Source organism: Echiichthys vipera, assembly GCF_963691815.1.
Source record: "Echiichthys vipera genome assembly, chromosome: 7".
Lineage (NCBI taxonomy): Eukaryota > Metazoa > Chordata > Actinopteri > Perciformes > Trachinidae > Echiichthys > Echiichthys vipera.
Genome location: NC_139832.1, coordinates 11071709 through 11215887, shown reverse-complemented (window position 1 = coordinate 11215887; position 144179 = coordinate 11071709). Strand labels below are relative to the sequence as shown.

Genomic DNA, 144179 nt, shown 5'->3' with positions numbered 1-144179 from the left:
ATCCCTGGTGCTTTATTTGTCCACTATTTGTTTGCAGACATCACACCTGTAATCCACCCATGGGCTCTTTGTTGAACAGTCGCCTTGCATTGACTCCACTCACAAAATACGTCCCTTTCAAGTGAGACCTCCCCCCTTCTTCTGCCACCATCCCCAGATGTTTTGATTAGCAGCAACTCGTATGCTGGTCAGATCCCGGGATTAATGATGGATAATTTGCCTAAGGTTGGCACAGCACACCGCCACACTGCCAGCCTTTGGATGCCATATGGGCAGAAGCAGCTGTTTTCATTACTCTCCCTTGCCCAGATGTGTCAAACAGGATGCCGACTTCAATCCGCAGTCTTGCTGGCACTTGGCGGGGGGTGTTTTCTACTAGCTTGGCAGCTAATTACTTTAATGTAGCCGAGTATAGAGGACCTGCATGTTTTTTAAAGGCCTTTTACAAACAGCTGAATGCCAGCTGTCACCTCTGCGCACATTGACGGAAGATGGATAGGTAGTAGCTGAGTGTCTGATGAGGTTGGCGAAGGCACAGACCCAGCCAAGACCAGGGGCAGGGCAGCCTCTGCTCATGAACAATGGGAAGGTCGTCCTAAATACATGCTGGTAAGCCACGTGGCCACAGCATACCTCTCACTTGACTCAAACCTGTACTTTTAGATCCGACCTTGCCTATGTCGTCCGTGTTGCTGCGTTTGCCCTCTCTCCACCCAAAAAGCTACTGCCGAGCTCGTTCAATAAAACGAATGTGAATGTGGTAATCTGGGCTGCGGAGGTACAGTGCCAAGTCACAGCAAAGACCACACACAGGATAAGCTGGCACAGGAGCAGAGAACGGCAAGTGAAAACAGAAAGGAGGACGCTGCCAGAATGTCAGCTGGGTCTTTACATGAGATTGCACACACCATGGAACATGTGTTCAATGTGTCCCATTTCCTGCTGAGAAGCTCTGTTTTATTGTTCAGTGATAAATCCTGAGATTTGTCCCAACTGCCACATTTTTCATTGTTCAGACGTGTTTGCCACTGCTGCCTTCAAAATGTGTATAATGTGCTTTTAAGTGATTGACACCAGTCAGATAAAACCTTCCCTTTTATTCTGGGACATTGACACATGTCAAACGCCCTGAATAATACAAATAATAGCTTGGTGCGTTCAGTCAATTTCATCATTACAGCAGCACAGGGCATCAATAAGTTTTCATTATGTTGAGATGCCATGTCTATATTATCACTTGAACAGTGCCCAGCAGCAAGAGTTGAGCGCTGACATCATGAAAGGGTCAACAGTGCCTGACTGTGGCTTCAATATTTCCATCAATAAGACTTCATATTTCAACACCTGTATGTCCTCACTCCTGTAATGATCAACAAGGGGTTGCTCTCAGTCAATACAGTAGGATAGATTCTTCCCAGGGCAAGAGATGATGAAAGCATTGTCTTCATGCTGCGCCTCCAGTCATCAAGGTGCTGTAACGTGTCCAATGACCTGATGTTTTTAATGTGTTTATGTTTTTTCCTCATAGTTCACCAGAGAAAGGTTGAATTCAAACATTTGGAATTTGAGGCATTGCTCATCTTATTGACAGGCCTAAGAACACAGTTGATGTGGGGATAGTAACAGCAGTAGCGTTCCCTTGCAGCTCGATCCAACAAAGTCACAGGGGTGTTGTTTTGTTGCTGTTGTTTTTGTTAAGTATTGATCTTAATGTTGCGCTTCATGTTTGGCCTCCATCGGGGAAAAGATGAGTAAAGAGGGCATTTAGTAAATCAAAATATCTTCTTTTAAGCAAGGGTACCGCATGCTTTCTTCTCTTTTTCCCCTTTCTTTGTATTTTGAGTGACATTTTGTTCAAATTACTGACAGTGCCTTAGGGAAGGTGATGCAGAGCCTTTAAACTGTTATGGTTGTATATACAAGTGCTGCTTTATTTCCTCCATGTAGTTCATCATTCAAAGTGGTGTTTGTTCAGCATGGCTCCTAGACTTTTCCATGTAGTGTGCATCCCCTTCACAGCACTTTTTACAGTCACGCTCACTTTTGGGCCTTAGCCTCTTCTCCCATAGGAGCCTATTATCCTTCTTAACATATGCAAAAGCTTGCTGGATTGTGCATCGTACTCACTTAGGGACTTGACACACTCGTATTATGAAGCTTGTACTTCTATGCGGGCTGCTCAGCATTATTGTAGGGGTGCTTCTCATTTAGAAAGCTCTCCTCACTCTGAGGGCTTTTACAAAGAAAGTCATTAGAAGTTTTGAGAGAACATGAAGGGTCATACATCAGAGAGAAGACATTAATATGCCTTAGTATGAGTTTGAGCTGGACATTATTAATTGTACAAATATTCACTGTTTTTAAATTCTTTTTAGTTCAAAGACCGCAGGTATAACCTTGAATTATTTCTAGCCTAGTACTAGTTTTCAATATGTGATTCACCTACAGACCATTGCATTCTTTTTAAAGAAGAAAAATGTCATAAATATTTTTAATTAGATTCGAGGACTGAGAAAAACTAGCAGTTTTTCTCATCATCACGTCTGTTCTGAAAGCATACACTCAATAGAGATGGGGGCACCTCAGCAATGCTTTGATTTCAGCTATGAAATTTTAATTTGAAAAAAGAAAGGAGGGAACATATTGCGCTCATTCAAATCTAACTTTGTTCCCTCAAACTGGAAGATTGGATTTTCTTAATTAAATTATCCCCCTTGTTCACATACTCAAGGGGGCCATTGGCTCAAGGCAGTGAGAAAAATGTGTCTGGGTTTTTGGATGTACGGCTGGCATAATGCTGGTTTGTGAAGAGAATGAAATGTTTTGTTCTGGTTAGACTCCTTTTTTCCATTCCATTTGGACTCCTTTTTTCTAACTGGCCGTCCCTGCTTTCTTCTGTGCTCCTCTGTGTTGTGCCAGCATCAGCCCTGAGCCTCTCACCGAGAGAACGCTTTGATGTGTCCCCACTGTGCCGCCGCCCCCCTGTGCCCTGATTGGTGGATAGCAGGCGGGGCTGGCGGGGCAATGTGGGAGTGGATGGGGGATGAAAGCAAGCGGGGCAGCAAGGGGGCACCTGCACACAGAGCCTTGCCTGTGTGTCTGCTTCATCTTCAACTGCTTCCCTTGACCGCAGGCTGAACTCCTGTGTCAGCGACCATCACACGGTCGCTATGACCTCCCTCTCCCTCTCTCTCCCACTCTCTCAATTTATTTCCTTTCTCTCTCCCTCCATATCCTCCTCTTTTCTTTCGCTTCCTTTTGTCTGTCTCTCTATAAATGTGTTATGAGAGAGTAGCAGATGACAGGTGAATATTCCTGTGTGTGGAGAAAATGAATCAAATGAAACACTTCCTTTATTCCGACGGATTTTGCAAAGCAGAGAAATAAATTCTTATTCTAGGAACAATAAGGTATCATCTTAATACATCAGTCTTGTGTTAATAATTATACGAACTGAATCATTTTATAAGGCAGATGAGCGGTATCCGACTACATCTGTCGACTGTAAAGCGTGCTTTCCTGATTCTCTGCGCTGTGGGAATTTGATTAACCATAAAATGTTGCATTATGTCATTCCTATTTATGCGATTTAGAACTGCGAAAAGGTCAGCGCAAAAGGACCCCTTTTTTGCTTTTATTGAGATGTCTCAGCAATAAAGGCACTGTTTCAGCACAGCTGTATGCCAAGCAAGGCCAATCAGCAACAATGAATGTCTCTGTACCATCATGTTTCAGACCTCACTGTGTGCAGGAGAAAAGGGGTTTTAGTTCATGGCTGAAATATGGTTAGGTCTTGTTACTGACAAAATAGATTTACATTTTGTTTTGCAAAAGTGTGTTCTTACTGTGCAGGTCAACGTTATAATTTGACTGGCAGTAGTGTGTTTATTTCAAACCTTACCTGTGATTAAAACAAGATTTCATCACAGAGTTTTCATTTGTTTATATGATCTGTGTTTGAGAAATTATGAAACATAAAGCTGGCTTCAGTCTTTAATATAAATATGTGACACTGATCCTTTTTTCTCTGTTTAAATTGTCTTCTCTGTTTTTTAAAAAAGTGTATAGTGTTTGGCTTCTGTTTATAGTGACACCTTTGACCTAAAATATATGTTTAGAACAGTCTTCGCTTCAACACCTCTGATGATAATTGACCCATGTGTGTGCATGTAGTGTGTATAAATGTGTGTGTTTTTCTAAGAGGAACGGTGTTGATGTCTCTCCACTCATATTTCTTTCAACGCTGGTCTCAGCTGTGACCCTTTTCTCTTACGCTGCTGGTCATGTCTCCACTCTTATGATTAAGATCTGTCTGCTTTTTAGAGCTTTTTGGTGTACGGAGATCTTAGCTGACCCTGCGTAAATGCAGTTGTTGCAGAGGTGACCTGCTTGTAAATGAGGGTCATGGTTCAGGTGCTAGAGGTCACAGGAGGTGGCCCTCTCTGTGGACGAGGGCACCTTAGTGGCTGCCACTGCTTCGACCCCAAAATGCTGAACGTGCATTTGATTGTGTTAGGGCCAATAACGTATGGAGCTCCGAGGCAACAGAGAGGTCACGTCTGGGCCCATTGAGATGTGAAAGGTGACAGGCAGCAGGATCTAAGCCAATAGAACTCAAAGAGCATCTGTCAGATGTCTTCGACAGGAGTGTTTGCTCAGCAATCACTGCATTCTTTTAAAGACACACAAGTACTTTGTGGAAGGAAAGATATTCTGTAATTCATATTCTCTAATTCAATACTTTGCAATAGCTAAATAAACTGAGAAGCAAATCAATCAAATGGTAATGAAAAAGCTGTTACAAATAATATATCCTCTAATCAATCATCTATCGACTTCTTTTCATTCACTGAGATGTTTGTGAGAAAGTGGAAGGAATTGTTAAAGAAGTGTGAAAGACTTTCAAGGCTGCCGGTGCTTGAGAATCTCAGAGCAAAGCATCACAACGCACAGCACTTAGGCCAAATCCCAAAGGCCGTGACTAGCGCAGCGTGTCCCACATTAGCTCAACCACAGCTCACTGAAATGGACTTGCCTGAGTGGAATGAAGCCCATAAGGCACCATGCACACCATGCCAGCGGCTTTATCAGACAAAGATCAATGGACGGCAGCATTCACTCTGAGCACCCAAGCTGCAAGGACAAATACAGTATCTTGGGGGGTTGTGAGAGTCATTGATAGGCTTAGGCTGTGTATGTGTACGTCTTGCCTCCTTTAATCAGGTTTCCCAACAGCAAACACTGGGCGTCAAGTGATGCGTTTCAGTCAGTGAGGCCTTTCAGGCAGGACAAAAGGTGGGAGAAGCTGTGGGACTCAGGGCCCAGGCCCTCTCCTTCGGTGAATGTCTCTCAGTTTTCCAGTGGAGCTCAAAAGGCCTTTGCCCTTCCAGCTGTAAAATTGGCAGACAGGGAGCCTCTAAAATCCCCTACTACTGTGAGTCCACACAAAACTGCAGCATTTACTCTGAGGGAGCTACCCAGGCTTAAGCACAGCCCATATCAGACAGTGGTAGGGACTGAACAATATAGTTTCTATACTTGAACTGAGTGTGAGAGTAGCAGTGCATGATTACACAATCATTTGTGTAATGTATTGTGTTTCCATTAATGATTGGAGTAAGTGTTTACCATGAACCCATATTGGGTTGTTATGCAGATCTAAGACGAAGGAGGTTATTGTTAAAACTATATTGGGAGAAAAACATTGAGAGTATTATCATTAGACAAAACAACTTTTATAAAAAGAAGACAACACTTTATTTTTCCAAGTAATTGGTTGCCTCAACAGTCTTTGTTGTGTTAATGGCTTTGCTGTACTGTAAATTACTCTTACTGAAGAGTTTAAGAAATGTATCCTTTTTACAAGTTATTACTCAACTCACAAATTCTTCCATCGGTAGTTGAGTAATTACTAAAATCAAAAAAGCAAACAAATAATTATGTCACTACACTATGTGATGAAATGATGACCCAACAATATTTGACAAATACAATTCTATCTATTTGCTTCAGTATAGTGATCCTCAGTCTCTATACATTAGCGCACTAAGTGAAAGTGCTGGAGGTCTACATTCATCATTATTGCATCACAAGCTAGTGAACTGAACTAAACTGGAGCCACAAGCCCCTCAGTGGAGATTATCATTTATTTATGAAGTGGCTCATGACTTAAGAGGGTCATGTATCTTATGAGGGATTTACAGTACACACTGTAACATAAAACAACTGATGTGCATTTAAACAGAGTAACAGGTCATCATTACAAAGCTGTTTATCGCATCTTTAGAGATCCCTCAAGGTCCCACGCTCTACAATTCACACCAGTACTCTTGTTTAAACATGATTCAACATGTATTATATATAAAGAGTTTGAAAAGGCTATACACAAGAATGCTCATGCCATGCTCATGCTAATCACTTCAATGCTTAATACACTGGGATCTTTAAATATTCTTAACAAATTCTAGTATAAAGTATGCAATGACGTTTTCATTGTGAGACATTTTCTGTACGTAGTAAGACAAAAAGTACACAGCTGAATATCTCAAAGACTCAAATCATGTACTGTAATTGTGGCCCATTGCTATAATTGCCCATCTCTAAGCATCATATTAGCTCTGACAAAACATGTTGTAAATGTTTGTTCAACTCTTTTACTACTCCTATATCCATTGTTAGAGAAAACACCTGGCAAGGCACCCTTAAAAACTGACACCATAAGAAAACACAGCAAAATGACTACTAATTAGAATAGTAGGAGGTCTTCTCTAACCTTTTGCAAATGTACGAAATTGGCTAACGACAAGGTTACGACATAGGCACCAGGACACTTTGAAGGAAGACAGTGGAGGAGATGTGCAGTTGACACAGAGGACATCAGTCAGGGCCTGGCTTTGTTGTTTACATGATTCACAGGACTCGCTGCTCATCACGGCCTGTGGCACTCTGTCAGGAAAAGAGAGAAAGGATTGTAACTTTGGCCCTTTTGTTTAACAGCTCCCAAAGACAGAGGACATAGAAATTATTCTGAAGAGCAGGAGGCACACGGCGGAAAATGACCTTTAACTGCACTTCCTTAGCTGAATCTCATCCAATTAGAGCACTGTATATTTTCCCTAATAGCAGCTGATGAGGCAGGGCGTATGAGCGAGCACGCCCGACTGGCGTTGCTATGCAGCGAGATGGCTGCTTAGCACCAGAGGAGCGCTAGGGAATAAGTGAGCAGAGAGCTTTAATTTGATAGGGTTAGAATCCTGCAGGCTCCAGGGTCGTGGGTCACCAGGAGCTTGTCTCACACTGAATATGAAGAAATCAGAAGTAAATTGCTTACATCTGCTGCCAGTGGCTGTGAAGGCTGTGATTGGCTCCCAGAGGTGTGCACTATCTAACGCAGGCAGTGGAAGGGGGCCTTGGTGCAAAGAAGGCTTGTAATTGGAGTAATTCTGCATTAATAGATGTTAAAAATCCTCCAAGCAGCTGGTTGAAAAGCAGTGCCTTCATGAAATGCGGCAGGATCACGGGGGCGTTTTTCTTTTTTTCCCCCTCTTTCTTTTTCTTTTCATTCTTCCGCTTTAAATGCCTGCACTACCTTGCAATCACAGCAGCCGGCAATACTCTATCTCCCTGATGAAGGCAATGATGGTTATGTCAGACACAAGGGCGGATAAATAAGGTAAACAAAAGTGCCATGTGAAAATTACTATCCATCAACATTGTCCACAGTCTGGAATGAGAGGAAATAGCTTGTAATATTACTGCCAATGAATAATGTTATATCAGGTCAAAGTTTGAGGTGCACCATATTGCATCCTCCATGTTTCCATCTATAGATTCCATACCGGCTATCTGGTTTGTTTGTCCTGCCTTCATTGTGATGAGTGCTGAGCTATTTCACCATGCTACAAATGCTGTACATTTCTCTTGTCTAGTGGATCATGTTTCTCATCACAGCCCCTACTTTGGGACTGTGTCCAACAGAAAATGGGACAGGCTGTGAATTATCACAAATGCTCTGGCAAATGACACTTCATTGGAAGGTCTTTGTCACCAATTATGTGTCTCTATTAAGAAACAGTCAATCAGTCAATGTGCAAATAGCTAACCCTCCAAGGGCTCAGCTATTGACAGGATGCTGTCAATAGTCCATCTGATATGATTTAGCTGTGGAAGAACTATGTGCTCACCACAGAAGCTTGACAATCCCACTGACCGTTTGGAGGCTAACTTCTACTCCTGCTAGTTTATTGACCAACAATTATTTTAATGAGCCTTTTCAATGGAAACGTATTATTCCCATTGTCTTTGCTTAGAAGCTCGTCCATGTGAAAACCTTTTGATTACAAGGTCCTCACTACATCAAGTTTAGGTCATTTCTTATCGGAGCAAAAAAAGTTTCCATTTCACATCAAGAGCATCACATTTTTGTGTTATGTAACACAAATGAGCCACTTTCCTCTTGTCTTGTGGCCTCCAGCATTTTATGCAGCAGCTACATTTGACTAAACCAAAACACAAATTGGATGTCTGGCAGACTAATTTGATTTCCCAAAAACCCTGAAACTGAAACCCTGTTAGTTACCTCAAATGATGGGCACTAATATTGTGTTTTCAGCATGTAACTGCAGCTCGGCAGACTATCCCATCCCAATCAAAACAGTTACTTCCCAAATGTTATTACATTATGTTGCCATTTTCAGATAAATGACTGCAAAACGGCTCTGCCTTGCCATTGATGTCCATGCACAAACACATTACATTTACTGGCTTACTCTGGTTTCATAGAGTCTCACTGTCTCATTTAAGTAACTTATATACTTGAGATAATGTGCTACAGTACAGTCACTGCGTTAAAAAAACAAACAACTTCTGCATGCAGCAACGGCATGGAAGCCGACAATGCAGAATCCATCAGTCCCTCTACCATTACTACAGGAAAAAGTACATTCATTTTCAATGTCGGCTGCTGCTTTCACCCACTCTGCCGGTGAAAGACTGACGGGATTGTCAGTAAGCAAATTATGAAATGAATGACAATTCTGTGACATTACATTTGCCTTAACCAGTCGTCTGCTTCAAAATGACGTTCACTCACATTCTGACACAGCCTTATGGATAATCAAACATAGCAGCTGAATATGGCCAGGGGCACACACTGATACCATACCTCAAATACAGTTATTCCTAGCCATAAAATGCATGTGATTTGCCTCAGCTATTGCCATTAGGTAGATAAGTGCATCTTTTCAATTTCCCCCCAAGCTCACAGGAGACTCTTTATGCTCAGGATAGATCAGACTGGCAGTGAGCGAGCTGAGGACCTGATAGTCCTCAACTATCCACCATAATTACCATGACAGACTCACTTAAGCTTCTCCTCCATCTAGCAGCATTACTGACAGGGATAGATCTCAGGATTCTTGTTGTGCGTAATGGTCATACACCGGCAGAAAAAGCAGCGAGGTTACGGCGTCTACAGTTTAGACCTTGTTCTAGTAATGAAAGGTGTCAGAGGAACATAGGTGGACTGAATATATTCCATCAAGATGCTGTTTAAAGGCGGACATGGATTAGATAATTAGTCATAGTCTATATAGTGAGACACAAAGCCTGTATTGACATCTTCTTTTTACAGACTTCTTGCACATAAAAAAAAACAAATTCAAAATAGGGGTATACCACATGAGAAATTATCTTCAAAACAAACTTTTTTAAATGCCCCCCCCCCCCCCTCCCTGAAGGCGTTTCAAAATAAATGATCTTTTCTTACATCTTATTCTTACACTTCAGATTTTTTTCAACAGGCAGACAGACTCCAATCACTCTGTGACTCCAATCACTTTGTGATTCTTTTGATTCCTTTTTGAATAATACGTAATATTTCCTTGTTTCTGATATGATTTGCGGGGGGAAAAAAATAAACAGATAATCATTTAAAGCAGAGTAGTCTCCAGCTCATAAATCAGTGGTGGGTGTTCCAGCTGAGGTAGCTCAATAAGCTTTCCCTTAAACATTGGCCCATGGTAATGGGAATATCTGAGGGTCAATCGGGGTTAGGCAGTCTTCCTCAACAGGAAATGAGCTTTTGGTGGGCTGTGTTCCCAAGGTAATGAGCAATGTGTGTGTGTTTAATCTTAGCTAATATTGTTATAATAACTGGATAAATTATTAAAAACAAGCAAATGGTAACATTGCACCACCAACACAATCTGAATTTGTTGCATTATTTTATTTTTAACAGTACAGTTGAGGTTCCTTTACTGGCCAAATGTGATCATGGGGTTGGGGGTTAGATAGAGAGAACTTGTGTTTTCTTGGGTTAAAGGTCATTACAAAATTACTTACAAATACTCCTGCTCCTCTAGTAAACTGCCTCATTACATTCCTGTATGCATATTTTTAACTCCTTTAAGTCTTTGCAAATATATGGCATTCATTTTTATCACCATAAGTGAGCTGTAAAATCTTTGTTCTTTTCATCTGTTGTAAGGTCATTATTGCCTTGAATCTGCCGTGGAGCAGCAGCGGTAAGGGGGTACGAAATTCATGTCCTAATATGCAAATGAATTCATGAACGCTCCATATTGTATAACCCTATGCATCTGGCATGATTGGGCAGTGTGGGACAAACTGTCCTCAGCCAAGACATTTTGCTACTCAGCAAAAGCTAATGTTGAGGAGTGGAACCGTGTTCACAATTACCATGATAAAGGTGAATCAATTGTGAAATTAGAAGCCTCTATGTGAAAGGCAAAAATAAAAGTCCCCTATACAAATACAACACAAATGCATCAAATAAATACTTTATTCATGTGGAGCTAATTTCACCCCGCCATTTTGATCACGTCATTCCCTCTGGAAAATTGCAATTAAGTTTGGAGAGATAAAACATGCCAACTACTCTGCATTTCAAGGCTTGATTGGCCTATCAGCTAGTCAGTATGCCGCCATGGTTTTCATCACTGTTAATTGATCCTTTCTTTAATTAATCTGGAAAGGAAAGCCCATATCTCTATCCTGTCTGATCGTCCCCTCTGTCTGTCATAACACAATAAAGGCCCTATCCTACTGCTGGTAACTCTGCCTTAGCCTCTCCCTCTGGCTCTTGGCCAAATGGACTATTTATGGTGCACCTATCTAACGACAAGCCTGCTGTATGGAGTTCAATGACTGGGTTCATTAACAGTGCTTTACCCGGCTACTTCTAATTTGCATGCAGTGACACCTTGCTTTTAATATGGATGTGAAGGTTAGTGGTAGGCCAAGCCTCTTTCTCAACTATCATTGCTCTAAATATTGTTCGTCTGGCTCCCTGTACCCCCCAACCCCCCCAACCCACACACACACACACACACACACACACACACACACACACACACACACACACACGCACGCACACACACACACACACACACACACACACACACACACACACTGTCACTAACACCGCCACATTTTCCCTCTGATTCAATTACACCACCTCTTTCTTTTTCATGCTTTGTTCCTCTGCTGGCATTCGTCATGTACCTTAGCATACATGGTGTTAGCATGAAATGTACATACATGACTGTATTGATTGGTTTGATTTTGAGTTATATAAGCAAATAGTTTGTGAAATATAATGACTACATAGAACACAAGAGTTGAAATATATGATTAAAAAAGTCATACTAAGTGAAACAGTCTTGCCTGAGAAGAAAGAGCAAGTATATATATCATTATAACTTTATGAGCATTTCTGTCTCGGCAAATACAGGTTTCTATAGGTCTTTGTTTGAGTAGGATGGGTGTGGTCTTCAGCCAGGAGGATACCTCAAGACTTTTTCAAAAAATACTTTCTTTGTTCATGGAAAAGAAAAAATCTCTGCCCTCTCTTTTGTGTATTTTAACAGTTGGCCTGTGATTCTGACAGCTCTACCTGCTGTAATGGTCGCCTCTAGGAGGTGTGAAAGAAGGTCTTAACACTTGGCTTTTCACTATGAATGTGTGGTTCTTTCTGTGCTCACAGTTAAAGTTACAATTGGACCATAAAGCGTTTTCTCCCAACAGACTGTAAAGAAATGGATGGGAGGCAGCTGAGAAATGAACATGTGAGTATCTGTTTCTGTCTAATTAAATCCACAGAACAGCCTCAAGCCTTCCTCTGCCAAGACTGGATCCAGACAACTTGCAGATACTGTAGCTGCCTTCTGTGGTAGCACACTGCCACCTATTGTTCAAAGACCCCGAGTCTTTCTCTGAAACCTTTGTCTGACTTCTCTCTTGATTGCTGAAAAGACAAGTTAGCTGGTAACAGATAACTGCTGATGGTGACATCAGTCATGTGCTGGGATAAAACACTCTTTTAAGATCACATATCTCTTTTGAAGGCTTCTTTATAACTATTTGTACAACACATAGGCTACCTCTAATGGCACAAATCATCTGAGCAGGAGAGCAAAGTAACCCCCAGCTCTTATGTGTTATCATTGTGAAATGTGTTTTCTTAGTGTGGGATTTTGCAAAGGCCCATTTGTTGTTGTTGCTCTTGAGAACAAAGCAAAAGAAGAAGTGGCAGCTGGAGGAGCAATTTTTGTCCATCAAGGGCTATTGAGGGTTCAATTATTTATCTTGTGAAGTGTTCCAAGGATGTGGTCAGCTCATCAGGGTTATAATGCATGGAGTGAGAGGACATGTGCATGGAGCAAAGGGAGGAGGATGTTGTTGTAGTCTGAAAAAAAGTCAGCTAAAGCTTGTTTCCAGATACCAGTACTCCCACGCTCTCTGCAGCTGATGAGGAAGTCTTTAGAAACGGATATATCTCTGCTTGAGGACAAAAATGTTCAACAGTCGACAAACTTATACTAACAATACCGAGCAGGGACAGGAGAGAACGACTTCATTCCTCATTTAATAATATTTATTTATTGCAAGCGTACAAAGTGAAACTCAAGGTCAAGCCTGCTGGCTACTCACACGCTGGAACCAGATAGTTTGTCCTTCGGAAAAAATTCTGTGGGAGTCCTAATGAGATAACAGAGTATAGAATGTGTAAGGAGTTGTGTCAGATGTTTGTAAGTTCTCTTGTCTTCTCTGTCTTTTTTATTGAAAGAGAACTTAACATATTTGATTATGAAAAGGAACAAAAATACTGAAATTATATTTTAAGATTTCAAAATGATTTTATGACAAAATTGGGACTGAAACTGTGATGGTGTCTGCACCGGTTGATTCTTTTCAGTTTAAATTGTTAAATAGTTATGCTTCATTGGATATTATGGACTCAAAGCATTCCAACAGAAAATGTCTTAAGAAGTTTATTTATACCAACACCTATCATTTTGTATAGTTTATGGTTTATAACTCAGGGAGATAAGATAGGATAAGATAAGATAAGATATACTTTATTGTCCCCCAGGGGGAAATGTCTTCGGCAATTGTGCTACACACAGCTGCGAAAAACAACAATATGTAGCAACAAGACAGAACAGTGCTACAGTGGTACACAAAGATACAGTGATGTAAATAAAATACATGCAACAATGATATACTGTATAATTTCACATGATATTTGTGTGAATAGAGGATGAGTGAACAATTCTGGATGCAGAACAATAGGAACAGTCCCTGTTCGCAGACCCTAGAGGCCATCTTCCTTACACACTACATGACCAAAGTGTTTTAAACTAACCAATGCATTTCAATTTTTTTTACATTTTGTCATTGATAGCCTGAAAAAAAATTATATATTTTTCTATCCTTAGGTCGCAACTACTGTATGCCAAATGTTTATTCAAACATTGGTAGAGTGGCAGAAGAAATGCTGCACTAATCACAGGAGAATTTATCATCTTCGGGTAAAGCCAAGTAACCTTCGGCCATATTTTTTCTAGCAAAGATACATAACAACAGTTAATGGAGAAATGTTGGCAGGGGGAAACAGAAAATGCATTATGTTCATAAAGAACATCAGAGTCCTTCATGACATTATTGACTGTTTTTGGTCCATCGTGCACTGTGGCAAGTTTAACAGTATAGCTTATATCTTGGGTATTGGAGCCGCATGACTATGACTCCATATTTCACAGAAAGATCTTCTTTCTGAGTTCTGATCTAACAAAATATTCTCTCACAAAGCTTACTGCATTTTACATGAAAAACCATTCTGATGTTCATTGACAAGACCTTCTCGCCCTTCATATCAAGGAAAAACCAAAGCTGCTTCAACCCATGGAGTCCACCCGCTGCATATAAGAACTTGCATGATAACTTAAATCTGACGTTACCCAAATGCATTTGAGGAAAGACAAAGTATTGAGATCTGGGGAATTTCAAGTAACAGTTAAAACAGCGCCTGGGGCGAAATCCATCACTAGTTTATCCTCCCAAAAAATGGATCACTTTCAGAATTCCTGCTAATGTCCATCCATTTCTCCCAGTCAAATGGACTCTGGAGAAGTGACTGATTTTACACTGAACTCAATAATCTAAAGTCTCTGCAGCTTAAGTCATGGAGCTCCGCTGTGCGTATGTTAACACCATTAAATCACCTCAAATGTCTACATGATTCAATCTTTTTCACAGTGGACGACAACTGAATTGAATTTCCCCAAAGTGGCTGTCCATTTCCTGTCTGTGTGTGACGAGTGGCTATGGTTGCTGGAGAATTCAGACCCACTCTCCCATTCACTTAACTCCCATATCACATTTAGTACAAAGCCAGTGGCTGCCCATTTTTCAAAAAAACAAAAAACATATATATATGGTATATATATGGTATATATATGGTATATATATGGTATATATGGTATATATATATATATATATATATATATATATATATATATATATATATATATATATATATACATGAGAATCAAAAAAATGCATACGAGTTAAATGCTATTTCCTGGTTATATTCTTACATGATATTCTTTTTCATTTATGCAAGGATATCTTTTGTATGTCTCAACAGTAGACCTTATTCAGCGCCTAAATTTTGGCATTGCAGCCAGATGAGGCCCTGGCCTTGTACAAGCCTGTCAGTGGCACTCTATAGCACAGCGGCTCTTAGTGGCCGTGACTCCATGACCTGCTTTCCCGCTTTGTCGTGAATAGCTGCTGGCGCCTCTCTCTAGCCTGTCTCCTAGATCAGGCGCAAGTTCAAAAAGATACAACATTTTTTTTCAATAACCATTACATTTTTGTCTTGATTATGTTATTATACTATATGCTGTCTCTGTGTCTGCATGGTTTTGCACAGTTTGAAAATGCCCTCCAGGTCAGGTATAAGAATAACAAAAATGAGTCTCCTTCTGTGTTCCTCAAGGAATCTTTGTATAGTTGTCAATGGAAATGCTTGGCAGGAATCAAGAAACACAAAGAAAATTTAGGCATAGTGTTTGGCATTAGAACCAATGAGTTTATTTGGCGCTTTGTGGGCAAACACGTTGCAAATATAAGAAATAAAACAAGACACTGTACTGCTGTTTGACATCCATATTCCCAAGTAGCTTTTATCAAAAACTCAGATACATAATTGCACTGATTTTATTTTGGTGTGACAATTCCACTTCTTAAGTATGACATCTCAAATGAATTGTAAGATAAAACCTTCCACAGTGAGTGCAGCTGTAGATGGACTGAGACAGGCTGGGGAACACTGATTCCCTCAGACAGACTGGGCCTGTTTGCTACCTGCTTAATCCCCAGCATTTTAAAACTGTGTTTGGAATAAACGGACTAAAGGGAATAGATCACCTAAGAGCTCATGAAATGTAGAGTTGTAGAGAGGCTGCTTGTTGATTGGCAGGCCTTGTCAGTAAGTCTCTTCCAGTAAGAGGCACCTGCCTCAGCCCTTGTGGGATCCCCGCTCCAAAGTGAAGCGCAAAGGCATTGTCTTAATTATCCCCCTACCCAATCCACCCCCACCACATCTCAAGAAGAAGAAGAAGAAAAAAAAACACAATTAACTGTAAGCGTTTAGGGGAGCGAGATTATTTACTGGGGCCCATCCAGTGGAGACAGACGCTCAGTGGTCCTGAGAGACAAGCATGTCCATCAGCTTGGGGAAGCCAAGCAATCCAATTAAAGTAGAGATCTTTCAGGCGGTCAGTGCTAACCAGTGGTGTTCATCAGCCAATAATGGCATTGCTTAAATATTTTTTTATTCAAAATCATTTTAAAGGATTTTTTTTAGGTGTACATTATGCAAAATCATCAGTTGTACAGCAGAAGACCAAAACCTAAAATGGTCCAATTCATTACAATTCGTGAGATTAGGTAGTAGAGAACAGAAGTTCTCAACTGTTTTTTAGTCACGTGCCGCTAGGATAATCAGGTTGGTGTTCACCTCCCCTCCCTCTAACCACTCGATAAGGACGAGAGTCAAAACGCTTTTATGCTCCTCCCCCTGCTGATTTTGAGCAATTGTTGTAAATGCTCTGATCAATAAATGTAAATAAATAATGGTTTGTTTGTAGTGACAGTTTTGTTTAGTTTTAACAGCTAGCACCTAGCTGTTGTCCAATGTGCTCCAGGCACTGTGTATTTGTAATTTCCTAACTTTTTCTCTCCCCCGGACCTGCGCGGGAGCACAGCGCGCTTTCTGTGTTCCAGGACCCTCTGATTTACAAATGAATCCCTGAATATAACACATAAAAGCTAGCAAACTAAATCAGTAATACAAAAACGACCCCACAGTCTAAAATATGTTACTTTTTTTTAAAGCATGTAGCCTAAAAGACTGGGGTCCAAACCAGTTGTTCACCATCAATGTGGAAGGCTAACCATCTGCGATGAACAAGGGGATTCTTATGAAGACAACAGAACATGCGAGGATGTGACAGTAGGAGGATTCCAGTACTCTATAGTATGCAGACTTCACAACAGACCCTCCAGGCTGAGGCAAAAAAAAAAAAAAGATTGCTGCAATTCAAAGAACAGGACTTTACTTTGAGAGAGGCAAACCAAATGAGAGTCTGGGCCTCGGGTCCCCAGGTCAGCTAGCAGGTGGGAATGAGATGAAGCAGAGCGTGGGGGGAAAAAACAGGATGGCAGAGTGGGGACGTCACATCTGGGCTGAATTAGGAAAGTAATACGGCGGGACCAGAAAAGTGTTTGAGGATCTGGGAGGCAGATCTCCTTTCCTTAGGAACAGCAGGTTAGTATGTCAGCGGGGAGTCCAGATGAGAATGATTAGAGCTGGCCTTTGAGGAGCAGGTGCCTCTTCTACCTCTGCTGCATATAGCACTGAATGGGCCGTCATTAATCTTACATTGTCATAAGGCATTTAAGCAGATGATACTTTATGAGCTTGTCAAATTCCACCTTGTATGTGGTTTGTTTTCCAAATGTTGAATTCTCTGCATATGGGCTATTAAAGGAGCGGCGCTTCATTACGTTCAACAAGCCTTGAAGTTGAAACTGGAATCTGCTGGTGATGGAGGAAAAAAAGGAAAGGGGGGCTCCATCATTGTAAGTGGGTTACCTCACCTTTTACATTACATCATGCTAGAATTTGCGAACACATTATTTGACAATATCACAAAATAAAATCATGTGGCAAGCAGATTTAACATCACCTGACCAGTTGCTGCCAACTATTAAAATGGTGATACATCCACTGGTAAAATCCTGTAAGAAGCCAAGAGTAACAACAGTGTCTCCGTAATAGTCTCATAATTTCCCCTTTGGCTCTATCATACTCACTGTCTCTCTCTGCTCCCACAACCCGCCTGCTCTGCGTAGCAGGGACAGACACATTTGAGAATCGATTCAGCGCTACATTAAGTAATCTAGTAATCATTTACACCAACTGTATTTTAGGGAAACAGAAGCATATTAAACAGGCATTAATGTCACCACGAGGAAAATGGAGCGATTTTGGGTGCGATGTGAGCACTATCTGACTCGAATGGCCCACGTTGGGGTTTTGCTCTCAGTTACCTCCCCGAGCTGTACAATGAAGTGGAAGATCTTCCCTTTTTCACGCCACCATTTCCACCCCATTTCTTTGTGTTTCATTTCTATCCCTATCTCCTAAACAATTCAGTCAGTTATAAGCTCCAAAAGAGCAAAGCATGCATCTGCTCACAGGCGAGTGGGAAGAGCAGCTGTGGACACAGACCACTGCATGAGAACTACAGTGTAGGTGTTTGTCAACATAAAAGGATCTACCGACAGACAGAGATGCTCTTTCACAATTTTAGATCTGCAGTGGAGAACTCTTTTGTTATTCATTCCACCTCATGATTGTATGCATTTTCAGTACATTCAGCTCCACCTTAGCATTGTGATACTGATACAAGTAGTGATGGAGAGGGGTTGGTTCTCCATCAAATATTTTTGTTCATTTTTCCCGAAATAAAAATCCACCTTTCTGTTTTTGCACGATAGCTCAAGTGCTTTAATAAGAATTGTATGGTCTGTGTAGCTGTGAGCTATCTTAAACCTTAAACCTTGGACAAAGACAGGGAGATGGAAAAGAAATCTGAGCCAAAGGCAGTCTAGTTTGAACAGCTTTATAGACTAGCCTCAAGTGCATTGTGCAGATTTTGGGGTGTAAAGAAGGGAAATGGTTATTCTCACCTGACAATGGTCTTCGCTTAAAACAAAAAATGGGTTGTGTTCTTGCAGAATGCTTCAAGTAAAAGAGATTTTAGATGGTTTTGAGAAACAAAGTGATGTCAGAAGAGACAGAAAATCAACATTTAAATATCACAAGGTTAGAATATTTGTTGTTTGTGTCATTACAAACATGAATAAAGAGATAACAAAAGCAAAATGTAAGTAAGCGGGATATTGTAGAGCGAGCAGGTCATTACTGCAAATGAAACCCCAACAGGTCTTAAATCACCCTGAAGGGGTTTCATTTACAATAATGACCTGCTAGCGCTACATATCCAATCGTATTACTCTTCCTATTGGTATCACTAATTTGACACAAACTAAAGTTTTTAAAATGTTTTTATTGGTTTTGAAAATGGTCCTCTAGAGACTAGGAAAAGAACTGACTACAAAGCAACGGTCAGCTATGCAAAAATAACAGACCGTAGAATGCCATAATGACCAATCAGAATCGAGTATTCACCAAAGTAATATAATGGAAAATAATAAATTTTTGGATATCTGAAAGCATTGGGAACAACTACAACTAAGACCACAAATATTATTAGACATCTGGGTAATTTTGGTTGGAATAAGAAATAAACTTTTAAAAACTATATTTCATCCGCGTCAGTTGCACAAAACTTAGACCTGAGTGAATTCCGATCCTCTGGTGTAGGTTTTCCGTTGGAGGTGTGGGTGGCTGCAGATCAGTAATGATTTACAAATAATAAGTAGAGGAAGGAACAAATCAATAAATCAGTAGATCTCTGGATATTTGTGAGGCAACCTTATTTCTTTATTTATTTGTGTGTTTTATTTGTTTTCAGCTCTCCAAGGCAGGAGCAGGAATCCCAAATTATCCAGGGGGTTAGGGGGCGCAGTGCCCCTGAGCCCCGAGCCCCATAGCGGAGGTAACGTATTCAATGGCCTGGGGCGAGTCGAGGAGAAGAGCGGCCCTGCTGCATACTGATGGCAGGGAGAGAAGCCAGTAATTGGAGCTGCAGAGGAGAGGGGAGAGGAGGGCAAGCACTGGGAGATGATGGCTTTGTTTTCTCTCTTCCTGTCTGTGCCGCTCAAACTCCTCCCCCCCAGACCTCTCTCTTCCTCACACTCACTAAGTAGAGATATGGAGAAATTGAATAGAGATACTTGCTAATTGGTCTCTTGCTGCTTGCTTAAAGGACCATAGACATTCTTTTTCATTTGCCTATTGAAACTAATAAACTATGTCTGTCTGTGTTTGTGTGGTTAAGTGTGCCTGTGAGTGTGTGTGTGTGTGAGTGTGTGTGTATGTGTGTGTGTGTGTGTGTGTGTGTGTGTAGTAATTCAAGGATTACATGAAGCACTGTGTACTTCCAATGGAGAAAAGAGGAAGGTGTGAAGGACTGCTATGACAGTGGTTTTAAGTACAGTTGTTATTGTTATCAAGGCTGAAAGCGAAGCTGCTCACTGAAATGAGCATGTCCTTTAAAAAAAAAAAATCTAAGAGTATTTATAATACCATATCAAAGCTTGACTGGATCATTTACTGCTTTATTTCTCTCTCTTGTCGTAAAACATATGCATTACGTCCATGAAAGCCAATTTAAACCCAGTGCTGCCTGATATGATGTAAATTGGTAAATACTATTTTAATCAGAGCACATCGCAGTTAATTAAGAAAATTACTTTGACAAACGGTTTGAAGCTGGTGTAAGAGCTCAAGCCAACATTGCAATCAGGCTCATTCCTTATGGTGGTGCTCCCTCATGTGGGTAAGGAACGTTGAGAAGGCTGTTACATACATTACAGAGCATCCCTATCAAATCAGCCAGGAGAAAGTGGAAGTGAATCTGTAGCCTTAACACTCCCAAAACTGGCATATTATCCCCACAATGTCCTCTGCTGACACAGATAAATGGTATGAAACATGCTGGCAAATGGCCTGAAAGAAGGAAGGAGGTTGTGGCGGCATGTTCGAGTCATTGCTGTTGGACACTCTGCCCTTAACAGGTTGAAGCCCATGGGTCACTAGAAGGACATAAGCAAGTGCAGCTTTCATTTCCTGTCAAAGAGGAGCAGCGAGATACTTTCCAAGGCATCAGTCGCAGGCTAATTGGGCCCCGGTGGGTGACACTGCAGCATCATAAATAAAACAAACACAGTTGTGGTGTTTCTGCCACTGGACTCTTTAAACCTTCATCACAGAGCAAGCGGTTCCGATGAAACACCCAGCCTAATTACTCTGGTACAAGGCTGTTATCTATTCTGCCTCGCTGTAATTGATCCCTTTTTTTCTGCATGCATTTATGTTTTTAATCAGAAATGAGAGCATGCATTGCCTGAGAGCTTGAAGACCTTGTAGAAGCTGATAATTAGCCGCTCTGGTTAATGGGCCTAACTGTGCTCGTGTGCTACATGGCTCTCTGGTGTCATAATGTGGCAGAGCTTGGAGGAGAAGGTGCTCAGGGGTGAAACACATGTGATTAGTCTCCTCACTTCACCACAGCCCTCTTCACACCTCAGCTTTGCAGTCAGCGCCACAAACCTCTGGTGTAGAAAATTGCACATCCAAAACCGCACTTGCTAATTTGATCGGCTCTTTGTGAACCTCTGACTGATCCATGACCAGTGTTAAGGTTTAATCATTTTTTTGTATTTTCTTGAAAGGAACAGAGATACTGAAACACACAAGCAGTGTCAATGCGTTTTCCAAGTACGAAGAGTAATACTTCAAATGTACCACATGAAAGAAATGTGGCCTGTTTAATACGTGTGCTGCATTTGTGTGTTTGTATAGCGGCATGTATGCTAATTTTGATAAATATACAACTTGCCCTTGGCCGTGAATTATAAATCGGGCTAATAATAATACACTTAGAGTCTCTTGCTTCTTTTAAATTCATATTGGATCAAAATGCATCATACTCCCCAATTGTCATGTTGTGCATTCTTCATTCTGCTGGGTTTACTGGAGACTTCACTTTGTTATTCAGCCAGTGGCTCCTTCCTTGGGAGCATATATCCATATTCATTCAGAACCTATAGAATGTGTCAAATAGAGGTGTCCTAATTGTGTCCTTGATGAAAGGCTATTAATATTGAACACTTTCACATTCACCCATGTGCCAGCGCGGAGGAAATGCGTTTTCCCCTTCTTTCAGCGAGACAAAAAGCAGATCTGTTCATATCTCTAATGATACCTGATTCCCCAGGGGTTAGTGTGGCGAGACTAGCTGTGGCTTTAGCAGATTCATCAAACAAAATATGGTGCTCTTTCCTCAGGAGGCTGAGAGTCACATTGCGTTATATCACTGTTAATTAGAATGAAATATGCAGTTCAATTTTTCTTTGTATTGTTTCCTGACGCATGTGCTTGTGCTAACTATAGAGCACTGATGTAACACCAAATGTTAGAAAGCTTAACACTATCTCCTCTCCTTTTTTCAAAGCCACAGTGCAGTTTATTTTTTCTCCTACAGTTTATCCATTTACCGACATAACATGGTAAGCCCATAACTTTTTCATACAGTGGCTTCAAGACAAAGCATTAAATAGTTTGAAGGTTCTTGTTCTTCTCATAAGCAGTACTGTCATGATCGTGGCAGTAGCTGGCCTGATTGGCTGGGTGGCCGGGTGTCTGTTCCCATGTGACATTGTTTTTGAGGCAGGCAGTAGCTGTCCTGTGGCTGGTGTCAGTACCCAACAACCTCTGATCCGGAAACAGCAACTGTCAGGCCTGCACCTGTAACACTGAGACCTTGTGTAACCCCACTATCCCCACCCCACCCCCGTCCACAACGCAGGGTTGTGCTCAGACATGCTTTGCATCTCGCTGGAACTCATTGGCCCAAGCAATACTCCCGAGACTGGGCATGATCCCAGCTGTTGTCTTCATTTTAATGCACTCTGAATAATATTAAAGCAGAATCAGTTGAATTTATTAATGCAGCTTGCCCCTTAGAGAGATGCTTTTAAAGGCCAATGATTTAATTTCAGCTCTTAAAGGCCATCTTCTATTCTTGATGCTATAAAGAATTATGGCTTTTGCCATGTCTTAACACCAGTGTGTACTGTGGGCCACAAAATGAATTATTAGTAAACTGGAACTACTGAAAACAGCGGCTATTAGCAACCTTTTTTCTCTCTGCTGTTATCGCATTCATATTCCCACCCCTATTCCCAGAGACAACATCAATCCTGGTTACCATGATTTATATATTCTATCATCGGGAGAGACTAAAGCAATGTGCTGACTGGTTAAGTTACAATCTGGAACAAACACCAACTCAGGCAACAGCATCATTTTAAAAGCTCCCCATGCTCCAGCCTCCACAGGTACTAGATGTACTCATGTCACCAAAATGGAAGGAGTCACTCTGTGTCTGTATATCTGTCATTTGATTTTCTCTACAACTGCTCATCTGATCGACTTCCCCCATGGAAGGGTGTATTGCTTAGGACCCAAGGAAGTGCAGTGTTGCATGCAAGCTCTTGAGATCTAAGGGAGATATTTATTAATATTGCATTGTACACACTGTGTAGTATATTGAGAGGGGGGGACCTATTATAGCATGCTGGATACATTCAAGAACAGATGAAGAAAGAGAGACCGGAGAAGTTACATTGAGGCAAACTCAAACATTCCAAGCATCAGTGATGTAACTTTCAGAAACTTTTGTTTCCACAAATAGCCTGGTCCCAAATAGCTAGCTGTTACCGAATGACGTGTATACACTAGCATTGCTAGAGGATGCAACTATACTGTATGTCATGGCAGGTGTACTATATATATATATATACACGGTGTATACCTATATACAGCTGCTGCCTCCGCGACCCGACCCCGTTTAAGCGGTTGAAGATGAGATGAGATGAGACCTATATACTGTATTATCAGGACCTAAGTGTCGAGTGTGATGTTGTTGGGATGAGCGGTTCTCGAGAAAGATGCAAGCAGGCAAAGCAATCGGCCCGTTCCTAACAGTGCACTTTCAGCAGGCACTGCACTAGTAGAGGCAAAACAAACTCTGTCTGTTCTGTCATTTGGATTGTGTTTCCATTGAGTTGATCCTCCGGCAAATTCTGCTCTTTATTGGTGTCAGGGTTCTGTCTGGAGGCAGACTGTAACCTCTGCACCTTTAATTTAGGCCAGTTGGGACTTGGAGCGCAGCCACTGATCTCTATGACCTGCTTCTCAGGTGGTACAAGCAGACCAAATAACACATGCATAAGAGCTTTAACACATGTAAGTCAACTATGAGTCGTGCTTTTCTTACTTTGTCCTACTGTGCGCATTATGTCTCTCTGAGGGGTCAGAGAACCTTAACAGCATTGCACATGTAACAATTACTAAGGAGGTGCTGAGAATAGTGGCTTATTCAAATGAGGAGTTTTTTTTGCTATGCATCTCCTTGTAAAGCAGCACAGAAGTGCGACACAGAGAAAGGGTGCAGTGTTCTCTCTCTCTGCACTTGGTAGTTTGACGCCCGCTCCGGGGCTGAACATCAGAGGAGCGGCTGCTGAAAAAACAGGTTGTATGGGTCCTTGCACACAGCCTGCCTGTGGTGCTGCCTGAAGGACTGCCATGGAAACAAGGAGTGTGACAGGCTCTGGGGGGATCCGCCACAGCTGCAGGCACTTCCTTTTTGACAGCCTGATGAAGACATCACTGCCACACCATGCACAACAACAACAACTACTGGAGAAAAAAATGTGATCAGACAATGTTAACTGCTGTGTGGCTCAAATGTTCATTAGCAAGCTTGTAAAACATCCAGGGATTTTCCCAACTGCACTCAGGGACCATATTGCACGGTGACTTCCTCTGCTGAGATTCATAGCTTTCCCAGGAGAAAATAGATCGATGAATAATTCCTTAAATATAATTACACCTCTTTGTAGAGGAGCTTATACTGTATATATTTGTGTGTGTGTGTGTGTGTCTGTGTACTGTATGTGTGTATGAGAAGCAAGTTTGAGTGTGCACTGATGCACGCAGAGTTGAATCAACAATTGTTGCAACCCTGTCAGACTCTTCTGTATGATCCATTGACTAAGAATGATACAGGGAACATCCAAGTCCACAACCTCAGTGCCACAGATCCAAAGATTTGACAGCTTGGAGGCAGGCAACCGTATTCCCATATGACCTCTTGTTATGTCACTGGCAGCATTTCCTGAGTGATTTTTTTTTTTTAAAGTACAATTTGGCTTTATGTGCCCACTAATTGTCAGGTTCATATTGTTATGTGTTCTGTCAGAATTTAGATGTTCTGGTGCTGCAATCTGGATGTTTGCTGAAATGTTGATTGAAAGTACCTTGGGAGTATTGCTTAATTGGTTTCACCTCTTGGGGACACTTCCTCGGGTCTTGCCAGTGATCTCCTTGTACCCCCAACCCCCTATTGCAAGCTCTGCCCTCCTCCCAGCTCAGCCAAAACCAGCCCCCCAGCCCCAATGGAGCCAAAAATGTAGGAGGGTTTCAGCCAGTGTGTGGGATTTAGCTCGTCAGAAGCTCAGGGTCACCTCCACACCCTCTTACTTTGAAATGGACCCCTGGTGGCAGCTCCTGGGAGAGCCCAGTGATGTCTCTATCAGCCTGTCAAAAGAGATAGCCCGGGGCTCCACCAGGTCCCCCTGAGCCAATCAAACTCTTCACAAAGCACAGATGGATGCTCTTTCACCAGTGTGCTACTGCTGAGGAGGGGGGCACCCGGCCGCGATGCTAAGTCCCCCAATCAGTTGGAACAAACTCCCATTGGTGGGGTCCAAGCCTCAGTTCAGCCCAACTTCAGGTCTAACCATGTATATTTTAAAAGAGAGTGCTGGCCATTTGTCTACTATCAGAAAGTTAGAAAGCAGGTAAAGAAGATAACTCATTTTTCCATGCAAACACATATTAGCACAGTATTTACATATTTGCCTGTTACAGGGACTGGCAAATATATTGAATTGATGCAGTATGGCTTGTAAATATTTAAAAGCAACTAGTTTTCTCAGTAGGACATTTATGTGAGAATAATAAAAAAATGCGAGAATTATTTTGCAAATACCAAAATGGTCAAAGGTGTCTATAAAACTGTTTGTATGTAAACCAAAATTATGGATGAGAAAATTGATAGACGGTATACGACATTTCCGTTTCTTGGAAATACTATTGTGGAGAGACAGATGGAAAAAACTGAAAATGCGTGTGTAACCATTAGATAGGCCAGGTGATTTTAGTGGAAATGTAAAGCACTAAGTGCTGAGGATGGAGAGAGTACTCTCTGTGAGATGAGCTCTTTCTCTCTCATCTGGACCCTGTTATTGTGAGAAGGCAACAAAGCAACGCATTAGGAAGCACACTGGAGCCACACAGCTTTGATGTGAGCTCGGTAACCAAGGCGCAGCGGTGGCTGGTGTGTGAGCTCTGTTCCAATGACTGTGTTGTGTAATCAGATGTGTTTACTGTGTATTTAAGTAAAGAAGTGGTGTAATCCATCCTCACTAGAGTGCAGTTATTGAAAAAACACCAGCAAAAACAAGAGCTCAATCTGATCAAGAGTCTTTATTCAGGATTCTTGCAAATTCTCCATTTGATGCAGACAATACAAAGTAAAAATAAAACTCTCAAATTAATCAGTCTCACATACAGTAACTAAGACCTGGAAATAATAGAACGCAGTACATAAATATATGTATATTTGTTGCTGAGATATAATTAAGAAAGCTGGCAGCATTATATTATATACAGTAAATCTTTACCACACCACGGAAAGTAACATTAAGTACTCTGTCCTAATATTTTAATCTGCATTATATTTTATAAAAAAGATCTATTGCAATATATATTACCTTTTGACCTTATATATATTGACAGATGTATTGGCATGGTTTGTTTTCCCTAAACTTTAAAGCCTGTATTAACTTAACCTGAAGGCAAATTTCCTAGTTTTACCAAAGTAAAAGCAAAAGCAAAACAGTGGAGGTCTAAGGTAAGCCAAACCCAACGCTTTTCATTCCTTTTCTAAATTATATCCAAAGATGAAGGCTGAGCCTTGCAGCGCTCTCTTTTCTTTACCTCCAGGCTTGTGATTGACAGCACCATGTGCTGCCCTCATAGCTGCTGCAGTTCACAGCCTCTGTCAGGGGGGTGGCAAACACACAAGCCAGAGAGCGGCTGGCTGCCCCTCAGCAGCAGGGGGCAGAGTTAGGGTGGTATGGCGGGGTGCACAGGGTCGTGGGCTCTGCTGGCACTGAAAGCATTGTTGTCAGGTGGACTGCGTCGTAACGTATTCAAAAGGAGACCAGCCTTTCATCCAGCATATCTGCGAAGCTTACTTTTTCTTCCGCGGCTGGCTCTGGCTGGTGGGCGCTCTCAGTGCGCCGTACTGCACCTGTAAAAACAAACAGGAGTTTGGTCAGAGGCAGGTAATCCGAGCTCAGTGGAGCGCACGGTAATGGCTCCCCTGAGGAGAGCTGGTGCAGGGGAAAGCGAGGCGGGCTCGCCTGTAATGAATCATTTTTTAAACACAGGAGCAGAGGGGATTAATCACAGGGAGGAAGGATTTGAAGAGTCAAGGGTTCCGTACCAGTGTACGCCCCCCTCATTCTGCACCACAATCACAATATTAGAAACAGACATCAACTGTTGAGATGACCTGCCAGGCCATTGAGGGAGTTGCAAACTGTATAATTGCTCATTGTAAGTTATGTCCTGTAAATAAAACTTTGTTCAAGCCTAAGAATAGTATAAAGTGAGTGTTGTTTAAGGTACCGGCATCAGTTGACATGTAACTTTCTTCGCAGCTTTACAGACCCTTGGTGTGACTTTGATTTCTTCAGGGAAAAAACAAGACTTGATTTATGACATTTGAACCTACAACCTTCTTTTGTTCTGCTGGTTACATGATTCACTCATGTTTCTGTATTTTCCCCCCAGAAATTCCTTGATGTTCAAATAGATTTACTAAATAAATGTATGTCATAGAATCATGTTCTCTTTGACATTCAAAAAATTAGATTCAATTGTCCGTTTCTTTTTTTTTTCTCAAACTGCCACCATAATCCAAAGAGGCCTGATCATAGGGTGAGCTGAAAAGGAGAAAAGCTGGAATTTGAAAACTTGCTTTTGAAGCACGCTTGCTGAGCTCAAACAATACGGTGAATCTGTTGAATAAAGGTAAGAACTCTATGCTAATTGGCTGCTCTCCGTTATTAGAATGGGAGATGGAATGTGGGAACAAAGTGACTGCCTCCTGCATCAGAACATGAAACTGTCCTCAGAACTGACAGATGCTTCTTATTTCAGGACAGACACAGTGTTGTCAGAAGTCCCCGTTTGAGGCACACTTTGTAGATGTGCACTGGCACTAATTGCCAAGTCACATTTGCAAGAAAGACAGGAGTCAATTTTCAGCCTTTGTGGTGTTTTTGTGTCCAAACCTATCTGAGGATTGAAGTTCTAAGTCAACAAAAACAAAATATGTGGTCTATTGTTTTGGGTCTCCTGTGTATATGATGTTAAGGTTATTTTTCACAGTACATAATGAAACATACTTATGATGAATCTTAAGGGTGTTTTGTTTTTTATGATTGGGGCTATTTTCAAGATGTAGTTTCTCCTTTAAACTAGGCTAAAAAGTATTGTTTCCATGAGATTTGAAAGTGAGTCATTTTCAAAGCTCAACAACATTGTATCCCAATGGGGAAGAAGACATACAAAGGATTTTGAATCAAAATGTATTCACCACCTTGTTTTGCCAACTCAGTCAGCCAAATCTCAAACAACACAGGCTCCCTCCAACATCACAGACAAGTCAGCAATGGCTTGCTGCAGGAGGACATCAAGGGTGCAGCAGAGAAACAGACTGGGGTGAGAGTGTCTTTCCAGATCCAGACTGTCAGGATTTCTCACTGAATTCAGTCGGGCGAGTTACCTGGGAGATGAAGGCGCTGTGTGGCACTTCATTTCCTGGCCGAGCAAAATTCTCCGTCAGAGAACGGCGAGCACCCTGCGCCACTTACAACACCCTGACAGCTCTCCTCAGCTCTGTGATGTAAATGCAAATGACATATCAGCCATGGCTAATATGTAATCACATATGGCACCCAGCAAGACGACTGGGGCTCACGACTACATTAATTGACTCTACCACCCTGAAGTGACTGAGGCCACATCAGAGTTTCTGTGCTGACACAACAGCCGGAGACGTCGGGAGCCCTCTGCCGGCCCTCAGCCAATCACCAGCTTTAATGTCATAGCGCTTCAATCAGACAGATAAAATTGCTAATAACGGACGAGGCCGCAGCAATATGGTTGAGGACAGATCTGAGATCTTCATTCAGGCAATACAACGACTGCATGGAGCTGCACTGAGGAATAATTGGGCCAGGGCTGCTTTAAAAGTGAGAGTCCATTAATAATCAAACAAAGGCAGAGGATATATTTCTGCAACACTTGGGAATTCTGGTACAGCAAATAATGCAGAAATCTTCAGGGAATTCCATCCCTATCTGTATGTAAAATTGGACCCTTACCTTTTGAACATCAGAAGGCACCCTCTTGAGGAAATCCAGTATTTCATTATTGTCAATAGTATATGGGTTGCGCAGCTTCTTGGTAAATTTGTTAACGCCTGTGAAAACAGGAACACATTAATAAATAAAGGTGTTATACCAACCAGCATATTTTACAGTGTAAAACATAATAATTATAAAAAGGGGTTGTGTAACCCTATCTATCTACTGTAAAGTATATAGTTCCCACTGGTGTATCAGTAACTGCATTATATAATGCTGTTTCAATTGATCCCTTTCAGCCAAACTGAATTCAAGCCAGACCAATAGAATGGTAGAGACAAGTACGGATAGAGCAATACTTTAAGCAGATGAATAATGATGACTGTAATTTGAAAAAAAAGACAAACATTCATGACAACGTTTCCTCACTTTTGTTTGCTTCCATCTGATCATTTCTAGCACATCTATATTTACTTTGCACATGGCTGCATACCACAGAGAAAAGAATATCTCTGGGGTCTTGTAATGGGACCATTATATCCACAACTTGGTACTGCCTGTACCTCAACATGCAGACAAAGAACCTAAGGACTTAAATATGTGCAAGCAACTTGAAAGGCTTGCCTTGCAACCACAGAGATGGGGGTTAACTGGGGAGGCAGAGGAGTGTCTCAGACTGTGTGTTTTTTGTTTGATATGATGGTTTTTTGGTATTGATTGTGTTGAAGGCAGTGTGGAAGTACAGTGGTTGTGGGCTTACAGCTGGAGGAGGAGAGCCTGTTAAGGGCAGCATATCTCCCTGACCACTGAGATGACTGTCTATTCTCTATGACTACAGCAGATAATGAGAGGCTAGACCAGGAGCCTACAGACTGCCCAAGGACATCATGTATTATATACAGCTTGCTACTCTACCTCTGCTTTGTTTTCACACAAACCTTAGGCCTCGCCTCTGCTGCATCAGCCCACACTGAACAGAGCAAACCTCTGCAGCTGTCTGATCTCTGTGCATCTGCAGAGGTGTAGGCATGGCAGAGTTCTTAAATTGCTGTACTTCATTAAATCATATACTTGCTGTTAGGAAGATTGAATATGAGTTGTGTTTTTCAACAATAGTATAGTAATTCAATAGTATTTAATAGTATTCAATAGTAATTTATCAAGATGTTTTGGCCATAGTAATAAAGGATCTAGCAAGACACAGATAGTGGGAGTTTGTCAGCTTGTTATAATACACTTTTAGATGTGCAAAAATCATTTTACTGTACAATTGTATGAATTAAATTGGGTTTTTAGATGTAGAACTTACCCCATATCAGCACAATATATCGCAGTGGTAAAAAATATAACAGCGCTGTTGCCACAAATAGCACTAGGCAGGACAGGCACGACAAGAATGGGACCGACCAGTTGAATATGCTATAAAAGAAAAAAACATGTCAGATTATTGTGAAGTGTAAAACAAAAAAGATGAATTAATTAAGAAATTAATAGATAAGATATGTTGTATAAAATAAAATGGTCAAATTACTTCTTGATTCGCTCTCCAATGTTTGCAATTTCCTCCAAAACGTTTTGGACAACCAGCACTACTTCCTGCACCATATGTATCTTATCCATCAAACCTTTTTTTCCAGAATCCTAAAAAGGAAAAAGGAAGAAAAAATCCACAGACACTGATGAGGTACACTGTATGTCAATTGTTGGGCAGGGTAGACAAAGAGCAGTTTATCTCTGCTGTGCTATTATGTGTGATTTATCTATTGAATGGCCCGTAATGAGCAAACACTGTACATCTTCAGACTATGTTTTTGAAGATGAGACAGACTCAGTGCTCAGAAGCTGTTATGTCGATGGCTGAGAAATTTCGGCTTTTGTCCACCACACACAATAGAGCTGTTGCACAAGTGCAGCACAATCAAGACTCTCTGGTAGATGAAAAGTGCACAAAATGGTCATCCGCAATCAGGCAGACTAGATGACCTAGACAAGAAGTGCAGGGCCCTGAAAACTGAGGAAAGATTCCTTTCCAGCAGCCTCCACAGGACAAGCTTGAACATGTTTTTCCAAATCTGTCCGGCCAGGCATTCTATCCCATTAACACTTTCTTTGCATGAGAAATACCCACCAGCGCTTTAAAAGTGTTCACTATTTCACTCGCATGATTCTTGTCACATCTAACACTGCACATAAGTATTATTTACTTTTAATGCACTGATATAATAACGAGTCTTGCAAAGCAATAAGTCAACATGGGGTTGGGGTGGGGTGGGGGGGGGGGGGGTGTAGGGTCTCAAAATGAAATAAATGCGATCCCATCATATAGAAATAACAAGTATGAAGCCTTTCAGAGGCAGAGGAGTGACTAGAGATAATACAAGGAACACAAGCTACAGTAAAGTAAAGAGGGCTGAGAAGCCTCACATCAAAAGGAGGGAATAATGACAGGAATGATGACAGAGGGCGGGAGAGGAAGAGTGAGAGGGAGAAAGGGAATGAGAGTGTTGGGGGAGGGCGCTCTGATGGACCCTAGCAGGAGGCTTGGGGATGTCTATATGTTTATGTTACAAGTCAGCCGAAGCCGCAGCCTGTGTGCATTGACAGGGTCCAGACAGAATGCCTTTATCAGAGCTTCATGAGGCAGCCCCTGGGAACACACAGTCTGCCAGCACATAGAGACTCCCCACTGTCAGGCCCACTCTTCTCTACGAAGGGCGCAGGAAGAGAGCAATTCCCACACTAGCAGAGCCTCCCCCACTGGGCTCAGATCTGGACAGACACTGGCGACTCAGCACTGTCCAAAAAAGGAAAAACTATCACAAATATGCTTTCTTTGAGATTAACATCTCATGGTCTCATCATTGGGCAAGAGAACTATCTGTGACTATCCTACTCCACTCCACTGCATTGTGGAGCTGAGCAAACCTCCATGCGTGTCCTTTACTCCACATCAGGTGTTAATTGAGCTCTTTATCCAAAGTTTATTTTGAAAGCGGGGAACACTGTCTGAGAGTCTGCTAAAAGCCATTATAATCTGTGTAGGTGAGCTCCTGATGGACACAGAGAGCCAAGCATTGATAAATGATAGCTCACTCCATATGGATCCTCATTAGTTAGGCTCACATTCCTTTTCATATTTTCATTTAAACTTGTTTAAGCGACCCAATTACATGATTTGGAATTCAAATCTAATAAGAGATATGAAGCTTTATTTAACTGCACTGGATACACATGCAAGGTAAATTAAGCCGGAAATACAGCATCGGCAGGAAAAGAGAGAAAGCATATTGGCTTTCTTCTCAAAACAGACAAATAAATGTACTCTGAAGTATGCATCGAGAGGCAGAGCTCTCATGATTATCATTATTCATGTGCTTTATGATTCTTGAAATCCTTAGTGACCAAAACGGAAGTCCTTCCTACATAAATCATTTGATGATATTCTTTATCTTTGTTCAATTTTCTTTTCAGCTTGCACTTGAGTACAGAGAAAACAAAAATAAATAAAAGATCTCCTTCTGAAATGGAAAAGGATGGGTAAACTGGGAATGGACTAAATGAATCCTAAATGTCTACTGATTAGAAAACCTGTGTGAAATCATATTCTCATTTCAGATAAAATTGTAAAAGCTTCCTTTTAAGGTGTGGTAATGGAGAACCAATTTGATCTCCTGCACAAAGGTAAACATACTCTCGCAGACATGTGGGGTGTTATCAAAGCCTGAAAAAGCTCATTTAGCATCATTCCAATTAGAATAAACGGTGCCGATTTTGAATTCTCAGACTGAATATTTATCGAGTGACTTTTTTGACAAAGATAAGAAGTGCATCTAAATGAAAACACCTGTGTTCCAGGCAAATTGCCTCACATGGAGCTGATATAAGCTAACAAATGATTTGCTGAGGTAAAAAACAAAAAAACTCTCCGAGATTTATTTTGTGTTTGGTGGGTCCACATGCGGTAGCTCTCATAACGCATGCCACAGATCATGACATGGGCAGTCTGTCTGACTGGTGTACTCAAGGAGACCCAGCGGTGACTGTGAACTACTGGGTGAAAGATGGAGTAAACCCCCCAGCCCAGTCTAGCACCCCCACAACCACCTCCTCACCCTCCCCCCCAACTCCCATGGGCTATGCTCTGGGAGCAAGTAAACCCCAGACCAGCTCTGCCAGCCGGGGGGCAATGAAAGGGCTGTTTCATCTTCCATGTTCATTTCTATTGGAGATCTATGGGCTTGTTTTGCCTTTCTGTTTCTTTATGTTATGATTAAATATTGTCTATCTGCACAATTGATACCTAAGGCCAAAGGGAAGTCACTTTGCCCACACATAATTTGTAAGCTGTCTCTTTCCCTGAGGACAGATTTGTTCACAGGCAGAGAATCTGTTCTGTATTATCCTGGTGTAACACTGCCTTGCCTTTCGTCTCTCTTTAACGTCATGCCTTCACATTCTTGCTGCTCTATCTGAGGTTTTAAATATTTCCTTCCTCAAGGGGGGAAAGGGGGATAAAAACATATTTGAGTGGTAATCATAACCTTCTCAGAGGGAAAAGCCTTTATTCAAGTTAGAGGAAAGACTAGCAGAAAAAAGCAAAGGCTTTGAAGTCATCAAATTTAACACTGATCACTCTTTAACCCCAAATATTTCTAAAGACGACTTTGATAGGAGGTGTAAAGCTACACTGCTTGATCTAGCTGCATGATATCACATTCAAGTGACAGCAAGACCATAACAAGACTTTCAAAAAAGCCACTTTAAATTAAAGCTGACAGCTTAAAACAAACATGGGTGACTGCTTAATTAGTAAATGAAAGGAGATATTTCATTTCCTCTGAGTGTGAAAGGGCTTAGGGAGGCTCATGGAAAACCTTTCAAAATAAGCTTTAAAAGTTTGGAAACACATGCAGAGTATTGAGAGAATCTCAAACCTTTCTAAGACACTGCCATTTCTAACTAATAAAGTAAACATTCATCTATTATAAATTGAGGTTTCAAGGTAAAGACAAGTGTAATAATCATTCTTTATAGCATTGACATTAAATTCAGTGCATAAAAGTAATCCGGCCAATTTCAATATTTATAAGTACACAGAATTTTCAGTGTTGCTGCTCTTTGTTTAAGCACCACTTTGCCTGTTCCTAGCAACGATAGCAAGAGCGGCTCCCTACTTTGTCTGAACAGACATATCATGCAAGTTTCATCTGTGAATTAGCCCATCCTTTCAGACAGGATTTGGTGGATGTGCCTGTGTTTTTAAAAGAAGCTGGCTTTTTTCATAGCCCCAGGTCATCACAACAGAATATATTGAGCGCATTATGGATATGAATCCTGGGCCTAGACACGCAGCACAAGGGTCATTGCTTGGAGGCTTTGCGCTCCACACTTCATTGCCATAAAGCAATAATACACATTCCTGTTAACTCTTCCTTCTTTACAGAAAACAGTGGGATGAGTGTAATTGAATATTATGTGCTGTGGGGAAGTATAATTTTCAGGCTGCTTAAAGATTTCCTGTTGTTTTGTTTTTTAAGAGACACTAGAGAGATCCATTAATAAACATTATTATTTATGATTTCTCACAAACGAACAAGGGATAATAAATGATAACCTTTTGGGGCAAAGTATAAGTTTACTGCTGTGTTGTTCTACTTTGTTCATTTGTTCTGGTAGTTAAAGGTCATTACCAACACAACTATCCCATTTAGAAAATGATGCAAAGAAATCTACTGATTTTATCCCCAAGAGCTGTGCAATTTCCTAATTGACAGTGCAGTTTAAATTTGATTTATAGATTTTCAAAGGGCTGCATTTTCTCGGCGGAGTGCATTTGTAGAGTGACACTGAATACCCACAGGAACAGAATAAAGATCTACAAGCTACAACTGTTTCATAGATGTTGCCCTCATTTGGGATGCAGGAAAAATATTTCTATTCTTAGTTAGAAAAGAGCTTCTGAGAAGTAACTGTCATTGTAAAATACAAACTAAAGCCTGTTTGTCTCTTTGGTAAAATATTTTCTATTTTCTAAGAAGAAAGTGTTCATTTGTATATGAATAACAGCTATTTGCTGAACCAGGAATTTGCCCCCACCAGAGGCAATGTAGTTTGATCTAACCTTGGTTATTCAGAAATAAATATTGAAGAGGTTCACACTTCTGATGTGTCTGAACATAATTTTTTAGAAAAAGCCATTGAGTAATGTCAGGATAAAATGTTAAATCACTCAGCGTTTATGGTTAACCTTAAAATATGTATTTATGTTTACAGTGAAAACCGAGAAGAGATAGCATTCCAACAAAACATATTATCCCTTAAAATGTTAGAAAGAGACAGCATAAAATACCTTCTCGTCTTCCTCTTCCTCGTCACCCATGCTCATGTTCACCTAAGAGAAAATAAAGGGTAGAGGGTGATTTCAAACGAACGGGACATGTGCGCACTGGAGCATTTTTAACAAACACCTAGTAATGAAATTTTCTTTGAGTACATTCACCCCTATTGGGAGAGGCTTGTTTCCATAGAGACTGCATCACAGGCGTGACCTCACACAAAAGGAGAGGTGAAAGAGGGCCTTCCTCACAAGAGCACTGTCACACCAAAGCAATCTCATTTCTCCACAACATAAGCACACAGAAAAACAGAAAGAGGAAAAAAACACATTTAATTTGGATGCTGTTGCCTAGATCACTTTATATCAAGTCATCCCTGACCCCAATGTGGTGCACACTGTGACATTGCCTGGGAACAGAGCTGTGTCATTGCCGGCCAGAGGGTCACAGAGGGGTGGCAGTGTCTCAACACTGGATATGAGGGTGAGCCTGGGCTTTAACATTGCCCAGGGACTGCATATTTGCCAGCAGCCATAAACACAATCACCGGGCTAGGGATGTTGCTTTTGGGATCGTACGTATGAGCAGGCCAGGCCTCTGGCTGGCCGGTGAGAAGGCTTACAACACAGTGAAATTGGGGGGCAGTCAGAAGTGTGAACAGCATTAACCTTCACAGACATGTGTAGGGCAAACATCATTTCCATAACAGTGGATAGAGAGGGGATAGTGGTATGTTGTTAAGAGAACTACAGATTTGCCTTTCAACAAAATCAACAGACTATACGCTATACATACATTTACAGTGCTTTGATTTTAGTGGTGTTTTACTGGGCCACTGGAGAAAATATATAAACTACTTTAACCAGCTATAAAACATGTGGAATGCTGCTACAACAAACTGTACTGTAAGGTGTATTTTATAGACCAGCTCCTGTTGTAAGAGTTGTTAATTGACATTATTGTAAAACTGAAATTTGTTCAAGGCGTGCCAAAAGGAGTTCATTCCATCAGGGTTTGACCAGAGTTGGGTTAACATACAATATAGATTTGATTTGCATTCAACAGCATGCATCTACAGATGGATGAATACTGAAGAGTTTAGAGTCCTTGTCAGTGTCACTCACCAGGTCCTGGTTGGAGTTTGCCTTCCCCGAAGTGAGCTGGAAGTAGTGCCAGCCAATGAGCAGTAGCAGGAAGAGGGGCAGCATGAAGAGCTCCCAGTGCCACACCGTCACAAGGAAGATCTGAGATGACAGAACATGGCAGCATAATGCAAAGCCCATCAAAGTTTAGCATGGACCCAGCTTTCAAATCTCAGCAAGCCTGTTCACAAAACAAAATATATAATGGATTTAACTACGTCCTAAATCTCATGAAAAGCACTATGGACTGTAAAGCCTCTAAGATTTACAGCCAGTGGCAACATACTTTACTTTTAGTGGTTTTAATGTAACAGACATTGAGGGACAACTTTTAATATCTTGAAATCCTATTTATATACACCAATAACACTGCGCTGGCAGAGTGCCTTACTGCTGAACAGAAAGTATGACATGGATAGGCATGGTATGCTGTCTTTTAACTAGCACATCAAATCCTCTTAGATTCGGAGGCAGCGAGGCTCTCTGACGAGGCGCATATGGCAACTGGAGAAGCATTTGCAACATTTACCCCCTCCGTGGTGATGATACTGAAAAAAGCCAAGACCCCTGGTAGAAATAAGATGGATCACACTGAATGAGTAATCCCTCATAATTCTGTAAAGGAGTGGTGCTAAGCACATTGCACAACACCCACTGCATTTCACAGCAGAGCACTAATTGGACGGCTGCATTTAAACCCATTTAGTGACAGCCTAATGAGTCTGTCTCCAACTGAAATGATCAGGAATGTGTGAGGAGGATCACACCAGCCGGCTGACAGGGATGAAATAAAAAAGTCCCCCACAGCAAGTTTAATCTTAAAATCTATTATAGTGTGGTTATGTGCCAATACATTCAACATATGGTCCACTTTTTCTTTACCAGACATCTTTCAAAATGTAATTTTTTTCTCATTTCTTATATACAATGTTTTCTATAAGCAATGCATACTTTCTAACAGTTACATTCTACTTTGTTAACAAGTTTTTCTTTTTTTTTCAAAGTTTATTTCAAAATGTTGAGTATAACTGCAAAGCTGAACCCAACCGCACTGTGAGTCTAGGCTTAAAGAGCTGGAGGCTGCTTAGACTATGAACAATATGTTCGAGTTAAGCCCGAGACAGGATGTGAACCACTGGGGCCTTCAGGCCTCAATAGCAGGCCTGTAAACAGCAGACTGCTCCTGTCATAGCAACCATACAGAGTCCATGTATGTTGCTCTGGGGGCCAGTGTACCTACTGCCACACCAGGGAAACGTGAACCATGAGTAATGCAGACAACACTGTGGCACAGTTGCCCTAGGCTTCACCACTGTACTGCTTATTATCCCTCAATACAACCTGGGAGCTAGTGGGTGAGTGGAAGCATCATGCAGAAACACAGCGGGATGACCAAGCTATAAAGAAATGAACAATATGGTACTGTTATTTTTTTTTATAAGAGCTCATTTGAATTACGCATACAGCAACAAAACTAGCTGGTGGGGGGATTAAAAAAAGGTAAACAATGAATATGCATGATGAGCAGAGGTAGCTACAATACATCTCCTCTCTGTTATGAATAACCTACGTCATGTGTTGTCACCTCAGTTCCCATGAGGCGATTCTAAAGCGACGCTCCCCTCACCCCAGAGGAATTCAGCGGGCTGGTGGACAGGTATCTTGTCATATTCTCAGTATTCTCATAAAAAAGGAAAAAGAAAAGGGGGGAGAAATGTGCCTGGAAACTGACATGAGCCCAGCAGGAATGGTGAACCTCCTTGCCCTCACTGCAAAAGCTGCTACATTAACCACTAAAGTCTAATTGCTTGGTCTCTGTCTTCCTGTGCAAGTCAACAGAGGGAGCCAATTCATTTCCGCCCAGGGAGCCGGCAGAGAGAATCTGTCACAGGTATTCATAATCGCCCACTAATGCAAATTTCTGCTCACCGCGTTCTGGCTCAGTGGACAAGATAAAAGCCTACAGAAATACAATGCCTTGTGTCTAAACTGAGTGCTTAAATGAGGGTATAAACCAAAACTGTCAGAAATATCTTCTCAATTCCTCCCTCATGGTATGTCAGCCCATGTGTTCAGGATTTACATGCTTTTTTAACACTAATAAAACGATGGGAGAGAAACATCTGGGAAAAACTCTCAGATTCCTTCACTCAGGTGCACAGACTGAGACTTTGCCGTCAGACATCCCACAGTAATGAGCAGAGGCAGGACTAAACCTTCCCCTTGTCTCATCGCATTCTCCAGAGTTTCTGTGAGTTAGAGACAGAACTAATTCCCCACTAAGTGGTTTATGTTTTATTAGCAAGCAGCTGAGGGATTAAAGGACATGTTGGACAAAGTGCAACCTTTCAGGCATAAGTGTAAATTTGTATAAAAAATAATCCACATTTTAATTGCCATCAAAGAGGCTCAATTTCAGTCCTACACGCCTGACTGTGTATTTTTTCATCCGTCAAGAAATTATGCATGACAAGTAAAACCATGAACTTTTTAAATACGACCATACCAATATGTTGCAGCGGCGGTAAAGCAGTCATCTATTTAACCAAAAAGGCCATAAAGCAACAAACAAAAGCAAGGGAGGTAATAATTAATGATATACATTGTGCATTTAGGTTTACACGCAGCAGAATTGGATAACGAACGACTTGTAATTGAACAAGTGTTAGTATGTATGTCTGGGAGGAGTTGCTCTAATGTAGAAAACCTCCCTTGACAAACACCATTTAGCTGAAAAATGTCTGTATGATTATGCACAGGGTGCCTGGGGAGAAAAAAAAGAATGAATTAATAAAACTATTAGCACACGGTGGAGTAGATGATGGAGATGCACTCTCCTTAGCCACCTGTAAGCGCTTGGAGAAGGGGGCAACCCTGGGCAGAGCAATTCTGCCAGCAGGGTTAAGAACGGCCTGACAGATTTGTTTTATAGTGCCATTAATATGATTCCACTAAATGCATTCTGCGCCTTCTCATGCAGATCCCCTGGCCAGCAGAATGCAGTACCTAATAATAAAGCACTCAGCGATTAAAAGTGTGAATAAAATAACTTAAAGCTGAGCAAGCATGGCAGCTCCCACCACCCACACGCTCCCAGGAGAGGGAGACGGGATCGTAGCAGGAACAAAGGGACAAAGACACCCTCTATAAGAGTTTCTACCATCCTGTAAATTGATTAACAAAGGAGGGGGTTGCCCAGTCTACCAACCCAAACTACTGAGTGGCAGACGTACCACCAGACTGCAAGGCTGCCAAATGCTCTCCTTATACAGTACAGCAGATAACAGGCTATAAATATAGGCATCACATCAGTATAACACACATAATACTGTTGACGAGCCAAATTAATGTAATGTCACAGCACATGGGGTCATACAATATCATTACTGATGCTGTAAAAAATCATCTATTTGTCAGAAATACCCTGATTTTTAAGACTATGTACCATCCAAAAAACACAGAAGATTTAATCTTGGCTGTATCTTCACTACTCCCTTCAGTTGCACTCCACTTGGAAAGCTAAACAAAGTGAGGAGAGTGCCAGCCAGCATTATGAGGGTCAGTCATGGGGGCTGTGGACGGGTGCCAGATTACGTGAACATATACTGAAAGAGTTTAACAAGACTGACTACAGGCTGCAGGGTTTGTGAATGTATGTTTATGGTTGTCTTTGTGTATTTTTCTGTACAATGAACAGAAAAAGGCCAGAATGCATGCACATGATTGTGTGCAAATATGATATATATATATATATATATATATATATATATATATATATATATATATATATATATATCAAGAAAATAAATTAAAATGATCATTATTTTAAAAGAACAAATGGAAACCTCTATAAAACCTTGAATATGTTTTACTTTGATAGAGATGGTCTTTTTCTGGGAGAAACCAAGGGCAGTAAAATTAATCTGCATTACTTCCTCAATTAATATACAAAAAAAGGAGATTAATAATGAATCAAAGGCACAAGTAGCAGCTCAGCTCAGCTCACGCAGGTCTGTTTTTTTTTTTTAGCCCGGCTGAAACAGAGTCTGGCTGAGGGCTTATGTTGGGGACAGGAACGGCAGGCTTTAAAGTAGCTGTAAATGCAGAGCAATGAGACATGTAATTTGTGTTGAGCTTGGGCCAGTGTGGGGACAGGCTTTCAGGGGGTGTCGGAGGCAGAGGAAGCACAGATAAGATTTCTCTTCGGGGCAGGTAGAGTGTGTGGGCAGCCATGGTGCTCTGAGCTAATGCTGAATAAATATTTCACATGCGCTCAGCTCAAGTCTTATCGACTGGGGAGAGAAAGCGACAGAGAAAGAGGGGGAGAAAAGGAGAGGCTACATATGAGTGAGAGCTATAAAATGGGGATTCTCATGTCCCTCTTCAGTGGGGTAAAATCTGTTCAAACAGTCCTGGAGTGTGATGCAGTTCACAATTGTAGTTTTTAAATCAAATACATTATAGTATATACTCACATTGATATTTACTATATTTAAGTTACTCAAGTTAAGTGGTCAGTTTTCCACTTTATTTACAATTATTATTGCAATTTTTGCTTTATGAAAGCTTTAAAAAATCAATGCAACAAAGCTACACATTTTGGTTATAAAGCGATAGCTACATAGATCTTTGGGTTGATTCGAAACTAAAACTAAATTTAAAATAAATGTGTTATATAGTCTTGTTTTAGTTAATTCAGTGTTCACATTTTTTTCTAATTCGTAAACAAAGGTTAAGGAAATGACAAACAAATGCCACAGCTTGTAAGGATGCATGCACAGTGCAGTGCAATAGTGATAGCGGCTCTTTATCAAAGTACTGAGGAAGAGCAGCCGTGCAAGTCAAAGCATTAGCATTTGCTCACAGGGCCAGCTCTGGCCGTTGTCTACCCGTCTGTCTGACACATGCCAGGGCCAGAGTAGCGCCAGTGCAAGGCTGGAGCAGGGCAGTCAGAGGGGGCCCTGTGGTGCCTGTCAGTGGTGGCTACACTGACCCTGCACTCCGGCACTGGCCACTAGTGTTTAATCCGTGTCGGGAGCGTTAACACTGAGCGACCTCCTGGGTGACAGATCTGCCATGCGAGCCTTTTCCCCTGAGGAGGTGGGGAGGGAGTGGCATGGACTCTCTCTACATGTCAGCTCAGCTCACATGCGCGTTAACGCGCCGGGCCAAGACTTGCCCCGGAACAGCCACACACAGGTCGCCACCTCAGCTGCCTGGGGAGAAGCGTCCTCTGTGACTAGGAAGGTGGCAAGTGTGTTAAAGGCAGTCATTATAATATGGCACACACAATGGGGTTAAACACAAAGCATACATGAAAACACGCATAATATAAAATAACTAAGTACAACAGATGCACAGATAAAATCTATACACATTCATTCAGTGCAGTCAGCTATTATAAATCACTTTCCTTATTTATTTAAAAGTTACTTTATGCTGTTTAATAATGCTAAAAAATAATGAGGAATTTGGTCAGTTTAAATTTAATCAAATGTGTTCTCATAACTGAAATTCATGTCCTAAAACATATAAAAGTAGGAACACTTTCACAGCTCTAATGAAGTGAATATTAGCAGAGAAAGCTTATTAATAACACTAATATGGGGACATGTTTCAAGGTTACACAGTGCATTCAGCCAATCTTCAGAGCTGTCAACTGACACACAGCCATTCAGGGCAGCTAAATAATAACACTGTGTTAAATCAGGAGGCACTGCTGAGCAGTTTGCAAGTAGTCGTAGCCTATCATTTAATAATTAATAGATCTCAGACTCAAAACCACGGAAACACACATCGCCGTCACTGTCAACTGTTTTTTCCTACTAGACACATTCCCACTACCAAGTCTGTGAGAACTCCCACAGCCATGGAGATGGAGAGTGTAACCCCCATGAGACTAAAGAAACCCACTCCTTTAAGGCCTCCAACTTTTTCAAACAGAAAGAAAACAGATGCAGCGCAGAAACAAGGAGACAATTCACAGGCGTGCACAGTCCTCTCGCTGTTCTCACAAAAGCTTGGCCACACTGCAATGCAGTAAAGCACAAATAGGCAGATCTGAGACTCACAAAGCATCTCATTTTCAGGGCTAGCGTTAACAAGAATAATTATGACAACTCTGATTATGGCTTTGATCTTGGTCGGGCTGGTGTTCTGGTTAATGGCCCTGACTTCTGTGGCTCTACACAGGTGGTCTCCCGAGACCTCTGGAGCCAGATCTGACCCTGCCCTGCCCTCATCTGGGGAGACGATGATTCTATCAGGCCCAAAAAAGTGCCCATTGCAGCTGCCAAGTGTGTTTACAGCTGCATCACATCAAACATTCATCAAATGCCATCTTTACAGTGTGTGATGTGAGGCAATCAGCATTTCACAGGCTGTCAAATGATGTCTAAAGCAGTTGCTGCCTGGCAGTGACAGAAAGAAAATGGTTCAAATACTCACATAAGGTATACAGGTTTCTTTCTAGTCTAACTCCTGACAGATGAGGTACCTCATATGTTAAAATATTAATTCTACTTAAATACTTAAAGCGGTCTAATGACAGCAAAGCTCAAAATCAGCTTTCAAGTGTAAATGATCCTTTTTCTTTAACTTTCATCCATTTCATCTAAACCAAAATTGTTCACAACTTAAAACTTCTAAAACAGAATAATTTAGCTGGCTAATACATGCTCATTTAGCTTTTTTCTGCTTTTTTTGTGGAAGAAACTTGTGTCTCTTGGTGTAAATGCACAGAATGGAGGACTTCACTCCAAGTTGTTCCCACGAATAGCTCCTGTTGGGAAAAGTAACTGATCTCCTTAGTGCCTCCATTCATGCTTCCAGCAGTGCTGTAGCTCCATCTACAGGTACTGTTCTTGTGTGCAGCAAAGAACTCTGGGTGACCCCTCTGCAGTCACTGCTGATGTATAGCACATTCATCTCGCTCAGTCTTAGCGAAAAGCACATCTAAAGGCCGTTATTTTATGAAGATTTTAGCTGTCACATTTCCTCTCTCTCAGAGAAAGGAGCATGCTGTTGTCGAACTCTTGAAAAGCGCAGATCCTAGGCTCATTACTGTAGCATAAACAAGAAGAGTGGGGAAAAAAATCCCAATTTCTTGTTTGTATTTCTGTTCACTGTTGAAAATGTTTATGGGGATTTGCCAGAACTTTGTTTAAATGCGTGAGAAAGATTTTTTTATTTATTTTTTGTTACATTACCTAATTAGAGAAATTCTATTTTTAAAACTGCTACACATTGGTGGAAAATCGAAGGCAACTTCAGACAGTATGGGCGCTGCTGATGAGCTTGTGCAATCAAAACAAGTAACCTCCTGCAGTCACAAACAGTGACAATACTGCAAGTATTTCCATCCCTCACACAACAGCAGTAGCATACAACCAAATAAACCATCAATCTGTAAATGCTAAATGTATATGTCCCTGGATGTGCAGCTTTATGATTGCCACTCATGGGAAAAAGTTATCTTGATATGAACAAAGAAGACCTCTCCAAAGAAAAACGATATAATATTTTTCGCATTTTCACTCACTTAGTTTATGTGAACCGGAGCAGTGATCCCTCTTGCAAAATTTGAATACCTTATACACCACACACCAACAACCACTTCATAATGCATACATGAAATCTACATAAACAGGATACAAATGTAGACTGCATGCTGTGTGGAGGTCAGAAAATTGGCCTGTGGGACTGAGTGATATAATGGCTAAGTATTCCTGGTAAAGCACTACGTGAGCATCCCGCAGTCCCAGTAGAAACCACAACAGCGGTAATGCATTACAGGATGTATATGGTGTAAAAGGGTAGGACCGGTCTGCCTGCTTGATAAATAATGTATTGTAATGTATATTAAAGCTAGACCCACCACTGCAGAGTTTCGTTCAAGCATACCCTGAGAAGCCCTGTGCAGCCTGCCACTGTGGAAAAGAGCAGACACTAGTGGTATAATTATGCACATCTGAGAGGCAAGCAGAGGCCATCTGTCAATGTCTGAATCAGTTACCTTATTACCACTGCCTAAAGATATAAAGATAGGAGTGGGAGCTGCTTTCATTAAGGCACATGGTGGCATGCTGCTTTAGACAGCTCAAACCACTAACTTAATTGCAAATGATGACTTGGAGGAGGAGGAGGAGGAGTGGCTGTACAGTAGTGCTACCCTTGGAGTGGGCATGGGGGCAATAGTGTGGACAGCTGCATGGCACTAGGCTTGTAAGGACAGTCAGTCAAGACCTTGTTGTTGCCCTCACTGACTAAAGTTCAGAGTTTTTCCAGCTACTATCAATTAAATTCAATTTTTGCATGTGATTTGCATCTTTCACTGTGCTTGTTACTTGTTGAGAATGTAATAACTCATAGAAAAGAAAACCTTCAACTGTTCGCTCGTTGAACTCTCAGTCTGCTGATGAGTGGGTGATGAATACACAGTGGCAAGTCCAGTCTGGGCAATTCTCACCATGCACCTTTGACACTTAGACTATTTGAAACACGCCTCGTCACAGACAAAGGCGTACTCTAAATTCTCTGTTATTGTCTACTATTAAAAATATCAACCTGTGTGGTGACGTTAGCGCCTGAATCAAAGCAATTGTTTCAAAGGAAAAGGAAAAAGCAGCTACAGTCAATGTCACAAGAATTAGCATCCTCGCTCATAGGGAACAGATAACACACAGCTGACAAAAATTAGAGTGGGAAGCTCTATACTACAGTAACAATGATGATCCTGATGAAAATAGTGAGTGTGTGAGTCTTTTCCTTCATTCTGAGATCTCTATTTGTGTGCGACACTTCTAAACAGCAGGTGAAGTAGAAGTGGAAATGAAAGATTAGAGTGTGCCACCACACACTCCCATCGCCTGCGGAGGATCTAATTATAGGTGGAAGAAGATGGCCCCATCCCGCTGACCTGTCACCTGTCAGCCTGCCTATCCTCCAGCTCTCCTGCCCATATCCCTGCCTCCAAGTCTCCCGCTATCTGCCTTCGTAGACCGCACTCTTACCCAACTGTCTTCCTCTTTCTGTGCTCCAACTTTCTTTCCCAGATAGTAGCCTGCCTCCCACTCTATCCTTATACAATCGCCCGCATTGTTCTCTGTCTTCCTGTCTGTGTGTCCGCCTGCCTGTCTGTGTGCCTTTGCTATTCTAAAGGCTGTGATACATTGAGCCTGGCCATTGCCTGGGGGGATTTGCACCTCAGGATCAGTGAGAAGGGCTTACAGAATACACCAGGTATGAATTGCATGTCATTCTGAGACAGAGCAGACAGAAGAAAGGCGGTGAAAGGAGAGTTCTTCACACACCCTGTCTGTGACCGCTTCCTCACCCTGACACGGTGCTGGCAGGGCTTTCATGGCAAGTGTACACTCTTAATCATGACATTACATGTGCTGTACTGAGGGGGATTCACAGGGTGATTTAAGATTATTTAAGCTTAGGACCTTAGATCACATACCCTCATTAAAAACAGCTAAACAGAGACATTTAAACAAGGTTCAAATCTCGGAGGCAGACTGTCACTCCTCCACCCAAGGAAGCTGAGACTGTGATCCTCCTTACACCGTCCCCCGGGCTAGGAGGCTTTGCTAAGAAGTCAGATGTACAAACGCCCAAACCCCACCCCTTCAAATATACTCTAATGTCATCAGAACTGAAGGAAAGCCAAGTGGGGTTTGATTTAAAGGATAAAGCACATCCATCACATACGCATGGGATAAAAACAGAAGGCAACCATTGTTTTTCATGGGAAAAAGACTAGCGAGAGAGAAAATGACTAAACCAAAGATTCTCCCCAACATCTAATTCACATAAAATGAAAGAGTTAAGACTGGGCTGAAGTGAAATGGGACAAAACTTGTTCGCCCCAAGGCTTAAAGAGAGTTCATTAACGTGAGACAATGACTTACCAGAAAGGCTATTAGACTCCGTTGCGTGCTCTCCCATTGAAAACAGCTTTTAATGTACTGTAACGTGTACAGAACTGCTGTGCTGATTTTTCGAACCCGATATATATTGCGGGCAAGAACCTAATGGGAAATAATTGGAACAAAACACTTGTTAGTATCATTTGATACTAGACATAATGTTTATGACTTGGCAATGAGGTTCAATCAGCTTTACAATCCCTTATTTGCTACTTGTGAAGTAAGATGTTTAAAGCCAATTAAACAAATTAGTTTGACTATGTCCGATCCTAACTGCGACCATGTGTAGCTTTGTTGAGGCTACTTTATTATTGTGATGTGAGGGCTACATACTGGCAAGCCTTTTTGTTCAATCTGCTACTGTAAATTCTGTTTAAAACATAAATAGAAATAACCTTTTTGGAGAACTTCATGTTTTCCTCCATTAATTTTGTCTCCTTGGGTTGGAAAGTTTTGATACCAGCTCTGACCTGGGACAAGAAAAAGAACGAAACAAGCACTCCAGTTGAATTCTACTTGAATTCATGTATTTTATATGGTATGGAACATTATCACCTCTCTAACAAGTTTGATCATATTTAGTTTGATTCCTTACTTTGTTATAGATAACCTCAAGCACCAGTGTGATGGTTCCTTTTGATGGACTTCCCAAGTCTTCTTTCTTCAAGAACAGACATATCTGCTGCCCATTCTGAACCTATTAGAAATGTAAAAAAAAAACACCTCAGTTGTGTATATCATATATTAATAAGTCAAACTAAATCCTATTACAGCAGTAATGTAGTGCCTGATCATAAACAAACTTACAGTCAGTAATGGAATAGCCACTTTCCCTAAAAAGTTTGGGGCTTTGTCTCCATTTTCATCAAGGAGAGTCAACTCTATCACATCATGAATGTCCTTTATTGGGCTGTAGCAAAAGAGTCAAGACATGTTATTCACATTAAAATATATAACACATAATAGGACAATGTGCTGTTTTGTATCCCCTGGATGTCTTACTTACAATGTAACTGCTTTGTTCCACTCTGGATTGACGGTTTTATAGATTGTGTGAGTTTGAAGTTTGCTGTTACCGAGCTCAACAACACAAAATGGGTTGCTTTTTCCTGCAAATGAAAAAAAGTGTTATTTTTCATTATAAAAAATGACCAATCATGATCACGAGGATAGAAAACAGAGCAGTAAATTGTTGTTACAGATTACCATTGAGGTCTGTGGCAGGAAGATCATTTGCCTTTACAACTTTGACCTGAAGGAAGCCAACCTCCCCCACACACTTGTGTGAGTTCTTTAAGCGCTGAAACAAAAAAGAAAACCACGGTTAATAAATGGGAAGGAATTTCTCACTAAATCAACTGGTTTTACTAAGCTATATGCAGAAGGATGTTATGTCAATATTTGAGAACTCTCTTTTCGCATTAAAAAAACCTAAAAACAAAAGACAACTTACAAATTTATCCACTACGATGTCTCTCTCGTCAGGCTTCTCCAAGGCAGCTGTTTCAATGTCAGAGATGGAGACTCCCCAGCAGGGTTTCAGGGTGACCAGAAACACCAGCCTGCCCTTTCCTGGGTCCAGCACATGAGTGTAGAGCTGCCTCTCATTAAGTGGAAGTCTCGATAGGTCAATCTCAAACCTGACACACAAAAGGAAAATAGTTCCATTGAAACACATAAGGTCAACTAGTTCTGTGGAGGTGCCAATGTGAGCAAAATTAACACACCAGGATATACTCACATCCCCCATGATTCCTCACCCTTCCTCCCTCTCTTTGAGTACACCTCTACCTGCAGAGGTTCCTGGTTATCTTCAAACTGATTAAAGTCAAACTGCTCTCTCCACTGGGGATTGGCCTGAATGCAAAGGTTCTGAGGGCAGTTAAGACACAGATTCAGCACATACAGTAACACACAAACACACACTTTCACGCAATGTCAATTGCATTATTTGACTGAGCAACTCCTGCATGACAGGTGGATTAAGTCTTCATTCAGTCCAACCAGAACAAGGCAGGAGAGGAGAAAGAGAGGTGTGTTGTGTGTATGTGTCTCTATTTGTGTGTGCTTGTATGTGTACACCTCAGTAGCCACTCTGGGATTGTAAACACTGACAGCTTCCAATTAGAATCAGCTTTGTCCAACAAACAAACAAGCAGAGAGGAAAGCAGGGAGGTTTACAAAGAAATGACACGACAACACAAGACAAGTGCACCATAGAATCATCAGGGGGGAGGCCAACAAGTACAGGTAGATGAACAGGGCATGCTGGGTATGCAAATGAAGGCAATGAAGCCCAACACCCGAAGCACAGGGAGAAGTGAGTGGCAGCCTTGCCCAGTCTAATGAGCTGCCTCTGCCATGGCCCAGTGAGCCAAGGTGGAGGTGAGTCACTGACAGTCACCTGCTGAGAGGGAAAAGCGGGGAAGTAAGAGATAGGGGCTGGGAAGAAGACTTGAAGTATAAAGAGCAAACATTAAAAAGACAGAGGAGCATGAGAAAAGGGAGTGTATAAAAAGTGGGAAAAGAGAAAGACTTTTAAGAAACAAGTCCTACCTTGCTCTTGTACTTCTGATCACCAAGGCGGAAACGGACATAAATGTCCCCATGGCCATACTGCGGCAGGTCCTGTCCCTCCACCAAGGTGATACCAAGCACCCCAGTCCACATCTGGTTTTTCAGCTGATTCCTCTGCGTCTCAGCTGGCCGCTGGGATGGTGAGACCTGGTTCTGGTTCTGCTGCAGGGCAAAGATACAAACAGACAGTTTTTTTTTAAAAGCTCAGTTTATGTGCTCTCCCCTCTGTTTACCTGCTCCTGCCTCAGCCTGGCACCTCATCATGTGCACAGAGTGCATGAAAGTAGGACAAAGGTCCACACTATACAGCACATCTCTGTTGGAGCACATTAGCACATCTCTACTGACAGGTAAGCCACACCATGGAGGCTCCTGGGGAGCGAGGAAGAGTGGGACGTCAGTGAGCAGCCAGATGTCCCTGGCTGTGACAGTCCCACTCATCACTGGCTCCCAGACTGAGTGTGGGGAGGCAGGACACTTGGCATACTGCATAAGAGACAGCAGGCAGCAGTGAGTAATGATGCAAACCGCACTGCTCTCTCATCAGCAAATTATGCATACATGCAGCAAGTATAGCCGGCATCAGAGTTTACTACATTTTATCAAATTCCTCCAATATTTATTTAGCCAGCAAAATAACAAATCCTTACTACTAAAGTGAATCCACGAAACTAACATCAATGTTGTGCATTCGAGGACTCTTTGGAAAATCAAGGACAGGCTCAGCAAATAATCCACTTCTCCTGCCGTGTGTCACAGAGGGAGTGTGAGAGAGAGGCCTTGATATGTTTCCATGTTAGAGTTCCCGTGAGGCCATGCGGTGATAGGCCAGGGCTGTAAAAACAAACAGCAGAGAGGTTGTGTAGGGCTGACTGTAATTAAAGAGCAGGACCGTAATCTGCTCTAGCCTCTTTGATTGCCTAGCTCCTTCGACTGCCCCGGCGACGCTGCTTCAAAAAGCCCCACTACAACTCCCCTGCCACTCCGGCCCCTCCTCTTCACTACGGGGTCACAACCCACATTGCCACCCAATCCGGAGGGGATCAAAGCACATCTCAGGGACCTGAATTAACATGGAATACCACAGGCACAGCCCTATAAATATCAGCCCCTTCAAAAGAAGAGGAACAGAGGGAGTGGAGGAGCGATATAAAACAGGCCTCAGCCAAGTCATCCCAAGTGTTTATCTTGGACACATTTCTATCTCAGCGGCCAATAAAACAATTCCACTTAACTGTAAGTGGCCCCTAAAGAGAATCTATTCCTGGTCCTAAAAGGGCTGCGCGATTGCTTCCATATGGTGGGACAGCATGGGGACAAGCACGATGAGCTCAGACCCAGGTCCATTTGGCTGGTACCTCAGCACTGTCCATCCACAGCTGTGATATTACATTCTAACATCTGGGTTATTGCCCGCTATGCCTGGGAATTATCAGCATTGCCGATCTTAGGCATCCCACACTGGCAACATGCCTCGCACAGCAGAGCCCCCCTCCCACTTCTCCCATACGCCCCCCTCCTGTTTGAAACACTATCACACAGCAGAGTTTTAGTTAGGCACTTGCCATTCCCTGTCTCTGTGGTGGTAACACAGAGGGAAAAACGATGTTCTGAAAGAGGGGGAGTGGAACTGTAAGAGCTTTGTATTCAGCACTTCCAGGATAGGTGTTAAATGCAATAAGATATTGTACGTTAGTCAAAAATGAAACGGGAAAAAAAATGGCATTGTTACATTGTTAAATTAGCACTGTGATTTAGGCAGCAGAACATTGTGAAGAGTCCCATCACACATTTCTGCCTCCCTTTGAGTATATTTAACCATCTGTAGTGGATAACCTACAATGTGTATGAAAATGGCTTCATTCCTTTGTCATCTAATTTCAAATTGAGATTGTCTACTGGACCATCAAGAGACTGAACAGTGGCAGATGTAGTGACTATATAGGTGTGAATATAAACCCACTCACGGCAGTGTGAGTCCCAAACAGCAATCCTCCTATTTCACTCTGAATCTAATTACAGCTGCAATATATTGAAAGCCACTTGAGAGGAGATGGAACTTTGTTTACTACAAAACCAAATACTTACTATAATATTTATCTAAATCCCCTTTCATCACAACATATTCATTTAATATTATTATTTTGATTTTGATTATCATGTAATATCATGTCATACTTTTCTAAACCAAATACTACCACAGAAAAAAAATATGCATTGCAAAAAAGAAATGTTCACTATAAAACCACAAAAGAAATAGGCTGTGCTGAAAGCAAGTTTACATACAAAAGCCTCCTCCTGGACATATACCTCATTCTTTGTTGCACCATAGTACAGTGAGCTACTGCCCCCTAGTGCTTTAGATCAGGGTAACTGTGAGCACCAGCATGTGAATGTCAAAGATGAACTCATGGTATTCTGGATACAATTGGTAATGATTAAGTTAAATCAAAAAATAAATGTAATTATATACAAATCCATACCTTATTCTTCCTTGGTGGCCATCTCTATGGAAAAAAGAAACAATAATCAGTACAAACAATTCTGGTAAGAGTCAGGACAGGTAACTGTATTAACAAATACAAATTAAATATTCTTACAGGTGGTCTTTTGATGGTGGCATCTCTAAACATTAAGCAGACATCAACAACAATAACTCCCATGTCATCTTCTTTACTTTTCGGATCATCAAGACGCAACTCCATTTCATAGGTTCTGTGTAGAGACGGAAAGGACAGGAAGGTTAAAACGGATGACCACTTATGGGTATCTTTATGATAACCTGTTTCCTTAAATATGATATGATGACAAAATATCTTCCTCACTTGTACAATTCAAGAGCTTTCAGGGAGATAGTGCCCGAACCCATAAACTCATCAGCAGTCCGATTTTTATCATAGACCTGCAACGATATTACAAACATGATTAAGATTATAATACAGAAATTGTATGCTCCAGTACAAGATCACTATCGTATCATGGTAGTGCACTTTGATTCAAACAAACAGCTCCTACCCGAACTTCCACGTCATGCTCTTTGTCTCGAAGAGGATGGGAGAAGGACTCATTCCACCGTGGATTCAGGCTTTTATAAACCACTTTGCTTTTATAGAACTGTTTTCCTTCAAGTTTGAACTTCACATAAGGATCACTGGTCCCTTAAATGAAATACAAAAAAGGAGAAAATCAGCAAGATAATGTTGTGTGAGAAAAGTGGTAGTTACCTTAAGTGTTAATATACAACCATAGTGTACAACCGTAGTGTACAATATATGTTTACTTTGCTTGGAACATATTGCCACTTTCAAAATGTACACTGTGTATGAGCCACACACATGACCACACACATATAAACCCTTCCCCCAAAAATATGTGAGGAGGAGTTGCACCCCACACATGGCAAAAAACAGAGCGATGTAGCTCTTTAATTGTGGAAGAGTAGAAACACTCGCCAGCATGAGGCAACCAGAAACCAAAATCTAGAAGCAACCAGTGTTAATCTCCCAAGCCTGTTAAGAAAGTCTGTCTGTGAGTGGGGTGGGGGTATGGGACTTCTTTGTTTCTGCAATTGCATGCAGATTGGCCAAAAAATGAAAGCCAGTCCCATGCCTTCATTTGTATAGGGGAATAAAGGGGTGCTTGAGAGAGCCTGCAGGGAGGCTTGAATCACATGACAAAGGCCCTGTGGGGATGGGCTGTCAGGCCTGTCAGCTCCCCACTCCAAATGAACATCTCGCAAAGGCAGGCAGGACCCACAGCAGCTCCACCCTGCCAGCCTGTGACAGGGAAACCTCCAGGCAACTTGACAGGAGGAGAATGTGGCAGCTAGCAAGGAGAAAAGCTTTGGCATGACTGAGAACGGTGACGATGGAAATTAATGGGAAAAAAAGGGAGAACAAAAACCAATGAGTGGGGGCTGGTGGCGTGGGTCCTTTCAGAATATGTAATGACAATGTATGCCATTGGTGAGCGTTTGGCACGGTGTTGATTGTTGGGCAAACAGTGGACAGACAGGGGGCGTGTGGGGATTGCATCATCATGGTGCCATCTTGTCAGGGAAAGTAAGGTCTCAACTAGCAGGGAGTAGGGCACTAGGCTCGAAGGGTCTTCTGCCACCAGGCAAGAAAAAAAAAACAGTGATTACAAAAAGGAAGTCCTTTCCCCTTTTCACTGTAAGGTGATTTACAAACGCTACAGGAGCGACAGCAATGTATACTATTGGTTAAAACCATAGCATAGGGATGGCCTCTAGCTCACCGGGTAGAGTGTGTGCCCCATGTAGACTTGGCAGAGGCTGGGATTTGAATCTGACCTGCCGCCCTTTGCTGTGTGTCATCACCTCTCCCTCTCTCTCCCCCCTTCCTTGTCAATCTTCAGCTGCTTAACTAAATAATGCCGTAAAAAATATTTTTAAAACACACAGCAAGACTGGTGTACCTTTGAAAAACTGTAATATCAATACATCAATTTACAATTGGCAACTATGAAATGTATCTTGTTTCGATCTTTCTATCTAAAATTGCCAGTTTGAACGATCATTTTTACTTTAACTTAAACTAACTAAATTCCAACAAAAAAGTGTTCAAGCATCTTTAGTAAATAGCCACACTTGTTAAGAGCACACATTCATTTTCTCAAGTTGTAGTTCACCTTTTGTCCACCTGAGGCTGCTGCTTTCCCAAAGCAAACTGTACAGGGCCTGGGCCTCATAGTGCGGTCTAAATGAGTGGAAATGTGTTTTCAACACACACTCGTTCTTTCTCTCTCGCAGATCTAGCTATACTTTGTCAATTTTCATTTTTTATTTATTTTCAATACCCTTTATTTAACCAGGATATTCACATTGAGATTTAAAATCTCTTTTCCAAACGAGTCCTGGCCAAGACAGCAGCATTAACATACAAGTTTCACATTTAAAACCAAAACAACACACAACTTAACATGATAAATCAACAAAATAAAATAGCATTAAAAATAAAAAAAGCAGGTCAATGGGGAATCAATTCTCAAAAGATTATTCAGTGATGAAAATTAAGGATGACTACATGAATAACATTTTATAAAAAGCCTAAAGACATCAACAAAATCATTTAAAGGAAACGTTGTGGCCTGTTATTTTTTAAAAAGTAATTCATGATGTGTGATATAATGCTTCCTCTTTAAATCATACTAGTGACAGGCTTTACTTTCCCTAAAAGCACATCGGCTTTGAAGGAAGAATTATGACAATTAATCTGCCAAATTAATTTAGGAAACAATCCACTACACTACACCTTAAATACCAGTGGTTTCATGTACATATTATGAGTTCTTTTAACAAAACATGATTGCTTTATCCCAGTTTGTCTTCTGTCTTACCGGTCTGACTGCATACCTCTCTAGTGTTTTTTTCTGTTTGTACAGAAACCATTTGACAAGACGTGTCATCCTCACAGGAAAACACATCCATTAAATGAACACAGCCCATTTTGCCTTCATACACAATAACACATTTCCTATTCATAACTATCACGGTCTGATTGCTTCATAAACACAGCAAGATTAGCACGTTTTATATGCACTATGTGTATGTGTAGTGTTTCATAAGAGGGCTCATCATTTAGCTGTAGCCAAAAACCAGTACAGAACTGCATTCTTTTAGGTTACGGAAAATCTGATAGGGTATCTCTTGATCTGTACTGATCCACCCAGATGTTTCAAAAATAATCTCACATTTAAAAGAACAGTTTGATGTCAGCGTAAAGAGTAAGTAATTATCCTCCAACATCTAAGTGAGAAAGCTTCTAAGTCTTACATGCTGTGAAAGGCCAGGACTATGGATCACCTGCAAGTTGTTGACCTACCGGAGCGCTTGTGGCGGATGACCAGATTTCTTCCCTGCTTTAGATTGATGTTTAGGAGGTATCGCTGGCACTGGGGAGGTACTTGGACATCAGGCCCTGTCATTACCTGCTGTGGAGAACCACTCACATGTATATGCTTTTTCATACCAGATGCTTTGCTTACTTCAACGGGAAGTCCAATAATTACTCACAGAGTGTTCCAGAGGATATTGCATGTTTTCGTCAAATAAATCACATGGTTCACTGGACATCTGCATAAAAAAAAAAGTTGTAATGACATTTTATGAACCATCAGAAAGCAAATACTTAGATGGTACAGTTAAGCAGATATGTCTATGTGTGTGTACTGGTTTAATTTAAGTATTTGTTACAACAACAGATAATGTCTTTAGGGGCAAACCCAATGTGACTTCAGTATGTAAACACTGCTAAAAGCAGTAAAAAGGGAGATATTATCAGTGTCTGTCTACTTTGCATGGTACATTGTGTCTCTAACTAGTAACACAGGTTTTGGGCTCGTAGGCATCACATTATCTGAAAGTGAAAAAAGCATAAAAGCATGCAAATATGACTAATGTGAGGCTAAATTGCGTTATTGACTTAGGCATTAGAGCCTGCATACTTTGAGTGTCTGCATATGCACAAGACTGGATAAATTTGGATTTCCAACGGGTTGATCTATCAACGTGAAAGCAAATCACATATTTGACACAAATTTCAGATGAGATTACATGCACACTTCCAATAAGAATAGGATTGTCCTATTATACATGCAGTTAAATACTCTTATTAAACTGACCTCCGCTGTTTCTTCCAGGGCCTCCTCCTGGGCTTCTTCTAGCAGAGCATCTTCCACAGAGAAGTCTTTCATCAAAAGGGGAGAAAAGGGTTCTCGGTCTAGTTCCTCCGAATCTGTCGTCCAGGGCATGTGGACTCGCTCCTCACTGGGACTGCCACCGGCAGAGTCCAGAGAGGTACCATCTGCACTTTCCAAAGGAGTACCCAGAGTGTCTAACATCAGAGACATCCTTTCTGCAGAAACAGCTCTGGTTGCTGGCGGAGTTCCTTTTTCTGACGATGTCTTTCTATAATCAAATGATGTGACCCTCTTTTCTGTGTATGGGTTAATTTGGTCTCCCAGTGAGCCTGCTCTGGCCAATGCTGCAGCAACAGTACCTGAAGACACTCTGTCAGCTTCTTCACCAGAGAGACTCTGTCTCTCTACAAGGTCTGGTATTGTTGAAAGTGCATTGGTAAAAACAGATCTTTGTGCAGGAATAGGTTCAAAATTAAATTTTGGTGCATTTCCCTTGGCTCTTTTATCTACTTGTGCATACAAGCCTTCTCGAGTCAAGTTCACCTTGTTCTGTGAGCCTGAATATATCATATCATCAGTTTCATCATAAAGGGACCCCGCTGGTGCACTTACTCTATTCAAAGCAGCAGTGTGGCGATCTGTGGGAACTTTGAGTCTAATTTCTGAGAATGAATCATTCAGTTTGTCTGTGAAAACTGGTCCATCAGCAAACGAGCCACTTGCAACAGAATCAGTATCACTCTGACCCGGGGAGTGGCCAAAGAAGATGACATCAGAGGGAGTAGACACCAAGGCGCTGTCTGTAGCAAATGCTTCACCTGGTACATATCTCAGGTCTGGTACAGAAATACTGCGGCGATGTGCCAGCCTCCTTCCCTGTTTGGCAAGTGACTTCTTTCCTGGCTTCTTCAAGTTGGCCAACTTAGTTTTCAGACGAAAGTTATCCAAGAAGTTCTTTTTCTTGACATCCATCTTGAGTGATAACTTTTCAGATTAAAACAAAACAAAACCGTGAGTTCAAGATCTCTTATAGGCTTAAGACAATGCAGCAAAGTTACCAATGTGCATGGAAATGATATAAACTACAACAGCCAAATATAAAATGTACTTCAGGTGGCCAATGATAACACACACATCATGTCCTGTCTGACATTTTGTTGTCAAATTACACTGTAAAAAGGCACTCTCTACTCTATACTATAGAAAGAACTAGTAACACAGTGGGAAATTAAGCTCTTCAGAGGAATTGTCACCATACAAAGACAATAAGACATTTATTGTTTGTCTGCTATCTGATTCTAGGACAATTTTCTGCTGTAAAGGAATAGATTGGCTATTTTGAAGTGGGGTTGTATGAGGTACTTATCGATAGTCAGTGTATAGATGACGGTTCTCATGTAGCCAGTTTGGAGAATCACACAGGAGTACTGACACAAAAGTTAAGCAATATATTGCTGTGGACGGGGGCAGCACTCTTCAGTGTATTTTTCACACCTGAAAAATCCATTTAAGTTTAAATGTATGCTATATTTAGAATGTTTTGCTGCTTTATCTTTCCGTCAGATAGCTCTTTCCTCTACTTTCCTTCTTTCCACAGACGATTTCCCTCTCTCTTTCCGATGTTCAGTCTCCTCCCTACTTTCTTGTATTTGTTTATTTCATAAACCGCAGAAAGACTCAAAAAGCGGGTAAAAAGGGATACACTATCGATATATACCTCAAACAACCCCATTTCAAAATTGCTGAACTATCCTTTAAACCATTGTAATAAAACACAAACAATGTGTACCTGTACCTACTTTAAATGAACTAAACCTAAACCAAACTAAACATTATCATTGAAAAATCTCACCATTAATGCTCAGGCCTTATATCTGATCTCACAAACATTTCGGAGTAAATTACTTCACCTCACGAGGCATTACCTTTTGGATTATTTAGACAACAAAAATGTGACACTATACCTGTCCAATCGACCAAAGCAACACACTGAATCAGTCCCCACCGAGAGCAACAGTAAATTTCCAGAGAGGCAACTCAACCATCCTAACTATGATGTCAAAGAGGAAGAGTTTCTGGCATCAAAACATTCATGCTAGTTAGTGTCTTTTCCTGCTTTGGAGGCAGGTGATTGGTGGAGAGGCAACACTGGGTGAAACTAGCCATACCAGTCTCACAAGGGCGAGTTTCAACGACTATGAGAGTGCCGCCAGTGTTGAGTCCTACCCACATTTTTTTGTGATGGAAGACAGTATGGCTTCAGTTATGTGGGATCACGATAAAAAATCTTAGATCAAATAATGAGTACATTAATAAAGACACAGTTGCAGGAGAAAACAATGATGAAACGGTCCAGCTCTTAGTATAGCCCGTTTCTTGCCCGCCGGTTACTTTGTTTATTGTTGATTTGACTATATATTTGCATTTGTGAGGCTATTTGTCTGTTATAAGACTTGCATGCATTACACTTCCTCTAATATGCGCTCTCTTATAGCTCCAAGTATTTGAGAAAAATACTTAATTCCATAATCTGTCCTAATTCTACAATACAACTGTCCTTTTTATCTGTCCAAAACGGTCCCAAAATACTGCTGATGGATTCTACAACATGACTGAGGCATATGAAATGTTGGCTATCTGTTCCGTCTTATCTCATGTCTGATCTTCTGCACGAATCTGGCAGTCGGTGGCTGTCTTGTCATACCAAAACTCGATTTCTTTCACACAGCCCCGTATTTGTTTACAGTGGAACATGGTTTAGCCTAAGCTCGTCAAAAGTGAGCATTTGTGTTTGCAAAGTATGAACTATAGCTTTCTGTCCACACATCGAGGCTAATGCAACAGACCCACTGATGTACACACTCTCTCTCTCTCTCTCTCTCTCCGCCTCACATTGGAGACTATATGACAACAGATGTGTTTGTGAGTCTGGACTGGGACTTGTTCAATATTTGCTGATGTCTTAAAGAGATCAGGCCCACATGAAAGCACCCCAACTTGGCTACCAGTTGAAAGGCAGGGCTTGGGGAACAGGGCAAGCCCCTATGGCAGGTGTTCTCTCGCCCTCCTTCTCACACAACTCAAACAGCCCAAAACCCTCCTTGGTTACCCTACACATGCACACTGGACCTGATCCAGCCTGCAGCACAGCTGGTCTGATGGACAGGAAGCCAAGAACATGCACATGGGGACAAATACAATGAGTGATGCACATGCAAGCCTTCACATTGAAAACACCCATGAATGAAAGATGGAGGTTGTAAACTACACAGCTGACCTAAAAACCCTTGTTTGTCTCGCAGTGTTTTTTTTAGCTACTCAATTGAATTCAGTCGAAAAATTGTAGATACACGACAGTCGCAATACCCCAATGGAGAAAATAGATAAAAAAGTTTAGCATTCAAAATGTAACTTAAGCAAACAGTTGTTAAGTAGTTACATGTAGGCTAAAATACACTAAAATAAAAGTAATTTAACTGAATTGTATTTCTTTGAATATATTTCCACATATGCGAAGTTACCTAAAGTTAGCATTGCATCATATTTTATGAGCATTTACGACGTTTCTCACTTTTGAAACTTAAACCACAGAAATAGGCCGGCTAACAGGTTCAAACAACGGTTAGTTAAGCTAGGTACTACTCTAACTCTATTAGGCTTTAGCTGCATTCGCTAGGAGCTGTTAACTTTAGTGGTTTACCAACTACTTACCTTTTTACCTCAGTGAATGTATCAATACGCCAGCAACCTACAGTTTTATGTGATGCATTGTATTACAGTGACTCCTGCTGGCGATACTGTGGAAATACACGAGGTCTCAACAGTGCAACAGTGTGGTGCTTGCGTTTGGTCTGTAGTGGCATTCCTAATATGTGCGATCCAAAAGGAGCTCAATTACTGAATCAACAGTGTCAAAGTCATTACCAGAAGGTATGAAGGTTAACTACAAAGGTAGCCTTCAAAAAGAGAAGTGCTGCTGTCTGCCATCAGTGGTGAAAAGTAGCCTATTACTCAATGTTTACTCAAAACACTGGAGTTAAATACGATTCTGGGGTACTAAAGTAAAAGTATTTACAGTCAATAGTCATTAATATACACTGGAGATCAAATGATCAATACTTGATTTATTCTGAAATATTGTTATCTTTTATTGTTCAGAATTTAAATGAGAAAAATAACCAAGGCACTCCAACAAAAACCTTTATTTTGTGAAAAAACTGAGGAAATTGAATAAATCAAGTATCGATAATGTGTTCTCTAATTTTGATCTCCAGTGTATTTAGTATATTTTAGAGGGAAATATTAAATTTTACAGTTGATTTGCAGATCCTGATCCTGATTCAAAACATCTAATACTATCCAACCATATACTGTACAATCAGTTATTATTCGCTACATAATCAAAAAGCTGCTGACATTTTAATGCAGTAATATAATAATCCAATACAATATTAAATACATAGAATAATACTTAAAGTGAGAATTCCGACTTTTTACATTTTGTAGTATCGTTTTACATTTACAAGTAAGCTTAGCAGGACACTGTAAACTGTAGTACTACTACTTTTATTTAAGTAGAGTGAATAAAATGCAATTTCTAGGCAAACTTCAAAGATGAATAGACATTGAGTTCAGATTGAGCATACACTGAGGTGTTTAATAAAGTTGACAGTTTCTACTGTTTGGGACTTCACAGGAGAACAAATTCTATGTAAGAGTTGTTTACTTCATTTTATACAGAATAAGAGAGAACCTAAATTACACATTAAAAGCCAATATTTGTACTTTTGTGAAGAATACAAATTTTGTACAACAATATCTAGCATAGTATCTTAATTGTTTAATAAAAAGTTCACTTGAATATTTATTGTATGATGAAAATAAAATAACACATTCAAGGGAAAGAAAATGTAGATTAACTTAAAACCTCTTTCGATTTTGAAACAAATAATTTTTACTATTGGCAACAAAGTCCAGCTTGTGCCGCCAAACGGTCTGAGCATTCAAACCGAAAACAGCTTCTTTCATTAAGTGAACTATCAACTACAAACACTTACCAAACACGTAGTTCTGTTTATAAAAGCCATGAAGCAAAGCAGTGTACTCTTACACAGCAAAGTGAAGAAAGTCCTCTACAAAGGTTCATTGATTACTCTTTCCTTTCACATTCATCAGTTGTGCACAATTTGGACATGGACCAAAAAGAGCAAAGTGTATCACATTGCATTCGCCGTGCATTTTCCTGTGTGGGTCTTTTCTGAGAAGAGGCAGGTCTGGTCAAGGATGAGTGATATCTGCATTCTTTTTTTTTTTCTAAACGAGAGAAAATAAAATAAAAATGGTATATATATTTTCTTCTTTGGGATAAGGCATTTCCTAACTGTGCATATAGATAGCAAACTACAAAATTCCCTGATATTTTATCAAGTGCTAAAGTATGTGCTCAACTACGAGGTGATGCTGCCAAGACAGGCAGGCTATTTTTGTTGTAGTCATTTATTATTGCTATTTTCACCTGCTGTGTTAAACTGGATTACATTATGGATTACTATACATTATGCAAAGTGTGTCTACCAATGTATATGAACATGAAAAGATTGCCCTGGGGTATCCAAATCAATCATTTAATAAAATGTTTTATATGGAACTTGTAGTCCAGCAACCTCTAGCTGTGGCACTTCAGGATAAGAGGCTTTAACAGTCAACCCTCAGATGCTCTTCTTCCTGATGCTTTGCGGACTAAATATGTCCTTTAATGACATCATATTCTGTATAAGTCGTGTAAATTGGGGATAAAACTGCATAGATCATTATGGTTGTATATCGAGGGCTACCGTGGAGCTGATGATGGGGCGGAGATATGTCAGAAACACACACAAGATATGTCACGGCGAATGCAGAGCGATACCTTTCTCGTACAGCAAACTTCTCATACAAATGTGTGCAATCCAGCAGTGAGATTGAAGTCAATGACATTGTTATTTTTTTGTAATTATGAATAAGCTGCAGGAATATTTGCTTCTGTGATGATGGAGAAGAAAACAAGTCACCGCCCTCCCCCCACCCCCCGTTTCTGCACGGTGTGATAACAGCGTTGCAGACCACCTTCCGCGAACATGACTTCAACACCTTCATATTTTCACTTTTCTGGCTCCTAAGGTTTCTAGACCTACAATAGTCTTACTAGAAATAGGGCATTGATATAAGATATAATTCCTGGGGGCCAAATAAGGAAACACATAAGTATTTTTGTACATAATTATGACTGACTGCGATATTTACAACCACATATGAGCACAGGCATGATTAGTTTTGTGTGAAGGTCAGCAGACCATATTTATGTATTCTGCTTCAATTCAATGAACCCATAACAGGATAGTGGAAAGGGCTTGAGAGATGGCATGTCTTTCAGTTGAGCTACACGCAATAACAATAGATTATTCTTCAATCTGGGGCCTTGGGTTTGAATGTTGGCAGTGTATTCAGCAGCTGCTGGTATACAACTACAATAGGAGGGAAGAAACTCTATTTCCCCTAGCCTTGTGATCAACCTTCACAAATTTGAAAATAGTGGAACTTCAACCTCACAGCATTGTTATTACAATGTCTTCAGGACAGTCATCACTAATAAAGAGAGAGAAAACAAAAAATGACCATCTGGAACTAAAACTCATGGGAGGCTATGTTGACAATTTAATTTAGAAGAGATTACAGTAAAATGAACTAAATAGCAAATATTGACCAGTGAATGATCTACTTTTTAAGGGTCTACTCTTGTAAACTTGGCTGTAATCCACAAAAATATACTTTTCTTGAAAACGGTGATCATACAGTACATTCAGCATGTACTGACACCCTGGTGATATATATTAAAGTCGCTATTTACACAACACAAGAAAATGTTTGGCTCAAATTTTCAATTACACAAACAGAACAGCAAATGTTCATGGCTTTAGATATTGATTCAAGATCTGGTTTACACGACTTTACACTGTTTGCAACAAAGCACAATAAAAAATAAAACTATGATGAAAGAAATGGTGCATTTGAGTGAATTTGTTAGGAAACCGTAGCAACTGTACAAAACAACACAAAAGAACAGCTTTGGCTTATATTACTGATGAACTGTTACACAAATGTGAACATGTTGATTTTCTCACCAGTTCAACTGGACAGGTTCGCATTATCTTAATTGCACATTTATATACCCTACCCTTTTAAATTATATAATTAATAGAATGTCATTATTGCAATAAATTCTGTTGCTATCTTGTTTGTTGTCTGTTTTGTTTTTTGTTTTTTTTACCTCCAACAGTATATTATTTAATTTATTCACTAAAGAAGTCTCAACTGTTGCAATTATTTACCGTGTGATCAAAATTCCTGTAATTAACTCTGTGTTCTCTGTATCTCCTGATCAACTGAATCAATAAATTACAAGAGGCCACTTGAGATAAAGGTCTTGTGTGGTTACAGCATGATTTGAAAAGATAGTTCTTGCAGTGAACATCATATGTAAGGGTCCTCAGCCTGAAAGCGAAACGGCTTTCTCTGATTGTTTGCAACTTGCGAGCACAACAGCAAAACAGCAACTACATGTAAGTGTCTGACTAGACCAGTGACTACAATAATCTACTGCCTATTGTATAACAATTTTCATTGAACATCTTTCTTCTGCAAACATCATGTGAATTGCACAAAGTACCTGATACCACCTGCTTGTGCATATAATTCAGTCCAGCTAACTGAGATTTTTTTTTTTTGTTTGTTTGAGAATTTACTTTAGATATGTCCTGACACGTCTTATAACATTTGCCACTTACAAATTGAAATGGAGTTGAATAATAGTATTATGATAACAGCTCTAAGGACCCTTGCTCTTTCTTTTATCTCCATGTCTAACCCCTCCCCATCTCCGACTGGCTGGTGACTAGAGGCATGATAGGGGCTCTTTATGTCACCCATGTGTCCATGCGCAAGCGCTTGACCGAGGGGCTCTCCCTGTCCTCAGAGCCAGCAGGGGGTCTGCCCAGCCCCAGCGGGGAGTGGAAGTCTGGCCGGTGATCCTCGCGATCACTGCCGTCGTAAGAGCTACAGGAGGAGCTGAGGCTGTCGGCAGGTGAACGTCCCAGAACTTCATGTCGGCTGGACCCTTGCTGCGGCTGCTGAGGGGGGAAGCCAGATGGGGTGACACGCTCCCGTGGTGGCGAAATAGGCTCAGACTTGATGTTTATGCTCTGGCTGGTGTTGATGGAGAGGTTGGAGCCCTGAGGTAGGTGACCTCCACTGCGGAGAAGATAAGCATGACATTTTGTGTTCAGTCTTAAAATTAGACAAAAAAAAAATGTGCAGCAATGTGAAAGGAATATGTAGATGTGTGATTCAGCATGATATCACAGAGAACAGTGGGTGTCGTTTATGTGAGGGCGTCTGGAGAGTGTGCCTTTGTTTGGAAGTGTGTTACTCACACCAAAGAATTAAGAGCTGCCTGGCCCAGTTGATGCTGTTGCCATGCCGACATGGAGCCCAGTGATAGCCCAGGAGAGCTGAAGCCCTGTAGGGAAGAGATCTCTGCACTGCTCAGGGAGAACTCTGTAAAAACACAAGCAGCCACACAGTGAGAACTCATTTCAGCAACAACACCATGTGCTACTGAGAAAAGAGCAAGAACCAACAGCATGTAGTACAAACAGTTGCGGCTTGTTTCAGTCTGGGGGCAGAGCAAGGCCAGACTCACCAGCGGGGTTGTAGGAGGTGGGCATGCCCGAGTAGACCAGGCCCTGCGGGGGTAAGCTTGGGGTGGTGACAGACACTACTGGAGTGGCCAGCGACTGAGAGCTGCTTATCCTCTGGGTGTTCTGCAAAACACAAACAACAAAGAAAATGCATAAACCCAAATGTAACTCTGAAAAAAAACCTAAAACCTCTTAAACCAAGAAATGGACACTTAGAAAAAAAAGACATAATTATAGCTTCATCTTGATCTTTAGTTTACATATTTTAAATTGGTATTTACTACATGGTATGTTACATTTTGGTAATCCGGGATATGTGTGTAATAACGAGTATTGCCACTAGGTGGTGGCGTAGCTTCATGTAAGTCAAAATTCTGACCTTTCTGATTCATTTTTGTCTATTTTAACAGATATGTCAAAAGGAGATAAATGCACGTAAACATATTCAATAAATTGTGATCAGTTTTGTTTCTCATATGCATCTAGAAAAAAATAAACTGCAGATATACTTGTGAATTTAGCCCATACTAAAATAGGCTTTAAAATATTAAAAGGTGTCAGCAATGAAGTCATCACAAGGACTTACATGCAGCTAAAGGCACAACAAATTATTAATCAGATCAATACAATCTGCTTAATGAGTTTGACTTGGCCACACATTCAGAGTGTGACACATCAAAGTGAGTCTAGTGATCAGTTTTACAATCAAGTAAACAACTCTGAACTGAGAGGGTGCAAAAGGTAAAATCCCACAGTGACGTACAGTAAATCTCCAGTGGTCTTTAGTGCAGTGACCGGCATGCAGTCCACACAAACACACACCTACACAGCATGGTGCAGGTCATGCAGCCGACTACACTGTGAGCTACAAATGCACGCACTCCAACTCTACTAATCAAATGCAGACATGGTTGAGAACAATACTGTAACAAATCCTCAGAGTACAATGTAATAAACACATGTGCAGCTGCTGCCAGCGGTTACGTTTGAAGAAGCATTGCATCATGATCTAGTTGATGGCTTCCTTGCATTGTTCCAGCACTCTTCAGCCAGATGACTTCACCAAAACCCAAGTATCTCACAGCATGATGTCATTTAAGATGATGTGATATTCTCTTCCTTAGGAAAAATATATATTACCCAACACTTCTTTAATCCTTAAACTTTGCAGATTGTGGCTACAACATATTAGTTGAAAAAATGTAACATTAATTAGCGCTTAGCTCTCTCTCTCTCTTCCCTCTCTCTTCTCTCTCTCTCTCTTTCTTTCTCTCTCTTTCTTTCTCTGTATGTCTCTCTCTCTATCTCTCTCTCTCTCACACACACACACACACACACACACACACACACACACACACACACACTCCTGGTGGTATATGACTAACATTGACGTGTTGGGAATGGAGGAGCCAATTTAACAGGCTGAGGCAATTTTCACAGGCCAAACCCAAAACATGCAGTGACAAATATTTTTTTAAAATGTATTATTGCTGGCAGTTCTTAGAGTCAATCTGCGGTTTGAGCACTGCCTTTAGGCTTGCATGTGCGATTACCGGAAGCATGTTTCAGCATTTCACATTTCAGCCATTTGCCCAGGCATTTGTCAAAACTCACCAAATCCATTTCCTCCTCCTCCGACTGCCCTCAACAGAAGAGAAGAAGAGAGGCAGAGTTACAGTAAAGAAGCTGAGCGACTGTAAATCGCCCTGGAATTATTATTTTTTTAAGTTAAAGGGACATAGGGACAAGCAATATAAAAGTGTGGATGACTTCTGCAGTCATCGTGAAATCACACTCATTTTATGTCTATAGTCTGTTATTATACTCATGAACCCTTTTGTCAAAAGAACAGGCATCCGATCTGCTTGTCTTTGTCTTGTTAATGATGAAGAAGAAGCAGTAAAGTTCCTGGACAAACGCCCGTGATGTTAAGAACAGAGAGTACAGAACTGTTCTGGATTTTGATCACGATCATCTGAATCTGAATGTGACACTGCAATCATCTTGCAGTCATCACAAGTTACATATGAAATTTCTTCACTGGTACCAACAATGGCCGCATAGTACTTGGTACTTGGAGTATTTCAAACCCTCCTCTCCTGAAAGAATAACCATAAGACCATCTGCCATCTTTTCTGTGCTGTGGGACATACCGGGACCAGGCCAGGGCTGTCTTAATACCCACACTCAATCAATAGCGGCAGGAAGACACGACAAGGGCGACAAGATATTATCTGGCTCACACCCTGGGCCCCTGATTAAGTCTTCATCTACACTCTGTCACACTGAGATGTGATTAATTTAATACCATTATGGCCTAATGACAGGCTGTCTGCAGACCTGCCACAGCCAGCGCCCTCCACAGCCTCAACCACTCCAAAAGAACCTACCTCTCGCCACCGCCTAACCTGATTCAGACCTCTTACAACACAACCTGTGCCGCTCAACCGATTCCACATGCTGACATGGTAACACACAGTTGTTTAAAAAACGGCTCGAGGCTAGTTGAAGCTCTGCAAAGGAGGAGCACCCAGTTACCGGAGGTTTATTTACCAAACACAATCATTTTCCTGGAGAGGCTCCTGTTGCTGACAACACTTGCAACACGCATAGATGGAAATAGCATATTTCCTGGCCGCTGTCTGAAAATCCTACAAGAACAGGTTTTTCATTTTTTTTTTTTGACTGTTGATTTATGACCAGGGGAGTCTAGTTTAGCCTCAGGTGTTCACTGTGGTCAGAGCGCTCTGCACCTTCATGATTATAATTAGAGAAAGCCTCTCATTTAAATGTGAATAATTGAGTGCAAGTTGTGACACCTGGGCTGCAGATTTGTGGTTCTGTCCACATGTTAATGGAGGTGATAGAAGAAGAACACATGCTACATTGATGTGTTAAAAAACGGTTTAGACAAAATCCTGCAAAACATTCTGCTATAAAGGCAAGATGACAGTAACAAAGCTCTGGTCTGCCCTGCAGCAGAGGTACTTAAAGGTCTTTTAGATGGATAGACTTGTGTGCAGTGGTGTGCTCTGTACTCACCAGCGGGGGCATCATCCCTTTGCTAGATGGAGGGATAACAACCCTTAGGTCTGGCTTGCGGCCTCCCATTCCCATGTTCCCTCCAGGGGGTGGTGGAGACTTGGTGGGCATGACTTTACCCAGGCCATTGCCGCTGGGTGTGCTGAGGACGCCCGGAGAGCCCCTGGGGTTAACAAAACCGTTCCCTGCAGAGGTGCACAGCGACAGAAACACATCTTCAAACCATGGACTGTGACTGACAACACTCCCAGTCATCAAGCAAACCTCTCACACAGTGTTGTTTTCCAGCTTGTTGCGGCACGCAGCGTTAAGTGCTTCCAACCCTCTGGGAAGTTTTAATAGACTTGGATAATTATCCTGCACATTTACAAAAATAAAATGTCCATTTCAAAATTGATGAGCCTTTTATTTTTATTGTGAATGATTACATCAAAGTCAATTCTTTGCATCTTGGGATGAGGAGCAGTTCACTGACAAATGTACTGTGACTGCTAAAAAGAAATAGCTGAAGCCATTAAAGTTGAATAAAAAACAATAAAAGATCGCTTGATGTTGTTTTTACACTGCGCACACAAACAATAGCAACGTGCTACACTCCCTTCCACATTCACACCTTGTATCATGGCATGTTATTGTCATTAGTCATCTTGTTTTTTTTGAAAAGCTATGAGTCCCCACCAACTTATTTTAGGAACTCCCACACACCTCACTCCCACTCTATCACTGGACAACTATCCCATGCAAAGGCTGAATAACATCAGTGGGTGTGAACAGAAGACATTATCTTTGAGACATACTTCAATAAATGAAAACAAAATGTTCAGTGTAGCATATACCTGTAGCTGTTACAGTATATGGCATTTAAGTTATCTCAGAAACACCAGCACCAAGAACAAGTGCTTGTATGGGTTATGAGTCTATTTAGCCCACGTATTTCAAAATAGAAATCAGTAAATTAATAAAATAATTAATTCTGAAGCAAAACTACAGTGTCAAAAAGTATCCCTTATACGTTGTTAGAGTATTGTAAACTGTCACTTTATTAATTCCTTTTTTTTTTAAAGATACAGATTTCAAAATAAGATTCATTCTTTCTGTTTTTTTTTTTTTTTTGCAAGTTACTGTGTGACTCATCTCAACAAGGTGGGATTCTTCAGATTCCACACAAATCTACTCTAATAAAAATATTATGGAACAAATTATTTATACTTGATTTCTTCTGAAATATTGTATTTTTTTATTGTTCAGAATTTGGTAGAATATCCGCTGTGGCTGCTATACCACCGCTTAATAACTAAGGCACTTCAACAATAAAACCTTTATTTTGTGAAAAAAAAAAACAGTGAGCAAAATTAGAGAACAGTCACCACTGTGTCAGAAGAGAAGAGTTAAACAATGTTTTCTTAGTGTTATAGAATTAAAAAAAGTATTTGCTCACTGTTTTTTTTCACAAAATAAAGGTTTTTGTTGAAGTGCCTTGGTTATTAAAAAGAACAAAAAAACATGCTAGTACAACAGTGGTATAGCCACAGTATATATATATATATATATATATACATGTATATTTATATGTGTGTAGATGTTGAAGGCCTGAAAATAAGAGGAAGAAAGAATGAATGGTGTCTCGCACTGCATCAACAGATCAGTAACACTTCAACAGGTTGCTGACTTCTCCATTGTGTTCAGTGTATCACAATGTAGGCTCTTGCGTAGGAACATAATAGAACAATAGCCCCTCTGACTACAGATAAGGACAGCAACAATTCACGGTCAAATAAACAGTTATGAAGCCGACAATAGTATCTCACAGCTGAATCAACAGTATATACAAGCAGCTATCGCCATCACTTCTGGCTTTGATCATACAAGACTTGGCTGCTGCAAGAAAACTATGTTTACAGAATTAGTAGAGTAAATGTCCAAGGCCCTAAAAATAGCAAATCTGATTAAAAGCAGTGAAGATGTCATTCAGAGGGAATGAGATGTTAGCGCAAATAGACTTTCCTGTAAAGGAATTGGTCACAGCTTGGCAATATGGGAATAAGTTAAGACTTTCTGATAACAATCAGTGAGCTGTGATGCTGTACTTTAACAGAGGTTCTGCCCAAAACAAAAGTGTTTGTCAAAGCAGGAGAAGCACAGGTGTAATTAATAGCAATAACTATGGCTGCCTCCCAAAATGTATTGCAGTTGGTCACACCAGTAAGCTACCATGCACAATATCCAAGAACTGGTAAAATCCAATGTAACAGCTATTGCTCACAAAACGCCACTGTCTATCTAACAAAGATATATCAAGACAACTTCCGGTACTACATACAATATATCATTGGATGTCAGAATCAGAATCAGAAATACTTTAATAATCCCTCGGGGAAATTATTTTTTATTTACACATGTACATATATCTCTAAAAAAAAAAGCTGAGAAAAGGGCTTTTCCCCCCTCGCTTCCATTTATGTGCGTCATTTAACACAATAACTTCTTACTGGCTATTTTAAAACAAATATACCTGTGTGTGTCTTTAGCCAACCTGTTCATTGTCATTTATAGTGTTTTTTTTGTAAAAGAAAATACAATAGAGCCAGGAACAATAAATGACTCCTGTACCCCTCTGCACGTCTGACGTTTACACAGCATTAATCCCCTGAATTTCATTGCGCATAAAACTGTTGCTGTTGCTGTAATATTATAAAATAAATGGTGCATTTTGTATTAAACAACATGACTGAAACAAAAGATGTTCTCACACTGTTTCTATTAACATTTCAGTCATTGTCTTTTTTTCACTTCTACACCAACATATGCTGGGCTGATAGCAGTACAACACTCTGGACACATTGCCGGTGCATCACAGGGCAAAGGCAGGCAGACACTCAGTGCTGTATTCCCTGGCTGATTTAGACTTGGACTGACCCACCTGACTTGCAATCTGCCACTGATTAAGACTTCAGATGTTTGATGATGAATAAATCCCACACTTTCAAATAATTGCCAAGAAGAAGATGTCTGAACAAATACTCAGACCACAAAGTTAATTTTGAGCCAGGGTTAACAGCCACAAGTTAAGACGCAGCCTTTCATCAGGAACGTTTCAGTGGTCTTTTCTGACGTCTGCCCTCATTCCATATACAGACTTCTCTAACGGCTCTCTTGTGCCAATAAATCCTCTCTGACTGAAACCTGCGCATGTTGAAAGCTGTTTGGTTTCTGTTCATTGTTCTGAATTATTAACGCGGTCTGCGAAGGTGCATTACATAAAGCTGTGTGTTTACAACTGAAACATTCAGTTTTCATTTTAAGTTCTGGGAAAGAAAACACAGCAACTTATTGTGCCCAACATCCCACGTGCGTCAGGTTCAGGCAAAAAAAGAAAATGTCTTGATGAATGAGAAGAAATAGTAGAAGAGAATCATTGCCTCCAAAAACAGTTTTCTAATAATAGATGCCATGGTCGGTCCTATTGTGCATTGGAAAACCAAGACCGGAAGAGTGATTTGTTAAGAATAAAGGCAGATGGCAACCAGGTGAATGATTGTTCTTGTTTTTGTATACAGCTTGGGTATGATTCATCCTTATCCTTCAACTTTGAATTCATGTTTCACATCCAATCAACCTCAAATAAAAGAAAATAACTTTCTGAAGGTAACGTTTTCACTGACACAAATTTGGTGAAACTACATTTGACTATTATACCCTTTATTCAATGACCTGATGTGAACTGCTGAACATACAAACATGCTTTGTAATTGTGTTTCAAGGGCTTGCAATGTTCCAGTGTTATTGAAGGGATGTGTACAGCTTGCAAACATATTGCATAAGAGAGATCGCGCCCTTAAATCCTCCTCCCTGTTCACCACAACTTTCATTCTTAATGCTCACTAGTCATGGACCAAAGCTTGTAATTAGAGGTAATTGTATGAGCTGTTGAAAGAAAAGATCTATTATAGAACTGCACACTCGAGTAACAGAATAAAATGAAACAGAAAGAGATTGGTTTTTTTGAAGGTGTTGTAGCTGTGGAGCCATTATCTGAACCAAAGACTAGACAAGAACCACAGATGGTTTTATTTTAGAAAGAACAACGGAAATTAGAACAATCTTGCCAATAATGTTCACTGTTGTTGATCAACATATGTGTGCTTGCAAGTCAGGCATTTTTTTATAATCAGCTAAAATAACAGTATACTCCTCCAGATCCTACAATTAAAAGATCCTCACCAACAGGGACCCAGAGGTCTTTGTGGTGACATCATCGAACAGAGAGAAGATATCACACATCCTCCATATGGCCACTTTTGAAAGCTTTCTGCTGTGGTCATAGCGGCTACTTGTGAAAAATCAGAGCTATGTCAGGAATGGTCATCTGACAGCAGGTCCGGAGAGGTTTATCCACCCTGTAGTTTCTGCAGTTCTACACACTTGGTACAAACAACAGCTGCAGCATGCTCACACTGTGCCAAACGCTGACACCCCCTGGCAGAGTATCCTAACTCTACCCCGACACGGTACCGCACCCCAAACTTAAAACGCACCCAGCACTCTCTTTAAAATGTAAGCCGATCTGAGGTGCTCTTCATACTTTCTAATCAATACCTAGGCATATATCCCATCATGAGCCTATATTTCTGTGTTCCTCCACAAGCCATCAACAATAAATATCATACCATTTGGTAACAACGTACTACATTTTATCAGAAATATCATATGTTGATGGCAAGCTAAGTGACAAGGAAAGAGTTAAACTCCACCTGCTTTTGCCTCTCACACAGCACATTGCAGACATGACAGACTGTCCGGTCATTGTGTACTGAGGACTTAGTGGGATGTCATGGCCGGAATACCTAAAGGGTTATGCTGGTCTAGGCATCTTACAGACCCTCTCCAGCCTTATAAGGGCTGCCAGAGTAGTGGGGGAAAACAGATGCACCTGTCAATAGAGGGAAGGAAACAGGATGAGGGAGGGCTGCATAGAGGTGACAAGTTTAAAGGAAACGCTGCGTTTATTTACCTGCCAAAGTCAGTTGGACAGCTAATTGCCTCGCCTGGTTATACTCAGGTTGCTTTAAAGCACAACACCACGCTGTGTGAATGCTGCTGAGCCATTTCCCATATCTCATACATGCATTTAACGAGCATATTATACATTTCCTCTGTTGAGAGGAGAAACACATGTATTCCTTTTGCATGCAGTGAAAATAGAGTCAGACTAAGGCGATATCACTCAATGATAGTGACAACTGTCTAGAACCAATCCCAGATGGATACGCAAGTAACCAGCTCACGTGCTAAGCAGGAGGCCTATTGGACAGAGCTACAGAGAGCTAATGAATCTCTCCGGGAGGACTTACCCGCTGGGCTGGAGCCCACACAACTTGGCACTGAAAGGTCTGTGGTATCCAGCATGCCACCTAATGAGATGCACAGAGTGATATGGTTAACCATCTGAATCCTTCTGCAAGCTAGCAGAGCATGTGATGGAGATGCCAGACCAGACATGAAAATGTCATGTAGATCTATTTTCAAAGTGCACGGACAGGGAGGTGCTTTGGTGCTTTGGTGTCCTCCAGAGTTGGTAAATGTTCAATATATCATTACAGAGAACAGCATCGAGCTGCGTTCAGAATGGTGTTTTGTTATGTTTGAAAAGTCAGAAGTGGCGAATGCAGAAATCCGATAAAAGGGTGAACCTGCAACCTTTCCTCAATAGTCGAATGAAAGCTCTACCAAGGAGACGCTTTGAAGAGATACACTTAAATCAAGCACACAATGCAAGCATGCCACATGAGCCTGGGCATGGTTTGGCTTTTGAAATATTCTGGTCTAATATGAAGCATAAAAAAAGAAAAAAAACAATACAGATAGAGCAGTGAATAATCAAGTAAGAGGAGTTATTGTGAAAAACAACCAGTGAGTAAATCCCCTGTGTATAGGGAGGTTTCAGACAATTAAGATGTGTTGGTAAGTTGAATGAGGTATTTCACACCTTGTTGCCTGTACTTTTGATCGTTTGCAGTGTAACTGAATCTTGCAAAAGCCATCAGACCAGTCATACAAGTACTAGCGTAGACTGACAACATTTTTCCACAATGCTAATACAGTAAAATGTGTGAAGATGAGCATTTTAGAGGGTGTGAAAATATATATCCCACAAACACATTCAAAGGGTGTTAGTATGACATGACTGCTTGACTTTAAGCTACTTCCTTCCAATGTCATCTTGGAAAAAAATGTGTATGCGCTAAGTATGAAGCTGTTATTCATCTATCTATCTTTTAGAGCAGGGCTATTCCATTAATTTGGAATTGAGGCCGGTTGACGAAAATAATCAAAAATGAGGGGCCGGAAAAATATAAGCGGCACATTAATGTGCCGATCAACAGCTGATCAAAACAAGTGGTCATAGGCCAACTCAAAGCAACAACCTTGACCTTAAATTAACATACCTGTTAACCAGAGGTTTTCACTCAATTATTAGACTAAAGTACAAGTTTGAGGTTCTTATCCTTTACTTGAGTATTTCCTTTTCATGCTACTTTATTCTTCTACTCCACTACAAATCAGTGGAAATATTCAACTTTTTACTCCACTGCGTTTATCTGGTTACTTCAGTTACTAGTTGCTTTATATTCATTTTATATGAAACATTAGTTTATTCATCAAAAACTTGGCTGAAAGAAATTAACATAGCGTAAATGCAGAGTATTTTTTACAGTTCAGTGGGAAAGTTGTATTGAAGTTAGCATGATTTTTCTTAAAAGGCCTTCTCAACTAATACTCTTTACACACCGATATGGTTGCAGAGTAAACACAGGCTTAACAGTGACAGTTCTAAACTAAAACTTCTCTGTCCATTCTCTGGTGAACTGACGGTTTTCTGTGTCAACCTTTCTTTTTCAGAGTAGGAAGAGACATTGTGGTGGTGACTTAACCATGGATTTAACCAGATCAAAACGATTGAGAACAACAACAGAGCGGAGCTTGGCGAGCTGTTGCCTAGAGGATTCAGAAACCCACGAAGAAAAGCGTAGCGGGAGCGTTGAGACTGCATGCCTACATGGAGCGCATGGAGCAAGTCTCCCAGCGCACAGGTATTTAACACGCTGAGATCAGACAGCAGACAACATCGGCCACCACGGCCATGAATTACTGTTTCACAGAGGCTTCTACTCAAAGGGCCAGTAAATATTCTATCGTTCGTTGGCACGTTCGTAGTTCACCGATGGTGGTATACCTCCATGTCCAGTCCATACCCCCCCCAAAATATTTTCTCATTGGAACCACACGATTCACATAGGTCACCTATTTGGTTTCAAGACGGCAATTCTCACGAAAGGTGATTGGCTTTCATGCATGACAATTAGAGAGATGATATAACCGCATACAAATATACACAACTGGGCTTTAATCAACTAAATATATCCTGCTCAGAGTGTGCTGGATAATCCTCTGTACAGTACACCACTTTGACCAATTAACCAGGGTTGTTGTCTACTAACCTGCACTGGTGGGCCTCTGGGGTCCTCCACTTGAGCCCACATTCCTGTGCATTGAGGCCTGTGGAGGGGACAGCATCCCACTGTCACTCAGAGAGGCTGCTGCTGCTGCCAGGGCCTGGCTGCCCAGAGTCCCTCCTGGCTGGTACATGGCAGTAGGATTGGATACAGGCACTGCCACATGCATGGAGAAGTTCTGCTGAGGCAATGCTGTGGGCTACAAGAGGGAGACAAACATACACAGAGGTTGATACACAAACACACTCAAACTCTAAGGTCTAACAAGTCTGATGGGTCAGTGGTTTTCATGGCATCATTAACAGGGAGCTGCCTTGAGGGTTTGCTTCAATAAACAAGGACATACTCATACAGGTTTCAAACTCCGCAGCTGCTTTATAACAAAATATTTTGAGAAACATTTCTGCCCAACACCTTAAAAGCATAAAAAGGTTTATTTCAATTAACATACAGAAACACATGTCGTCAGTTCAACCGCAACACACAGAACACACAGAAAAACAAAAAAACATGCATTCAGGTGATCACTTTGGCATTGCAGCAGTCAGCACTACAGACGTACGTTTGCCTTTCCAAACACCACTGTGTAACGTGTTTCTCAGTGCAGCGCGGGGGGTGCGGGGGGGGGGGGGGGGGGTCACAACTACAAGAATCGTGACTCACTTGCATATACCTACAAAGTGCTGACTGTGCAAAGCATAAGTGAGAATGACAGGTGGCAGTGAGAACGTTTCATCATAGCATTATCCAGTGAGCCGGTCGGGTGTTATCATTAGTTTGTTAATGGCAAAGTGATGCTCCTCATGTCAGGAACATAGAGAAATGACTGCTTAGTAAGCACTATGTTCTTGCATAATTCTAATATTGTCACGCATGATAAGATCACAAAAAAATTGTGGTATTTAAGAGGGTGAGCCAGTGTGGTACTTGATGGAGAGGGAAGATGGTAATGATAGTGTAAGGTTAGTGTGCTTTGGGAACACTTTAATGCTGGAGCTGTTCAGGAGTAAGGTATATTGTATGCTAGAATGCATTGAGAGAGAGGTAATAGCAAGATTTGAAAGGAGAAGTTTAAACATTACATAATCAAGGGACTGTGTAAATATATATTTTTTTAATTTGTTTTTGTTATGTTATGAGATAAATATCAGGTTTGAGGTGAAAAAGCCCCAACCCTAAATACAGAACCTAGATCTTTATGATAAACACTTGCATTTACTGAATACATTCCTGATGTGTTTGAATAGCGACTGCTGTTTGATTTATGATAACATGACCATGATACTAGGGTGTAATCTTTCCAGCAGAGGCATGCAACATTTCACCTGTTCACATGAAATGTGATCTTATCAGGGTGTGCCAAAATATCAGTTGCAGAACAAATCAACATAAGAAACAAATGCACATCCAGTGAAGGAGCATTGATTTTAAGATAAAGTAGTTCTAAAAGAAGTTGACAGAAGTTCTGGGGGGGGTGTAACAAAAAGAGGAAAAAGTTAATGAAAAAAGAGTGTAAATCCTTTGTGCCACAAAGCCAAGCAAAAACGTTGCATTTACAGTACTTACGATTTTATGATTTCTCATCATATTATCAAACTCCTCATTAATTTTTTTATACTTTTCTTCTGTGTGAGGAGTGAGGACATATGAGGCATCAGGGTCCGGGCTATCACAACCTCTGTGTTCTTTCTTGTTTAGCGCCTGTAGTGAACATCAACATAAAGACAGGAATCAACACAAAACAGCAGGGGACAAAGGAAGTACTTACACCACAGCGCTTGTACATTAAATCACTCTCTTCGTTTAGTTTGCCGAAATGGTCGTCCATGAGGGGGCTGTGCCCAAAACAGTCTTCAGGATCAGGACTAGCACAGTCATTATGGCCTTTGTTTCTCAATTTCTGAAAGGAAATTGCACAATTGAAAAGAAACAATATAGTAGTAGTGTTTCGTTGCTTGTGACCTAATATGTACATTTCTACTGAAAAAATGAAAATCAAACATGTATAAAAAAACAACATCTACTGTATAAATGTCTGTTTATCCCAACGTGAACAACTACTTCACCAATTATAGGCTTCAATACAAGGCTCTGCACCAAGAGGAAACTGAAATGTCACTCTATATCCTTTCACCCTTCAAAAGTGTTCAAAGAAACAAAATATTGTCCTCCTCCCTTTTCCTCCCCCTCCCTGGCCCCATCCCTCTGTTCCTTCTTCTCTTGCAAGTGTGTGTTTGCATTTTTCATTATGTTTCAGTTATCATAAGCCACCCAGCTGGAAGAAGCTCCTGCATAAGAAGATCCTACAGCAAAGCACTTTTAAGGCTGTCCCAGTCTGAAATTAAATATGGTTGTCACTTGAGGGGTCTTATCAAAGTTAATGCATGCGGGGAATAAAATAGATTATCAAATGTGGTCAAAGATGCTTATTTGAGCATGAAATTTAGTGATAATTGTAAAAGCAAAGTGCTCTTAAGTACATAAGGTGGTGTGTTGTGGTGTTATAAAGAGCCTATTCTAACTTCAATAAGCATGCTATACAACATAACAAATAAACGCAACCCTGTGCTCTTTTGCTCACTTTCATACAGGCTGTTCTCTGCTCCTCATTACAGCTCTGAATAGCGGTGTTAACAAGACTTGCTGACAGCATGTGACAGCATGTGATATCAAGGCAGTGTACATCAAAACATGATTTATGTGGGGCTCTCCAGGTTCCTCTATCAGACTACTGCAGGTCCACAGCATTGCACTGCCCTGTCTGTGGGCTGCCTTGGAGGCCTCATGTCTACAGGAAGGTCACTGACTCCTGTGGATGCAGGGGTCAGAGTGTGAGCCAGAGGAGAGGAATCTACACACACTAATGAGACCTTACTCTCTGTTTCTGTTCTTCATCACTCAAGAAAGTGTAAAGTGTGTGTGTGTGTGTGTGTGTGTGTGTGTGTGGGTGTGGGTGTGTGTGTGTGTGTGTGTGTGTGTGTGTGTGTGTGTGTGTGTGTGTGTGTGTGTGTGTGTGTGTGTGTGTCTGTGTCTGTCTGTCTGTGTGTGTGGCGAGGGGGGGGGGGGTGATTTCTACAGCTGCTACATCCTCTGACAGCAATGTGACAGTGTGTTTAGGTCTATGTAGACAATGTGGCTAACCCAGCGCTGCTCACCACAACCTCAGTTTAAGATACATTTCCTGAAACCTGTACCATGGCTTTTTGAGAGTCCTGCATAATATCATTGCACATTAAAACCAGATGATGCTAAAACCCTTTATAATTTCTAAGGTATGTACATTTTTGGGCACAAGAAAAACGTTAAATTTAAAGAAATGTGAGGCTGCGCACAGAAACAAGGACATTCAGAAAAGCACCCATATCTCTTCAAACATAAGTGTCCACAATGCCCAGAGGAGAACGAGAGAGAGCAAGATAGCAAGCAAGTGAAAGAGAGAGAGAGAGAGAGAGAGAGAGAGAGAGAGAGAGAGAGAGAGAGAGAGAGAGAGAGAGAGAGAGAGAGTCTTCTGGATAATGAATGGCCAGCACTGTACCACAGATGCATTACTGTTTGGTGCGGTACAGAGCAGGGGCATTCTTCTCATTCTAAGAAAACGCCTTGCTGGTTCATTTCCTGTTTACTGAACGGGTCCTCTTTAGTTAGGGTCCTGAAAGGCCTGTGTTTACTGGGGTTAAACTATGCACTTTCTCCACCAGCGAGCCAAAGATCTGATCTCAACCTGCAAATTTAGGTTCCAACCTGCTCATTATGGGAATATATTGGTCGGACTGGTCGGGCATGGCTGCGTGAGATGGGCAGGGCTGCTCTACTTTCACAACAAGCCTGGCCAGCCTTCGGTACGCCGCACCCACTGGCCCAGGCCATATTGGGAGGGGTTGCAGCAGCACAGTGGGTGAGCGGGAACCAGATAGCAGCCGACAAGGGCAGGCAGCAACCAGATCTGTTCCATGATACACTTCATGAATCACTACAATACATTTTATCTTCAGAAAGATGCATTGAGGTGCTGTGTATGGACACCATTTGGTGTATGTTAGTAGTTAATTGCCTCTGTGGCGTTCTCATTCATGTAACTTCGAAGGCCTGGTAAAGCATGGCTGTAATTCTTTCTTAAATGACTTGGCATGTTTTGGTGTCCCACAGACGCTGCCCACAGCTCCCAGTAAATGGATCACTAAATCAGCACATGGCCAAACAGGTGTCCCTCTTCCAAACACCTGTCAAGACCTGGCTCCCCATGCTGGCCAATCAGAGGCAGCCGCGCAAAGACATGGCCGTAGAAGGGACCACATGGAGCCCTGAAGGCCACCCGACTCCAGATCAACTTTGCTCTTACATGTCAAAGCTGCAGACTGCTCCAGACCCTACAGAGTTCTGACCTAGAAAAGGGGGAAACTTCCGAGACCATCAGGATGCATAAAGAAAAGAAAACTTCTTTTTGCATTATGAAGAATCTAAAATGTTAAATCAAGTGGTGGGGTTTGTACTTTGGAAAGCAAAGTTGGCCGGATGTGAATACAGCTGAGGTTGGGGTTTTCAGCAACATTTCTAATGAAAGATCTGGGCTGTTTGTTGTTGGGAGGGGGGCTGGAGAGAGTGTGGACAAGGGAACTTTTGCAATCTATTCACAAGGTCCTGAGAGTCTCACAAAGATGAGTGGGAACAAGGCCAGCTGCTATTTTCTCACAGCAGTCCCAACCTGCATTGATAGAAATTTGGCTCTCCAAATAAAAATGAGACTGAGTGGCTGACGTCAAACCAACTGGGCACCATTGTCATGGTGCATGTTTGTGTGTCTATCAGTTTGCTTGTCTGATACTTGAACTTCTCTTGAAAAAAACATTTTCCATTGCAGGAGGCCTTGAGGCTTATCCTGGAGAAAACATCTATCCTTCATTTCCACCTGAGCCCTGACTAATAACCTAGCTGTAACCATGGGGAACATTCAGCCCAGTAATTGCCTCTCTATATTTGCAGTATACTGTATGCTCAGTACAGAAGGATATAGTTCAGTGAATATATAACCTTGCATACCACTTTGATTTGATATAAATGTTGTTGTTTTTTTACGTAATTCTGCCCAACGAGTATCCTAAAAACTGCTATAAAAAATATCTCAACACTCTTAGACGTCTCAACTCTGGACCTCAGATTTACTTTTAAGCCTTATATTCCTCTTTTCTATTGTAAAATTGAAGCAAACACTGTTCTAAAAATAAAACTCAAACCATTGCATAAGCCACCTACATCACCTGTTTCTTGAGAAGTACTGTCAGTGTAATGGGCCACATAGCAACATACTCTGCTGCTACGAGTCTTGGAAAACATTTTCACTCTGATGTTCTCCCTCTCTTGTGTCAAGAGAGCTTTCTGCATGTAACTTATTCATGTACTGTACAGTACTGTACGTGAATAGAAGGCAGGGTGAAAGGCGAAAGATAGTGGTTCGGTATAAAAGCTGAACTTCAAAATTGTGGGGGAGATGGCTGAAAGGAAGGCACGAAGAGGCTGTTCCCTTATTGTGCCTGAATCAAAGCAGCTTTCACTATTAGTAGAGTAGCACCTAACCTATGCCTGGTGCACAACTATCCTGATTACAGGCCCCTCAACAGCAAGACAGTTGGTCACGTAATGGCCAAACAGCAGAAAATTACACACATTACAAAAGTGAAGTGCAACATGAAAGTTCAATGTATGTTGTGTTTATTCCAGCCTTGCTTAAAGTACAGAGAGGTGATATTTTATCAGGGTGTTGTGCAGCGGCCTCCCCTCACTTAATTTCAGCCGGGTGTTCCAGCCTCTCTCGCCCTGTAGTACTGTGAATTAGCCCTTGTGCCCGCCGCTACATTAAGCAAGGCGTGCTAATCCTCATGACATCACCATTGTGTCCAGGCCGTTCCATCTAATGTGCTTATCAAAGGGCTTCTTTGAGTGTGAACGCACTAGGAAATCAGCATGGGGAGGCGGCTGATAGGAAAGCTTTTATCTGCTAAGGAATATTTCTGCTCTTATATAACATCTTAAGAGACTTTCCCTACCATCATGTTCTTTTCCCCTGTGGTGCTGTATTCCTCACTTTAGGGGAATAAAAGGCTCTTCTGGTTGGGCACTGTATGCCATGGCCCTGCACTAGGTTACTGTAGTGTAAGAAGCGTTCTTATCTTTCTCCATTTGCCATCACATATTGGGTGTTGGGAGTGAGGGGCTGTCCCATTCCCAGACATATTGTTGATATGTCATCATGACCATTTTACATTACTGGCTGATATGAGGATATGAGGCTGGATTCATGTCCTTCCTGTGGCTCACTCCATTGTCAAGTTACACAGTGGACAGGAAGAGAAGTGGGAGGGGGCAACACAACATTTACTTGTGATGTTGTCTTGTAGCTGTAGAGATTCAATCCCACCTGACACTACAATGGCAATAGACAGACAACAATGAACTGTGACCTCAACGTCAGACTAGTAGTGAAATATTAAAGGTGTCATACTACTCTCATTTTCAGGTTCATACTTGTATTTTGGGTTTCTTCTGGAACATGTTTACATGCTTTAATGATCAAAAAACACATTATTTTTCTCATACTGTCAGCTTGAATATACCTGTATTCACACTCTGTCTGAAATCCTGTGTTTTAGCACCTGTCCCTTTAAGCTCCCCTCCCGAAAAAAGCCCAGTCAGCCCTGATGGGTCAGTGTTTCAGGGTCTTCCATGTCTGAGCCCTTGGAATCTCTGCATTATCATGACAGCAAGTGAATGACTGTAACTCCACTGTAGCTGCACTTTTTACCTTTATATAGTATATTTGTGACATCACAACTGTGCGGTGGTCCTGACGGCTTGTTTAAAAACACAGATTCTGATTACAGCCATTTGTAAATGGATTGAGCATTTTTGTTTTGTTTGTTATTAAGCACCTCAACCTGCTTTATAATCAAAACAGAAATGAAAATATCATTTTTTACAATATGGTGGTCCAAGGTGGGTCATACACACTAAATCTTAAGTAACGCATCCATATGAGAACAAACAAAATCCTATTCTATACTGTATACTACAAATGATTACCTGCATTTGACAGCCTAAATTGCCAGTTAAAAATATCCCTTCCATTTCACTGAAGAAGAGGCAATTGGCGTGCAGTGAGCAGTCACTTCAGTGCTTCCTGCACTGAGACTGTGGTGAATGACTGATGTGACAAAGCTATTAGCTGCCACAGTCTAAACTAAAGGAACAGTCTCAATCAGCGGACTGCATATTTTGAGTATAGACAAGAGGGAATTAAACAACAAATTGAAGATAAAGGCAAACCAATGTCATAATTATCTACAGATTAAATAGAATGTGAACACACTCTGTTTTCCCACTCCAAATAAAGAAAAGGTGGCACACATTAAAAATTGATCAGAAGGATTTACAATCCAGACAAAAACATTAACATACAGATTATTGGAAATCTTTCTTAACGTTTTTACTTCATGTCTCTCTGTCTACCGCTCTCTCTCTGGTCATTGAGTGGATCATTAGCTGTCAGGGCCCTTGAAACCATACCCCCAACCCTGAACTCCCATTCCTGCTCGCCTCTAAAATATTCATAAGGACAATTAGGAGTTCCGATAAGGCGAGTACGGAGGGCTGGGGGGCGTGCGGCAGAGAGGGCAGGATGTGCCAGTAGGACGTCTGTTCTGCAACACTCTATACCCAGACCACAGACCTGTCCTCATCAATCTGAGACACAGCAGCCTCCCTCTTTGCCCCCAGTCAGGCCAAGCAGTCAGGGGAAGGTGGCACAGTGCCAGCTAACCCCCAAACCCCCACCCCCCAAATCCCAGCAGGCTTTGCTCTGTCCTCGCCCCTGGGCAGGAGGGGTTGGCCGCACAGCCTGCACAGTGGGAGGAGGGGGGGCACAAGGGCAAACTGATTGTTGCACAGGCTAACTCACAGAAGCCGCTGTGCACAAAAGCAAGGTCACATTTCAGCCGCTCAGCCTGCAAGGTCATTGAAGAACACAGTGGGTGGACGGGCTTGTGGTTCTAATGATCTTTAACATAACTGGTAACACTGTTGGTCAGTAACTAGATCAAACCAAATTAGGTCTGCTCAATGTCTGACCCACTGTATTTCATGTTGTTCATACAAGTGTTTATGACAAGTGTGTGATTTGAATTCAGTTTGAGAAACTACAAATAATGCATAGTTACATGCGATCAAATACATTGTTACTGCAGAAGGGTAACAAATCATGTTACCATTACTTTTCATAATAGCAATGAAATAGGAGTTACAGTACTCATTATAGTCCAATACTTTAGTGTTACGTCCTGCACTTCTGCTAAGTCCCTCATGTTCATCAGTCTATAATACAAATACAACCTTAGCACCATTACTTGCAGAAATAAAATAAAACAATGATAGCTGGATTGTAATTGGACAACAGATAATAATCATGTCTAATTTATGTAAAATGTCCATTCCAAGATCAATGAGTTACTGAGCAAATGCTTTAATCAGTTTCTGTTAATATGAACAATGTCAGACGAGTGGTGCATCAGACATCTTCACCCCATCTGATGCTTAAAGGAGCAGAGTCCACTTTGTCTCTACTCTGACTGAAGTACCAGTATGCATCAAAGCAGTCATTTCTTGGGGCATTTAAAAAGCACATGTAAAAACATTGATTGATGTGGATGTTCAGTTTTTGCTCCATGGTGTGGGCTAAGAGAAATTGTGTCCCCCATGTTGAACATGCAATACAAAAAAAAAAAATGTCTGATGGCCCATTAATCAGAAGCCATCTCATGTGTTAGTTAAATACTTAGTCTGCAGTCATTTTAGAATGTACAGATGTATTTACAGAAAAGTTTAAATATGTTAACTTGCTATCATGCTCGGTAAATAATGTGTCCTCGCAAATCAGTTCAAATGTCTCACTTTTACTATCTGTAAATAGTTCGCTAAACAAACCTCTCAACTGTCAACTAAAAACTGAAGAAACAGTGCAGAAGTTTCATATTCCACAAAGCATTCAAATAAGACACAGGAAACATTATGATTGGAAAGGGGGGGGGGGGGGGGGCAATAACAAAAACGTGTATTAAATAAAAAAAACACATACGTGTTTTTTTCTTTATTGAAGAAATTGCAGTGTTGTTAAGTTCCAGATTTTGAGAGCGAGCATGTCTAATTTTAGACCTTAGAGTATTAACTCATTAGTGTCAGTGGAAACTAATGTTTAGAAGAAGCCATCATTGTTTGTGGTCTGTGTTGTTCCATCTTTCGTTGTACACTGTCTAAGGGACCCGCAATGTGAAATGAGACATACGCAATGTAGCTGAGAGGGTGGAAAAAAAGCTCTTCCGTTGATAAAGTACAAAGTGCTAAAAGCAAAAAACTCTTAGCAGTAACTTGGCAAAAACAACTCATGATGGGTTTAAAATGCACAGAAAACCAGTGGTTGATCATGAAGTAAAGCCACTCAGCAATTCAAAAGATAACTGTTGAATAGCCTTACAAGACAAAATATCCTATAAAGAGCAGGGATAGTGCTGATTATAGCAACATGTATAATTCAAATAATCAAACTGTATTTTCCAAAATCAAAAGCCATTAGTCTGCCATTAGGTAACAATTACTGTGTGTTCCATAGCAGAGGACAGTATGTCATATACTCGCATGAACATTACCACAAGTATTTCATTACACTACAAAAGAGGACTGGTGACCCTTTTTCACTAAAAGCCCAGAGGAAAATGAGTCCTTGTCCTACAAAAAGGGGCACTTTGAAACCCAGCATGTTGCTCGAAACAGAACCATTAATACTGTGTCACTCGCTGTGGCAAGAGAAGACTTTTCAGACAACTCTCACCAGTCTACTCTATAACATATATCAATGTTAACTTGTAATGCTGTCTGTCAAGAGGAGAGAAATTCAATTAAATGAACTGGAGAATGTACTCTACCACCCTCCCAACTATCACCATATATATATACTGTATATATCACCACATCATATACAGGATTTATAAAATTCAGGGTGAAGTTTTTTCTCAAAGAGGCGTACTATACTGTACAAGTGAAACCACATACTAAATTAGTTGTTATTGGCCTTTCACAGACATATTGGTATCAGTGTATATGTTGTTCGATATGTGAAAATATGAAAATGTTTTTACAGAACATATAATGCAAAAAAGTATGCTTGTGATGAATTTAGAAATGGTGTCATGTAGCTATTTACCGTATTTAATTTGTATTTATTCTTTATTTAAATAGTCGGCAATGACTGATACTGAAAATGCAGTATTATTTAGCTATTTGTTTAAGAGAGCAGCCTTCTGAGGACCTTAGCATAATCAACTTGGTGAAAATTGGTGCATAATCCACATAAAAAAAGTATTTTTTCATTCCAGCTCAGAAGTTCACAATATCGACCACCAAATGGGTAATTGATTACTTTCCCCCCTCTAAAATCAGTACTGGTTTCACTCTCAAAAATCCCCTATTGTTTGGGCTCCTACACATGATCAGAAGTATTATTTTGATACAACGATAATCTCTTAATTTTCTCCTTAACATTTGTGACATATTTATTTTTAGCTTGTCCTACTGCACTAGTCTGAAAATAGATGCTGGTGTTGTACGGACAGCCAGTGTGTCTGTTTTGACTAGCTTCACAAGTTAACTCTTGAGCTGATCTGTGACCTGAAACAAAGGTTAAATGACTGCTCTCCTGTATACCAAATACTCTGTGTGCATGGGAAATCATGTGTTTACTGTATATGAGCCACAAATGAAGAGGTTGTAATACAAAGGATTTCAGAAACGCATATTAATGGCTGCCCATGCTGTTCCTTTACCATCCTCTCCAGAGAAAACAGATTGACTGACAGACGTATTATTATATGTGGCAGCATACAGAAGACATTTAAGGAGAAACATCTTCCTAATTACAAACCAGCATCACAGAGTGCAGGTACATATCCATTAATTAGAAAAAAATACCATCATGCTTAATATAATCTGCAATATTGTGTAACCTACAGTCAAAATAAAAACAGAGTGAATCATTTTAATATCACTGCAATAAATCACTGGAGCCCAAAAGTACACATACCTTTTTTCTGTAATATTAAAAATGGGCTGGCAGAAAAATTCACATATATCCAAAAGCCCTGAAAAATCAACATCAACCCAATAAGTCTATGTCAACAGCAGTGACATTTGATTTAGCTTAAAAGGGATTTCTCATCACTGCTGCTGTGAGCTCTATGGTGAAATATCAAAAAGGAGGATATAGTAATATGATGATGGCATAGTGAGGAGCCAGATTGAAGTAGATAAATAATGGTGAAGCTATGGAGGTGGATATTACATGAAATAAAGACTTGATGGTGAAGTCACTGAGCCAATATATTTAATTAATGAAAACTTCTGAAATCGCTTGATTTGTATTAAATAGTTCCACATTGAACAGACCAACTTTTCAAAGATTTCATGCCTAATATTTTACTTAAATGTATAATAAAAATATTTTAAAAGTTCTAAATTCAGATTTTGATGTTACAATGAAACAGCTGCTCTCCTTCTGTACCACTGTAAATAGACCAGCAAATGATAGATAATGATGTAGATGATTATATGCAAAGAACGAGCTATTTGATCAGTCAAACAATAAGAAATCATGGATATTTCCAACTAGAATAATGACTTGTCACAAGTGTAATCTTCCTCAGATACAAAATCTAATCAAGATCTAATTAAATTGCTACTCTAGATTTATAGAAATGGAAGCTGACAAGTTTATAGAGAAAAAGAAGAAATAAAACACTGAGAACACAAGCATAGTTCACTGAAGACCCAAAACACTAACCGGAAACTCAAAGAGAAAGAATTAGTTGGCTACAAATTTGTGAAAACATTTTACAAAACTTTATGGATATGAGCATTTGCAGTCCCTCCTCAGGCCAGTGCTTCAGATTTACAGCCATAGGTCAGAGGTCAAGGGAAGAAGAGAGAACTTTTACTTCGATGACGTACTTGTCTTAATCTTTTTACACTGTTATTCTCTTAACATAAAAGGTCAATAGACAGCCTTGATTAGATTTTGCACATGAACATAAACACCAAGCGGCGTCCCCAACAACAGGTATTGAGTTAGAGGTATTTCCACTGAAAAAAATGCTCTGTTGCAAAGGAAGTGATGTCGTTTCGAAAATAACATCAGAAAAATGCTGTAAGTCTGGTGCATGTGGAACCAGGACAAAAGATCAACTACGGCTAATGAGTAAAGGGAAGTAAGTGATCAATACCAACAACAACAACTTAAGTATTATTACTATACTTATCCACCGACATCCATGACATTGAGTGCAATGGTAAGCACACACACCAAACCATGTTAATGTTTATCAATGAACTGAACAAATCTAATATTGTTTGAACAAGCTCTACACTCAGAACATTTTTTTAAATACATCAAAAAAAGCTTGAAATCTTTCATGAGCAGAAAATAAAGACGGACAAGCTGTAACTCAAAACTGCCACTAACTATTCAACCTAATGACATTATCTGAGCTCTGCACACAATGATGATTTACCACCATGAAAACCTATTATAACTGTCCCACACAGTTAGGATTTTACCATCCCCATAGCTGCCAAGTTCAAAAAGCTACAAACATTTATTTTTAAACACTTTTTTCCAGGGGAATTGGGATAAGCGTTAATTGCAGGTGTGTTTTAGGATCTCACTTTCACTTGTTTCTGAAAATTTTCTACTGCCTTTAAAGTTAAACTAGCTATACAGCTAGCTGTAGCTTAATAGCTGCTGTATTACTCTCTATTGGACCAGAGAACATAAGGTAGTGAGAGGTTCCCTGTGTGCCAGCCAGTGGCTCATTTGACCGTCCTGTTACTTTCCGTGCCACAATTATAAATACACACTCAGGACAATATGCCTCTGCTACTCAGAGTAGTCTCACCAGTGTGCTTTGATATTCAAGGAGTTAAGCTTACTGTTAAAACAGACGAAAAACAAGCTGCGCACCACACTATCCTCGACAGACTTCAGAGTCAAAAGAGTGCTGATCTACTAAATACTTACAAAACCGAGGCTCATTTCTCACAGGAATATTTGATGAGAAAATCTGCTGAAGAAGAATGTGACGCATTATTTATAATGCTGATTGTTTTTTTGTTTGTGTAAAGTTGGTGTATCAAAATGGAAATGCCAACACAAAAAAAGTTAAAAAGAATAAATAAAAAAAGCATGATATGGCTGTGGCCAAGCTTGTGATCAGGATCAGCGAGTAATGTAAGCACGTCTTAGTCCTAGTATGGCAAATATCACCTTCTCTATCCTCTTTTCTCTATCCTACCCTTTTGCCAACCGGGAAGAATGTATCTTTGTCAAAAAAGCAAACCATACAATAGCAGCATTTTTCAATTACACTTATCACTTTACAGTATACTGTCTGTGTATGTGTGTGTGTGTATATATATATATATATCATTTTTTAAGAAATGCGTTTTAAAGATAGAGACATCTTTGAGTAAAATGAAATTCCATTACTTCCTAATCAAATACAGAATCTGATTTATTCAGTTTTGGGCAGTTTTCTGTTCATTTTTCTTCTCATGCTCTTTCATCTCTCTTCCTACCCCCAGCCTACATTTCCAGTGAGCCACCGGCAGGAGGATAATTGATCAATCATGCTAATTGAAGAGTCTGGACAGCTAGCCCATCATAGCAGATGTGCCAATTTGCATTCATTAAGATAGAAATGAGTCTTAATCACTGCTCAGCCTTTGATTGACAACATAAACATCCCCTGTATGAAACTCCTCCTGCCCAATCAGCCCAACGCACTGTGAGGGGTTCATTCCATAACTGGCATTAAAATGTTTTGTATTTTTTAGCTGTAAGTCGCTGAAAATTCACTTAATATATCTATTTTCCTCCATCTGTAAAAAAAAAAAAAAAAGATAAAATACAGAATATGGCACATGATGACAAACTGAACCCTCTGTTGTGATGATTGTGTAGCTTTAGTCATTGTAAAATCTGCAAAGGGCAGTCGTGAAATTCACACGCAAAATAGATTCAGATGAAAACACAGGGCTTGACATTCAGTAATGGTCAAAATTTACATATCTTATTGAATGATTAATACTGCTCCATTTATAACAACAGCTGATAGAGATTTTGAGATAGAACCTAATGGAAGTGACCTGATCATTGCTCATTTCCTCTCACTGTAGCGTTCTTGTGAGAGGGGAGCGTTTGTTCATAAATAGAGAGGGAGTTGTCTGTTTTGCCCAAGTCACATTAACAATGGCCGCCCCTCTTTATTAAGAGGAAGATAAGCAGAATTTCCCTATGAATGATCTTTAGTTGTTTACTCTCACAAATCATCAGGGAAAAAAGAGTAGTGAAAAGTCATTTATTTGCTAATGCAGTCAGTTTTTTAGGATGAGACAGCGGGTATTTAAAAAAAATTGCATTCTAAGATTTCATTAAAGCCTATTCACAACCCTGATTTTATAAGATTACAATTAAGTGTTGACTTAATTCCTGCAAACCCGATTGATTATAATCTATACCCTATACCTTAATTGTATTGAATTGCTCAAAGAGAGGACAGATAAATGCCAAATGGTGCCTGTGAAGTTACTATCTGATTTCAAGGTTTCTACTGCAGACACAGTGATCTTTCTGTGTGCTGGAGAACGGTGTGAGGTTATCGTGGAGCATGAGCGAAAATCTCATTAGCTCTACTAGCGGAGAGAGGAGGAAGAGTAAATATTATTAGATTATTCTAATGACCAACGGCAGCATTTGGATTTGTGGCATAAACAGAATTCAATAAGACACACAATAGGAACAACATCATAAAACCTTCAGTCATGACTACTCTGCTTGTTTCACAATAACACAACAACGATAAATACTACATTTATTTCCAAGGAGAAATTACTGTATGTTGACGAGTTTTATCTTGAGACAGGAGTGTGTTACTCTGCATTACAAAATAATAAAGATACAGACTAATAAGTGGGAACCAGTTTACCTTCAGCATAAATGGCAGATTTTGCTCTTTTTTTTACACATCGGGCAACCAAGGGTTAGGGCTGTGATTCTTTACTATATGATTTTTATACTACGTAAATGACAACAATGACATTCTACCTTAATACTTTTTAGAAATGTCTAAGAAATAACACACAGGCGAATGCATAAAAAAAAAAAAAGATAGATTTCCTACAACAGTTCATCTGTCACCTGCAGAGTTGGTAAGGTTAAGGCCATCAACACATGCAGATGCAATCAAACACACACCAACACACACAAATCTGAGCCTACTGCTCTGCTTTGGACAGCGAGCCAATTTTGAGACAAAGTCCATAGCCCTCCACTGGGTTATCAAACTGTGGCCCAGGCATGCATCCATCTGTGGAAAACATGGAGACTGTTCTCCCACACTGCACAGCTCAGCCTTTATCTACAGATGGTACTACTGAGCAGGAATTTGACCTTTGATTTAGTTTCTCACACGCAACGAGCTCCCCAATGAAAAGCGGGCGGGAGGGTTTTTCTGGCCTCCTAAACTGGACAAATGAGCACATGATTGTTTGCATGGCAAAGATTGGTTTAACGCAATTTAAAAATTTAGATAAGTGTCCAGTGTAAGTGTCCTCATGTGAGGCCCATTTCACTAGATACAAGGGGGAGGGGTGGACAGCATCAACTTCTCCGTGTAGTGTACATGGATCTGTGTAGCTGTAGAGAAGTGCAAAGGCTGAAAAAACGCATTGTTAAAAGAAGTTCCGATTATCTTTAAATATGATCACAGCACAGCTTTCACGGATTATCAACCACTGTCGACATCAGCTCCCTGGCGAGGTGAATAGTGGGGTTGTGTGGTGATGCTGTGGAGTGGACTGGGTTGGTTACTTCTGCTCTGCTTCCTCACTTCTGAACCTTGACCATGTAGCCAGCAGGCAGAGGGAGATTTGTGCATATCTGCAAAGATGCTGGCCGAGTGAGCGGGGACAACAGCGGCTTTTCTCGCCTATTGTGCAGCGGGGCCGCTTCCTTGAGAGTAGCCAGAAGGGCTAAGTGGGAAATCAGCGTGGGACCATTGGGGCTACATTATGCACAATTTACATTCCAGTTACATTACGCTGTCCACATAAACATACACAGGTAAATCAAAAATATACTGTATATGATATGTTTTATAAAACTGGGAATGACCCAACTGATAGGCACTGAATAACACCATAAGGATCCCGAGTATAAGATGTTGTTGCGTTTAAAATAAGACAACTTCCTCTGTCACGGCAAAAACAAATTTGTGGTCACTGTTACGTAAGTGAGGAATGTATCCATGTATTTTTTATGCAGGTGAGTCCCTGCTCTGCTCTAAGGGCCCCTGATGGAGAACTGACTGCATGAGTCTACTGGATGCCAGAGCACTCTTTCTGCAGCTCTGCCAAGCAGGTAATTCACAAGCAGCAGCGGCATGAATAAAAGATAATGGGCCACAGCTGACTCCTTTATGCTGCATGTAATTTCACTAATTCTTCCAAGTGAAAGTCTTTTCCAAAGCTAGGATTCTTGAAATCTTTCAATCTCACCCATTTTAAACCCTTAATGTCTCTTAATTGGGCATCAGTAATAAAAATGCTGGATATTTTAGTGGGCAGGTGGCAATAAAACACCAGAACTTTGCGATGCAGCAGTCTGCATTGTCTAATAAAAAAAGTGCAGAAAAAGCTAATCTATGTGCATTTAAAATACGAGCTATAATAAATGAATAGGCAACTATGTATTATTAATATCAGGATTTTATCAATAGACATTAACATACATTGTATATACTTTCATATAGAGATAGATACCAGCCTCTTAAAGCAGATCTTGAATAAGCTGAGAAACCACACATGTACCAATGAAAGATGTTTCAAAGGGGATGTATCGCTAATTATTCTCATTTATGTTGGCTTTTAAACTTTTGGCTGACAGTTTTGCATGCTGGCATAACAAGTGGCTTACTCTTCCGCTAGTCGCCGGGCATGCAGGAGCTGCCAGGAAACCCAAGTGCTTGTTGAGTTTTATACAGCAGCACAGAACATACTAAACACTGTATTTTCACTGCAGCAATAGCCAAGCTGATGGTCTGTGGTGAGGAGTAGCCAGAGAACTGAGCCCTACAGGTACAATATCTATGGGAAACAGGGTCAGAAATGGTGGTGAGCAGCTACTGTGTGCATGCGTGTGCAGAGATATGTTTTCCACGTCAGTTGATGGGCACAAGAGAAGCTGAACTTATCAGGGAGTGCAGACCTCCTGTGCCCTATCTGAATGGTGACTAGAAGGAAACTGTTACTCATTCCTCACTCTTGTTTGTCTAAAAAGATACCCTTTTAGCTTTTTAGCCTACAGTCACAGAATAAATATATTTTACAGTCTTAATCCAGTAACTACAATTATTCATTTAGCCTAAATTTAATCTTACAAATCATAAAGAAGAGGATATAGGAAAAGGAAAAGGTTTTTCCCCACAAAGTAAGAAGGCGACGCTCACTCACCTCTACAATGTCAGAGTTGGTTCTGCTCTCATGGGGCTCGTTGTACTCTGTGTATTTCAGCAACACCTTGTCCATGTCTGTGCTGGCATACTGGAACAGTTTGTTAGAGCTGTTGAAAATGATGAGGGCTATCTCACAGTCACATAGTACGCTCAGCTCATAGGCCTTTTTCATTAGGCCAAACTTCCTCTTCGTGAAGGTAACCTGAGGAGCACACAGAAAACAAAACCAAACATTACAGATTTCTTCTGTACTGATCAAAGTCAAGCCAATCTACACGCAATTTGCACAATGTTAATTTAGGCTTCCTGTTATAACAGAAAGTAGTACATTATTTCTCCAACTTCATGTTGAGTGGAATATTATCAGTGGTGGAAGAATTATTTGCATATTTTACTTAAATAAAAGTATCAATACTACAGAGTTAAAGTACTCCATTACAAGTACAAGTCCGGCATTCAAATTAAGGTTGATCCAATACTAGAATTTAATAGAAGTCATTTTAAATTACTTAAGTAAAAAATGCAATACTTCTTTCTGAAATGTAGTAAAGTAGCCATATGTTAAAAGGTAGCGTAAAATGGAAATACTTAAGTATTTAAGTACAGCAATTTACAGTTTCAAATAAGTATAAAATATCCCAGTGAAGAGTCCTGCTAAAATGTTGCACTGTAGGCTAAGCCAAAAACAAACAAAAACAACAGTATTAACAGTCTCATTATAATACAACAATGCTACTGTAACCAAGGTGAAAGATAATTCATCCTTCACGAATGATTGCAATGACATAGTACGCATCTGAAATGTCTAGTTATCAGGACAGAGGTCAGAGTTAAAGGCGAGCTGAGTCAGAGCTTTGGCAACAACGGGGGTCCATACATTACTGTAGCCCCTGACTCCATATACGGAAAGCTATCTCTGTAGTGCAGCATAAGCCTTGTAACATGAGCCCTCAGATGGGACTTCGGGTCATACATCACTCCAATGGTAACGCAACCCTCTCTGCAAAGTGACTTTATGTCCTGTATCTCTGCAGCTCTGTCTCTGTGGTCGCTTCAGACCCCCACACACATGTCATTATGTTACACCACCTCTTTACAGTATGCTACAGTCGTTTCTCAAGCTAAAAACATCGTTAACAAGGAGGGAGGATAAAAATGCAGCTGTTTTCTCCTTCGGTTTTGTAATGGATGTTTGCAGAAAATAGTTTTCAAATGTGTATATTTGAAGTCATGGTCTCAGATTTATGTTTTTCTTTAGATGCACCAGTCTTGTGAATGTGCTTGTGAAAGCTGTGCTCGGAGCAACAGAGGAGTGCATGTGTCTGTATTTTCCATCAGTTTCACTGACCTACTAAGAGAGGAGTTGAGCAGATGAGCTGGCTTTGTTCAACTTTAATTGGTCACAGCTTGCGGCTATACCCTCATTTTTACTGGCATAATGCAGTATAATCCTATGTTTTGCATAGTAAGGCTATGGAAGTGGGGTCACTCAACTGTGATAAATACATTTCAAATCTTCCACACAACAGGTAATTACACAGGACCATTGTTCCTGCTCTAGACATAGAGGAGCCTGTCCTCATGTCATTTTCTATTTAATGTTCAGTCAAGCTCATATGACAAACCAAATTCTAAAATGACAAGGGTCAAATACAAGCTAAATCAAATGACATGTGTCCTTGCAAATCACAAACACATAAAGCCTTTGAGTGGTAATCCTGATGAAGGTGGATCACTGCATGGAGGCAAATAAGTAGACATGATGTGACCAGTCTCAGGTCTGTTTCTACCCACTTATAGCACCTGCAGTTCTAAACAGATGATACTATAGTCTCCTCTGACTAAACACCAGGACTGCCCACCCGCTCATTTGCCTGCTTGCATATTTGTTTGTTCGCCTAACCAACTGGAAAGCACGGACTGTCATGTGGGAAATGATTAACAAATTGTATGCTCTTTAGCAGATGAATGTGGCTGTTAAGCCATGGAGATGTCACCTTTCAGCAGGAAGCCCAGGATGAGACGCTGAGCGAGGACTTTGTTCCACCTGGATGCATGGCAGAGTGCTGAGTGCAGGGCTGCTGACCCAGGCACCGCTTCATTTCAACCTCAGCAGCAGCGCCGAGACTCGGTCCCAAACACAATACATCTACAGAACCCAGCTGCTGCTCACACTGCCATTAAAAGTGACGACCCCATTACTCTTCTGTACTCACACAATTACCTTTAATAGGTAAAAAAGATGCTATTTTGTACAATTTTGCCCTATTTTTTCTCCTTTTGTCATGTCTAGCTTAATTTGATAATTCATGCCACAAAATAGCTCTGAGCATAAAGACCAACATACACAAATATAACCTCCATCCACCCACATCTTCTCTGGGGTGACTGGTGAGACAGTGGAAAACCACAGAAATCCTTGAGGTCAAGTGGGAGGTTCACTGGCGGAGCTTTCCTATGGTTCACCAAGTCAAAGACACCCACAAAGAAACTCAGCATGGTTTTAAAAATTTGAGTCGCTCCTATAGTAAGATGTGGTACAGAAGTAGTCTAGCTCCCTGACTAATTCATGTAATTCACAATGACAGGATTAGCCTCAGTGTTGTAAAGCTGTGTTGTACCGCTGTGCAAGTGCATCTTACACATGTTCTGAGAAATCAATGTCAGGGCAAAAGTGAAGAGAGGCCACATTTAAACTTCCAATAAACTGCAGTGATTCCAACTTTCTCTTCTTTTGATAAGGTCATTAAAACAGCTCACACACTATACTAGCATTTCATTTAGACCGTGCCAGGCTGAAAACCCTGACCTTTAAAGAAGCTTTCACATTGTCAAGATGAGGTGGTAATTCTGCTCTCAACTTGTACTTTCTGCATTTCCAACTTCCAAGTGCCCCACAGAAATAACCAGTTCTTACTGAGCTTTAATTGAACTTCACCGCTTAAAACTAAATAAGAGTTTGAAGTGGTTGCAAGAACTGAGACAATGAAATTTCAGATAAAACACAAAAAGCAAATTGGCCTCCTGGAGAAACGGGGCTCACTACTTTTAGTCGCTTTTTAAATATTATTTTTTTTACCATAACTGGGTGAGCCAAACACAACCATCTATCTATATGTAAAAAAACTGAATCTGCTCTTCACCCATGCTTTTACCACGATATTCCGTTTATGTTTTCATCCTCCACAAGACAGGCTCATTGCACAGAAAACTGTATAGTACATACGAACATATGCTACAACAAACCCCAACATACACATACACACAGAGTTGATGTGTCAATCAAAAGGTCTATCAATGTCTCTCCTCAGGCAGAGATGTAAGGATGACAAACAAGACATCTGGGACTCCAAGTGCAGCTGTGACTGGGGCATGGCAAGAGATGCTTGAGTCACTAACACCTTCAGAGGGGTGACGAGCTAGCGGCCTTATTAGAACCTCATGTCACCTTTGACGGCCCCCGTGGCAGACATGAGAGCGGGCTTGAGAGTCAGAGAGGTCTGGCACCAGCTGGCAGAGTGACCCAGGCCCTGTGGCTGCTGCCCTGGCTACGCTGTGCCAGAGTGTGCAGGCCTGGGAGACAGGCCAGGGCCACCATGACTGTCTGCCTGGATCAGCTATCGCTGGGAAAGAGGACAGCCCCAGGATCCAAATGTGGACAACTGAGGGCACAAAGGCCTCTTCTGCTTGGTGACATTTGACCTTGAAACCTACAGTAGCCGTGACTGATCCTGTTTAATGGAGAGAATGACATGCTAGTTAACTAAACGTAAATTGTATCACTAATCAATAAAGATGATCCAGTTTAAAGACAAATGCTTTGTTCAATCTATTGAGAACTGCAATTTGAAATTATTCTGCATCCCCTGTGAGCATTTTAGTGATGCATTACAAGGTGCACCCTTGACAGTTAAAAAATACAACCGCCATTACCTGACCTATTGTTTTGCTGCTTCAACGTAGTTTTATGGAAACTACATATCATCTTGAACAATGATAATATATGCACCTTCTGTTACAATTAACAGTGTTCCTCTGCTCTGTCCATGGTCTACCAACAAGCTTTTTACCTGTCAAAAAAAATAATGATGACCTCAGAACTACAGGAATTGGTGAAGGCTGAAAAATGGGAGGTTTGCGCTGGGTTACTCCCTGGAGAGAGAGAGAGAGAGAGAGAGAGAGAGAGAGAGAGAGAGAGAGAGAGAGAGAGAGAGAGAGAGAGAGAGAGAGAGAGAGAGAGAGAGAGCGAGCGAGCTCCTCTGTGCCTACAGGCATCTGAAGTGCCAGAGCACAATCCAAAATGAGCCACAGCAAGGGCAGGCAACCCTCCACCCAGCAGCAAAATCATCAAACTTTTAATGACTTGGGCAATTACCCCCAGTGAGCCTGCTTAATGGCATCCATAGGACGTTGCTAGAGCATGCTCACTAGTCTTCACCAGTCTCATCCCACACACCATAACAGCTGCTCTGAGAAGAAGGTGAAAGGTGCCACAGACTCTGCTGTTATTCTGTGCGGTACAACAGAATCTCCTTCCTTTTAGTAGGCCCAATTTCACTGGTCCATATGATTCCACTGTAAGGCACTGGTACATAATGGTATGATAAAACAGAGGGAAATGTTGGATAATAGTGTGCAGCTCAAACTCCAACAATTTCTGTGAATACTGTAAATGAGAAGACTGAACAAGGATATTGGTGCTATTCGGTTGTTATCTAGCATTCATTTGCAATCAGCATGTCAGCCTGGCTGATGACTGTGCCGCTGTGTTGTAGGACCACCACTTATGCAGGGAATGGCTCAGGAACTGGCTCTTCACCATCCTACAGCAGGACCATGCTGCCTTCATGTCATTTTGTGTAAAAAATAAAGCTGCACAAAAAGGTCTAACCTACACATGATTTATGCAACAACTGTACAATATTTTAATTATTTTATATAACTTGTCATTTTTGCACAATAGATGTCATTACATAAATGTGTTGTCATTATACACTATAGGTAATGACTCGAAGCAAAATATCAGCTAAGTTCACTGCCTGTCTCAACTCTGCACTCACAATTCTTGATAGATTGTGCAATTACAGACCTTCTCAGCCTTTGCCACACTCTGTTATAAATCCTGAAAGGTTAACAGCTCTCCTAATGCATTTGCAGGGATAATGCAAGGGAGCCCCCGTTGTACCCACACAGCATCCCATATAGCAATACTAATTAGCCCACTTAAGGACTTCTTTCATTTTAATGCTAAGAGTATAGATAGCTAGCAGCACAGAGGCATAGATAAAGATTCAAATTGTCTCTCGACAATGGGGACCATATGCTAATGGCTATTCCCCCTTGGTTAGGAGCATGCTCCTGGGAGATGGCACTGTGCGCCTCATGGCCCACGGGAGAAAAAAGAGAAAGACACACACACACACATACATCACTTTATACCAAAGCTTTATTTTAGCATGGCAGCCTATTGTCACAGCAGATACTTTGCTGAGCCAGCTAAAACCACCTAAATGCAAGCTAAAATGCCTGCGTTCTGCTGATAAACTTTCTCACAAATTGTACAGTGAGACATTTAAAATCTGATGCAAACACTCTGCTTTGGGAGACACATTAATAATAAGCAACGTCTCTCTCTGCAGCTTCACTTTTTTGTGGAACAATACAGCTAAATGTCTTCCCCCGATCTCTTCATACATACAGTATAAAGAAAGGGTCGTGTGAAGGGTTAACTTGCTCACCTAGCGAACCATTGACAACCTGTTTTCATGTAATTTCCTCTCTTTCTTTGTTTCCCTGATGTCACAGGTCATTGCATACAGTGTAGATGCCAGCAGTGAACAAGGGGGTGATTCCTCTCCTGCTAGGATCCAACCAAGAGCCAGGTGTTATACTGATAATTGGCCCACAGTGTGGATTTTTGTTTTGCACTTGGCTGAACTGCTAGCCTCACAGTAACAGACATAGACACAGTCAGAGTACCGATTGGCTAGTACCGTATCATGTTAATACCCTCAGGAGATGAAGCACCACTGTAGCACTGTTATTTTTCTGTGTGCACAGCAAAAAGTTGTTCCACCTGTGAAGGCATGCAAATTAAATTTTGAGGGGGTGTTAACAAGCTGCATTCAACTTGGCTATTATGAGAAACCTACGCATCTTCATTAATTGGTCTAATTCTTCAAAAACTGTGCTCACGCTTCCTCAACTTAGCTCCTAAATCAACCAGAGAGTAGCTAAAAAAAAATGGACCCAGCCTTCCTTCTATAGATATCCAAGCCTGTTATTCTTGTTTCAAACAGACCTAGGCTGTTTTGTACGGTGTTTTGCTGTTTAGGAGTTTATATTTAACATGAGCAGACAGAGTGAATTCCAGCTCTCTCCCTCTCTGTGGCTAGCTGGGACCAGTGTAGCCGAGGCAGAGAACGGTGCTGTGTGTCCTGCTGACCCACCCTGCAAATGAGAGGGTGCTGTGGTGCAGTGGCTGCTCCTAATTACTACCAAACAGCTGCAAACACATAGGGCTACAGCGAAGGGGGCCAGCCATACTGCCAGGCCAGGGGACAAGCCCTACAGTGTGGGGAGGCCACAGGCAGCCCGCTGTGCTCCTCGCTACCCTCAGTTCACTCCCATGCTATGGGGCCCCCGCTGCAGCCCAGCGCTCCTGCTGCCTCATCAACTTCTCTGGCTGAAATTGCAGGGTGGCAGGGGAATCATGTCTGTAAATATGACCGCACTGACAAAGAAATGTCATGGTCCCTGTTCAGCTGGCTGGGACTTTGGGGAAGGAGGTATGTCTGTTTAGATCCATGCACACCATGACAGCTGCTGAACTCTGGTCTGAGGCAGGAAGGAAAATAGAAGACAACTGTAACCTTCAAACAGGTACAGAACAGGCTGTCTTCTGAGACACAAAAGAAGGATGCAGTGGCATCTCGTAAAATAATATAAGTATGACTGGCCGTTCTGACGATATATACAATAGACATTTTTATGTTGTTTTGACAATATAAAAATGTCTATTGTATATATTTTTCTGTAAGGTTTCTATCGCGATGTTGAAAAACCAGCAGCCGAACTGCACTACAGCAATATTTACATCATCTGGATGACGCTTTACATTCAGGTACTTGCATGTTGTGTTTATTTAGCGCTAAAGTTCTTAATAAAAATGAGGAAATCAGTGCTCAGTACTTCAAATTGGAGTATACAAAAAATGCTTTACCATAAGGTTATTTTATACGGACTAGTTATCTACTGAATCACCAGAAATGGTAAAATATATGACCTATAACAGGATAGAAGATTTTGGCTATACCACCCAGACCTACTAAGAAATATGTTATGATTATAATAGTGTGTGTAAACTGTGTTTGAACCTTTAAAGGTGAACAATAGATAGACAAATAGACAGAGAGACAGACAGTTAGATAAATAGAAAATGACACTCACCTGCCTGTTCCTCTCATCCATGATCCTGGTGATCTGTATCTTCTTCCGCCCCATGGCTGCGTCCTTTCTGGTCTCTCTGACACCTCAACAATATCAGAAAAACAACACGATTTCTTCCCGCACTCTCCTAGCACATCGTGCAACAGTCTCTCTTGTATACACTATTTCTTCTGTCTTCACAATGTGCTCTTCGACAGACCGCACCACAATCTGCAAGAGGACAGAAAGAGAAAGACAGAGAAAGGGGGGGCAGAAGGTTAACTTGACACTCAACAATGTCTTCTTAAGCACTTCAAAGCACCGGAGGGCTCTGCTTTCTGTTCTCAAGCACATTCAAAAAGTATGAGAGCCACAATGTGAACCCTTATCTTCTCTGGTGCTACACTTGAACCACAGCTGAAGAAATTGAAAGACAGCTTAACACGTACAGGGCAGCAGCTAAACAAGACTCACTATGTATTGAACATCTGTATATTTTAAATAAAATACATTCTGACAATAGTAATATGATGTGTGACACTTTCAGCACTGGTTGCAACTACTAATGAAGAGTAATTTGCTAATTTTATGGTTGTGTTAGAAGCGAATATTGTAAAGAATTTAAACATAAATGATGTTGCTTTCTGGAGAGTTAGATGAGAAGATTGATACCAATCTGTCATATCTGTCAAGGCTACAGAAAGCAGCAGGTTGGCTTAGCTAAGCATAAAGACTAAAAACTGGGAAAACAGTTTTTCTGGCTCTCTCCAATTGTAACAACACATGCTTCCCTTTGTTTCCCGTCTCTGGCTGCTGGCATATAGCTTCATTTTTATTGTACAGACATGTTTTGCTTTAAGAACTGCCACTAGATTAATGTCTATACCTTTGATTTTAGATAGCTGTGTTCACCTTAATAGAAAGAGTTGTTCTATATTCCCCTAAGAGAACGGAGAACATTTTCTTGCTATTCCTGAGCTGACCCACCCTGATGCCAGCTTTGCTCTTAAGATGATTAAGAGAGCACCCAGTCTGGGGTTGACGATAGATGAAATCTCCTGGGCTAAAGTAGAAGCCATGGAGAGTGGTGGTTATATTCCCACATGAGCTTATAACCTGGCCAGTGGTTCAGATCGCACTGTTCCCCAGGGAATATCTAGCTCTGTCCTGACTCTGCTTTTCTGCAAGAAGAGATATAGCCCCCTCTCTGGAGGCGCATCCATCACTTACACCCAGCAAATACAAAATGTCTAAACAACTACATTTCCCCTATGAGTAGCTACAAATGAAGAAAGGTTAACAACTCAGGCCATTAGATGCAGTCAGCAGTTGGGAGGCAAGGAAGCCAGGGGCCGAATTGGCAGTGAAAACGAAAATGACCGGTTCCAGTGGCACACAGTCATTATGGGTTACAGATGGACTGGCATTATGGTGTCTGGCTGTCTGAATCGGGGCTCCACTGTAGGCAAACTTGACTGAGATCACCTCGCTAACTACCCACGCACGACTGTCTGAGCCAGGAAAGTAACCCTCACAAAGAATTTCCCCAAACCACATCACAATAGGCCAGGGAGAATGATGATGTTCTTGTTCATTCACCAATTTACAAACACACACACACACACACACACACACACACACACACACACACACACACACACACACACACACACACACACACACACACACACACACACACACACACACACACACACACACACACACACACACACACACACACACACACACACACACACACAGAGACACAGACACACACACACAGACACAGACACACACACAGATACTGACACTGAGTGGTGTTCGAAGAAGGAGGAGATCGGGGGTGTTCAGCTCCCCCAAAGACCTACCTGAGACACCCTGAAAGCAATCGCAGTGCCAGTTGAAAGAAAGTGATGATTTCACAACCTTTCACTGTGTTTGTGTAATACTGAAACCCTCAGTGAATTTACTGGAATCAGAGGTGTGCTGCTGAATTCTCTGTGTATTTGAACAAAGTTAATATATTGACAGAAACTTGGATTTCTCCAGCGATCTTTATTCTTTCTTTTTTTTCACTCTGGGTAATGGAGATTCATAACATCAAATTACATGACACTGTCAGGATAGTTTGTGGGTTTTACAAATAACGTCAATGCTTTTTGCCAGACTTACCAGTGTGGTGTGCTTTATTTGCAAAGAGGTAAGCAGATTATACCTTTCTCACTCTGTGTTTGTACAATATGTGATCTGTATGAATTGAGAGGGTTTATATTGTTTGCTTTTTATCAATGGTCGAAAATAGAATTTTATTTGTTGCCGTTGAATTTCGATGCATTAGTTTACAGTATTCTACAGATTTAACTGTGCTCCTCTGTGTGAACTTGGTGCTGGTTTAGAGGAGCTTATCTGAGGTGAACTAATCTGTAGTCATCTATTTGTTGAGGCTGGTCTGAATTAGTTCTGTTTGTGAATGTGTTCATCAATGTAACCTGAGTGTGAAACACACACACACACACACACACACACACACACACACACACGCACACACATCGTCGTTTCTTCTCTTTATGGAGAGGAGCTGTCACAGCAGGACAGTTCAAGTCTAGAGGCCTAATAGACCGTGTCATGACATTTCTCTTACACAGATATGAAATATCAAGCTGAGAGGGCCTTCAGAATGCAGGTGTGCCAAGCTCCCAACTAGTGTCCACATTCATCGAAAGCTAAAACATCTTGCTGACAAAACCTCAATTTCAGGGTTTAAATGATCACTCTATGCTGTGGTTGATCATATCACAACATACTTCATATTAGTTCAAATAACACAATTACGATCTCCAGAACTATGTGGGAAATTTTCAGCTGGCACCACTGTCCAGATACACATGTCAGAAGATGGTCAGATTACAAAGGAGAACAATGTCCGCAGTGTAGCAGAGTATGTTTGTGCGTGACACTCTTGAGTGTTGGGAGGGGCAAGAGAATCTGTTTATGGCCTAAATCATGTGCTCTTTGTGTGTGTGTGTGTGTGTGTGTGTGTGTGTGTGTGTGTGTGTGTGTGTGTGTGTGTGTGTGTGTGTGTGTGTGTGTGTGTGTGTGTGTGTGTGTGTGTGTGTGTCTGTGTGTGTCTGTGTGTCTGTGTCAGAAACAAACAAAGAGATAAACATAAAAATAAAAAAGGAAAGGGGACGAACTGAGCCTGGAAGCAGGGGCAGGCCCACATGAGGCGATGAGTTGATACTTTTGTACTCGATGTAAACAGAAACCCTACTACAAAAGTCCCACCTCGATAAATCATATGGTATAAGTTTGCTAATAATGATGCCACTGATACTTTGCTAATGCATGTGTTAAGACAAGAGTTTGCCTTTTCTGTGAAACCTGAAGAAACTTACATGGTTAGCTAACGTAAGAAAATATTTACTGCATATACTCCATACTGTAGATTTTAAAAAACGTAGTTTAAAAACACTAATGGATGAGCTCAAACAGGTCTGCTTTGGACTGTGAAAAAGACGGAGCACCATTAAGGGCAGTCTTTTCTGTGTGGCCCACAGCAAGCAGCGAGTGCCACATCAGATCCGAACATCATTGCTCAGAGCTATTTGTAAGGTCTGTACCTGTTCACACCAGTAGTAACCTTACAACAAAATGTGTTTGTCACTTCTATTAAAGTAAAATAGTCTGTCTGTTTCATAAACATTCTAAACAATGTATCAGATCTTAATTGGTGACAGGGGAGAAATCTGTGCACACCTAGCTTGAACATATGAAGCAGCACATTGTATAACAGCATCTCATCACATACTATATGATACACCTGGTCCATTTTGATATAAACAAGTCCAGCAATTCGGAAAGTTGCTTACCAAACATTTCTAACACATAAATCAATGTGCAGAGAATATGTCACCATAGGAACGACCACATCAGCTTGACAGAAAGTCAATATGACTGAATGAGTCCATGCCTTACTGTACTTCTATTAAATACACATGCAAGCTGTATCTATAAAAGTAACTTAGCATTACAGTTGTTTCTGACCAGAGCCGTTTTGATCCTCCACGACGAGGTGGAGACTGGTCAAGTGACAGGTGGGCCAGTCTGCCTCCTCCTACCTTAAGACAGACCATGGAGACAGCGGGAGGCTTGGTGACAGGCCTGACCCTTTCACAATCAATAAAACATGCTCAATTCCCAGTGTAATTACTGGATCCAGCACGTCCTTCTTCCTCTCTGCTGTAAAGCCTGTCTTTACACCACACAGAGTTAAGGCATTATTCCCTCATCTGTTGTCCTATTGTATAAAAGGTGACATGAAATTTCATAGTAGATTTATGCTGCAGAGTTTGCTCCATGGAGAAATCTGTTATATAATAAAACTGTATCAACTACACCACTCTAATCTTTTCCAGTTTACACCTCAAATAAAGGTTATTCGAAATTTCATCCTATCTGAAGTATAGAAGCACCCACTATGTGCTGCAAGCATGCCTCCACTTGTTTGAAGATGATGGACAGCAGCCAAAGTCTTGAGCATAGCCGTGACAGTTGTGTTTCCTGTGTAAGGCAGCGTTAGCCTCAGTATCCTACCACAGGCCGTGGGCAGACAAGACTCAACTTCCTGGCTCTCCACTTCCTGTTATTCAGGACCCTTCTATATGCCCTCTACGGGGGTGTCAGAGGGAGAGGGTAGGAGATGGAGAGGAGCAAGAAAGGGAGGGAGACACCTTGGGGACACCCTTCCCCTCTGATCCTCCCCCTTGTTACCATCCTGACTGTGAGTCTGAGACTAAACAACAACAGAAGATCATCTCCTGTGGCTTCATTCTGTGTGCTTATTATGTTTACTGGAAGGATCATTACACAGGCTGGACGACGACGTGCACACGCCGCTCTCAGCCACTCACAATTAGTAGGCAGAGACCTTTCCTTGTTATTCAAATACTCCACCGGTTACATAAGAATGAATCACGGCTCTCATAATAGTAAATATACATTGAAACAACATGACAAAGACAGAGCTACATTTCTGATAAGATGCAACAGCTTCACACAGTAATCTGATGTGCATTGATGCAGGGTTCTGTGAAATAATCCATGACAACGTTCTTAAGTGTATCAAACTCAAAGTGTCAACACTGGGGCTCAGTTGTGATTAGCTTCTGGCAGACTGGAGACATAAAGCGAAGCAGCCTAAATCCACAGTTTTACCGATTTGTTTCAACGGAGCCTTGACACCAGCGCAGTAGGAAATGAACATCCACCTCTTTGTTCTTGCTTTCATCAGGAGTTGCTGTACCTGTAAATGGGGCTGTTGGCCTGAGGGGAGTGGAGGCAAGCCAGCCCTCTCACGCTCTCTCCCTCTTCCCTTTTGTGAGAGCGCGCTTATCTCCCTCTCCAGCAGTGAAAGGCAGGATTGTGGCCCCAGCAGCATCGCTAGTGTTAATGTCTCCTGATGCTAATCTGACACACGGCTGATCCCTCAACAACCACTTTCTCCATCCCTTCTTTTCTAACCCTCCCCCTTCTTTCTTTTCTTCTTCTTCATTTTCTCATGATTTCTGGCTTTTTCTTTCTCTTTTTCTTTGAACTCATGTTATACATTTCCTCACCTCAGTTTCCAAGGCAACTAATGAGATATAATTAATAAGAGCTACCGCAAGGGCATGCAAAGAAAAAGTGAAAAAAGGAGGCTTTGAGAAATGTAGAGAGGTGGGGCAGTCTGCAAAACATGGACTTTCTGCAGCACTTCCCCTTCCTCTGTTAAGCATTGCTTGGGGTGACAATTCTCATGCCGGAAAATGATTTAAATAACATATAAAGGAGAGGGTAAAATGATTATGATGTTTATTCCCTGAAGGTGTTGAAAGCAGACCAAACACATATACGAGGTTTGCACATAAGAAAACCTTCAGGCCAAAATGTTGAGATTGTAAAATTAAGGCAAATGTTTCTTGAATTGCTCACAGATTTAAAGCCATGAAGGAAGGTTTTCAAGCATCTTTCATGTCTAATTTCATTAAGCAATATGTTTCCTCTGAATATTAAATCACTCCTAACTCAATTGAGTAAGATATAAAAATGCAAGGAGACAGTGACCTGCACAGTAAGGACACTCACAAAGACAGCAGTGAGAGCATGCACTGAAATGGCAGCCAAGCAGACAGCGAGTGGTTAATCTGCCCTGATGACTGGTAGCTCAGTCCAACTCTCCAATGACCCAGCTGTAATCCCACGTTGGATCGATGCAAGTTCAAACAATCCTCCATGCTGCTAGCACCTTGCTTGGGCTGGGGGATGGTGCTGTAAAACGGAGATGGAAAGCTACTTATCACTTCCAAAATGACATCAAAAGGAAAGAAAACCCCACAGGATGAACCTGCCCTCACTGAGAAAATGTTTCACTGTGGGCCATGTTGTATAGCCGACTGAATAGAAAGGATGTCGCTCTTCAGATAAATACCGGACATTTATCCAATCTAAAAAATCTGAATGACGAATTGATATAACAACCAATAACAAAAGGACATCATGTGCTGACAGCATTACCAGACAGACATCCTCCATCTCACTCTCAAAGTACTGTCAGGAGGACTATGCAAGGTGACTTTGACTAAGTGCCTTGGGGTTTCATGAGAAAAAGGCGTTGACATTACATTCATTTCATGTCTCTTTTTTAACTGACTTAGCGCCACAGCGTCCTGAATACCAGGGAAAAAATTAAACACACATTTTTGCTTTAGCTCCGAGGCGCAGGCAGCCGGGATCTAAGGGCCGGAAAGACAACAGTGACAAATAGGTGATCAGCTACAAACTTTTTCCTTATGTTAATAGTTGTTAAATAGAGGGAGAAGACATTCGCTCAACAGAGCATGATAGTCAGAAACTTTCCACCGGACTTCACGTGTGTGTTTGGGTTTGATAGCAGGTGTGTGTATGAAGAAAAGTCAGAAAGAAAACAAGAGAGGAAGAGAGGGAGAGTCAGACAGAGTGGGAGAGACAGAACAATATGACTGTGTTAACTATGTGGTAAGATGTAAGGGAAACAAGACTAAAAGAAGCACCCCGCGCCCATCCCATCCCACCTCAGTGGTAGTGTGCGGCAGCAGCGTTGTAACATAATTACTGCTGGGACACGTCTATTCCCAATGATCCATTTGCGTCAGTCAGGTTCTCGAGCCCAGCCAATGAATGGATTCTCAGTTTCTCAAGGATAAAGAGATGACCCTCTCCTAACAGTTATATCCATTTCATGTAGAAAAGCTACTCTTCTCCTCAAGGTAAATCCCTTGATGCATATTTGAGTGAAACTTTTATGAACAAAGAAAGTGATGATAACTTCCTTGATGCAAGAGTAGGGTGACGAATTATGTCTCATTAAAAATGAATGCGCTAGACAACTGAGAAATCATATACATTACGGCACAGTTGCTATAGTGTCCTACTAGCCCTAGATTGTGCCTCTAGTGTTACTGTACATTTGAGTCACAGAGCTAAGCATCCAGATTTCTGAAAAATATTTACACAGAAATCTTTGAAAAACCTGAAGGTTGTTTAACAACACTGCCGTTCTAAAGGTATTTCCTAGCCTGGAAACCAGATGAATCTGCCAAACTCATGTTTCATCTGGTCTGGCAGACAGGTCCGACACCTCTCTATCTCTATCACAGTTAAATCAGTATTTATTGGTATTGGCGTATATGTTTTCTGATCAGAATCAGAATCAGAAATACTTTAATAATCCCAGGGGGAAATTGTTTTTGTTGCAAACTCCAGCTATACAACAAACATATTTAACAACAATAATATTATACAGATAAGATCATATGTTTGTAAAAACAGAAATATAAAACAGTATATATAACTATATATATAGATCATTTCTAATTTTCTATATATATATAATTTCTAATCAGCTAATCTACACAACGCATGCTATATCTGTAATATGTAAACGACCGACTCATAGCTAACTACTCACTTCATATTAATGCCATTGGTTTAACAAACCATGTCTCTGAGGAAAAGCCCTCCATTACTAACATTCCTTTTGACAGTATGTCACTTTTAACAAGTCAATGTCTTGACATGGCACAGCATTGGTATTCAGCTCTCTTTAAGGATGAACACGTCCTGTGTCACACTTTCCTCCTGCTGAGTAACATGTCACACATCTAGATATCAATTTTCACTATTTCATTATTTCATTTTGTTTACGTGAGATAACTTGCTGTCAACTGAAGGAACAAATAACTGAAAGAAAACACTTTCTGTGCGTCTAACACTTGCACGCAGACACACAAACACACATACTCAAATACACAAATAAAAATAATGCATGCATGGTCCTAAAGGTTTATACATTTGCATTGCATTACAGTGTTGTGTTGTGGTCTGATCTGGTGCGATGGCATGTGTCCATTTGCATGGTTGTCTATCATCAGATGGACTTCTCATCACAGAACAATAGTAATGCCACCACCTCAACCCCCCCAGGAAGCCTGTGAGCTGTGTTAAGTGCCATGGCAGCCTTTTGATGTTGCAGAGACCGCAACTCAGAAATGGTAAACAGCAAAGATGAACCAAGATCTCCCTCCCGAGGGAATCCACAGTGTAAGGATATTAGGGACGTCATGCATAATGTGTCTCAGCAGCAGTGTATTTATCCGATCTCAACACATCTTTGGAAGCACTGTGGATCTAGATTAGACGCTGAGATTCCAGATATTCAACTCAAACCCCCAGTGTTTGATGATCAGCAGCCAGATTTAACTAAATAAATAGTGAGTGTTGCAGAAAGACAACTGTTTTTGATGCACAAACACATGTAGTTCATATTGTTTAGGCTTATAGTTACTGTCTGCCTTGAGAGAATGTCTGATTTTAAAAGGAAAAAAAATAAAAAGCTTAGAATAAATATTTGATTTTCTTTTCCCATTTTTATCTTCCACTCTATGCCTCTTTCCCACAGTGTTCCATTACATAAAAGGTTTATGCAATCTGAGCAGTGAGGATGGCCATGAGTCATAACAACAGTGAAATAGGCCAGCTAAAGTAGCATTGATTTTGTTTTTCTTACAAAATTATGTTAGAGGATTAGTCTGTTTATGATCTCACACAGGCCTGTAATTCACACATTTCACTTCATGTAAACCATTTCAAATAAAACAACTACTCATCCATTTCTGAAAAGTGTGTGTACGGTGTGACACATACAAGATCGAAACTATATATAATCTGAGTTTGTGAATGTCTGTTACAGGCTTTTATATTATTAGGTATCAGGTGCTGTCACGCTGAGAGACTGAGTTTCATTTTGAATTTGCTTTGTGAATTATGTGTTTTAACAGTAAGCAGCAGTTTAAATAGATGAATACAATACAAACGCCACTTGAAAGGATTGAGACCAAAAATGTGCAATGCATATCCTCATTTCTTTACAAGTAGGAAAACTGACTTCAATCCAGAAAGATGTGTTCTCTTGTCTATCTCAACCTTGGAAATCTATTGACATCAATGAATGGCATTCACTGAGCAAATAATCTAAGGGCCATTTATGCAACTACAGCCCACAGTTTATCCCAAATCAGATGATGTGCAGTAGCTGTCACATGAACACTGTGTGCAAACAGTGTGATAGAGAGGGGGGGGGGGTCAGACAGAGAAAGGGAAAGAGAGATGGAGAGAGAGAAAGAGAAAGACCCCCAAAGGCCTACTCGCCTCTCCAAGAATCTTTACAATCAAACTGTTTGCTGATAGCCTCTGGTCCTGAGTCCCATGGCCAGCGGCTGGTGATGGATGTACCCCCACGCCCTCAACTCTTCCTCAACCCTTATAGACGTTCGTAACACCTCCAGCAGTTGGAGCAGCGACAGAGGAATAAGGGGTAGTGGGAAACAAAATCAAGAACAACACAGTCTGACATGTATACAGGCTGCCAATAGCTCACTGGTGGAAACACTACACCATTTTCAACTACATTTACAGCCCACAGCACACAGATGGAAAGTAAACTGGGAGAGGACAGACGAGCAGACGCACAAACAGCGGGCAGACTCAACACCTCACTTACAATCACAGTCACACTATAGAGAGGTGGGATCTAGGGACTGGAGATGCAATGACAATAATTTCGGCATGCCCTTGATTTTAAAAAACTTGTTTGGACTGATTAAAAACAAGTGCAACGGTTTTGAAAATGTGTCTACATAAAAGGGACATATTATGCTCATTTTTACATTCACACTTGTATATTTTTACTCTCTGTGTCTCCGCAGCATCATTGCATTTGGGGAATGACTATAACGGCACTGTAGCTACACTTTCTACGTCAATATAGTATAGTTGTGACATCAGAACCGTACTGAAGTCCTGACGGCTCATTTAAAGGCAGAGTTTCTTAACACTGGCTGTGTGCATTTCTCCGTGGATTGAGTGTTTTGGTACTCACAGTATTTATATAGCACATCGACATCTCACTTTGTACTATATGGAACCTCAAAAGAGTAAAGAAGAGTAATGTCTTCCCTTCAGGATGTTGTCTTAACTGTACAAGCCTAGATATGATATCATGGCTTGTAAAAGTGATACTTGTTCCGTGCTTACACTTCCCCTTAAGTGGGAAAAGTCAAAAAGACATTCTTCTGATCCTGAATCTGCACACAAAACATAAACACAACACACTGTACCTCGGTCTAATGTATAACAGTTTAGAATCTGGTGCTCTGGCTCAAAAAGAACATGCATGAGACTCTGCTGTGTTCATGCTGCTAAAGCTAAGCCCTAACAGCAGAGAGGAAGACAACTTTGAACTACAAGTCAGAGCCCTGCGGCGGGCTGGAGCAGCTTCTAGAGAGCGGAGGGGGCTGGGTCACTTCCCTTCCCTGTTCGTATGGCTGATGTGTGCTGCAGAATAATGGGAGGAATCACATCCCCCCCAGCTGTCCTGGTTCACATGGCATCTTAAACAGAAAAACAACGATATTGTCGGCCAGACCTCCTTCCTGCGGTTCAGGAGCCCACAGGGCCGGTCCTCCATGGGAGATCCAACTCTTCCTCTCTGCAGCTACTGGACTTTTAAGTCATCGGGCTCGCAGTGGGAGATGTGACACCCGGGGTCTCACAGCTGTATTTACTACAGCAGCCACATTGATGAACACTTTTCTATCATACTCTACTAGATTAAATGTTTCAGATCATCTATTTTAGCGCTCAGTAACAACAGCTTCATCACATAGAGCTTACTAGACTTTGAATAAAGTTTACTTTTGTACACAATTCAATTGTTTGCTCCTGATGCCTCCATTTAATCAACTCTACACAAAGCCAGTGAAGTTAAATCTCCAGTGAGGGATGCTTTTTAAGATCTACAGTACAACATCATGAATTCAATACAGTGGGGTATATTAGCAATCATGGGAGATCTTTTGATCTAGTAAATTAGATTATAATATATTCCTTTGATTTATGGTTTTTTTTCCCAGAGTCTCATTAAAATGCAGTTAAAATGCAACTCAGCAAAGACATGTCTTTCTTAACTTCCTTTTCAACTATCAGTTTTTATCTTTACACGATTCAACTTAATATCACCACAGTATTGAGTAGCAACACAGTCACTCGCTATTAATACATCTCCATGCAGGCATATGTCTGTTTCATGTAAACAACATTAAGAAAACAAGCTGAAAAACAATGACTAACTAAACCACAGGACACACACACTTGGATTATATGCCCTGTAAGTGTGACCCACTCACTTCTAGGATGATGCACAGTGCGATGCTGTGGTATTTTTGCACTCCAGAAAGCCAAAGATGAAGGATGAGGCATTTTAGAAAGGTGCAAAATGACTTGACTTCTCAAAGTCGTCACCTTTGCTCCACCACACGCTTCCACCTCCCAAACCACATAGCTACATGCTATTCTTTCTGCTCATTGGACGATGTTGCCCCTTAAAACTTAACAAAGAAAGGCAGTAACTGATGGAACTCAGAATAAACTAAATAGAGGCTAAAGAAAATACAAGAAAGTGTGGTGTTATTTTGAAACACTACTGTGACTACAGTTGCTATATGACACCACGCAATTGTGTTTGTATTCAGACTCAGTAGTCAGTAACCAATATGGACATGGAGTGAGACACGGACTAGGATCATAGTGGTGAAAGCAGATCAACAGCGGATTTAGAGCTTGAGGATCGTCCAGCTGCTTCTCCTGTGTGCTCCTGGTTGAAGAGGTGATGAGACCTCCAGTCAGGCGTAGTTTAGAAGAGCACAGGAGACAGGAAAAGACGGTGCAGCCTTAAGCTGCTCTGCCCTGCTCAGCAGCACATGTGCTGAGTGAGCCAAACAGGGTGGCTTACCACCAGAGGTCTCAGTCAAGGGCAGGACAGTTGAAAGGTCACTGCTAGCTGTCTTGCTATACAAACAGTGCCTCTGCGAGTAATACATTCACCCTCTGAGCTTACCTCAGGCTATTAGAGGGCCTAAACAATACTGGAGAGTTCAGTATTTTGAACAGTTTCTGACAGCCGGAGGCATGTAGTTATTTAATGTAATGGCTATATGTTTTTTAGTCAGTTGGTGGTTTTGGTCTTAGTAGGCTAGGATTTCTTAAAGTCACGAGTCATTTTATGTTTGTTTTTTAGATGTATTTCACTAATCGATAAGTCGACAAAATCATATGACAAAGAACTTCTTTAACCAAGCCTAATGTTTGTTAAGCAATATAGCAGTAACTGTGGCATTTATCAAAAAGGTATTAAAAAGTTTAAAAAAGATTATTTAGACAAGCAATCACCCTTGTATGAGTTCTATTTTCAATTTAAATTGATATTCACTCAATGATAATTTAAAACTCTACAGAAGTGTTTGCACTGTATTTCAAATGTCCCGTACTGTAACAGGTGAGTTGCCCATGTCTTTTTTGACTACAAAAGAGGTCAAGGAGCTATATAAATACTAAAGTATCAATCCACAGAGAAATACACACAACCTGTACTCAGAAACTGTGCTTTTAAACGAGCCTTCAGGACTTCTGTATAGTTGGGATGTCACAACCATACCATATATAGGTAGAAAGTGCCGCTACAGTGCAGCTACAGTGTCGTTAAAGTCATTCCCTGGCTGCAATGACGGTCCCTCAAACCGCTAACCAATCAGAGCAGACTGGGCTTTTTCGTGAAGGGGGATTAAACAGAGCATTTCAGACAGAGTGACTTAATGTATATTTATAGACTGTGAGAAAAATAATGTTAACATTAAAGCATGTAAATATGTTCTAATAGAAACCCAAAAATAGAAGATGGGACCTGAAAATGAGCATAATATGTAGGCTCAATGTTTAAATGAAAATACCTTTCACTTTAAATCAACCAATCTATGTGAAACAGTAAATAGTATTTGGCAAGTTGATGTTGTCTTACACCCATCCTTGTCCACACTCAGACCAATGGCTCATTATCACAGCACATGAAGATCCTGTCTAATACAGGTACCACATGCAAAAGCAACACACAGAGAGAGGGCCAGGAACTGAACCCTGGACCTCCATTCAATGAGGTATAAGAACCAACCAAAGACCCACAGTGACCTATACAGCATTAACTAAACCCAGAAAAAAATTATTTATATTTAAAGAAAAGTATCTTGGTTTAAAATCGAATTATCTAAAGTAGTTTAGGTCTGATTATTGGTTTTCTGTACACCAAAGGCTTTACTCTTTATTCTACAGGGGACAGTCTACAGTTAACTGCAGTCTAAAACATTATCTGCCAGGCTCAAGATTCTGCATCCAACCTCCAGGTCTCACAGGAAAACGCTGGAATCTTCATATTGATGATAGAGCGCCAATAAACAATGAATCATGTTACTAAGATGCTTTTGTCAGTCAAAGAGAACACTGAAGAGTTACAATTTGCCACTGAGTATTTTCATACCACTTTTTTGAGTATTTTTCTTTAATACACTAGTTTTTAATGTAATTGCACAAAAAAGAAAAGTGAAAAAGAATTATTATTATTATTATTAATGGAAAAGAAAGGAAGTGGCTCTAATCATGTTTATTTGCCTGTGAACTTGTGCTATAAAAGAACATCTTGGCTTACCAAACAATCAAAGAAACACTATCCTCTTTATTGGACCAAGAATGTTCAGCTTCTATCTCTTTTTTTCAGTCGATACATCCCTGGCTTTCAGCTTTCTGGTGTTTTTGTCCTCCTTGGAAAATGTCCTGGGAGGAGGAGAGTGGAGGAAAAAGACTTTCACTCAGTGATTCAGCGGCATCGTGTAAACGCCAGCATTCTCTTTCTGACAACCAGCGTTAATTGCAGATCCGACTCGCCCACACACTCCACATTTCTCCTGGAAGGAGAAGCTGAGACACTGAGATTGAAGTGGGATGAGGAGTGCAGTAAAAGATGCTGCAGCTGCCCGTTCCTCACACCGTCACCACCTCTCATTTCTCCCTTTCAACTGAGAACTTGTGCTAAGACGTTAACACGCACTTACTCACATTTACAGAGACATGCAGCCGGTGCACACAAACATAACGTGTAACAAGGCTAAAACATTTAATAAACAGTGGTAGTCATTGTGGAATATCATCAATCTACTTTATCACCATATCATTGATTAAATAATACTGGGTGGAATCTAACAGACATATCATTAAAAACTCTCTATGTGTTTGCATAATGGCAAAGGAAGAACATTTGGGGTCTTTGAGGTTAGAGCAACAGATCACCACATGCATGAGAGAGACATTTGTGATGGCTCTATCTGTGCCTTCACACACAGACATCATATTAGTTCCTTTGACTAATACATGACATTAATTGTTAAAATGATATTCATTTCAGCAGTGTTGAAAGAATCCCTCATCCACACATTAGACATGAGAGCTCACGTGATGTAGATCATGAGCAACAAGGCCCATTATCGGCGAGGCCTGGGGCAGCACAGAAGCTAATAACTGCAGATTGAAGGGTTCTTTACTGCTTTGCTTTAGAAATCACTGGCAACCATCTGGTATGGTAATGTACATGCCGTCAGAACAGCAGTAACATTAAATGGACAGTGAAAAACACAAGTACGCTTTAATACTATTGCAACAACTCATGTCCCTGAAGAATTACTTTACCAATAAAATGTGTCTTTGGTTCGCCTTGGTAACTGCGGGATATTCTTTAAGTAGAAAAATGTTTACTACTGGGGTAAAGGCAAAGTAATCGTTCTAAACATACGTAAGGAAACAATACAGCAAATACACGTTTTTTTTTATGGATGCTGACATATTTGTCAATCAACAAAATATGATGGATTTTATCCACGCAATAACAGAAAACACACTTTACAAGTTGCAACATGTCAGATAACTAAAACCGTTCCAAAGACTGAATTCATACGAATATTAGCTTGTAAAAAGAAAAATGAATTTCAGGTTGTGCTAGTGGCATTTTTCTGCTAGAACTGAATACAGGCTACTCCTTACAATATTAATGAGACGTGCATGGTGCAGGAATACACTATAAAACATTTGAGAAGGTCATGTTACTGTTGGCCATTGCCCACTATGGCGAGGGGTTAAGGTCATGAGTCCCACAGATTCAAAGAACCACCAGCAAGGATCCTCTCTCACAAGCTCTGATACCAAACTGACCATACATCTTATTTGAAATTCACTGTGTACCTTCCCATAGCCTGTCACTTTAAAAAAAATCTTAAATAAGAAACAATGATTCAGATGATTTGGTACATTTCATCTGAGGGTATTTCAGCATTATCTCCTTGTGAATAAAGTAAGGCCTGACTGTGGTTTACTTGTACTATGAGATATGAGGACATGACTCACTGCATATCGTGTTAAAATGCCAAAATAAAATGTCATGCACCTACATGTGCTTGGCAACTAGTCTCCTCTTGTTGAATTGAGTATGTTGCGGATATACAGACAACACTGGCAACAACATGTATGGCAATAAGCAAGTGCAAAGATGTCACTGTGCACGGGCTGACCAGCACCATCTAGATTTCAGTCCCATAACTCCAAGCAATGATTCAAACTGGCAAGCCTTAATACCATAATGCAAAAAACTCTCAATATAATCAAAAAATAAAATAAAGGGCTGTATTTTAAATTGAACTAGGTTTGTAGGATTTGGCCTAAATTGTGTTTTAAAAGTTGTGATAATCATACAATTGACTGTAGACTCAACATCAGACCTCAACTTCTATTATCATTCCCTGTGTGAGCCTTGTTGTGATGGCTCAACTGTGTTATTATATACACATTGATTACTATTTTGCCCAAACGATGCGCCTGTTTTTACAAAGTAGCCTACAGTTTGACATTTCACACTTTCGACCCCCGTGATTAGCTGTGGGGGACTTTTACGACTCATAATTCCCAGCTGGGCCACCTTGAAGGACCTACAGTAATGCTTATCATCACTGTTGACGATGAATCCCGTAAAAGTTTCTCGTAAAATCACCGATATCAACAGCGCGCGCGCGTCTGACTGCACCCCTTATACACACACTTGGATGTGTTTACGGCACCCAAACCTGACTGACAATTCAACATGACTCGTGTTGTAAGTGACACGGCTTTTACGTTGTGTCTCTCTTATTCTGCGCCATGTCCCCCGGAGAAGACAGATGAATAAACAAGATCAAATACACAGTTATTAACGTCTCCGTCTCCAAAATCCCCTCTACGTCTCCCTCTTGCGCTTTCCCCACTCTCACGCACTGGAGCTAACGCACTGCTACGCTCTACAACATTGTTTCTATTTCCGTTACTCACCTTTACTCCCAAGTCAGTCGCCGCGTATAGACACTCTATATCGGTGGCAGTGGATAAACGTAATTTCAGTTCACATTTACACGCTGACTGCTATTTTAGGGGGAGCTGACAAACTCCAGAAAAAGGCAGTCTCCCTCTTGTCAGCGAGAGACTCCTCCCCTCATCGGACGAACTGCCTCCCTCTCTCTCTCTCTCTCTCTCTCTCTCTCTCTCTCTCTCTCTCTCTTTTTTTCTCTCACTCACACACACACACACCGTTGTCAAAACATTAGACTAAGTAGTTGCCTAAAAGTCTTTGTTTATTCCGGAGTGAAAATAAATCTGAACCACATGTGTTGCGCTGCTGATAATTGATGTAATATCTACATTGTTTTCAAATGCATTGCTGCTGACTGACTCTTATACATTAACTTTTGTTCCAAACAGCCCTGAGGATGAGTCAGTGACAGTATAAAGTACATGGAACCTTTGACAGAACTGACACGGGGGGAACGAACTAATAAAAACAAAAGTATAACCATCTGCATCAGCGACAGTAATTATTACTTAAGTACAGTCCGTCTTCTTAAACACTGACTTTACATTTGGACAACTACTTCCCCAAATTGCTCGGCCTCATCACATTAGATGCATTTGACGTCATATCTCTAAGACAACAGCAATGGAATTCGGTTTAAAGGGCAATTCCCACAGCCAATGAGAATCTGCAGCGTCTGTTGAGCAGCCAATCAGAGGAGGAAGGCGGGACCTGGGCGAGTCTCAAATCAGCATGTCACGTGTACGTGCAGGATCAGAGGAGGTGTGGCGTCTGCCTGGCCCTTTGGGCTGTTTTTACTGGCGTTGGGAAGCAGGTGCGATGGAAATTGAGCACAATTATCATCTTCTGTTTCAATTATGTAAATTGTATTAAGAATGGGACGAACGTGGGGCCAGGTTTGGATAGAAACCTCATGCAGTTCAGAAACTACAGTAAGTTAATAGGAAAGTTACAAAGTTGCATTCACTGAAGGAACATATACAGTAGTTTACTCAAGTATTTCCCATTTCCTGCTACTTTTGAAGCTGATTCTACACCATTTTCTACGGAAATAATGTATCAGAAGCCTATGGTTGCTTAGATTTGATTGTTTTTGATTGAATCTTATAATGTATTGGTAATAATGATCGATTTATAGAACAAACAAGGGGTATTTTGCCTCCATAATGCCTTCTTTATCGTTTGATAGTTGTTTACTATACCAAAATTATAAATGCAGGATGTGTGAAATGTGTCCTGTATGTGAGGCAATAACAGCAATTGTTTTTTAACTAAATGTAAAGTAAGAAATATATGTTTAATTTGTATAATATTTGTTGTTTGTAGATCTGGAGTTGTGTAACTGATTATGATTCCAGTGTGTTTTAGTGCCATTCTGAGAGTTTAAAGTATATTTTGATGGGGATAATATCGTGAATGGCAATAGTTTTGACCATGTTTATCCCATGCCTATATTGAATTCAGAGGATTTAAACAATTTAGTAAAGGCATGTTGCTTTTAAATGACTGATTCTATATCATATGTCTTCCATCTTTTAAGTCATGAGGTATGGCAATGTTATTGTAAGTGCGTTTAATTCGTAGGGATAAATTATTAAAGACAGTAAAGTTTAGATAAGCTCTGACGTTATGCTGCAGAATCTCCTCCTGCTCTCTCCTCCAACTACACTTGCACTGCACTGGTCAGCGAGGAGAGAAATACAACTCCATCACTAGTAGCATATTTTTGTAGATTTTCATGTATAAATTGGTGCCTTTGCCTGGGATAAACATTATGACCAATGCACCAAATTGTTCCTTTCTTAAAATTCTTTGGGCAAAACATGGCCTAAGGCACCCAAGTAGACACATTACTGATTATTTCAAGTGTCATTTGACATTTTAAACTACAGTACCACCAGACTCACTCACTTTAAGTTTGAATATTATGAAAGTAAATATACTCACATTTCTTTCTGTTTTAGTAATAGCAGTCAAAGTAATCAGGTGTCTCTGCAAACAGAGTCAGTGATTTAATGGCACCATTGCCCCGCCTGAACAATAAAACCGTGCGTGATTATTTTGACATCCTCTTGTAACAGCATCCTGTTTTATTACACTGCATGCTCACTAATGAAGGGAAGGGCTTTTCACAAAGCATGGCTCCCGCTGTATGTAGCTCATTTGTATTAGTCTCGTATAGCTTGGCCCCTGGTGTATTTTGCTACCTTTTCACCAGTTAGTCCCAGTCCCAGAGGAAATGGTAAAGTCTAGTCCTCCTCATCCCTCCTGTTTCCTCGGGGCTCTAAGCCAAGGAGTCGCAACTGGCCTTAATGGCTTTTATTGCTCAGCCCATACAACACTCCTGCATTACTTACCACACCTCAATATATAAGTGAAATTTACAATTCACAACAAACTTGTGTTTAAACATTGTGCGCTTAAAGTTTATTGAATTTAGTCTGCATGATCCTGCACTTGGCTCTTGGCCATGCACCCGTTCATGTTAAATGGGGGCATGCTTTATGACCACATCAGGCGATGTGGGCTGATTCTACATAGAGCCCTGGTCCACTTTTGCTTTACTGTTTAAAGGCAGACGCCAAAATACAAACCATCAAGTCACTTTGTCCATTATAATCTCTGCCAGTTGAGATTAACTGCATATTACATGTAAATTAATGTGTGCATCACACATATGCCCATTTAAAGTGAAAGAAAAAAAAACGTAACCAGAACGGCACTGTCACTGGGCCTCATGCAATAACATTTTTTCGTATTCTTATCTTAAGCTTCTCTTACTTTTTTCGCACAGTGGGTTCGTACGTGTGCCTTGTTCGATTCAACACTCTTAACTTCAGATAACTGTGCAAATGACCTGCGTAAACATGATTAATGCCCCCTGTGTGTAAATGAGCTTGCGTTCACGAGTAATACCCCACTATTACCATAAAGCGCAGCTTCCTGCCTCATACGTCCTATAGAAGTCATGCTTTTGTAGATCCGTGACGGAAAGTTGATAATTTTAACAGCATCAGCAGCAGAGTTAATGGACTTGCTAAAGCCAAGGAATGGGATAAATTGCAATCCATGGCAAAAATAAAAAATTTGATAATAAAAACTCAAAATTGTACAAAATGAAATACCACAAAAGCACTGATTTTAAAATGCAGCACGAGACAATCTTGCGATGGATAGGTTGTCATTAATACTGCTGTGATATTTTGTAGTGTAGTATTCTAGTAATAATTAGGTAAAATGAGTAATTAGTGTACCGTCCTCTTAAAGTTTTTTCTCCGAAAGCTGAAGTTTTAGCAATATTGAATTATTTAAAAGTAGTATATTAGAAAATAGTTTTTAATAAAAACAACTAAATGCAGTTCACAATTTTTATCAACTCACACATGCAAATCATCCTGCTCTTTCCTCTGCATTGTGAGTAGCTATAGAGTCACGACAAATACAAATACAAATTAGACAGAAGCCCTCCCCAGCTGTTTTCTTCAGTTAAGTTTCTGCTGTGAGTTCAGGCTGGTGCCAACTAACAACAGTGTGGAACCAAATTGCTCTTAGCATCTAGCACTTTTGTGTAGACACACACCCCTCCCATCTTCCTAAGGCGACACTAGCAACAAAAACAGTGATGCTAGCAAAATACAAACAAGGTAGTGATGCACATCAGCTCATTAAGTTTCACCTCAACATGATGTTACAGTATATGCGGTATAACAGAATATAAGAATTTCTCAAATCCACATGATCATACAAAAGATCCAATCTTGTAATAGATTCACTATTTAAAAAACAAAAAAAACCCAAACATGACATTAGTGTTAATTGGCATCACATATCCATCACATGCAAGGAGTCAAGACCTGTCCTGACACCTGTGTCTCACCTGTTTGTCGTCGCACAAACACCTTCACATAACCCGTTGTTCGGATCTCTACTTTTTTTTCACCTACACGTTTTGGCTTTCTTTATCTCTTCCTTTCTTTCTGTCTACAACACTTCCTCTTCTTTCTACTGCCTTTGTTTCACTCTGCCCATTGATTTACCTCAAAGCCAGACCAGCTGGCTTTGAATGCTTCCCTCAGAGCCCAAACAGGCCCGTCTTCACACACTGTTCCTCCTCGTGTCCCTTGGTCTCTCTGCCGGCAGAGAGCAAGGGGGAAAGTAGTTTGAAAGGTAGGACCCCAGATGGACATAGGCACGTCGAGCATGAGTTATGTGACGGGGCTTGGCTCAGGGTTCTCTGGACCAGCCACAGCTGTCAGTCATAACTCCAGAAGGTGTTGAAGATTTAGCCTTACTTCCACACAAGGCTAGGATGAATACAAAAATGTAATTTTCTACAACCTAATGAACAGTCTTAGAGAAAGAATGCTTATAAGTTTATGTGTGATTCTTCTTGGTTTATAGTAAAATAAGTCTTCATAGTGCAACCTTTTTTTTCATGTAGATTGCAAACATCTTCTGAGGTAGTTTGCCTTTTCAAATTATGGGGGAAAACATATTTTGTATGGCACAGTGATGCATTTCAACAAGTTGCAGTGACATGCCAAATAACGGTTTGTTCCAGCAGAGCTTTGATGCGCGACAGCTGGCATTTCCAACATTGCACCAGACCACAAATAGACCCAGACACTCTTTCTCTCCAATTAAAAAAGGGACTAAAACACGCGTCTCATGCAACAGACTTTATTAGGCTATATAAGTCAAGTTTGATCTACAATACGATAGCGGGGAAAGAAAGAGATGCTTATTTTGTAAATGAAAAAAGCAAAAACAGATCACTGAGTCACACAATTTTCTAAGACAGCAATCTGACCACCAAGCTCTGAAATAACATTTCATTATGTGAAGCTCATTAAAACAGCCTTTCTGAAAAGCCCTCAACACCCCTCATCAATCCTTGGTTCTCCACTCGCTGCACACTACACATTCAGTCATGGGAAAAACACTGCCAACAATTGCCATACTGTGGTTTCAATGACTTGTGAGATAACACCTCCAGAATATATAAAGTTACATATAACATACTCTGCATTGTGAGTTCCTTACATAACCACACGGTGGGTTTATTAAACGAATCAGCATGTAGTTGTTATAATAAATTAAAATGTAGTACGTTTAAAAATTTTGCATTGTACGTATGTATCTGCAAACCACAGGTATGTTGAATATCAACTTTTCACTGACACTTTTTGATGCTTCAAGGTTACAGTTTTAAACACATGATTAACATTGTGAATTCAAACAAAGACTGTTAACGTTACTTATATTTACGCATCGAAACAACATGGTTATGTTCAGGAAAAGACTGTTGTTTGTGTTAAAATAAGTATGGCTGTTATGTTATGTTATTAAGTAGCCTACATTTGTTATGTAATTTAAGTTTCATTTTCACATGGGACAGGACATGAAAGGGTCCCCCAGATGAAAGTCCAGTTTGTGATTGACCCAAACCATCCACCCTGACCTCCTCCCTATTGGGAGTCTGAGGCTTTCCTGACTTCTTTAAAGCAGGTTAATGTCAGTTACCCATTTTTCTAATGGGTTTATGGTTTCCTGAAGTATGTTAGCAAGATGTTCCACTCACTTAAATAAGTAGGGTGTGCCTTAGGATTTGACTACCTTGTGATTGAAAAGTCACCATGCTAGCAAAAGGATAAAGGCTTAGCATAATTAAAGTAGCAAAACTTGTTTTTTGATACTGTCAGTGTTAAATTCTAAGGACTTTGACGCTCTTAGTGTTTTCACTTTATCAAAGTTAATTGTAACATTGTGATCACCTTACAATGCCTTGATCAGTGTTTGGGTGCACCTTGCAAACAAAATAATGTTGGCTAGCTGGCTAGTTATCTGGTAACTTAAGAGATACTGATGACTGTGTGACTGCAGGACCGGAGCTCCTCACTCACCCGCCAGCAATAGTCTGCCAGATTAATCATGGCAGCTGGTTGAAAAATCATCAGTTTCCCTTTTTGGTGTTTAGCTTAGTGCAGTACCATTGAATTGACAGTGGAATGCAGCTTGATGCTGCTTAGCGCTCTTACCCAGCTCCACTTCCGTCTGGTTTCAAAAATCCAAGATGGCGACGGCCATTAGACCATCTCCTTGCTTCAAAATAGTAGTCCACAAATCGGTAGGTGAAGTCATGGTAGCTAGGTCCATCTCTTATATAGTCTATGGTAGATGTGCTATATGAAGGCTGTGAAACTATTAAAACACTCAATCCACAGAGAAACTGTGCCTTTAAACGAGCCGTCAGGGCTTCTGTACAGTTGTGATGTCACAACAATATTATATATATATATATATATGTATGTATGTATAGTCATTCCCCAGCTGCAATCATGATGCAGAGAGCGCAGATGCGAAAGATCTGAAAACACTGACTCACAGCAGACTGGGCTTTTTGAGGACTTAAAGAAACAGGTGTCGTTTCAGACAGATGGTGAATAAAGGTAGCCTATATTGTATGAACCTGGCACACAATTGTTAATTCAAGTGAATGACACAAAACAAAAATGAAAGCATATATGACAACTGCAGTGAATGTGGGTCAGTAGAGAAGTGTCCAGTGTTAGGTTTTATGGTCAACTGCAGTCAAACTTTCGTTTGCAAATCAAGACAATGCAGTTCTAGTGTATTTGTTATACAGGTTTAATGATAGACACAACTTCTAAAGTGTTCTGTGATGGTTTTTTATCTTGTTTATATCTCACTTCTGTACAACTTTGACACTCTGCAGTCAGCTCTGTGGAGCTTCTGTGCTCTTCCTGAGGCAGAGAACGACAGCATATAAAGGTTATGATGAGTTGATGATCTCTCTTGAGATTACCAGTCTCTTGGGTTTCTTAAAGAATTCTTCTCTGTTTATCACACCGCTCAATGCTTATCAACTGGAAGGTGGAGTAGTTTGGAGTAGTAGTCCCCCCCCCCCCCCCTTTTCTTTTTTCCTGCAGATGTACAGCGATCCAGATAATAACACAAGCTCTTTAATTATCTCCAATATTCACATGAGCATATAGCTCCATTTATGAAATGTAGTCTCCATCGTACTGAGCTCATTAAAAATTGAACAAGGTCAGAAATGAAACCGCTCTTACCATTACTCATTTTGTCTTTAATTTCAAGTATTATTTAATTAATCATCTGAAATTACTCAAATAATTCATGTCATAGGTTGCACAGAGATGGTAAGGACTTTTTGTACTTATAAACCTGTAGATACATATTTTTGTGAGCTAAATGGAAAAATACTTTCTCTTACTTTCTTTTTTCAAAGTAAGAGCCATCTTAAATGTTCTATGAAGCATAACGATCATTATGTATAAGCATTTCACTGTCAGCTAATTTCACAGATTTTCTGACTTGATGATCGCATCATAGGAAAAAAACGGGTTGCGTGTGTCTGTGTGTACGTGTGAGTTTCTGACATCGCCAAAGCCAGTCAGCAGGTGCCATCACATCTCATTGCCACCATTTACAGTGTAAAGACGTGTTGAGGACGAGAAGGATCAGGGGAGACTGCCAAAGGGAATGTGTGGGAGAAACCACTCAATAAATTCTGCTTATAGCCAGTTCTTCTTGGCATTTTAGCTATGATTCCACATCAAGCTAATGCTACTGTAATTCAGTTTGTCAGGGTGTATAGCAAATACACTAAAGATATCTGAATATAATGTCACTGTGTACCTGTAGGCAGTATTTAGAGAACACAGTGTTTCCCTATCCGTTCCAAACGCTGTTTTTTTTTAACATTAGGCCCTTTAACTGAAGGATGGCACACTTACGAGGCTTGATAGTTTACAGTAGGACCATATTGTTTTGTAACAAATATTAGAAAATATTTCCTGAAAGTAACTGTTGTTGTTGCTTTCATATTTTCTGAATTGCTTCTACACGGCTGCCTTTGAACACAAGCACAATACATGCATATTCCCTCACAATGCTCTATTACTGCACGGCTGAATTCTAAAAAACCTACCCTATCACACAATTGTAGGTAGGTGCCCAGTTCTCACTAAGCATTATGACTCATACCAGCGCACAGAGCAGCTATCCAACTCTAATCCACAAGAGATAATTTGGTATTCATGTTTTACAAATGTGCTTGAGAAAAATCCCTAAATCTTTTTGGCAAGTGCAGTCGAGAAAGTCGTGCAAGCATGTCATCCGCCATGAAAAGGCGGCGGGATGGTTGAGTAAAGCGGGGCTTTGTCTCCTGAATTCAGCTGAAAGACATTGCCATCATCAGCTTTCTTTGTTGCAGACTTTGTCTTTCCAGTATTTTACTGGTTTCTCAAAGGTAAATAGAGGCTTGACTCAGTGGGGGCACATGCAGTTTTCCTACAACAGGTAATAAATTTGCGTGTCAGGCCTGCATGTCACAGATTAAACATGCTTTGTTTGGGATGATTTATGGGTGCGATGTCGTGCTGGGTGCACTTGGCTGAGGGGTTTGATGGTGGTGAGGGGGTAGCAGGTGGGGCGGTGGGTTTGTGAGTGTCAGATTTGTCTTACAGGAAGACTGATCTGTAGCTGCTCCGAGGGTGCCCACTGCAACATACACCTCTGTCATTAATCATACACAGCCTCGGAGTACAGAGTGCTTTGTCTTCTCCTCCTCTCACACCATTGCTGCAAGCTGTCACCATCCCGAGAAAAGCTTACATCAGAACAACTATCAAGTAGTAAGAGAAACTGCTATTGCCTTTCTGAAACTACAGGGTATATATGTATTCCAACAGATAAAGATATACAGTTGCAACACATTACTTATTTTCCTTTTCACAGTATGGCAGCTGTTGCATGCCAGTATGTCTATGAGTCACTGAAGGACCAAAGCAACAAAACTATGTACGAGTAGTTGCGTTAAAACGGGACATATGCTAATTTTTACACTTGTATTTTGAGGTTCTACTAGAACATGTTTACATGCTTTAATGTTCAATAAACACTTTATTTTTCTCATACTGCCTATCTCAATATACCTGTATTCACGCTCAATTTTAGCACCTGTCTCTTTAAGCCCCCCTCCTGAAAAAGTTCTGCTCTGATTGGTCAGTGTTTCCAGGTCATCTGCATCTGCACTCTTGGTATCAATGACGGCATAATAGCAGCACTTTCTACCTATATGTAGCATAGTTGTGACATCACAACCTTAAGGAAGTCCTGATGGCTTGTTTAAAGGCACAGTTTCTAAATACAGGCTGTGTGCATTTTTATGTGGATTGATACTTTCACAGTATTTACTGTATATAGAACCTTGATCTGTTTTGTAATTAAAAACAAAATACATGGTAACTCACCTTTTACAATACGGGACCTTTAATAGGTTGAAGTCTTTGTCTAGACATTGCCTGACTATAATGTCTGCACTATTTTTGTACTCTTCCTCCTTGAGGGAAGGTTACCTGGATATACAGGATTAAGATCATTCACTATCCTTACGAAGAAACAGCTGATTCAGCAAGCAGCGCAGCTAAAAGCATGTTGACTTATAATCCAAATACAGCTGACCGCTGATGCCCCACTTTCTACTGATCTCACACACTCATTCCATTCGGAGCTTGAGTCTGAGGTAATTAATCACAGCAGCAGCATTCAGTTAGAGGGTGATTGGGTGATTCTTGACTTATAGCAAAACATTGTCACACAAAAACATTGTCAGCACATCATATTGCATACAGTTGGCCCAATATATGATATGTGAATTCAACCTCCATGCGAACAATGGAAAAGTGCAACCCCTCAAAACAAACGAATAGTTGTTAGTTAGTTTCAAGTGAGAAGTATATAGGACCTATACACATGCATTATGGAGTTGTCAGAGCAAAGGGGGCTCCCATGAACAGGCACTCTAAGCAGTTGGGGGTCCGATGCATTGCTCAAGGGCACCCCAGCAGTGCCCGGGAAGTAGGTGGCACTTCTCCAGCTACCAGTCCATACTCCATGCGTAGTCCGTACCGGGACCTGAACTGGCAACCCTTAAGTTTCAAAGCCAAGTCCCCACAGACTGAGCTACTGCTATGTTTTCACAATAACATACACTTTTTTTTAAACAATAATAGGAACAATTAGCAATTGTGTGGCAGGAAGAAATTTGTTTTTATGAGACCAGAGAGATATAAAAAAGACAATATGTAAAGGAAGATAAAACTTGTTATGGCGTACAGTAATGATGCGGGCATAGAAAGAGCACAAATAGCACAAAAAAGGACAAAAGGTAAGGAGGATTACATGCTTGGCAGTGGCTTAAATGTTAAACAAGTCCTAAAAAACAAATATTTAGAAAAGCAAAGAAATACATAAAACAACAACCTACCAGTTATACAATACATGCTCTACACTGAGAGTATAATATCTGCAGGAAACTGGAACCAGTTTTGAATTTTAATGTGCTCTCTGCTCCCCAAAACTGTGGATGTTTCATGTAAATTTTTTTATTTTCCTCACACTGAAATATGGGCTAAAATTTGCCATCTACCCTAGGCATCTCATAAACAGTTAATTTCTGAAGGTAACCCTAGGTGGTCAGGAAGGGGAATAACGATCTGTCAAAATAGAGCCCAGGTCCACAAAGTGTGCTTTCAGTGTGGAGGGCCAGATATGTGAAGTATATAATTGCATGCACTGTTTAACATTTATTACATTCAGTACACCATTGCGGTTTGTTTATCGTAACATACCAGGCAAACAGAGTAAATGTGTGCCTTAGCAAATATTTGCAGCACTATATCAAATTCAGCTCCCAAATTAAGGATATCAGAGAGGCCAAATAGGGTCGTGTGTGAAATAACAGAGTTGTTAGGCCATCCGCTGTTCCACACACAGATTGCCCTATCACACAAGTTGTTGAAGTGTTTGCACACAGAGCTTTGCCGCCTGCGGGCTTATATATCACACTGTGCCTTATTAAGAGCTTTAACAAAATCTGGCTTTCACTAGCCCCCCCTTATAGTCACCACTCTGAGGGCAGCAGTCTTCAGGACCTCGGTTTGCACACAGCCTCGTCTAAAACGCCTAGTCCCCTAAACAGATTGGGGCAGTGTACGTGTGCTCGACAGATAAAAGGCAAGAATGGAGGTATTATGGCTGCGCTGTATAAACTCATGGCAGTATTGGTATAAAATGATAGGCTTCTTACTGTAAGTGGTGTAGCAGATCAGACATACTCAGCTTTATGGGATGTTATGGCCTGATGTGATTTGATTTTATTTTTCAACACATTGAATTGCCTATTTAGATGTAAAATCCTTCCAAGAGAATTCAGAAAGTGGCCTGTATTTAGACCATTCCCCCCCCCTCAAAGTGTCATTTATAACCAGATTTTACATTAACAAGTTCTGATAACCATGAAAACAGCACGGCATTGGGCTCATGGCACAAGTTCAGTAGTCAGACAGACAAGCCATTTACTTTTATGCAAAAGTAATAAGCAGTGGTCCAAGTGAGTGAACCACTGACCCATGAATTGATTATCTCCAGCTGCACACTGACCCGCTAAAATGACTTCACTGTAATCGTTGAAAGTTATGATGTATTCTGGGTGTAGCCTGTGTCCTATTCCTTCAGTCACCAAAATAGAGGACTCCATTTTATTATAGCATGCTGGGAATTCCCCTCCATTTCCTCATGGTCTTGACCTCCCACTCTCATTGTATGTGTGAGAAGAGGGGACTGGGGCCGGAGTAGCCTATGCAGCTCTGCCAGGCTGACAGATCGGCTTGTCGTGCCCTCTGCTGCTCCGTCTGCACTGCGGCTCCATTGTTCTGCCCTCTCAGGCCGAGCCGCAGGGCAACTCCTCACCATTGTGTCTGACAGACCTGCAACCTGATACCATGGCAGCAGGCGCCTGTCTCCGTCCCTGTGGAACACTGATGCAGAATGTATATGTGCATGTGGGTGTATATGTGTATGTAGGTACATTAAGTTTTAATCAAATTGTAAAAAAAAAAAAAAAAAAATTTAAATGTGTTTATTACTAACCACAAAAGTGTAAATATGTAAATTATAATCAGTGGCTTTTAGCAATCAGAACCATGCAAGTAGTTCGCTATCACACAGGAAAATATATCATGATCCTGGCAGAGGAACAAACCTAAGATTACACTATAGTAAGATGTGTGTCTACAAAGGCCCAATGCTCCCATTTAGTAGCAAACTATACACTCGCAGTTACATCTTTACTGCAACAAGAGGAAGACTGACATCTTATCTCACCTCCACAGAGAAATGGAAAAACTGAGCCTGAAGAAGCCTATAGTGCAGACACAACACAACAGCCTATACACTTCAAAGCAAGCCCCAACCAAGCTGAGCATGCCGTTGTGTGTCACTGAGGAATAGTCCTCTTTTTATGTAACACACAGATGATTAAAGAGTTCAACACAGCAAGCAGACTAATGACTCCACTGGGTTGCAGGGGAACTCAGGAGAGGAGAAGGCAGGGCCTCTGGAGGATACTTGCTGAAACGCTGAAAGGTTCTAAAATATACAAATTTATTCATCAGAAAGCAGTCTTTTTATGTCATCCATGTGTGCGTATGTGTGAGTGTGTGCAGGTGGCAGAGAGTGAATGTGAGCAAGGAAAGTGGAGGGGGAGAAAGAGAGATGAGAGCGAAAAAGAGATAGCAAGTCTGATAATATCAGCCCTGTGTGAACTAAAAAACATCAAGCAACCGGTAACAACTACCAAGAAGGAAACTCTGCCATAACGTTGGCTTGACTTTTGGAATCTTTTCCTCTAATAGTATAATGGATATTTTAAACATCATTAATACATTTATTGCACCTTTTTAACAGGTCAACGTGGACATATTATTTTCTCTGTGGATTTTATTTGCTGCTTTTCCCTTAGTTTATCATGATCATGGGTGCTAGTACATGCAGGACAGTCAGATTTTTGTTTTCCAGTGGATAAATGGACACCACTGAGTCCCTTGTGAGAGGTGACAAAGTGATGAATAGTTGTGCTGTATCTGGGACAAAGTGCAGGAATTATTGTCAGTCAGTATAGGAGGAGGAATTAATGACCACTACCTAGTATTATAGAGTAATTGTATGAGATTAAGAAAAACTTGAACCCTATAATCAGGTGCACAAGGATAAAACTTCTGGTAGGGCTTATTTCTCAATAAAACACAGCAAATACAGTTTCATAACACTGCATATTAATTTTGCAAAGACTGTGTAAACAGTCAAGTAAATGACTCAATATTCTTTTTGTGAGGTCTGTTAGAAACATATTCACATGGATTATAATATACTCAACGTACTGTATTCATGTTTACATATAGTATGATATAGGTACATTAATTATCAGTAGTTTATTCTTTTGTGTACTCCGATATAACTATACTAGAATTCATTCTCAGTGTCAGTCTCACTCACAGTGATGGACTACCATTACTCACTCTCAATGCCAAATACATTATGCAAAACACACTGTATTATTATATTATATTGAATATGTCTTATTTGTCTGAGGTCACAAACTGGAATGGGTGCTACCAACAAGGTCATTGCATTGATTGTTCAAATCACTGAGGCCCTGTGTTTAGCTGGGTTAATACGTTTTTTTCTCCCACTTTCCAGAGATCAGTCCAGATTACATTCTGTGTTTCCAAATCAAGACATTTTTTAAAGTGGCAAACATAAGTGTTTTGATCATTCCCTTATTAGACACAGTTGAATGCAGATCGTATTTTATTATACATTGGCTCCTTGTACATGGTAGATCTGATTCAAAGATTCTACTTTTAACTTATAAAATGTCAGACGCATTTGCGCCATCCTACTTATCACCTCTTATCACTCCTTACCTGCTAGAGCTCAATGATCTCCAAAAGCTGGTCTCCTGACTATTCCAAAAATAAATAAAAACTCAGTAGGTGGTAAGGCCTCCTCTTACCAAGGCTGTATTCTTTGGAATCATCTTCCTACCCAAATTCAAGAAGCTAGCTCAGTTGACTCGAATAAAAAAAACCTCAAAACATATCTTTTCGCATCAGCCTTCAACCTCATTTAGTCTGCCCTAAATACTAAAGTGAGTCTATCTAATTTATACCCAGACTACATTTGCATGGTTAAATACAGTAAATGTACTGTACTATAAGAATATCATGCTCATTATGTTTTTTTTGTGCATGTTAACTGTTCTTTTTGTAATGCTTTATATGTAGATTAACTTTCTTTTGTAAGTTTTTATGTGTTTGGCTAATGTTCCTAATTGTTGTTTGCATTAAATATACAGAATATGAGGAATGCTTTGTGATAATGGGCTATAAACTTCGAGGTGACTTTTTTAGTGGTACGCTGATGGCCTGTTTTATATACCAACTGTGTTGTATATACATGTATTGGTATTGGTTTTCATCCCCAACAAAGTTTAATGTCATAAAACATTTTCCTATACATTTCTGATGATTATCTGCCTGTCTGTCTCTCATCCATCAGGATAGTGGGAGATTGGAGCTCGACCCACACATTCAACTTATTCTCATCAACACCTTTATATGATATCTTACGAAAACCTATGCACAAAGGTTTGTCTGATATCTTACAAAATGAGACGTTCTATTTACTGCTGTGAAACAGGTTTGTATGATCTCTCACAAAATGATATGTCACCCTGTGAAATGGTGACTGGTATGTGACCATGGCGGTTTAGTATGGGCACCAAAAATACCATTACATCGGCATTTAAGTTTAGGCAGTGGAAGGTGATTGTTAAGTATGGCACCAAAATGATTTGGTTAAGATCTGTGGTTTAATTTAGTACACCAGTCTTCCAGGTTAAAGTCCTGTGTTTTGGGACCCATCCAACCCCCCATGCAGATGTTAGCGCTCTTATACTGCATCACCTAATTTTCTTTTTTGCTTTGGACTTGCTTTGGACTTACGTACAAATTACACTGTATTTCTTTTCACAAGTATACTTGACACACATTGGAGGAAACGGAAAATAATTGTTACTTTGTCTTTTGTTTTTAATCATGTAGCCATGTGAATAAAGACGTTTGTTTTTAACAACAAGTAGTGCACCTTGAATTTTAGGGAGATTCCATTCCCTCACTTGTTGACATAACTCTGAGGTTGGAGGTTGGAAACCATTGTGTTCTGAGAGGAAACATATTCCATCCTTAGATTGAGGTGCTATTTTTACAGGTAGCCAAAGAACTTGTATGGCGAATCGGTGTGATAAGATGAATAAGTCTTTACTAGAACATTTGTGACACTGAAACTAATTAGATGCCACTAATATACATATAAGCCACTATATACATTACTAAAGCAATATATACAATAAAGATATAAGCTGTAAAAATTGTAATAACTCAACCACATTATTGACATTTAGTATTCTCCATTCATTGCATTCACATTCTGTATTTAATCATTTAAAAGTTTTCATTGTTAGTGGTGGAGTCCGCCATTCCCGTGCTGAATTCAAATTGCCTCCACAAACAGGAAGGGATTTACAGGAAATAATGCTTGCATATAATCCAGCATGACTGTTTTTCCTATTATCAAATTTACAGTTTGCTGCTCACTCTCTTAATGTAATATCACAGCTGTTTAAAGTTACTGTCAATGTAGACCCAACATCACCTCCTGCTGCTGCTGCTTCACATCTGATATTGTTATAATTTTATAGAACTAGAATCATACTTTGTTATTGAATATATATGAACATGTATTAAACATGTAGTACAGCTTTTCTTTAGCATAACCAAATCACAAGGGGATAACCTGTTTTTAAGAGGAAATCGTTTTCCTCAATTGTCCTTGAGATTTCATCTCATTTGATCCCATCTCAGTCTTTTACAATTCAATCTAGGGATTGTTTAATTTCAGTTTCATATCCACTAGAGCTTTGCTACCCCTTCTCTTTAGTTCAAGGCCTCTTTCAGAAATAGAGCATAATACCCATAACATGCATCCTTTCAGAGGACGAGCTATTCATCCCTGGATATGGCATTGAAATAGTAAATGCAAATCCACTAAAATGGTTACTCCTCATCAGTGCGATCCAGCAGGGATGACAACATAAACAATGGTGCAGATAGTTGTTCAAACCAGCTGCACGTTGCTATTGTTAGGATTAGCATGGTAATCTCAGGGCTGGGAAAGCTCACTGCAGACACCTGATCAGCCAGGGTGGATAAGTATTTCTTCCTTTTTCATTTCAGACAATTATTACAAGCAGCATACTTCCATATTATTATGGACATGTAGCATACTATTGCATGTTGAAAATAGAAAACACAATATAAGAGAAGTGTTTGCAAGATAGAAATTATGAGAGAGACAATGTAGAGGAGGACTATAACCATACAAAGAAAAAGAGGAAGGAAGAGAAAAGAGAGCTTGTGTTTGTCTGGATGGGCAGAAGGCCTGCAGAGCTTGGCAGGAGCCCTGCTTCTGACAGCAGCTGTGGCCTCAGTTTTATATCTTAAGGTGGTGCCTTGACTCTGCATCAGCCTTTCTATCTCCAGCTCTCATGTTTTCAATCAGAGGGGACCATAAATTATTGTCAGCTGTAATCACAGCTGTCCACTGTGGGCCTGCTGAGGGGCCCCTGCCTGTCCTGGTGCATCAAGTCACACTGGATCATGGTACCTCTGATATGGGCAGTGGGAAGGCCCTGCAAGCGAGCTAAGGCACAACACAAAAGTTTAAGAGGTTCTGTTTGTCCAAGAACCTGAAGCCAATGAAAATGATCCGCTGAATGAGGGGATTGAACTCTGACTTAAAGGTAACGTGAAAATGACATAAATGAATATCTGTATATCTGTTTCTATGGATGCTAAATCATAGTTCTGTTATTAGCCTTCAACTTTAACAGCTCCTTTAAAACATTGCCAAAAATAAAACACCATTTTTCATTAGTTAAGTCATTCTGAGGTTCATATTGGAGTTTTGACCCATGCTAATTTTTTGTTATCTACCCTCAATAGTTAAGGAAAATGATCAGATCAGATCAAACTTGCTATTTACTTTTTTTTTCTAAGTTCAGTGGAGTTTTGATGTCAAGGAGGCGAGTTGTTATCTACTGAATATAAAATTTTGGGTGAATAGATCCTTTTATACTGTAACGCTGGAAAGCAACACAAAATGACAGACTGTACATCTGTTATCAAACACGATCATTAATTGTTGCGTTCTTTTAAAAAAATGTAATTTCATTTCATACTGACCCTGACAGAAATGGGAGAACGCCTGTTAGATTTTACACTAAATGCTGGCACAGCTCTCCTCCCTAAAGTCATAAAGCAGACAAAGTGGGTTTCCCTTCTTTCTTCTGTCCGCAAAATTCATCTGGCTCCTTTGGCAAGCTGCCCGGGTAATCGTGGCACGGCCTGTGTTTTTCACGACAGCACTGTTATTTTGCTGTGAAAACTCTCAGCATGGGGTGGCACACCCACCTCTGGCAAGACACTGCTGTCAGAGCTGATCAGCAGAGAGCAGCCTTCCCTTTCAATTAGCCTTGTCTGTCTAAGAACAGGGCCAGGAGCACCAGCACACAGCCACACAAGCACCCAGTGAAGGAACAGCAAGGAGAGCAGGTGGGAGGAAAGGGGAGAGCTGGAGAAGTAAGCCCCAAAACTCCAAACAGGGACTGAAATACCCTCCACTGCTGCGTGCTAAGTCCCTCTGTACCAGAAAGGGCTCTGCCATGGCACGTCACAGTAAACACAGGCAGGCTCCATGGAAACACGGCCATTTGGCAGAAAAGCATGAGATGAGATATGGCACCAATGAGGCAGATAATTCCCTGAATAACTATATCTTCCCCCTCATGTGCTATCACAGTGATGAAGAGCGTGCATGTGTGTGAAAGAGAAAAAAAGAGAGCATGCGGTGAAACAGCTATGTCACATGTTAGAGTTACTTGGGAAACAATACACCACAATTTATATGGCACTAATCAAGACACAAATTAGAGGTTGTTTGGGGAGCTTATGAACAGTGTTGAAGGGGCTTTAGGAGGAGCGCTGGGAGTGAAAAGAGAGAGGGTGGCAGCCATGCCCCTAGGTTGTTTGTCACAAATGCCACATCCAGGTGGGATTTGCAGAGTTGCACCCGAGCCAGCATCTTTCTCTCAGTGGAAAGAGCCTGAGGTGGAGGATGGTAAACATGGGTAACTATAACACAAGCACAAATGTCCCCGTGGCCTCGGCTGGGGAGAAACTGCTTGGAGGAATTGCTGTATCGATAACCTTATCAAGTCTGTGTGGACATTCTTAGCATTCAGAAAACGGCTTGCAGATTTAGTTCTGCAAATTTCTGACACCATACCGCCAACACAGTGCACGCAAAGTAGATCCAAACACTAGGTAAGTCTGACTAGATGGAAAACTTACTTCAAAGGTCTGTCTCAGGTTAAAACATAATGTGATCTCAACACCTTGAGCCTATTCTTCCTCTTCTAGTGTTTAGTTCAGCAAAGCCAAGTGCACTGAATAAAAGCAGGAAATAAGAAGTCACAGAGGACTGTGCTCCAATTTTCCAAGCTTTATTTTCCCCTAACAGTTGAAGAGATCTACTGAACTTTTATAAGTATCACGTGTTTAAAGCTGTTGTAGTGGGCCATTGTACCTATAAAACCAGCAACTCTGTCACCAGCAGACTGGAATCTGGAAAACCCATCACTGACTAGAACTTCTAAAACTATAACGTGAGCACAGTAAAGTATTTGTCATCTGTCATTATTTTTATGCCACCTCCCTTAACAGGACACTAAATAGAATGGCACTCGGAGAGCGCAGACCTCCCCCAAGGCATGGCTTATCTCACGATGTTAGTGCCTTGTGGAAAACTCTGGCGAGACTCGCTTCCCGACCACGTATACTGACCTTAACGATTAGCTTGCAGTGCCTAACCCTAACCATCTAACCTAAAAATGAATTTCGGGGTTGATGCCTAGCCTCAACCATCTCACAAGACTTTTGCAAATCTTGGGTTACCATCTAGACACGACCTGTGAATTTTCCCAGTCCCAATCAGTTTTTCTGTCTGTGAGTCTGTGAAATAGTGTATTTGTGGTGCATTCAAGCGGTGTCAATATTAATGAATGTTACAACAACAATGTTAACAATGTTAACAATATTAAGGCACTCACATTGTCCTTCCGCACCACGCCCTGGGCTTTAGGGTACTTGTCCCCCCTCCCTCTCCCCCCGCGCCCCAGGCCCGTTTGTACTCACACTGCCTGGGCCTCGCGCAAATGCTTATCGCTGTCCATACGTCATCACGCCGTTACACGTCACACACATTGATTGACGTCATCGCGATGCGTCGCTTTGTTTACAAATCTTTCCATAGACCTCAGAGTTTTTGTGCGTCTTGTCCGACTGTTGTTGAATGTTTTCATCCGACCAAATCTGCAGTAAACACTCCACCTCCGCATCATACCAACCTGAACTTTTCGCCGCCATTGTTGTTGTTGTTAAATTTCTGCGCATGGTCCGTCCTTCTATTTTCTATGTCCGAACAGGCGCACATAAATGACATCAGAACCGCCGTAGGCATCGTGCTCGTGCTCGTAAACGTGCGCGCGCTCTTGCTCGTACATGTGCAAACGCGCTCTACAAAAGCCCACCTCTCTCAGGCGAGCCGTGGACGGCCCGCTGGCCGCAGTTATGTGCGGAGCGGGTGCACTCACACTGGTCAAACGCACTAGGCTTTAGCTGAAAAAACGGTTTTGGCCCGGTGCGGAAGGACAGTGTGAGTGCGCCCTAAGTGAAAGAATAATTAGTGTATCCACCCCAACATTTATTGGGTTCATCCTTTCCCCATTTTACACTCTTCCACCAAGTTTTATGAAAATTGGGGCGAGCAGTTTTTCTGTAATCCTGCTGACAGAAAACAGACAAAGCAAGGCCAAAAACATAACCTCCTTGGCGGAGGGAACTGTTGTTGATGAAATACTCTCACTACAAGGACAAGGTCCATTTAGCAGTTTTTCTGGAACAGTCAATCACATTACATGATTTTCATCTGCAGATGGAATTTGCCCAGTTGTCATGGAATAGTAGATTTTTCATTTTTCTGAGGGGTGGGGATGGGGATTTGATTGTGTATAGACACAAAACTGCTGTTCCCATTGCAATAATGAACCTTAAAGTTTCATCAAACATCTTGGGCGAATGAGAGATAGTTATAGCTCTAGAAAGGGCTCTAAATTAGACATGCACAACAACTGCAGGCTCAAGCCATCTGTTTCACTGTTTACATTTTTCACATTGTACATTTTTGTATATTATGGCAGCGCCTCTGCAGGGAACAAGGCAGGGCATTGTTGTGTTGTACATCGATGAGGATGTGAGATACTTGAGTGATTGTAATGCTATTAACAGTAAGAATGTAATTCTATTAGTAGTGCAATGTAATGCCACAGAGCAAATCTAATAAGGCAGTTAGTATCAATGGCACAGCACAAACGCAGTGTTATGATTGGTAAGTGGTATGGATGATTCTGTATGTGCTTTTTATTATTATTATCATGGGCTGGACTCAGTATCTCAGTGCACTTTCAAGCAATGCCAATATCCAAAATCCAGCTGCTTTCTTATATCTCTGGTTCCATATGCATCCGGTTCAATCCATATATAACTGAGGATATGACTCTATGTTTCTTTGTTCTTTTGCCATTCACAAAATATCATATGACATTTGGGGAATATTAATTTCGTCCTTATTTGACCAAACTTATCATGATGATACGTTTAGACATCCACTGCTGAAGACTGGCAAGTTGCGTTTCAAATCTTGATTATTTACAATACACCAACATCTAATATTTGTATCAGTGTGTGGATAGAGCACTTTACAGACACCATCCACCTGTTGTGCATATACCAAATTGTGTCATGTGAGCTAAGATTTGGATAGAGGCTCTGAGAAATAAAGTCTAGAATTAAAAGTGTGTTGATTAGATAATTTTTACTTCATGAAACATCCTATATCATGGCATGTTTTATGCATTTGACATTTTGCTGTTTTAGCTATACATGTTTCATGGAATAAAAGTACATTGTAGGAAGACGCACACTTCAAAGAAAATACAACTATTTTGTAAAGGAGGAGCTGTAGGACTCTAAGTACATAGGGAAGGACATCATCTTCTCCCGCTTTTCCAGCTGAAGTGTGAGATGGGGGCCCCTTTGGTGAGCGCTGTTGTCAGCCGAGATAAACTGCAGCTCCTGGGAGTGCCCCAGATCTGACAGAAACCTCCCCCTCCATCAGTCACGTCATCTGAGTCAGTGAAGGAGTCTGCACCCTGTTCGCGGTCACACTAACCAGGAGACACAAGCTGTTCCTCTCCAGGTGCTCATTAATGCACTTGTCCTTGATACATCCACCATACAACAACACAAAGACAAACACATGCCTGCCGTGTTCTAATTACACTTGCGCTCACACACTCACAAGGATGTGCATGATGCATTTCACTAAGAGACTTGTAAATGTCAAACAACGGCAGACGCCCCTTATTTTCCCCCACCTATTGTTGCTACTCTTGTTTTTTTATTTTTGAAAGGGTGTACACACTGATAGGAACTGTTTTTGTGAAGCAGAAAAAGACAAGAGTGAAGTAGTGCTATGTAAAGATGGTTTGAGCCTTTGAAGTGAGGGGCATTGGGGACAGGGGAGCCAGCACTGGAGTGAAGAGCCGGGCTGAAGGAATTCATCAACCTTCCTCTGCAATTAGCATATGGGCCTAATTATCATATGAAACCAATCCTCCAAAACCAGCCAACAATATGACTTCCTATCCTTCTACAATATCACCCATCCTACTGAAAAATGGTGAGCACGGATGACCCCAGTATTCTCTTATACGTCTCCTCTCCAAGGCCTGCCTGAATAACTACCATACCTCCAATGTTCCTTTTTTCCATTAGGCAGTTAAGCCAGACAGTTAATTATCCAGGAGCAGGGAGGCCGGGTCTCTTTCTGGCTGCGATAACGATATGCTTTGCTGGGCAGAGAATGAAGAGGGCCAGCCCACAGGGAGCCATGCTGATGTCAGGCAATCTTTCAAAAAAAAAGGCCCAAGCAATTAGATGCACCAGTGCTACCAGGGATGACTAGTGTTATTGAGGATACTGGCTAGCTTCTCTAATGGGGGTATTTAGGGCAATTATGATAAAGATGTCAGGGCGACCTCCCTGTGACTGCTGCTTTTACAAGGGGTGCCTCTAAGTGCAAGATCACAGAGCTGAAATAAGGAGTGACTAAAGATGTGGCCAGTCCCGTGTGGAAGTCTTGCCACCAGCAGAACTGCACTTAAGACTTGTCTCATGTGGAAAATGCTGTCTAGAGGTGCTAAATGGGCTAATCTGCCCTCGCAGTTGAGTTTTATGGGACTTTTGGAGTCTATTATGACAGTCTCAAGAAAATAAACACTCCAGTGCTCAATTAAAGAGTAAAGCCTGGTTGATTTGTTTCCATTTAGCATCATGGATTCAGCACATCTGGCCCGGGGAGAGATCCAAGCACTGTTATTATTTAATGGACTGGGAAGCTGACCATCTGTAAGGTGGCAGAGCCCCACAAAGGGGCCTTTCATGTGGCCACTGTTCTACGCTGCTTTGCATCTGAATTGTTTCCATACACACATTTACCTCAGTCATCACCTTTCAACCACTGGCATCCACCATCTCACATCAAAGTTACACCTCAGGGACATAAGCTACTGGTCACCGCACACACCTTTAACCAGCGAGCCCAATTGTAATGTTAGCATATGCCATCCACATGGCTGGCATGACACTAAACACACACTGACTAATGTTTGAAGTAAGTTCAAAGAGGCAAAAGCAGAGGAAAAGTGCAACGTGGAAGCAGCATGTATCCTCTTTTCCTCCTTTAAAACAGCCCAACAGCTGGCCGTGTTCTTACAAAGTGCTCAGTACATTTCCATGATTGTTTTTATACCATGTCTGTGGATAATGCACCATGATATCCCTCTCTCAGTAATAACCTTTCTGGATAGATATTAGAGAGTCAGGAAACAGCGATCCCACTATCCAGATGGGGAAAAGCTCTTCAGTGAAGCACATTCCAAAAGTAAGTGTTTCTTTCTGTTGTAGTTCATGGAAGAGAGCCATACACTGTTGAGGAGAGACTGGAGAGATTAAATATGAAGTTTAATGCAATAAAACCCTCGAAGTCCATGAGCGTCTCATTATATTACTGTAATGAAGGAGTGCTGCTTGAGAACAAATTAAGCAGACAAGATGAATGGAAAGCTTAATAAACCCAAAGTCATGTTTTATAGCCACCTTAGGTGCATGGCTTTAAGGATGGACATGTCAGCATGTCTGTCTATTGGCTGGTCAGTCCACCACTTGTGGTTTTGCCATGTACAGACATTCGTGTTCCCCGGACGTTGAACACCGTTGACTTTGATTATGTTTCTCTGAGGAGACTTGTATTAACTTTGATCCCTTAAAACATCCCATACTATGCTAAAGTTCATACTTGCATTTTGGGTTGCTAGTAGAACATGTTTACATGCTTTAATGTTCAGAAAACACCCTTTTCTCATACTGGCTGTTTGAGTACACCTGTATTCACCCTCTGTCTAAAACACGTTTTGCTCACAAAAAGCCTGGTCTGCTTTTATTGGTCAGCGTTTTTGAGTATTTCGCATCTGCGCTCTCGGCATCTCTGCACCGTCACTGTAGCTCGGGAATGACTGTAATGCCGTATTTCCCCAGGTATAAGCAACAGCAATCATGCCTTGGCCCCCAATCTTTTGAAGCAGTGTGCCCTTAGTCTTGTTTCTCTAACTGTCGATACAATGTGTAAAAAATGTTGTAACATCTCCTGATATAGTTTCAGATTTGTTTATTGTGATATTAATGCCCCCTCTCTGATGCGTATAACATTAATACGCCATGTGAATTTTGTCCCTGAAAGTGGTTGAAATTAGCCATTAAACATCTAAACCTTATCCCTGTGAAATGACGGACTATTATAATGAGACAGTATTCAGCACTCATTCAATTTAAACATTATAAATACCATCATGGTCTCCTCCCATGGCTTGACCTTCCCTTTTTATCCTAATATCCGTTCAATATTTCTACATCTTACATTGGCTACATCTCATCATTTGTTTTTACTTTTTCTACAAAATACTACCAAAGCATTCCAGCATCATAAGCAAATGGGCATGGGGCCTCTCTGAAATACAAGTCAATCAATCAGGCCAGGTTTGCCCTTCTGGAGCAACAAGCCCCCATCCTACCCAGCCATCAGTCATGCCCCACCTCTGGCTGTCCTCTTGCCTATTTTCACACCATCTCTTTCACTTCACACAGCTAACAAGATGACTTATTATGTTTTCCAACTTGATTCCCCTTGATGTTTGCTCTCTAACTCGCTCGCTGCCTGTGAGTTACAATCCCGGTCTGTTGATTTTCCATCACTACAGCTGGAGAATTAACTCCAAATGTTTGGCTGAGTATCAAAAGCAGAGGGAACCTGGAGAGAAAAGAGATTGCTTTGAATTTTGATCTTAATATTCTGCATATTCACTAGTATCAGTAATATTTATCACAAAAAGGAATATCTGTTCTTTTTGAATACCTCCAGAGAGTTTTCTGATGAGGGCATAATTCTTATTACTACATTCTACATTACTTCACTTGGTGAGATAAAAGTTTCTATGCAAGATTTTGCACAAGGTCAGTTAAAAAAGGGAGAGAATGTTAAAAAGATGTCCATGACAAATTGCCACTTGCGCAAGTAACATTTATAATGTCAGTACTGTGTGTAGGTGTAGTGTCTTCTTGGGGGTAAAGCTTTGCCCCAGTGTAATAAAAATGAAACAAAAGTCAAAGCTTTTCCCCACAGGGTGCAACATATGCCTGTACTGTTTAAGGTCACCTTTAAGGCTGTTATGCTACAGCGTGCATACAACTAAGAGGTACATTTAAAACCTCAGCTAAGCATCAACTACGAGTTTAACAGAGTGATTACACAAGGGTTTGTTTCTATCATTTGTCGTCGATTGTTGAGTCTGCGAGGAGCTATTAATCCGTCCACATTTTGACACAGGTGTACAGAGAAGAGACTTGGGAATGCGTATTATCATAAAAAACCTAAATTGTGAGCAAATCATCCTGGAAATTGTTGAAAAAGATCAGAATTCAAAGCCTTGCAAATAGCAATTCCATCAAAAGCACTAACCTTACAAATTGCACTTGTCTGAGTCATTACCTTCCATTAGAGAGGGGTGTTTCTCTTAATGCAAATGGAAATCAAGTGCTCTGAATCAGGTCGGGACAGAGGACCAGAATGACCTGCTGTGTGTACATAAACCATAGCTGTAATGATGGATGGCTGGCTTGACAGAGTGTTATTCTGTGATGTAGTGGAAAAAGGATCCCACTGTGACTCCATCTATCCACCATCACCCACACAAATCTCTCAAACCACCATATGTATCATTGTCTGCAGATGCTGAAATGAGGATGTGTGACAAAGAAATATGTTTGAGTAGGTGTAATGAAAGGGTTAAAAAAGTGTTTGTGCTTTGGATGTGTGTGTGTCATTACATAATCGGGAACACATAACAGCTCACTTGTCTGATTACATCAGAAACACAACAGGAGTGAAAATCAGTCACCTTTGCTACACAAGCTTCACTCCTCTGTTCTTTTCTACTCCATCTGCGGTCAAGAGGAGCATAACAAAAGAAAAGGAAAAAGCAGAGAAAGAGAGCAAGAATAAGACCCACCATGCTTCCAGGAAGGACCCTGAAGGGTTTGGAGCCCTGAAAAATAAGGCTAATTTGAAGGTCATTTAAAGAGCACCAGGCGGTGAAGCTCAGGGGGGGCTAGGAACAAGTGCAGGGGGAGCAGCTTGGGTTGCAACGCTGTGAGGTAGGCGCTCCGACGCTCTCCCTGGTGCTCTTCATCAATCTCTCCCATCCACCGAGAACCTCCTCTGACCCACATAGCAGCCAGAGGGAAGGGGTTGCCTTTCTTTCATTATTGATACCACTGCATCACACAACCTGCACTTAGCTGAACCAAGTCAGCAGAGGAGCCACAAAGGTCAGAGAACCACAGGCAGACATTTAGCCCCTCATTCACATTAATAGTCAAAGGTAACCGACAAAACCTCCCTTTTGATATCCCTATTGTTATTCCTATTGCTACCATTCATTTTGGAAGCATGGGGGTTGGGGTTGAAGTCACGGTCAAGGTTTCGTCAAGTCTTAAGTGTGAGTGATTCATTTCATCTTCAAGCGGAAGGCATCAATTTCTTTTGCAGTCATCATCCTGCTCAAAGTGACTGTAAAAAGTGCCAGATTCACTAAGTTTTCTCATTATATCAGAAAAAAGTCCTCTGAAATATTACTGGCTGATGCATTGGATATTAAATTTGCATCACAGATTATATATTACAAAAAATTCACATAACTGCAAAAACTGACATTCTTTTGGACAGACAGGTTCTCTGTTTCTCTTTTTTTCCTGGACAGATGCCGCACATTTTACACATGTAGTTAGAGACACAGGTGAATTATGTGTTAATGCTGGACCTCTCTATAGCATAAGCACAATTAACTGCTTATTGCACCAGTCTGAGAGAGCGATTCGGCGATTCGTCAGTGGGTACAAGACTGGACCACAGTTCACCAAAGAGAAGAAGCCGCACCATCTTCTCATCATTTGCAGGGATGTCCTTAGCAGTGCTATCTTTGTGTGTTTGAGTGGTTTTGACGATACAAACAAACCCGTCAACATCATTTTGAAAATTGCTGGCGAACAGTTGCTGATCCATGTTTTAGCAGCTAAAGCTTGATTGCAGGGCTCCTGGTAGAAGATGAAACTCCCCCATACACATATCTTCCTGTCACAGTGTTGCTAAAACTGAAAAGTATGAAAGAACGAATGCTGTCAGCACACAAAACACAGTTATTGGTTTAGTGTGCCATTGCCATTGTCTAAACAGAGAATGGCAATATCACCTCCAAAGCTCTCTGTAATCTTTGATTTTGACATTGAATAGAAAGGAGAGAAGAAGATTTAGTGGTGTAACAATAGTAGATTTGTTTTCTGCATATGCTTCAAATTAGGCCAAGGTTTTGGTAAGGATGAACACAAGTTTAAGCCATTCTAAGTCGCTGCCATAGCAGAGAACAATTCACATTTGAATACAAAACTATTGTTAAACAAAGCACTGGCATGGAAAGATGCTGCTGCAGGGAAAGAGAGCTTATCTTATCGTTCTGTGACTATCATGTCTTTGCTGTGGACAGCTTCAGTCAGTTCAAAGGAAG

At 40.9% G+C, this 144179-nt stretch overlaps 2 protein-coding genes across 12 annotated transcripts; both read right to left on the bottom strand.

Moving 5' to 3' along the window:
- Positions 1-26103: 26103 nt before the first annotated feature.
- Positions 26104-57780, bottom strand: mctp2a (multiple C2 domains, transmembrane 2a). 5 transcript variants are annotated; one of them, XM_083917294.1, is made up of 23 exons: positions 57681-57780; positions 55699-56700; positions 55091-55150; positions 54900-55008; positions 52072-52214; positions 51882-51958; positions 51657-51771; positions 51540-51563; positions 49036-49218; positions 48221-48351; positions 47933-48119; positions 47686-47779; positions 47486-47588; positions 47287-47389; positions 47075-47176; positions 46875-46949; positions 46462-46581; positions 36530-36649; positions 35420-35461; positions 30602-30711; positions 30380-30489; positions 29089-29186; positions 26104-26945 (listed from the first exon to the last, which is right to left on the bottom strand). In XM_083917294.1, the coding sequence occupies exons 2-23, from the start codon at positions 56686-56688 to the stop codon at positions 26886-26888; spliced, it is 3156 nt and encodes a 1051-aa protein (XP_083773420.1). In that variant the 5' UTR covers positions 56689-56700; positions 57681-57780; the 3' UTR covers positions 26104-26885. The 5 variants fall into 5 exon arrangements, with proteins under 5 accessions (XP_083773420.1, XP_083773417.1, XP_083773419.1 ...); XM_083917291.1 differs by having other exon boundaries at positions 57569-57693; XM_083917293.1 differs by having other exon boundaries at positions 49036-49215; positions 57569-57693.
- Positions 57781-60214: 2434 nt separating this feature from the next.
- Positions 60215-121003, bottom strand: mef2aa (myocyte enhancer factor 2aa). Of its 7 annotated transcripts, none has more exons than XM_083917029.1 (11): positions 120756-121003; positions 100057-100266; positions 92606-92809; positions 76806-76907; positions 76574-76708; positions 74993-75206; positions 67494-67678; positions 66066-66089; positions 64454-64574; positions 64185-64308; positions 60216-64002 (listed from the first exon to the last, which is right to left on the bottom strand). In XM_083917029.1, the coding sequence occupies exons 2-11, from the start codon at positions 100108-100110 to the stop codon at positions 63669-63671; spliced, it is 1497 nt and encodes a 498-aa protein (XP_083773155.1). In that variant the 5' UTR covers positions 100111-100266; positions 120756-121003; the 3' UTR covers positions 60216-63668. The 7 variants fall into 7 exon arrangements, with proteins under 7 accessions (XP_083773159.1, XP_083773157.1, XP_083773161.1 ...); XM_083917030.1 differs by lacking the exon at positions 120756-121003 and adding an exon at positions 116842-116978; XM_083917033.1 differs by lacking the exon at positions 76574-76708 and having other exon boundaries at positions 60215-64002; positions 76776-76907.
- Positions 121004-144179: the final 23176 nt, after the last annotated feature.

What these genes read in the sequence shown, in the direction of transcription:
- mctp2a (XM_083917291.1), bottom strand. An exon ending in AAAGCTCTTGAATTGTACAA is followed by an intron (nt 51,772 to 51,881) that starts GTGAGGAAGATA and finishes GTCTCTACACAG; the next exon opens with AACCTATGAAATGGAGTTGC. An exon ending in TGGAACAAAGCAGTTACATT is followed by an intron (nt 47,390 to 47,485) that starts GTAAGTAAGACA and finishes CTTTTGCTACAG; the next exon opens with CCCAATAAAGGACATTCATG.
- mef2aa (XM_083917029.1), bottom strand. Translation starts at nt 100,110, where the DNA reads ATGGGGCGGAAGAAGATACAGATCACCAGGATCATGGATGAGAGGAAC. An exon ending in TGGATGAGAGGAACAGGCAG is followed by an intron (nt 92,810 to 100,056) that starts GTGAGTGTCATT and finishes TGTGCTCCTCAG; the next exon opens with GTTACCTTCACGAAGAGGAA. An exon ending in CCAGAGGCCCACCAGTGCAG is followed by an intron (nt 67,679 to 74,992) that starts GTTAGTAGACAA and finishes GCACCTCTGCAG; the next exon opens with GGAACGGTTTTGTTAACCCC.